The following is a 111,215-nucleotide window of genomic DNA, read 5'->3' as shown; positions in this document are numbered from 1 at the left end:
GAATAGCAGTTTAGGGAGAGATAGCAACATGAAACAAACCATTTCAGAGCTGGAACATGAAAGAGTTTATGCACTTCTTCAGAGACTTTCATACATTGAAGCTGAATATAACTTATAAATAAAACACATAGGGATGGCACTAACTTCACTGCTAATTTAGCCCAATTTTAAGCTCCCTTTGATTTGCTGGAGTCATGCTAAGGGACATTAATGTAGGTCAAAATACGACTTGTTCAGCATCAGGGTTGAAGAATGCGATCAGTTTCTAAGGACTACATTTAAAACACCAAAAAAAGAGTGAAGGGAAAATGTTAAAAGCAAGTGAGATTAAGCCCTTTACAAATAAACTATTATAAGCTATGAACCTGTTCTCAGCATTAGTCTTAGTAAAAATCAGGGTGAAAGAGATTTCCACTGAAAGTGCTGCTGGTTGAGATGTTCAAAGCAGGACACGGGGTTGACAGAATTTGTGGTGAATATCTGGTGCTTTCTATCACAAATATGTAATATTGGCATGTGGGATCAAATCCTTAAATTGCTTAGATTTAGATGAGGTAGGGTTGCACTTACCTCATACTAGGAAGTCAAAAGAAGGAGAGGTAGGAACATATCCAGAGGAGGGCTGGACTGGGGTAAGATGCATAGCAATTTTTACTAACTAAACAGAAAGTGTACAGTGCTTCAAGTTCTGATTTTTGCAGACTTATTTTAGCTAAATGGGATGAACCATTGCCTACCTATTCAGTCTTTCTTGATTTCTGGGCTGGATGCTCTGGAGAATCTGTAGTTAAATAATTTTATCTCCAACAAGAAGAATAGTTTAAAAACAGGCCTTTGGAGAAATATCTGTGACCAGAAGTGTGAATCCACAGTTACAGGAAGCCACTGGACAGATTGCATTTGAATTTTAAAAAATAATTAAAGCCAGGGAGTACAAATTAAACTGCTTTACAGACTACTGATGGAAATTGGGCCTTCACCTCTTTTAGAGAAAAGTAAAGTGCTTTAACAAATTGCAACGTTTCTGAGGCTTCACGATCAAACTGTGGCTTACTCCTGACAGAAGGCCAATTACTCAGGCAAACCTCCAATGAGGCTGCTTTCCTGAGAGAGGCATTTCGATTGTCAGAGGTTTAAGTGGCTGTGAGAATGGCCTTGTCCAAGGTAAACTGAGACTCTGTTGTTGCCCTAAAGATACCGAATAATCAGATCCTTTGAAGTGTAAAAACAAGAAAGATTTTCACAACTGATACTTTTGTCTTGGTGTGTCTGGAAAATTGTCACTGTTTTTCTCCAAAAGGATGTTTTGGATGCCAGGTAAGTAGCAAATACCATGTTGTATATCACTGCACGAAGGCTTTATGAATTTAAATGTAACAATCATATAAAAGAAATAATCCCATAAAAGAAACAAAGGCCTACCTTCGTCCTTATCTTAGATCAGAAGGGAAATATAAACAAGGCCAAGAACATATCTTTGAATACATGAATCTGAAGAAGCATCAAACACAGCTCTCAGACCACTCAATCCTTATTCTCCCCCTTACCTAAACGATGATCCATCGAATTTGCCAGATTCTTTTCTTTTCTGGTTCATTACTAATCAGATAATTTTCCTGAGTGATAGACAAATTTTTTCATGTTTATCTTGCAACTTTCCAATTGTTAAGCTGGTACACTGAAACAAAGTAGGTGCAGCATTCTTTTAAACAATCCCTTCTGTATCAGAGGGCATTTACAGTTCACAGTCTTTGTTCTCAGCTCGAGATTCTAGATATCAGAATAGATTGATATCGATAAAGCACACCATAGATAACACTACAAGGTTGGATTCCACAGCCAGGGGATCACTCAGAGGAGAACTAGGTCAAAGAATAGTGCCTCTCCCCAAATAAAAATTCAGAGTACAACCTCAATTTTCTTCTCCTTGCAAATGCCAATAACTGGTAACAAAAGCAAAAAAAAAAAAAACAACAACAAAAAAAAAACCAACAACAAAAAAAATCAGCTAAACTATATTAAAGTAGTGTTGTGAACTGACCTTTCCAAGCCCCAAACCAATAAGCAAGTCAGAGTTCATCTTATAACAGCAATCCAGACTCAGAGCACACCAGTAAAAATATAAAAAAAATATAAAGTGTCTTAGGAATTGTTCACCTGACATGAGGCAGTATCTCTGACAAATATTTATTTTAGCAATATGTGACAGTACTTCCTGGTGTGTTGACTAAGAACTGTTCAGTGAGTTGGGAGTACCATCCTTGCATGATAAGGAAAGAATGGCTACAGGCTGAAACCAGCTGAGCCCTGGCCCAGCTGGCTCAGCTGAGCACTGGTTCTCCTGGGGTTACCCCATCAAAGTTTATGCTGGTGCAAAGAATTCATGCAAAAGGAAGAAACAGTACTTGGAGTCATGCCACTGATTTTTCTTGAGTTCCACCAGGAAAATGTTTGACTTGCAGAGACCAGTCAGTAACCAGAAGAGATGGCCTTGGGCTACAGATGAAGGCTCAACCCTGCACACATGAGAAGCAGCCACACAGCAACAGCAGCAGGATCATGGTCAAATCAAGCTCTTTCAGGCAAAGTCACTTGTGTTTAACTTTGCCTGTTCTGGTGGGGAGCTTGTGGCTCAGACACAGATTTCTGCTGCAGTCCAGCTTGCTCTGTACAAGCTGCTGCATGGCAGAGGCACAGGCTCTAACCAAGAAGGGCCACCTTGTCAGCATCTTGATCAAACAGCCTCCAGACTGATTTTTGGTTTTGTGGGTAGGGAGATGTTTGACCCACTGACTTGAATATTGTGTGTAGTTTCAGACACCACAATATAAGATATTAAACTATTAGAGAGGGTCCAAAGGAGATCAACAAAGATGGTAAGGGCCTTGAGGGGAAGCTGTATGAGGAGGGGCTGAGGTCACTTGGTCTGTTCAGCTTGGAAAAGGGGACACTGAGTGGAGACCTCATTGCATTACAACCTCTTCATGAGGGGAAGAGGAAGGGTGGGCACTGAATTCCTCTCTGACCAGTGACAGAACCCAAGGGAATGATCTGAAGTTGTGTCAGGGGAGGTTTAGGTTGGATATTAGCAAAAGGTTCTTCACCCACAGGGTGGCTGAGCACTGAAACAGGATCCCCAGGGAAGTGGTCACAGCACAAGCCTGACAGAGTTCAAGAAGCACTTGGACAATGCTCTCAGGCCCATGGTGTGACTCCAGGGGATGGCCTGTGCAGGGCCAGGAGTTGGATTTGATGATCCTTGTGGGGCCCTTCTGACTCAGCATATACTGTGATTCTGTAATATTTACTGACTGTCTTTTTTTACTGACTGTCTTTTAGCTGAAGAAGCTGAAATTCTCATTAAAAAGGCTTTACCTTGCTGGCACCTAAGTAAGACTGCACCTCCAAACAGAGAAACAGAGTTCTCTTTAAAACCTGGCCATCAGGCCTCGAAGTAGTATCACATAGGCTAGTTAGATACTGGATTGAGTGAGTAAATGGAGTGCCAGGTGTAACTGGGAATGAAAAAGGAGCATGTGAGATTTCACATGAACAAAAGCATCCTGGAGATGGAAATATGCCTTTGGTTCAAGCATTTCACTTGCCTGAAAAGCAAAATGCATGCCACAAATGAGCAAGAAAGCATGCCTTTAAATCAATGTAATTCTCAGCTTCTGTGTAAAATCTCATCATCACTGAAACATACAGGAGAACAGAAATCTAAAGACAGCTGGTATGATTAGATTGTGGTTTATTCCTTTCTCCCACCTGAAGATAATGCAGAGATGTGAAAGGTTTCTGATCCTGTTCCTGCTAAGTAATCTTGCTGACAATTATTGATTTACAGGGTTGGTTGGCTGCTTGATTTGCATGAGTGTGTATATGACTACTTACAGAATCTACTTACTATTCTGATGACAAAAGCACTCAAGAATGACCTCTTCCCCCTCAGGGAAATGCAAGGAGGAAAGAAAGGGATTTTTTTTTTTTTTTTTTTTTTTTTGTGCTCTTCTTTGCATTGCAAAAGCATTTGTGTGCTTGATTTGTATCAATAAAAACAATGTTCTGAACTAATGTGAAATTCGTACATAAGCCTCAGTCAAGCAATTGTGCCTTCCAAGGGACCTGCATTGCACAGAGTTAAGTGAATTATTTGGAGGTTCCTTTAACTTATAATCAATCAATGTCAAGGATCCCCACAATTGTAAGATCAGTAACACCATGATGAAACAATACACATCAAAGAAACCTGACATCTGCTGAAAGAATTTATTATGAAAAATAAGCAAATTAAAGATTCCTTGGGGCTCAAGAGCTACAAAACTTCAAAAATGGAAAGTTTAAGTATAATGAATATCATATCTACTTGGTCAGTTCAAAAGCATTCCCTGCAAAACAATTCTCAAAATGCCTCCACAGCAGGCTGCAGGACACTAAGTCACTGTCTTCAGTTCTCTTTCAGGTCACAAAAGACAAATTGCTCAAATAACAGAATCATCTGCCTTCCTTGTGTACTCTCAAGGTATTGTTGGATCATCTTGATCCCTGTCCACCTGAAATACAATCACCAGTACCACTGGGCATGCTAGCTGGGAATCAATTATTTGTAACACAAATCATAGTCATGTAACCAGTAGTGAGACTGAACTAACACAAAGATCAGAGCTTGATGTTGGCAAATAATAAAAACCCCCAGTGAGATACAGACTCCCAGTAAAGGTGCAAATATATTCATTTTGTAGTGTATATGTAAAATCCATGTTTTTACACTCCTGATATAGTGCTCACTGTGAAGAAGGAAAAAAGCCACCTTGACTTCCTCCAGTGACTGAGTCACAGCCAAAGTAGATTTGAGACCACTGGGGAGAAGAAGATAAATGTGGCCCTGAGCCAAGTCCTGCCTCTGCCTGAACTGCAGCTGTGGAAGTGATTGTTGTTTCACTTCTAAGGGAAATTAAATACATGTGGTTATGGTTTAAAAATGTGCACTTTCTTCAGGCAGGACATTTGAAAGGCATCAGTTGTCTCTAGAGTGTCTTATAATAACCTTGGTTTATACATCAGTGTGAGATTAAAGACATCAGCCACTTTGCCCTGTTAGCAGCATCACTGAAACAGGAGAACAAGTCCTCTTTGAAATGCAGTTTATTCTACAAACATTTAGAGTAAAATCTTAGCTAATTTCCATAACTGCATATAATACCAGAAAGAAAAAGCGCCACTATAGTCATTTGAAGGTTACTCACAGCTGTTTTCTAAACTACTCACTGGCTAGGGAAGGATTAAAAGGGAGATGAAACGTTTCCTTTAGTTTATACTTATGTTATCCTGTTTAGGCATTTTGTTTCCACACATCCACATTCATCTACATACACATATGTGAACTGGACTGTTTTATGGTCTGAGCAAACCAGTTCCACCTTCACTTCGTGACTTCTTTTTTCATGGCAGCAAGTGCATTTGTGTTCCATTTCACTGGCCTCCAAAGAATACCTATAGAAATGAGATTTTTCATATCAGTCTGCTGCCTGTTGTCATCACAAACTCTTCTGTACTTGCTGCTCCAAATGCACGTACTACTAAGAAGCAAAATTTCCCATCTATTTTCCTGCTTATTCATAACACCCTTTCCTCAGGATTCTATTGGCTATGCAGGGCCAGATCCTTTGACACCAGTGGGGAAAATCCCAGTAACTTCAGTGGATTTTGGATTAGGCCCATTCTAGCAAAACACAAAGGAGCAGTTCATGCAGAGAACAAAAGGCAAGAAAGCCTCCTGGAGCTGTTCAAAAACCATACAAGGACGTGTTTAAGAGCAGCAATTTTGCTGATGTCTGTCCCAGGGGATCTATTTTCCTGACTAAGATAAGGCACTCTAACACAGTGAAGCCATTGCTATTGACTGCTCTTCTGCATGCCCAGTTTCCCAACTGGGTCCTTTAGAACAGCAGGAAGGGGACAAAAAGCTGCAGTCCACTGGTGACAAGAACCCAGGAAGACAGGCCACAGAGAAGGACAAAGAAAGGCTTCCTACTTACACAGAGTAGGTACTGCACATCCCTTCACAAAAGGGCACTGGGACAGGAGCAGCTGACTTGCAGTTGCCATGGACGATATACTGCTCCTTCACATTGCGTTTGCATTTGTGTGGTAGGTCAATACCTGGGCAAAAGAATACTTCTGTTAGGCTTCTTCAGATTGGGGAACAAATGTTTTGAAAGGTATCTGCTAGTAAACCAAGGACAATCCATCCTAGTGAAACTTCTCACAGTTCAAATGCAGAACCAAAACCACAAATGAGAGTGCAAAGAGGCATTAATTCAGCAAAATTATTCCCCACTGGTCAATGTATTTTTCCATTTGTGGACTAGCTTTAGCATGTAAAGATGCTGTTGAATCAAGACCTAAAGGAGACATTAAAGGTTTAGGTTTTTCTAAAATTGCTATAAATTACATTTGTGGCTCTATAACAACCTGGGATTTCTGAGTGGATGCTACAGAAAGAAAACATAAAACTATTTCTATGCAGATACATATTTCTATTCAGATGCAAGAAGACCAAGAATATTTTCTACAAGTTTTCTTATCAGGAGTATAGTTCAAGCTAACAGTATTTCAATTATTTAAAAACACAGAAAAGGAGATAAAAAATTGTAGTGTTCCCATTGGAAGAATGAGGCAGATTTTTAGTCTCGGCTGTGAGGTACAGAACAGTTCTGCTGCTGTAAAACTGTCTTTCAGTCTGTGGAATGTGCAGGTTCTCAGTGCATGCAGAAGTAGGGCTACAAGCAGGGAAGGACCAAAAAGTATTGGAATAGAGAAGCAGTGACTTAATGCACTTACATGTCTTACAACAGCCATCTGAAGACACCTCAACTGTTCCCTGTATTGAAAGTAACCAGAACAGTCAGTTCAGATGCATGTAGCACTAAGCAGAGTGTAGCAATGATGGCAGTCCCTCATCTCTAATCCACACAAAATCCTCATCAGATCTATTTGTGTACCAATTATATATAAAGCTGCTTAAAAACCCATACCAAAACAAATCATCCAGCAAGGAAGGAGAGAATTTTCTTAGAACTATATATCCTCTCACAAGCCAGGTAAGATGCCCTGTAATACATGCCTGATCTTATTTAGGTCCTATTGAACCCAGCATAAAAACCCCAGCCCCAGAGATTGACAGCTGCCCTGGAACTAAACAGCCTGGTCTGGGCAGAGCCCATGGCTGTCCCAGGCCCTGCTTTGATCTGCTGTGAAGTCCCAAAATGCTACTGAAAGTTACTGGAAACCACCAACAGCTGAAAGCCCAAGTATGAATATTATCCTTTGCTCATTCACATTCCACCTCCTCACTTAATGGTACACCACATATCAGAAGACACTTTGTTCATCAGTCCCCCAAGGATCTATGGTGTGTTACCACTTGTACAATTGCATTTTATGACACTGATGTTTCTCAAGTGGTGAAAATTCCTTCCTTGTTATTGCTCCAATACCCTTCTCTTTCAAGTTCCAATGCTTATCCCATAACCATGTAAATGGTGTGGGCTTGTTTGCAAATAGTTTTGTTTTTTTTCCATGGGACACAGGACTGGAAAAGCACATTTCCTTCAAACAAGGAAAGACCAAGAAATACTCATTCAAAAGAGCAAATATAACTCCCAGGCCAGGATCAGGGCTCATTACAGTAGTCTTTTTATGGCTGTAAAATACTTACTGGCACACAGTTTGCTTCTTCAAATGGTAGGCAGACCTTTATTATGCTAGTCAAGGAAAACTGGCCTGCTGATTCAGTGCATGTGTACTGAGTACAGTTGTCATATGGATCTTTATAACTCTTTCCAACCTGATAAAAACAGAAAAAAACCCCTAAATTTAAAAAACAAAAATCAAAAACAAAGACAAATAAACAAACACAACAACCCAAGCCAATGGAATATGGCAATAAAATTAGAAAACTGAAGCAGTAATAAAGTCAATGAACTGGCAGAGACTGGGTTGCTCATATCACTCTGAAAGGGCTGAGATGTCTGCAACTCACATCTACAAATTATGCACCAAGCTCGCCCACTACCAGTCTATGCAAAATCACTTCTGTGGCCTGCCAGGGGGAAAGAATGAAAGAATGCCAGAATGAGCATAAAGGTATTAGCAGAAATGCCAGAAGGTAGGTGTGCTAATGTTTGTAGGCTAAAATATACACGAAAGAAAAATCTTTCTTAGCATTTCAACAGCTTTCTTTTTTAATGGATGGAAAAAAGTGAAAAGGCATGAAAGATAAAAAAATGTCTGTGCAATAGAGATTAATGGATAACTGCAAAGCCTCCTCATGCAGAGATAAAAACCATATATTGGATTAGAAAAATCTAGCTTGTAAAATGAATTATCAAAGAATAAAAGGCTGAAATAGAAAATATGCAGAACACAAGAGTTTTCAGAGAAGCAATTGCATGTAAGACAAGCCACTGGTTGTAACAGCATCATTAACCATACACAGGAGTAGCAGGCTGTAATAAAACAAAAAAAAAGCTAGAATAATGGAATCATAGTATCATTGAGGGTGGGATCATCAAGCCCATCCTTTAGAGGCTCAGCACATGCCTACACAATGCCACATTCACAAGAAATGATGTATTAGCTGAGTGTGTTACCAAGTCACACAACAATACAGCAGCTCTGTCACTTGATTTCTGCCTCAGCAAATTCAGAACCAGTGGCAGCACAGCTAAATCAGCTTGCTCACACTGTATCCCTGTATCTTCAGGGCAAGATAATGAAACTTGTGTGTTTGATGTGAAGCCAGCACATGTATCTTTGCAAGAGCAGTATTACACCATGTCACCATCCCTTCCAAATTCTTTCTTGCTATCTCATGTCATGAGAAGTGGAGGTAACATGATTTCCATTCCTGCCAGAGAATGTCCACATGGTAGTGCCTATGAAATGCACACAGCAGGGAACAGCTGTATGAACATCTACATTCACTTTGGAAACATAGACATTTTTACATCTCCTTGAGGTCCTCCCAGCCTTGAAATGTATGAAACTGGCTAAAAAATGCTGAGGTCTTTTTGATAGTTCAGCCTTGTGTGCAGAGCAAGAGAGTGCTTACCTCAATGGTGACATTGCCAAATGGAAAATTTGCCACACATGCCACTTGCTGGCACTGGCTGCAGCACTGGCCCTTCTCTTCCACATAGCGAAAACCCTGGGGGAATAAAGTTTCCATTTATCCATGTTAATCTGTGTCTTGTTGCTGAAACAGTTTTGGATCAAAGCTACATTGAAGATGGCAGAGTGAAATGAGCCAGCCTTCTGGTTTCAATTTTGTTGTCTTTTGAAATCTGTTGGAACCACATTAAGCCTGACAATCAAAGCTGGTAACATTTCTGCCTTACTGAATAATGACTTCTGGGTACTTCAGTTGCCATGAAGACCCTGTCATTGACTATTCTTCTCTTCAGACTAACACACAAAAGAGGTCAAATAAATTAATTTAGCACATGATTACTTGCACAATATGCCACCACTGCTTGGTCTGATATCATTATCTATAAGAACTATTGCTGTCAGTCACATGAAGATTTTCTCCCCTGTGTTTTAGGTATGCATTGGTCTTCTGCTGGCTGTGGGTGGCTTCAGGAAGAAGTGTAATGAAAGGTTTTGTCTATTTTTAACATTGGTGATGCATCTGTCCTTATCTGGGCATGAATGGAAAAGCAACCACACTACTTATATTCAGTAACAGATTGAACAACTTGAGTGCTAATTCTCTCAAGTACTGAGAAGTAACTGAGTATTCCCCATCCACAAATGAAAATGTCTGGAAACATACAAACCACTGTGCAGTTTCCTCACAATCTTCATTCATGAGCTGACAATGGACAATATGAACAGAATGGCACAAACATTTTGTCAGGTGAACAGGTTTGCAATCATTTCCCCTCGGGGCGCCTTTCCAAGGGTGACCTCTTAAATTTGCTGGAGCAAAAATAACCAACGCCCTAACAAGGACTTTACAAAACAATTAATACAAGAGTCTACCCTGCTGTGTTGCACAGATAAAGCAGTTACACTGTCCCTGTTTCAACCCAACAGCCACTGAGGCCAAGGAGGTGCTGACCTGCTGACAGGTGGTTTGGCATTGCACAGGAAGGCACTGGATACGATTGGTCTGTGTCATGGGATCCTGCTCATCCATGCACACACAGTTCTCACAAGAGCTTTTAGGCACCATTGCTCCTGGCTGGAAATATAGGGGAGAAAGGAAACCATGACAAGAATTCAGAGGGTTCTGGTATAAACATTCCTCTGGCCTATCAAAAAAGTAATGCTTACGAGGTTTGTTTTTGGAAGAATTTTTTGAAATTAATACACATCCAGATCTCTAAAACTTCACCACTGGTATCACAAAATGAACACAAGGTTGACACTCCCAAGTACATTAATGATGTTAAATGAGTTCTCATAAATTCCAAGCATCTATTTTTGGTCAGTTTCACCAAGCAATAATCTTACAACATTCAGTGAGATTTAAAATTTGTGTTCAATCAAAATTCTGACCCGTTGACTCTGAAGCATAGGCAAGATCTCTTTTAGTAAGCAAGTTATCGGTATCTAGCATTACCTATTGAGTAACCTATCCCAGAATCACAGATTGCTTGGTGTTGGGAGGGAAACTAATGGCAGGGAAGAATTACGAGCCATTCCAATCTTGCTTTTTGTATGAGTGTTGAAAACAAGGACTTCAAATAATTCTGACTCGGGCAACATTAACTCGTAGGAAGAAGCGTCTGGAAGAAGACCTACCTTAAATTCAACTCCTTCAGAAACACACACACCTTTTGGTACTGTAAGGAGAAAAAATGAAAAGGTTGTGGTAGGAATTATGCAGTTTCTGTACTCATATCTGGATTGTGAGTGATTTAGAGAAGTCAAAGAGTAGAGCTGAACTTAATAGCTCATACAAGAGGGGGGAAAAAGCAACCAGTACATGGTGCTATTTGGTATTCAGAAGCCCACATGTAGCATCTGCTTAGATGTTATGCATCAAGTGGGGATAATTCTATACCCTGGTATTTTCCATAAGGTAAAATCTATTTGCCTTATGGGTTTTTTACCCATACTTGAAATTACTTGACCTTTTCTTTATTGCTAACCACTGTGCTGGTAACAAAGCTAACAGGCTTATGTGTGTGAATCTGGAAATATAATTTGGCAGCAGAGCTTCTGGATGGGTTCAATTTAATCATTCAGTACGTGGTCAATAGCTTACACTCCCTGAATACTGAATACAGAGAACCTGAACCAGTTATGCTAACTCAAAGAAAAAAAAAAAAAAAAGAAGAAGAAAGAAAAAAATAACCCAATTGTAAAGGCTGAGAGGGAAGGGAAGAGGCTTCTGCAAGTTAACTCATTTAGAAAAATCAAACACTTCAAAGAATAGGTAAAACATCTTAAGGAAACAAGGTACTTACTACAGGAGAAGACAGGGCAACAACCATCCTCAGACATAGCAACCACTGGCTGGAAACCTAAGTCACATACTGTTTTGTTGATAATGCAGGTTTTTATATCACATTCTGCAATAGACAGCAGAGACAAAGTAAGCCACAGCATCCCATCCAGCAGTGTTACTTGCAGACAGAGCTTGAAAAAAACCATCCTATTACCATTGCCAGGATTCTCTGTCCTGTGTCTTGGTATAAATAGTGGGAATGGCCAGGTTTAGGAGCAGGCTACTCCTGTGCTGTGGTGGGCATTTGGGACTGGGAGGGTGCAAATGCAAAGCTGAGGGCAAACATAGGTCAGGAGCCTCCACAGGAAGCCTTAGGGAAGCCTGGAAGATGAACACAACCTCTCTTACTGGGTGAATTTCCATGGAAGGATCACCCTCTCATCTCAGAAGGACAAGAGTCAAAGGATCCTGTAGGGCACCTGCTGGTCCCAATGATCCACAGGAGATTTTCCAGTGTAAATATCTGTCAGGTCATGGCACTAATTTAGAGTACAAGCTGGACCAGAGGAGTTTTTTTATTGCTAGCAAGGCTTCTGGCATGTAGATGGAAGAAATTACCATTCCAGTGTGCTTATTTGAATCTGCTACCGGCGGAGCACCACATCTCACTTTAGGATTACTGATGAAGGCAAATGTTGTCATCTTATGGCAAGTGAAGGATCTACTCACCACAGACTGTCTCTGTGCAGCAGGGGTCTTCCAGACGTGGTTTTATTTTGCTTACAAAGCCTTCTTTTGTGCAGTTGATAGGTGGAGATTTAGCACAAGGGCGGGGGAAGCAAGAGATGTTCAAGGTCGCTTCATCACAAGTACAGTATTGGCAGTCATGTTCCCAAGCGTCTCTAGGCTTTAAAAACAAGAGGGATCACAATTCAGAGAGCAAAACCTGGAAGCATTGTATCAATGAATCCTGCTGCAAGCCAGTGTAGGAGTGAGTTGACCTAATTTATTGTGTAGGAAAATTGCAATTCAAATCCCAGAGGGAGAAGAAGGGAAGAGTAAGAAAAATGCCATTATTTGCCACCTTTCTTTGCAGGTTTATGTGTTTCCAGCAGGAAAACCTGATAGTTCTACTAGGAAACTGATTCCCACAAACTGCTCTTTCTGTTTCTGTACTTCAAGTGATTAAACAAGTTCTGGAGTTAATAAAATCTTCTGATTTTCTCCACAGTGTCATTGCAGCTCATTTAAGCTTAGAATTAAAAGAAACAACTTATGTAGCCATTTTTGCAGAAGGCCACAGAACACAGATAAATTATAAAGCCAGTATTTTCCTTTCTCTTACCTGTTTCACTGACCCATCTTGTGCAGTGCAACCTATAAAATGAATTAGATGTTACTTTTAAAGTAACTCCATCGGGGAAAACAACAGAAGCAAAAAAACAGGAACAGAAGGAAGGTATTGAAATCTGAGAAACATCCACTAAGGGAAAGAGAAATTCAGAGTGCAAAGTCACAGTCACATCTTAAACATGCTATTCTTTGTTCTTTCGAAAGTTGCTTCTTTTGCATATAAGAGCAGGCAGAAACTCTCCGTCTGGAATGCTTCCAGCTTCACCAGAAAGGGTCAGTAACAAGGTGTTCCCCCTTTCCTCTGTACCCAAAATAACCCCCTTAATATGCACTTCTAGCCAGGCTCTTACCCCCTCTTCCCACAGCACCATTTATACCATTTCTTACCACAGACAGACACACAAATGCCATCATGATCATTCAGCAGAATTTTTCCATCAGGACAGTAGCATCCTTCAACAAACACTGATGTGCTATTTTGGGAAGGAAGGGTATCCATAACGACTCCTCTGCACAATCAGAACATAAATGAGAATGAACAAGAGGCAAAAACGTAGCCCAGGGCAATCAAGATACCTAAATCCCAAGGGAATGTGAACTTCAAATTTCCCCGGTAATCTTCACATTATGGGTTTGAACAACGCCTTAGAGGAAATGACCCACCTCCTGAAGCAAGTGTTTCTTTTTGCTTCCCCGCATGGCTTGTACACCTGATCCCGAGGACAGCTGGCCTCTGTGGAGCATGGCAACACACAAGTTAAAAAGCCCAGACCCAGGTGCACCCTCCGCTGCAGGGACACGAAGGGACAAAGCGCCCAGCTTCCGCAGCAACCTCGCACAGCCCGACCGGGGGCCCTGCCAGCTCAGCAAGCGGGGCCATGGGGCCAGCAGGGCACAAGCGACAGGACCGGCTGCTCGCCCCGGTTCGGGGGAGGCCCGAGCCGGACAAAGCACACAGCGAGAGGCGGCGCCGGGCGGCGCCCAAGCCGCGGGGAGCGCACAGCGCTCCTCGGCCGAGCTGCGCAGGACACGCCGCGGGCCTGGTTCCCCCTTGTTTTGCAGCAGGTCTGGGCTGGAACAACCCCTTGGGTTTGTTCCTGCTTTCTCTCAGGTCCGGAGCAGCAGGGGAGACCGAGCAGACCAGCCCTGCCCCGCCGCAGGGGGTGCGTTCCGCGCCGAGCTCGCTGCCCGCTCCCAGGCTCACCGCAGCGGCCGCCCGCCAGGCTCCGCCAGTCCGCGCACACCCCGTGCAGCCCGCAGAGCGCCGCGTAGGTCTGCATGCTCTGGCACTCGCTGCTGCGGGGCTCCTCCGAGCACCCGCTGGCCACACACGCCTCGTAGTAGGGCTGGGGCGGCACCACGCCGTGGCACTCCGTCAGGGTCCTTCACAAAGCAAGGAGAAAAACCTTGGGCTGCTTCCAAGGAAGAATTCAACCCACGGCCAAAGCATCCCCCCCTGCCCCAGGCAAAGCCTCAAGGTACAACTACAAATTGTTCTCGTAGGTAATACACTCCCACAGCTTAATAAAGAATGAGCTTTACCTGCCATTCTTTACAATGCTTTGAAAGGAAACAATAATTTTTTTTTGACTGCTATCTGCAAAGGCTCCTGCACAGCTCATTGCTGTAAGTTTATATGCTGACATTTTTATGCTAGCATGTTTGAAAATCCTGCTTTAAACTACAAAATTACTTTAAAAACAGACACATATATTTACTTATTCTATTCTGACTGTGTTTCATATCATTCAGAGCTTTCAGATACCGAATTATACCTAGTTCCCACTTGGTCTCTCCAGAACTGACAGGCAGAAGGAGTACCAAGCAGCACTCTTAAGAGAGGACTGATTTTGCTGATGCTGCTGAAAAGTATCTGACAAGCTCCAGAACAGAAACATCAGTTCACTGCTCAGTTTCACAAGGTATGCAAGACTTTGTATTTCCTTCATATCCTAGAATCAGTTCACCCATTCCATTTAGTGAAGAACGAAATTACCCTGTGTATTTATTTTTCTGATACTTTTGGGAGTTGTCTTACCAGATGATTTTACACAGATTAGAAGGCACACAGTGTTGATGATACTCAATCTTCGATGGTAGTGAGACACCAGGGCTACAGTATCTGTTGGTAGGATATGAGGCTTTCCAATCTAATGCCATCTCTTTGAAGGAATTGACAACCTCACCATTCCTCTTCATAGCATCATCAGATTTTTGGTTGGTGCAGGTACCTGGTAGCAATATAAAAATGACTGTTCAAGGACAGTTGATGCTGATGAAGCTGCTTTTAGAGAAAATATGGGGGGAAGTTCTCCTCCTTATGCGAAAAGAGCAATGTGTAGGGTCCTGGAAAAATTCACACAAACTGCTTCTAGGAAGTGAAGGCTCGAAGAAACAGCTTGCCAGCTGCTCATGGAAACCAGAATTGATGTGTTGGTTCATACATTTCTTCTGGTGGCCATAGTAATTGAGATGGTACAGGACTCTCCACATTTCCTACATTCCTTTATGAAGTAGATATGATGAAAAGGAAGGGCCTAGAAAAATTCTATCCACCCCCCAACAGACTGAGGATGTGGAAAGAATAAAAGGTATGATTTAAAACTATATTTGAACAGAATGAAAGATATTACTTAAAACTACATTTCCTGACACTGTCTTTCCATTAAATAAATGTATTAACATTTGCGAAAAATAGTGAAGTTGCAAGCATTTAGAGATTTTGCAAGGGAATGAGAGATAGAAGGAGGAAAATTAAGAGCAATAATTTTTGTCAGCTGATGAGGACACTCACCACAGAGTCCCATGGTATTGTTATAAAACTTGCTGAAGGGGAGCTTTATGTAAAATGCAAGCCGACTATAGGAGATGTAAACCTCTAATTCAGGTATTTCAATTATGGCATAAAGGCCAGAACTGGTTATCCTGATACCATTCTTAAAAATGTCTGGAACAACTTTCTTATTATCAAACAAAATCTAAAAGAAAAGAGACAAAATGTTTTTATGGACACTCCTTCATTGAGTGAGGTGCATGATTGGTGCAACTGGAAAGCAGAGCAACACAAATTCAGACCCTAGGTGCACCAAATGATGTCTGTCAAAGGCAGTCATTTAAGCAGTTGTCTAATATTCCTTTTAAATATGTTGCAATTTATATTTGAATAGTCATATCAGGATAAAGCCTACAATTTTCAGTTATGTGATCATTTCCCAGATTTTTAGAATATACAGATTTTATTGATACAAAGCAAAAAAGGGAGAGAAGAAGCAAAGCAATTGCATTTCTTACATTCCATATTTTACAAGCTTAATCCTTTGTCATGACAGGACATTTGGCAGTAGAGTAACATAACTACAGCAAAATAATTTTGAGAATTCATTTAAATACAATACTTTACCAAGTTTGTTTCTTTTCCATGTTCCATTGCTTGTGTCAGAATAACAATAGAGTTGGAGTAAAAAATTATGAGGGACATTGAACAAGTTGCTCCACCAGTGGCAGCACAGTAGTAGTTGTCTACGTTAATCCAGAAGTTGTGAGAGTCAGGATGAATTGACTTCACAAGGACATAGGTGCAGTTTTCTTTAAAATGGTAATATGCTCCATCAAAAGTCACATAATGCTCATTTCCCCATCCACTGCAAATACCTAGAAGACAGAATGACAGGTTTCAAGTTTGGCTTCTGAGGCACCTGTAAGTACAAGCTGGTTTAAACCATTTTGCTAGTTTCCAGTCAGAGGCAAAATACCCAGTTTGATAAAGAAAAACTATTCTAGCAAGGATATCTGCTTTTAACAGCCAAGATTTCAGAAGGGATTTCTGTTCCATTGTATCCTGCTGAATTGATAGGAACATAATATAGATGTTGACCAGATAGACTTTTTTTTTTTTGAGGCCCAGCTGAACATAACATAAATTTCAAGAATTCTCCTGCCACTTACACTGACATTCAGAGACTTCACAGCAACCAGTTTCATCGGAGTGTTTTGTGAACGGGAAACCATTGACACAGAGTTTCTGTTGCTGAGGTGGGCAAGTCATGACAGACAATTTAATATTGTTTCCTTCTCCCAGGCAAGTGGCAGTATGGCAGTTTCCAAAATTCCATGTTTCATTAAACTATGGATTAATTGACAAAAAAAGAGGAGAGGCAAATAACAAAGTAATGTCACAAAATCTTTAAAATCACACACAGCAACTGTATTCCATTCAGTTAATTGTCTAGCATGGCAAAATTTGGTGTCTACTCTGGCTCTGGAAACCAGGCAATATGAACCATATAGAAATACAGAGAGCTTTGATATCTTTTTTGGTGTATATATATATATATATATATATTAGGGTCCTCATCATTTCTGATGGTAGGACACTGCCAGATGTGGCTTCCCAGTCTTTGTTCAGCTTATGTAGCTCTGCTCACATACAATCATTTAGGTGTTTCAGGTGAACAGAAGAACTTATTCTTTCAGTGAGGGATTTCTGGCATACTTCTAAATGATGTCCTTAAGCCACACCTACAGTCAGCTGTAGTGCTGGATACCAGCATCAGAGGAGAACACCAAACCTCGGCTGCAGGCAATGCCTGAATGGTGGAATGATGAAACACGTCTTCTTCAGGGTCTCTCACCTTTCTGGGAGGAGTGAGTGCAAGACAGTCGCTCGCAGAAGTCCTTGTGGGTGCAGGAACTTGGTTTGTTACACCAGGAGCAGGTGTTGGTGGACAGGTTTCAGAATATGGATCACAGACCTTGAGGGTATCAGTATGACCAGTTTTACACTCTGCCCAAATTAATTCAATTTGACACGATTTATTGCAGACAGAGTAAGCACAACGACCTGATACATTCACTGGCAGAGAAACATTTTCTCCTGCAAGGGCAAAACCCAAGTGTTAGCCTGAGGCCTGATGACAGAGCAGCTGCATTCTCAGCCTTGCATTTAACTATCTCTACCCAACAACCACGCTCAGGGGACTGTCTTTCCTGGGATTCAGTGGCTGAACTGGACAGCAATTCATCCAAATGGCAAAGACTGGGGGAGGGCCACAAGGCCTAATCTGATATTCTGCTCTTAGGTACATTGGAAAGAGTTGCAAATGGATACAAGAAGAGCCAATACTGAGTACATCACCAAGTGCATCTGCTCTTCACAAACACCAGGAGGTAAGTGAAGCAGGAGCTACTAACAGATGAAGAAGAGACTTTCCTCTCCTGCTTTTGGAATACTATTGTCAGTGACAAGCTCATGTGCAGCAGTTTGGGATTCAGGGCTCTGCTGACAACAGCAAGTGCTATGAGTTTTCTTACACCAGGGGTATTCAAACCAGAACAAAGTTATTGGATATGGGAGAGTTGTAGTTGTGAAGGAGTTAGCTACAATTCAAAGATATAACAACTTCTGGTAATGTCTAATTGCAACAGGCAGAATAAGCACTTGTCAAAGCACTTTTATTTATCAGTACATCTTTTCATGTCAATGGTGCAGAAAAAAAATGGCATGATTTCTCACCCATTTGTATCGATTGTCCATTGTCATTGCAGATGCAGGGAGTGGCTACCTCTGATGAAGGAGGTGCAGATGTTACATGTTGCATATGTGCTTCTGCAGGAAATCAAATAAATTAGTGTTTAAATCTTTTACTACTGTACTTTCAATCCCTATGACATCTCTTACATTCTCTACAACTACACTGTGAGTCTATCTTACCCCCACTACATTCTGTACATGTCCACAACGAAACCATCCTCTGTATATATAAACACTCCCTCTATTACACAGTATGGTCCTGTAATACTACACACACCCTCCCACATCTAGTTATTTTTCCTATACAGAATACAATAAACACCTCTTCTGTCATTTATTCATTTCAATTTAATGTTTCTAGCCTTGCAGTACTTCACCTGACTTTGGAGAGGTGATTTCCAGTGGCACTCCATTTGGATTTTTAATGCTTTCTTTCAAATAAACTGTTGGTTTAAATAGAGACAGATCATGTAGACATTTTACTATGCCACCTACAGTCTGCTTTCAATAATCCTGCCTTTACTAGGTATTACTCCACTGTACTTATTCAAATTTTTAACATTTTCAGTAAATGCCAAACACATGGGTTCACCATCAAGTATTTAGCTCTTACACTCACATGAATAGAGAAGCTAACATTTCATTTTCCTTGCTGCCCTTGTATAATTTGCTACCAGGATAAAAAAAATAAAAATATTTATATATATATAAACCACTTATTTGCAAAAATCATGTGGCAATTTCCCCACTTTTCTTTATATCTTTTAGGAAAAAGAGATAAAGAAATTTTCTGATATTTCAGAAATGTCTTTTGAACAGGAGTTAACTGCCAGGAAGCTTTATTTTCATATTCCAGTGACCCGTATAAGACTCACTTTTTCCAATGCAGAAAACAGTACAATAAAAAACAGAATTTTTCTTCTGTTGTGTTATGGGTGATAAGAAGGAAAAATGAAATATTTAGAAGTATGAAATATTGAGACTAACAACACCAGAGTGTCAACTGTGATATGCTGAAGCTTATTGTAAAGGTTGTATGAAAAAATGCTGAATCTTTCTATTCTCTCTTAACCTCACTGGCAGTAAGGTCAGCAAGAATTCTGTAAGATTGCACTTTGGTCCTCACCACAAGACCCACAAGCTCTGATCCCTCAGTTTTGAAACTTCAACAGTCTTAAATTCTGCTGTTATCCTAGACATGCTGTAGGAATCTTTTTCCAGGATGAATAAATCTTCCACAAAATCACCACCAAGCGTCTTATCAATCTAGTACCTTGTGCTGGTGTAGATGGAGTTCCGCAGTGGGTAAGGGTTTTAATGATCTGTCCATTAGGGCCACAGACAGCTTCACTACACTTGGTCCCATACACGTGGCTGTACACAGTTTCATTTAAGGTGTAGGTCTTCCCATTGTAGCAGCACAGGCAAACTGAGGCACCAAAAGAGAAAATACCATGGCAACAGAGAACACTTGCAATATAAATACAAGTGAAAAGCAAACCACACTCTGCATTTACCCTTCTGAAGATCACAACATCAAACATGAATTATCTGACTAAGAAAATTTCTTAGTTTCTATTTGAGAAGCTGCACTGTGAGTCTATCTTATTTATATAAAGTGCATTGGATTTTTCTGGTTGCTGGTGTTTTTTGGAGTCAGTTTGTATGGAGAAATTACTGGTTGGTAAAAGTGTGAGAACTGGTACTGGTCTAACTCAGCATGGAGTACAGGAGAAGGCTCTCTGGGTAGGGAATGTGACTGGGATTATTGCCTTTCTGAGTGACAAAACACTGTCTCAGGAGGTGTTGCACAGCCATTTCCATCCACAAATGAGGAGCATGCAGTGGTACACAATTTCATTAAAATATATGAGAAGCTCTCCAGATTTTGGATACTGTACATGTAGGAACCAAAGGAAATGTATCCATTACTGCAACAAAATCAGCTAAACTGCAAATATGTCACCCCAGGTTTTGGGATGTTCTTTCTCCCAGATATGGGAATGAACTGATGCTGTACCTTAACCAAATGCGTCCTTTAGGCATCCAAACCTGTATCTATAAGCTAGGTATCTTAGTTTATTTTATTGAATGAATTGTCAGGAAACAGCACTTCTACAAGATTTGCCCTGTTCTAAAAGTACTTATTAAAAGAGGTACCATGAATGGCCTGCTACAGACTAAAATCTGTCTGTCTTCACTGACTACCAAGAAGGTGGAAAAGTGGTATTAACCTGCGTAAGATGAATCCTACATATCACACCTGTCTCCTTCCTCCTCATGATTATCCTTTACACAGTTCTTGAGGTCAAAGGCTGCATTTTGCTTATCAAAGTATATCTGTGCTGCTTTGCACCCACATATTAAACTACCTGTCAGGCCTCCTATTACCAGTACATTTGCAGTAACATGTGATGTTGGGTTGTTGCAGTCCTGCCTCCTGCCATCACTCAATGCATGGTGAGGGATGGTGAAAAGTTACCTTTGGAGTCTTCAGCACATAGTTTCTCTTCAGGATCACTGAAGAGAAAGAGTAAAAAAGAATTGAAATGAATTTGTATATGGAATAACAGTGTCTGCAACTGTGCCTACTTTTACAAAAAAAACACTCCTGGATTTAATGGTAATTGCCACTGCCTATAAACATTAACAAAACATCTCCTAGTTTGTCCTTTCCAGTCCTATTCTACCTTTCTCACCATCAACTGACCTACCATGAAGTGCAGTTGAGGAGGGAGACACACTCTCTGCTCTCCTCATCAAAATATGGTTTGTCAGGACTACACTCTGGGTAACAGCCTGGAAAATTAAACAAAGCATTCTTAGTCTGAGTTACACAGACACAGGAAAGCACATAAATACCGCTATCAAATATATATTTGATCCCCAAATGAATGTGATTCCAGTATGAATGTTCTTTTTACTACAAATTATTTTTTCAAGCCCTCTTTTTACCTCTGTTCCCAAAGTTTTCATTTACTACATTTGTCAACAGACAATTATTCTATAAAAATTTATATTCAATGGTGTTTTATCACTTCATATATTTAAAGGCAGCAGGCAAATGATGCTATTAATGGCACCATCACACAGGGAATTAGCAAGGCATGGTCAATGAGATTCTGGGACAGATGGGATAATCTTTCAGTCACCTTGACGCTTCAGACATTTAAAACCAGATTAGTAGCTACAACTCCCATAAACTGCATTAAAGTCAAGGAAAAAATACCTTCTAAACTGTACAGCAAGTTCCCACATTTCCCTTGTGGGTTCCTGCAGGTCCTTAGACAAGGGGCTCCACAAGGTTTATAGAACCACTCATGTTTGTCAGGTGGATTGTAATAATCACAGAACACAGCTAGAACAGAAGAATAGAAAACATTTAGGTCCCAGACACTGGGCAGGGACAATTTTTTAAAATCTTTTTTAAGATTTTAATATGATAAACATGATAAAAAGAGCTTGTTCAGTCACACATGTATAGCAATGGAGGTGTTCTGCTCTTCTGTATCCCAGGTGCTTGAGCACAAGGGGCACTGCTTTCTGTGTGCATTTCCCTGCGGTACTTACGGCAAATGGCAGGGGTTCTCCAGTTGATGCAGACACCGGCTCTGCTGCAGCTCCTCGAGTAAGCAGCAACTGAGGTGCAAAAGCACTCACAGTCTCCCACACTGTCACAGCCACAGAAGTCAGACACACAAGATTCATAATATGGAATTGGGTTCACCTGTCAAAGCATCAACAGAGCTGTCACCACAGCTGTGTCTGCTGCACTGTGTTTTAATGAAAGAAAAGGCTCTGAATTTCTGTCATGTACATGGTTTGTGACAGACTGTGATTGTCATGAAGGAGCTATGATGTTTTACAACAGGTAGTTTTCTATTTTCACCTGCCTGGTAGAATTGGACTCTAAATTTTCCTATTCTTATATGTGTAATGCTGCCACTTACACTTAAAATGCCTTCCCAGTGTGATTTCTGCAGGAATGAAATGTTTTGTCTTAGCACAACTACACAGTGTGTACACTCTTCAACTGAGAGACTGTGATTGAGTGTGAAAGGAAATCCTATTTCTACTAAACTTCCTGTCTCTTGTTTTTTAACCGTTGCCAACATAAACTAATAAAGGAAATTAGGCCAAGTTTGTTTTTAAAATTATTTATTAAAGTGGACTGAAGCTTTGTATAGACATTCTAATTAAGAAGAGTAGACTTGTTTCTGTTTAAATTAATTCAATTTGTGACTCAAACCAAATAATTAGTCTCTTTAGATAACTTGAATGAACTTCCCAAGGATCACCATACAAACAGTTCTAGGCTAACTTATGTCTACATTTTACAGATACCTAACTTCCTACTTCTGGTGGCCAGCTATTATCCTGTTTATCTTCAGTTGTTCAAAATAGGCACTGCTTCTTCCTCCATACTGTGCATAGCTGTGAAATGAGGTTTTGAGAGAGATAGCCAAGTACTAATGTGTAGTAGCATCAATACTAAAAATATGCTGCAAATGTACTGCAAAACAGCAACAATTATCTACTGTGAAACTATTGAGGATCAGAGAATAGGATTACCTTGCTGTGACAGTCTTCAAAGATGCTGCTCTTAATGATGCTGCAGTGCTTCTGTCCCAGGGCAGACTTGAACGGCTGATCCACACACAGGTCTGTCAGGTTTATATTTGAGCAGGTGCTTGTTATTTTCCAGCTGTTTCCAAACTCCTGGATGCTCATCTCCATGGACTGCCCTCTGGTTGTGAAGTCATTCCTTGTGCGGCCATCAAAGTCACCACAAAGACCACAGACTTTTCCCTGTGTAAAGTGTGTAGGCACAGTTAATGCTTTGGTTATTTTGAGTGCAGCCCACTCTTTGACAGAAATAAACTATAGAACCTGTAAAGGCGGAAGTAAAGGTGCAAGTTTCTAAACAGAAAGCAAAAAAATGGCTTAGAAAAAGTTAGACTTCAAGTGACCAAAACAGTCCTAATGTGTTACCAATACTTCTAGACTCAAATATTCTGGAGTGTTTTATACTGGCTGAACAGTGCAATAAAACACAAGATACGGCCTGCTCACTGTTTCTTCTTGTCTACTAAACCAAACATTTTCCAAGCCCTGGAAAAACTGGGGCTCTAGTTCTGGATGCAAATCTGACTTTGAAATCATAACTCCCAGTCCACCCCCTACTTACCTGGAAAGATGGTGCCACGTGAACAACAACAGTAGTCTTTTGGTCCCACATGAAGTTCATCCCTTGATTTGTTTCAATTACAATATAACCTCCTCTGAGGTCCACTTTGTAATTTTTCTCAGCTCCTGGATCAGTGGCTATCTCCTGAATTCTTCCTTCCAAGAGTCTTATTTCACTGTTCTACAAAGGAACAGATACATTGCATGGAAGGAAATCAAATAGAAAACTTAGTGCAACAGCTGACACTCACTCTGCCTCTCATTCTTTGTCTTATTTTTCTGTCATCTTCACACTCTGTCTTAGTAGATAGGTGAGCCACAGTCACCGATGCACAGAGCCTACTGTCACAAATGCAAACACACACAAATGCACTTTCATAGAGTTGATTCCTTGCAACTTTCCCCTCCTACACAGAAGTGTTCAATCGCTGTTAATAGCAAATACCTAAGTCTTTCCCAACTGCCCTGCCTTAGCTTGCTGGCTGTTTGACTTCCATAGGTACTCTTAGCAGCAACTGAGATGGAATATTAGAGAATGATACAGTAATTACTACAAAATCATGACTGCAGCTCCTTGGTTATAACTAGTTTTAGACAAACCTCAAAAATCAATGTGATCTTTAGGGAGCAGATGGAGCGTGACTTCCCACAGGCGTTGTTCTGAATCACAATCCGGAAGGTGCCAGCATCCATGTTATTAGGGCAAAAATCCTTAGAAAAAACAGATAACATTCTATTAGATCTTGTCAGGCAACTAGACCAGTCATAAGCATTTTCAGGAGCTCTAAATGAACGGCATACTGATCTGACTTCTTTATTCACTAAAACTATAGAATTTTGGAAGTATCTGCTGGAAGATGACCTGGTGGCAGATGCATATTTGAGCAGGATTTTCAAAAATAAAAACTAAGGGGAGGAATGAACTTGTCATAGAAAGAGTCCAAAAAGGTAAAAATATATTTTCTTAAAATTAGCAAAACCAACTGTAATATGGGGATGACAAAATGTCTCACTGAGTGCTGTCTCATTACATGCAATTATTATATATGAGGCTCACACATTAACCTCTTCGTGCTTCCATCACAACAAAAATAACGTCACACCTATTTCTTTTCCTTGAAAATGCTGGAACGCCTTCAGGAAAGAGCAGTCCAACCAAGGAGTTAATCATTTGGGATCACACAGTGCCCTCTTGTGTCACTTCTGAGAGTCAATTTGCTTTGTTTTATTTGGAAAATCTCACTCTATCAGCTCTGGGTGCAAGAGGAGGGGAGTAGGCTCTGCTCATCAGTTTGGCTATTTTGTATGGGAATACCTTTTAATTACCCAGACTGAAGCCTACACTGTGGGCTGTGAAAAGCATATGCATGGGAAATTGAAAATAAATTGATACCTGTGCTAGGATATAGTCACAGTCTCCCAGGAAATCAAACTTCTCCCCATCAAAGCTCATGTAATGCCCATTTCCATACACAGTACAGGTTCCCTTGCAGGGATTGTCCGTGCAGTTCCACTGCCTTTTGTTGCAGGTGCTGGGAGGCAAAATGCAAGAATAACAACATTTTCATGAAACATGGGCTTTCCTTAACCCCAAACAGGGGCAGAAAAATTAAAAGATTTGTTGTTTGCAGTGCCCTCTCAACTGCTCTAAGATAATTTCAATCAGAAAGTTCCTGTTTACTACTCTGAAACATTAATTCATATAACAATAATTAATTTCCTTCAAATATATTTTAAATAATTGAGTCCTGGTAGCAGACAGTGGGGGTTTAGGAGACAAATTCAAGGTGAAGAACTGAATATTTCTACCATTTCTGAATTTTAACTTCTGAGGGATCATGTTGCATTTCTGTTACACTGGTGTGAACAAATATTATCTCTGTCTTTCCTTGGGTCTGGCTGAAGTGGAGAAAATTTTTTTTTCCCACAGCAGCCCTCACAGAGCTGTGCTTTGCATTGGCAGCTATAAAGGTGTTGGTAACACCTCAGTGTATTGGCTACTGCTGAGCAGCTCTCCCACAGCATCAATGCTATCTCCTCAGCATTCTCCCCCTTCCCAGTAGGCTGGGGCATGGATAAGGTCAGCTGTCCCGAGCTGGCCAAATGGATATTCCAAATCATGTGATGTCTGCTCAGCAATAAAAGCAAAGAGAATGGGAGATCGGGGTGGGAACAGAGTGGTGTATGCTATGATGTTTGTTTTCTGAAGCCCTAGTCCTTTGAAAGTGGGCTGGACATCATCGCCTGCTGGTGAGAACTAGGGGATAAATATTTTGTTTGCCTTTTCTTCCACACACAGCCTTTGCTTTTGCTTTATTTTGACCCATGACTATCTTATTTTCTCCCCAACCCTGTCCTGCTGAGGAGGGTAGTGATAGAGCAGCTAGGTGGCCACCTAATATCCACCCACCACACATTGACAAACCTCACCTCTAGTTCAGGAGGACTGTAGACAGAAAATTCAGTTGTTATAGCCATGACACAGAGACTGCATTTTCTTTCCCATGTGTGTCCTCTTCTCATAAGAAAACTAAGCCCTCACTGCACTAAAATTTCTTAATGACTGTGATAGCAACAACAGCATTTCAGGTTTTGACTTTATGGGTTAAACTTGACTGCCTGTACCAATGGTGATTAGACCAAAGTGTTTCTGGCTCTTATTTTCTCTGCATCAATTTGGCAGAACTATATAATCTCATCCTTGCTAAATAATGGATAAGGGCATTTTACCCACAGTGATCAGTAATAACAGCAAAATTTATGGCATCAAATTCGAGCAACTTGAGTATTAATTTATCTTGAGAACTATGCATCTGGAAGCATTGCAAGTCTCAAAGGAGGACCATTGCAATTCCTCTTTGACTAAATTCAATCATTTTTTAGGGTTCAGCTGTGCCCAACACACACAGACTCATTTCCCCCTTATTGAATGAGCAACCACACACCAGCCAGGATAAGGCTGATGTTTTGAAGCTGGTGGGGAAACAGAAGAGGATGGAAATTGTTTAACAGAAGATATTGGTGCTTGTTCTCCCTAAGTGCAGGCTCATGCAGCATGATGCAGAGAAATGCTTCCCCTTTTATTTTTACTAGCAGCCCAGTGGCTCTCGTGAAGAGGAAGGCTTCAAAGCACACCCTGTCCCTTGGGTGCACTATGGACTGACAGTCCTAACAAACTTTGCTGTAAAACAAGACTCCCTGGGATAATTTACCATGTGTTGCAGTCCACTTTGATGGTTTCCCCGGGTTTATAGAAGTGTCCTCCATGAACACATGGGCATTGATCTTTGGGAATACATCCTCCACTGCCATCCAATACCAGTCCATCGGGACACATGCAGCCAGAAACACATTCTGTGACATACTGCATGTTAGAAGATATAGGAGAAGACAACTTGTTAGTGCACAGAAAGAATAGGGAACCAGCAGCGGTGTGCTAGCTCTGGATGCCAAAATCTTTGATTTTTAAAAAAACTCCTTAATTGCAAGCTAGTGGAAATCATGCTACAAACATCACAGGTACATTGTTAGCTACAGCTGCTGTGTTATCAGTGGAGAAATTGGTGTGTGCCCAGCATGGAGTGTTCCCATCACTGCTTGATAAGAACAATCCTACGTGCACAGCCATGCTGTGCTGTGCCCCTGCTGGGAGGTGACTCCTTACACAGTGCATGTCCTGCGTCTTGCAGCTTTTCTGACACTCTGATCCAGTTGCTCTGGGACCTGCAGAGCTGCAGTTGAAGTAATACATAGGAGCTGGGCAATCTGCAGTAGGAGAAAACATTTCAGGAAGGTAATTTAGAGACAGCAATAAGGATGCCATCAGCAATTGCAAAACCAGCCAGAGGATTTCCGAGGGCAGCAGGTGTCTATCATTTAAAGTTTCTAATAGTTGTGCTTCTGCCCAATAACAGTGAAGGGAGAAGAAGAAAGATAACTTCTAGGCTTTGGGAAATATTGTCATCATCTAAAGAGTCTAGTAAGTCTGGTGACATTTTACAAAGACAAATGTTATCAATAACTAACACATTTCAGGGAGAATGGAAAAATGTGCAGAATACTAAAGTGTTACAGAAAGTGAGAGATAACACAGAAAAACATTATAAATACTGTCTGACACCATAAAGCCATTATTTAGCAAAATCTCACCTTTCACCAAGACAGTTTCTCCAATGCAGTCTAATCTTCCTTGAATGCATTTGCTAAAGAGATTCCATAAAACAAAACACATCAGCTCTTTGCTCTTTTCTACCTCACCAGGGAGAAAGGCACTGCAAAGCTTCACTTGTCACATGAATAACAAATTCCTATCAAAATGAATATTTGTTACAGCTATCAGTTTCACAGACATGCATTATCATCCCCAGAAGGAAGATTAAAAGACCCAGCTCTTAAAACACTGTTCCTTCATCTGCCACTGGTTTATTGTGTGTTTTCCTTAAATCAAGTTTTTCCTAAGCAACCATTTTCCACTCCATGAGATAAGACTAATACTTTCTTAAATAAGAGATCTCTTAAATTACTAAATGAATATGTGATTACAAAATAGTCTAGAATCCTCAGCTGGAAGACAGCTAGAGAGAGAACATGTAAACATCTAAAGATAATAAAGAAGCCTTCCCCTGGTAGTTGTTTCCATTGGTGACCTAACATAGTTGAAAATGAGAATAATGACAATTGTTTTTCAATGCAGACGCAAATTAATTACACTATTTTTATTATTGTCCCCCCCCCCCCCTTCCAAGTTTCTCTCTCTTTTCTAAAAAAAACAGTTTAAAAACTGAAAATTGGGTGTTTTTTTTCATGAACCATTTTTATTATTTAAATAGTCTGCAGGATGGTGTGGTGGTTTTCACTTTGATTTTTCATTTCAAAGCCTTAAACTCCTCCAAGCCTTCTGTCTTGTAGAAAACCTGCTCCCACTCTGTGGGTATTTTTTACACAACAATGAACTCTGCAAGAGATAGATTACAAATATTGTTCTACTTAACATATTTTCAGGTTCTTGTTTTTTTGCAGGAATATAGGATCTTAACATTTGTTGTGGCTGCACTTCCTGCCAGGGGAAGATACAATCTAGGAAAAATTTGCCATTATTCCTAACTGTAAAACGATGCCATTCATGGATTGGAGCAGTGAGCCCTGATGTCCCCAGGCACAGAGCAGCCTGTGCATCATCAGAGCAACTCACCACATGAGTTTATCCTCTTGGAAGGAGTTGCCAGGCTGAACAATCTTGCCTTTATAGTAGCAGGGGCAGTCATCTGGAGCCACACATTCCTCCTCATCGTTAAGGTAGGTGCCTTCAGGGCAAGCACAGCCCTCCATGGGCGCGATCCGGACCTGGCACAGCGGGTCGGGTTCACCCAGCGAGCGGCAGGACTGGTTGCAGTACTTCACACTATAGTTATAAACCATAGTCTCAGGACACTCCTCAGAGGGATCTTTGCAAGAGAAATAAAAGGGATGTATGGCATTCTTTGTGCAATCATCTCTCATGATGTTTAGAATGCCTTTCAGCACACTGGAAGCCATAAGTGTGCTTTTATCAAACTACCAGACCTTGTCTCCCAGGATTCTGGGAGAATCTTGCATAGCCTAAACTATATGACACTGAACACTGAAATACTCAGTAGGATGTGTATTTCTGTAAGTTCCACAATTTACATTTCTATCTTATGCCAAGAATTGAAACCAGTAACATCTTACTTGTTAAAATTTAATTTTCTGACTTTCCTAATGATTTATTTGGCTGGGGATAACTTAAGAAATGACAATATTTTGTAAGAGAGACATTTCAACATTAAATGGCAGTGACAAGGAACTCTGCCAATCAATTGATGCTACCAATAAAGATGTCATGAGGAAAACTCATGTTGTCATCCTCTGGCGAAATGAGAAACCACAGTTTCTAAGATTTCTAGGTGAACCCAACAGGTCAATACCAAAATCTAAAGACCTCAACTAACCCTGTAAGACAGTAAAAAGCTGGTTAATTTTCACAGGCTGACAGTATACAGCACTGTCAAAGATCTGCCATAAAATCCGCAGTACTGACCCATAGGGATGACATTAAATTTTGTCAGGAAACATCACCCACATTAGGGCTGCAAGAAAGTCTGGCATTCAGGTTTCTTTGAAATTCAGTGAGAACTGGAGATCTAGTCATATTGGGCCTCTTTCTAATTCTGTAGATTTATTTCTCCATCTGTTTTTCAGATACACACGGATGCACTAGAAGGTACAGGGGTGTTGATCATGGGTACCTATGCTAATCAGCTTTGCAGCAATGCTAAGAACTTATCAACAATAGGTTCCATATTTAAATAAAGCTCTGTATATTTTTCCAGTCCATGACCATGGCACCCCTTTTTAGATTAGTTAGTGTGCTAAGCTTGTGTACGCATTCAAAACCAGCACCTCTACCACCATAAACCAGTTGGTTTTCTGGTCCTAGCTGGATCAAACACAATATCCTGTGTGTAAGTCAGGCAAGGCATATTCTCCTGCTTTTTATTCTTTGAAGATACAACAAATGGTATTTGTAAGTCAAAATACACCAAATAAAAAAGATATTAATAAAGATGTCGAATATGAATTTATATCTGTCTCAACTGTTAGCTATTAATACAATAAAATAAGGTATTTACTTTCTCCCTTTACATTTTCATAGAGGAATAAGTTCACTTTTGATAAAGTGAGACTGGCAAGAGAAAGGTTATTTGATTGTAGTGCTCATGGTCACAGGAGTGACACACATCTAAGATGATAAATCACAACTGGAGGCACGAGTGCAGAGAACATGAGCATACCAAAGATACCTTCAAGCTAGCTTGCACAGGGAGCACTAGAAAAGCAGTGCCAAGACTGCTCACCCCAGTGATCTGCTGGGCAACCAGCAGCTCCAGTAATGGCTCATGCTCCTGCTAAAGAGTGTGTAACACACATGCACAGGGTTTGCCTAGCAGGGTTTGCTTGTTTCACACACTCTGCTGACTGCAGTGCAGACATCTGCTTGGGATACCAACCTGCCTTGGATGCTGCCCGCAGCTTGGATGCAGCTTTAGGGGCTGGAACAGTTTTTCTAATCCCCACAATGGGACAGAACACAGAGTGGTTTTGGCCCATTTAGTCTCACTCATGAGCAGTGCGTCATAAACAACCATTCTCTTACCACAGCCATGTACCTAAAAGATTATTCCATCTTAAATAAGGCCTAAAATGATTGTTCTCATTAAAGCATTAGTGTTTTTTCTCAATGTTACCACACTGTTTGAGGCAATATTAGCTACAGATTTCAGCCAAACCAGTGCTTTGAAGCAGTCTTGATTTGCCATTAAAAATGTCAGTAATTGCATGTTGAGAACAAAGCTTCCAATAAACAGTATCTGTGTCTAGTGCATAACTCTGCAGGATTCTAGGACAATTTACTGTGGACTACACTGTGTTCCTTTGAATTATTTCAGCACAGGTTTGTGAAATTGTTCTTATCACAGTCTTAAATACCTCTGGCAATGAGTCACACCAGTTATATTGTTTGCCTCTATTAAGTATCCCAGCTGGCCCCTAAGTCAAGCAATTAAATAGATCATAGCTGCATCAAGCTCCAAAAACATAATCATTGTTATGTTTTCTATTCAGATCTGTAATTAGTCAAGCAACACATACATCTATTTTCATGTCATCAGAGGCAAATCTCACTTGAACTATCTGACCATCAATGACAACCTGAGATTGTTGAAGCAAAAATCAGGATCCAAGATACTGAGTTTTATTCTCAGATCTTATGCCATCTTGTAATAAATTCTGGCAGTGCCAAAGGAAAATACATGCATATGTGAACTCTGAACTCAGGATTTGGTAACAGTGTTTATATCCAAGAAACTTTTATTCATTTTTTAGGTAATCCTGAGCTGAAAATGCCTTTAAAGATTTTCACATTCTCAAATATCACCAATATATATTTATTCAAATTTTTTATTATTTTACTGTAACATGGAAAAATGTAGTTAATGAGAGTGATGTATTTTGTATTGTCTGGGACAAGAGCACTCAATGTAATGCAAAAAAGGTATTGGAATTAAAATACATGGGGAAGTCCATGTGTTCAAAAGTAACCTAATTGCTAACTAAACCTAAATTAAAACTAACCCTGTTTCTGTTTTGAGTAATATGCCTTGTACTATTTTGCTTCTCTGAGTACTGAATGCACCTAAGATTTTACACAAGGGACATGCATTGTAAGAGCATGAAGCAGTCACAAACTGAATTTTATAGAATAAGTGCTTATTCTGTTTTTCAAAGGCTCTCTAACTTGATGACTTAAGACAAAAGACGCTGACTGCCACAAATGGGGCTGTCCTGAAGCTGTTCCCTCCATATCCCTGCTGAAGGAATTTCAGTTCACATACCACAAACACCCTGCCTCCAGCCCTGCAGGGACACGCCTGCTGAAGCACAGTCTCTGGAGTAAGTAGAGAGCACACTGCACAGTGCAACTTCACTCTTCTCAGCATTACAGGTGTCATACATGCATTTCTAAAGGACAGGAAAGGACATGGGTATTATTATGTCTAGCTCGTAGAAGAAACAGCAAAACACATAGCAATTAAAAAAGCAGTCAACCAATATATTTTTTTAGAAGTATTATTACCAATGAAACGTAATATCTCTAAGAGAAAATGTATGTTAATGAAATACTATGCAAACCTGAGAAACAGCAAATCAGTTACAGAAACTGCAATGAATTATGTTTAACACTCTTTAATATATGATTATTTTAAAAATGTAGAAGCACCTAGAGTTCATGAAAGCACTAAGAAATGTCTTTACCAGCTTCCTATGAGGATGCACAATCTAGGACCTGTCAAAATATATAATCTGAAAATATTGCACAGTGATGACTGGCACTTTGTGTACCTATCTAGTAAGCAGCTAAGGCGCACTCAATGACATGACAGGTGCATGACAGAAGATGCATATAGTCATATGAATGACATTTTAAGAACTAGTTATGTAAGTATAGCTGGAATTTAAAGCTTGAGTTCTTTTAACAATGAGGGCTGTACAAAAGAGCACAAATATAGCTAGTCACTCTAGAGCAGTAGGATCATACTGGATAGACAGTGACCTATTCTGCCATTACTGATGTTGTGGAAAAGGCTTTCACAAATCACAGTTTAAAATATGATGAGATCAGCAGAAGTAACAGACATATCTGTAAGAAACTGGTTATTACTTTTCCTTAACTGAAAATTGCAAAATCCTATTTTATTTATAGTTTACATGAATTCCAAATTACATATATTTTCTTCTGAGAGAGGTAAAACATAAACCATATTTGTAAAGGTACTTGAAGACATACTACATTCTAGGCAAAATTTCAGACTCAGGTATTTTCTCAGTAAGTTGTATCACTCACACATAAACACCCCGCATGAACTGTCTGTGTTTTTGCAGGAACTTCTTTACCATTCAAATAAATGTGGCAACTCTCTAGCTCAGACAGCTTTCTCAGCAGCATTATAGAGCTTTACACCAAGAGAACATATGGACAGCTTCATGCATTCAAAACTCAAGGAGACTAACAAGATTCAAAGGTAATAAATGAGATATAAACAATATAAATTCATATTCTCTCCCTCAATGTGAATTTTGAACCAAGTCAGAGGGAATCCATAGGGCTGGTAAAACCCTCAATTCAATTCCACGCAGAAACACTGATTCTGTTAGTCAAAAAGTGAACAGTTTTCACTCATTGAAACTGAAATCTTGAACTGTTTTTTTAATTTTGCTTGGGTCATGCAACAGAAGCCAGTGATGCCAATGAATTATTTATTGGGCTGTAGCCAAAAAGGCTCATCTTGCACAAACTCTTATTTTATAATTTTTCTAATCAGCATCAGTGAACTTCTTTGTGACCGGTCACTACTGTAACCTATTTCACTCCCCTAGGCCAGACAACCTTCATGTGGGATCAGTCTCTGGACTAGATTAAACCACCCATTTGGAGCAGTGCCTTACCTTGATGTACACAGAAGGGTCTACAACAGAATGGCAGGCAGCAAACACACTGCTTGTATTGGACAGAAGAGCACACCAGTGCTGGGCAAATTTTTCTGAAGTGGGAAAAAATATCATTGTCTATAGTCACGTAAACCACATTACTGTCTGAATCAATATTCTTATCAGGTATCACATTGAACTAGAATGCCCTGAAGTGTTTAGGTAATGCTGGATGGAAATACAGGTCATTAACTTATCAAGGGGATAAGCGTAATTGGATGGATGACCAGCCATTTTCCTAAAAGAAAGGTTTCACCTTCTAAGTATTAACATTATTACTGCAGCTGGATTTGCAGAACATGTACAGAACCTCCCCATTTTCATTGTTTTTCATCAAACTTTCTTAATTCTTTACAGCAGGGTAATTCCTTATAGTCAACTAATAATATAAAGCATGTAATAATCAGCGAGCTGTGTGGCTGTGTTAGCCACTGCTAATTGCTGTAGCCATTGGCTGCAGCTTTAATTATATGTGGCAGTACTTAGGAGAGGTCAGTCCAAATAATATATATATCCAAATCCAGTCAGAGTGAAAAATCAGACAGGATATCTAGTATAGTACAATGCTTGCTTGACTCAGTACTGTTGGTAACTTTCTCCTCTGGACTTTAGCACAGCTGTAACAACCTAGACTAGATGAAGAACTTGCCCAAATATTGGCAACCAGTGGTGCTCTGCCTTAAACCTAAATTACTGTAATTGATGCTGTGTGTGCTTTTCAAGTCATCAGTGAATGTGTTGGCTCTTTCTCCAGTAGTGCTGTCCTTTTGTTTTGAAAGCAAAGCTATCCTCTTAAAGACCTTCAAAACACAATATTTTTTTCTCTAGTAATAGCCTCAAAGGCGAAGGGTTTTGATGTTTATGAGATTTCTAAAGCTTTTTTGATTATCCATCATGTGAAAATTATTTCAGACTGATAAGTCAGGGATGAAAAGCCTGGTACCTTTATCCACACTGTTTGAACAAGGATCTTCAAAGCTGTCCTCAACATCAAAACAGCTGGCTCTAGTTTTCCATGAGTTACCAAAAGCAGAAGCTGAATCTTCCACAGCTCCAGTGACTGTTCTGAAGTCATCAGTCTGGATGTTATTGAAATTGCCACAAAGACCTTGTGTGGGAGGAAAGAAAAAAAAAAAAAAAAGGTAAAAGGAAATAAGAAATTGCTAGATGCATGAAAAAAGGAATGGCTTCTAGATGAACACTCAGCTCCGTAATGGACTTCGCCTGAGACAAATCCATTTTTCTTCAGAGACTTCCTGATGTTTGCACAAATCTAATAGGACCCTGTGTTTAAAGTGTATTTATTATTTTTCTGTATTACAGTAGGACTTAGTGATAACACAGGGATTGGAACTGCTTAAATGTTCTTCAGTAAATACTGGCAGACAGATAATATCTTCCCCAAAGGCTTATAAATAAAGGAAATGGCAAAAGAAAAACAAAATGGGTCAGAGAGACGGTGTAATCCCATTGCACAGACAGGAAACAGAAGCACAAAAATCTTAAATTGTGTAAACAGGAGATTATTGGCAAAACCAAGAATGTAGTCTGCACTTCACAAGTGTCTGATGAAGGCCTGTTTAAACAGTTAGAGTCTAAAATATTTGCACACATCACAGAGATTTTCTTCAGCACACTGAAGGGTTTAGCCTTATGTGTCCTACCAGATGTGCGGTTCTGAAAAGAATGATCGACTGTTATGGAGAGCTGCATTACAGGTTTCATTTGCACTCGGATCTGCACTCCAGCTGAGCTCAAGATTTGGATGAAAAATGTAGATTGTCTGAAGATGGTGATGTTATCTAAAGAGGAAAGAGAAAAAGAAAAAATATTGTATGCACTTGCAAATCTTTACAAAGCTGAGTAAACAGGAACTTCCATTTGCCAGTGCATGCAGTAACACAGAGATTCCCAGGGAATCCCAGACCAAGTATCCCCCTAACAGTGAGTAGGCTCATGTTATTTTCAGAGAAAGGAGCAGGAATTCCTCTACAAAAGATGTAGGCTATTCCGTGGAAGATGTGAAGAAGGGGATTTACCTTTTTTTACAGGTAGCTTCACAATGAAATTGTTCATATAGATATTTCCACAGGAACATATTTTTATAGTCTGCAAGGAAAAGGAAAAAAAGCCCATAGTAGTCAGACAGACAACAACAACCTGACAAGGTTCATTAAGCATTGAGAAGTAGTGTATTCAAAACTTCATCACCTCTGGGGTCAGTGTAATTCAGTGTCCAGACAACATACAAATAATGTAAGGAAAATAGAAGTGACCGCCTATGAATCGCTAACTAGAGACAGTTACTTACAATTCTTCCTAGTGTGACCAATACATTCTTTAGGCAAGTCATTGTCCTTGAAGTCCCACACTGAATGATCTCCCCAATCACCACAACTGTGTCATCAGTGTTCTGAGAAAACATGAGAAAGGTATGTGCAGACGTTTTTAGCATGTTACAGGCTGGGAACTTGAAGAGAAAAACGTGTCATTGAAAGGCTAAGGAGTAATGAAAGAACTGCGGTATTTGATATCTAGCTGCAAACTGTTTATTTCATTGCCAAAATCAATAATTTCACTAACTTTCCTTTGCACTCTTTTTCCTTGCTATCAGCTTGTGTGGATCTCATTTGCAGGCATTCACAGATAATTCAGTCTTTTCACAGGAATTTTGCTTCATCCACTTCCTTCTGACAAGTCACACATGAAGAAAACTTCAAAAGAAATGCTTGAATCAACACTAATACTTCCATTAAGAAAATTATTTAATTAAAAAAAAGTACAAGCATGTTGAAGCTGCAAAACTTTGAAGCTAAGCATCAGCAATTGATTTGCAATCCATAGCAAATTCAAATATTTATGGGGTTTAAGACTGAGCATGTGTTGAAGTGCTTTGCTGGATTGGTGCCATTTAATTAAATTAAGACATATAAAACTCCAGCACAGTTTAAAGCCTCAAGTTACTCAGGAGATTTAGGAGTGAAAAGAGAAATTGCTCATACCTTAGCTAAGACATAATGACAGTTGCCATGAAAATTGAACCTCTTATTATCAAATGTTGTTATATGGAATCCTCCATCTATGTGGCAACTTCCAGAGCAGGGCAGAGAGATACAGCTCCAGTGGCCTCCTTTGCAAGTACTGTGCAAAACCCAAAAAGCAGCCATTAGAATAAACACAGTTTCAAGGGAGCAAAGGTGATACACCATTTTAATCTGCACAGATGTGGCCTCTTTGCATTTTGAGCTCATTATTTTGGCTTCTTATTTAAACCCTGTGGGTGGAAGCCTTTATATTAGGCCCTTAAAGTGTAAGAGTTGAATTTTTATCAGTGAGAGAGTTAACTGCACTGGCCTTTGGGCTGGCTCCCTCAGGGACACACTGATCTGGGAAAACAAGAGATGGTTTTCTGGGCTTAATTGTTTACTTGACTTTTTGAAGAAAGAAAGAACCCCTTCAAGCAGTATCTTCCAACATCTTGTACTACTGGTGCAACTGTTCAGCAAGTCACTGACATGAGGTTTCAGCAGCTAATTGTGGAGGGCCTGAGATAATGAGCAATTGTCACACCTGTGCACACAAGAAAAAAACAGTCCAGCCACACAGGCTTGGGCTTTGAGAGGAGTAAATTAAGATGTTTCAAGATGGGAGCTACACAAAGCCCATTAAGTTCAATTTCTGGGGTTTGAGGAGCATTTTCTTAAAATGCAGGATAATCCAAAGGGACTTGCAGAATGTTTGGCCATGTACAATACTGTATTTCATTCCTCCTATAGTAAAGCTTTAATTGATGGTCAAAAAATGATGTGGTGTCACAGGAGCCCAGATAGCACATAAAGACTAAGAAATAAACCTGTTTTGAGAGTAATATACCTAAGATCTAATAATCTTTCACCAGTGCAGATGGAGATGGGTTCAAGTTGCCAGGTTTTCTTCTAAATCAAATAATTCTCAAGGATCAGGACTTCTGAGATCTGGCCTTTAAACAGCCTTGTAGAGATCCAGATGTTGTTGGAAGTGCCACTTATTAACATGATATGAGTTCTCACTTCACTCTAGTGGCCAAAGTCTCTGAATTAATCAAAAAAGAGCCTCATTTTTTCTACATTCTGAAACCTTAAGCTCAGTTTTTACAAGCAGTTTCAAGTGAAGGTGGGTAATAACTATGTGTGGTTGAGGAATACCTTTAAGTTTTCCTACACCATCAGAGCAAGGTTTTGAATTGTTATTTAAGACAAGTGACAGGAAAAAAAAAAAAAAATATATATATATATATATATTTATATATATATATATATATATTTATATATATATATATTTATATATATATAAAGGAGGAAAGTACAGAATGCAAGTCATCAGTGTTTTGAAATAAATATTTCTGCCTTATTAATGCAATCAAAACCACAACGGTACCAGTTCTGGCAGGGAGTGGAGTAAGTTCCTCCAGATGAGTAGACTTTGCCTTGAAATGTACAGGGGCAGCTGTCTCTGGGGATGCACTTCTTGCTGCTGAGGTCATCAAGGATAGTTCCTGTTCAGACACAATGGCTAGTAAGTATTTCTTTAGTGTGTCTGGGAAATGCCATCAAGGAAGATTAGAGTCTGGAAAAAACTCTGGAGTATTCAGCATTTCTTAAAATGAATGGGATACTTTTAATAGAAAACACCACACCAGGCCCTTTCAGATGTTAATGGATGGGTAATATTTCTTACTAGAACTCAAATGAAAGCAATGCAAAACTCAAAGAATATTTCCTTTTACAAAATTTTTCCCTGTGAGCAGGATTATCAAGTGCCAGATTGCAAGTGTTTGAGCCTGTCTCCATCCTTTTCTAATAGTGAATCTAACAGAAATCAGAGCCTCATCTTAGACTATTTCATGTGCAAATTTACACATGCACATGCATGGAAATGCATGTATATTTTGTGTCACTTAAGCTACAGCTAGATTCAGTGCAGGGAGGCATCTCATGTGACATCTTCACCTGCATTCTTACTGTCTAGAGAACACCTCTTCTCTTGCCATATCTGCACCATTTTTTCCCTGTCTAGTACTTAGAAGTCTTGGCCTTCTTTCTCCAGTGTCAGGATCTCATATCTTTAGAAATCTGGCTCTTCCAAGAAGAAAATTGGTGAATTATGCTAGAAGAAGCAGTGTATTTGTTGTGTGAAAGGTAAAGAGAGGGAACAACCCCCTTTTTGTCCCTTGATGTGTGTGATCATTCACAGAAGTGAGCTGCCTTACCAGGAGGACAGAAACAGCCATCTGTACATGGGGCTTTACAAATCTTGCTCCTTTCTGGATCTGCACATGTGTCAGCACAGGAATTTCCACATTCCATGTACTCCATGTTGTTTGGGCATTCCTGATCTGCAAGACCAAAACAAAATGGAGTACATTAATGATGTATTTATAATATCTCTCAAATTGTTGTTTCACTACCCAAACCCTTCTTCCTTCTTTCCTCCATATCTTGTTTGCAAAACCTTCTATCCAGATATGTTGTGTTTGTTTACCCTCTTAAAAGAATGTTTTATGGCCACTTTTACTTTATCTTTTGGACAAAACTGTGCTGCTGGGAAAGATGAGCTATTTCACATTACTAGCTCAAGGTTGGAGGAAGTCACAATACAAGCAAAGAACACCAGAATCATTTAGGTGGTCATAACAGTTTATTATTGCCTGAAGCATCAGTTCTTCTGGCATTAATTTGCTATCCCAATCCACACCAGCAATTTGGGTCAACTACCTGTAGCCTTCCCCCTGGATTTAAAGAGATTTCCTGCTCAGTAACTGAACTACTGAGTATGAAAACACAGGGTAGGATAAGTACAAACATATTGCTCTTCTCAGTAACTACTTCTGTCTAGTTGTCACCGTGTTGAAATAAGGCTCTTTATGAGTTAACTGTGCAGAGTAAAATTAAAAAAGAAAAAGAACTCAAGAAAACTGAGTTGTAAGAAGGAGGTGGGCAACATCAAGGTATAGTTCTAATTTAAGGAGCAAAATAATGTTAAATTTGTTAGAAGTTTTCCCATTAACAATGTTTGTGTCAAAGTATTTTCACAGATTGATTCAAGGTAGTTGCCAGAGCTTTGATCTTCTGGGATAAGAATACTTGTGTAAATGTCTGAAATAAATCTCCAGAGCAGTAGTTACTTACAGCAGAGTTCTTTGGTCCTCCATTCCCCAGGGTCTCCCTTCCTCAGGACACAATCTCGAGAGTACTGGTTTAAAGTGCTGCAAATGCAGCTGGGAACCAAATCAGAGTGAGAAGAATTAACTGCACAGTGGCACATATCCTCAGCACAGGTCTCTATGTAGTCATCAAAGGCAACCACTCTGGGGCAGTTTCCAAAACGAGACATAAGTTTCTTGCATCCTTTTTTCTATTAAAAAACAAACAAAACAACAACAACAACAACAACAAAACAGGAGGGAAAGAAAAGCAATACTTGACATTTTACCACCTTTTAGGTTTTTGAAGATGCACCCCGAGTTATGACCAGTTCCAGGGTCACAGAATAATTCCAGTTGGAAGGGATCTCAGGAGATTATCCAGTCTAAATTTCTGTCACTATGTCCTTTGCCTTGGACTGGAAACTGTCATTCAATTGGGCATTTTCCCAATATCTATTTCTTTAATACCACAACAGGATATTCTTTCAGCTATGAGATAATAATTTTGCTCAAAATCGTGTAGAGTTCTGAAAAATTCAGTTTAGCGCATGCTCTGAAATTAAGATTTGTTTCAACAGTTTCTTCAACACTGTAGGTCAGGAGGGTTTGTACTTCTTAGTCCCACACACTTACATATGAATTGCATCTATTGTCTTTCCTCCTGGGATGTCTTCCAGTGTGATCATCTGGGCTCACATCAGTACACTTTTGTGATGGATCCTCTACTTTGTGGAAGTTCCCAAACTGTCTTGGATGCATTTTATACCCTGCAAAACACCCCAGATGCATTTGAGTAACTTCCTCACAATTCTTTAAGTCAATTAATGGGCTATAAAAACGTACTTACTCTTTGGGCTCAAAGGCAGTATGCATTTCATGAGATACCCAAATTTAACTTGCATACATATCTTATAGAGGATGACAGCCTGATATAACCTTTTATTGGGTTAGAATCAGGAATCTGGCACATTTGTATCAAGGCCTGCTGTCAGCCAAGGCATTTAAAATCATGTAAGACTCTTGAACTTTCTGTTACTTCTGATAATTTCCAAAGACTTATCTTTGTTTGGGGTGTGTTTGATCTTACAGTTTTCTGTTCACATGTATAACAGTCATACAGGTATTACATAAAGGGATATTGTTACAACTTTGGATTCAGTCCTGCAGCTGATATCCCAGGATGAAGGTTTCTTTCAATCCAGACAACCTGCTGCAGGATTAGATGCTCAGCTATTTGCAATATCTAAAGGTGCCAGTGGATGGCACCACAGTTTCTTCAAAGATACTTTGTGTTCTCCCTGATGCTTTCATTTCATTATAGAGGCAAAAATAATCACAAATAGAATGATTAAAAAAGAAGAACAGAAAATGCACTCGTGCATTCCCTGAAAGTACGTTATTGTCAGTGGGGAACCTGACAATGTTGTTGCATGATAGCCAAACAATTAATTTTGGTCAAAGATGTTGGAGACTCTTACAAATATGAAAAGAGCAGAAAACCCCAGATATCTCAGAACCTCTTAAAATACATCTCCTGTATATGGAAATCTGAAAGCCTGCTCAGAGGAAACAGATATCAAGTTTCATGTCATGTATAAGGAGGTCTGTTCTGGGTGGAATATGCTGTATTTATGACCTACCATCCAAAATCAAATCATTCTTCTCATTGCCATCATAGTTCCCACATAAACCACATATTTTTTCTTTATATGTTTCTTCCAGGTCCAGCTGCAAAAGAGGAAACACAGAGTTTAAAGGCTTTTCCCCATATCAGCAGCACTTGTTGCAAAGTGATTCACAACAGAACAGTGCAATGGCAGAAACGGCCATTCCCAGATTCTAGCAATCTCCTTTCTGGCACAAATCTCTCATAAAACATATCTGCAGACAGGCTGAATTAAAATGGGAAGAGAATCTTCCAGCAATTGTTTTTTCTACCCACTAAAGAGGTAACTGAAGCATGTTGAATAATGGATTAATCCCTGTACTAGTGTCTCCCAGTATAGAGATACTGGTATAAAAACATTTGGTACATCTTGCAGGGTACCCCAGCTCCTCTCTGGGCAGGTCAAATAACTATTTTAATGCTGGATGCTGTAAAGAAGCAGCTTCTGGCTAACTTTTTGCCATGTATAATGGGTTTTCTAGTCCATAGGGTGATGGAAAATTTTATAGCACTTCTAGGCATGGGTCTGCCAAGCATTACTTGCTTCCCCATGCTTAGTGGAAATAAACAGCCAGGTTAGCACACTATTGCCTTGCTGGACAAAACTATTGCACCTTATCACTCCTACATGCTGGGGGAACAGTACTGGTGCCACTCAGGTCCACCCAAAAAAGGCAGCACTTTTCCTGCTGTTGTGTCCACTCTATAGTAACGTACAAATACTGCCTTTAACACTTTAGATATCGATTAGTACAGAGGAAGGGGAAAAGCAAATACTTCAATAAATCAGAATTTCAATATAATCTGATTACTTCCTGATATTTTTTCTCTCTACTCCCTTTTTACCCTCGCTTTATCTCTCTGAATGGCAAAACATGACACACAACTTCCATTTAGTTAATCTGAGTCCTGATTGGGAAGGATAAGTGTTCACACACAAAAGTGTAAATGCACTGGTACAGAAGAGGATATTCCAGGGTAGATGTTTAGAGGAGAATTCCCACATAGCATCACTTTGGAATGAAAGAGGCCAAGGTCTGAACTGGTCACAGGTATCAGTTTCCCATACAAGAAGGTCAAGATACAGAGTAGCAAGGCAGAGCTGGAGGGCTGTTGCTGCCAGTGCCCCATAGAGAAAGGAAATAACTGCAGATGTGCTGTATCCAGGATTAACCCTTTTGTCACATAAAATTAGCTGGAAATACCATAGGGTTGTGATCCCATGCCCCTGCCCTGTGAAACTATTGCCCAGTTTGGTATTTTTCTATCTGCTTATGGATAGAGTGATACCTCCCTCCCATAATTTCACATATCAACACAGTGACTGCATCCAGCCCTGCTTTTCATTACTGATGAGATTCACCAGGAGGAAAACAACTAACTGACTGTTCATACTAGGAGAGTGTCAGCCCAGTTCCACTTGAGTGTCAGGCCCAGCTTGGAAGTGACTTGGAAGTAAGTACAGGTGTCCTCAATCAGAATGCTCTTCAAGCTGAAAGGCATGGCAATCCTGGAAATTTGAGGGGACAAAACAGATTGCAGTGAAAAAAAGACTGATGAAATCCTTACAGATATATAGGAAGGAAAACTAGAGTTAAAAGGAACTAAATAAGACATGGGAACACTCTTTGCAAGGTCTGACTTTGTCCACACAATGCATTACATTGTCCACTGTGTCCTTTTACCAACCTTAATCCATAACAGAATGCACTTTGGTCTTGTGTCAATACTACATCAGCCACTCAACTGATAGAAAGCAGCCAAACCCAAGGACCTAACCCAAAAGTTTATAAAGAGCGAGATGACAATATTGGGAAAATGACCCTCCACATGACGACACTGCAGGTTATCATCATCCCTCCAGGACCTCCTTGATATTTGGGATTCATAAACAGCTCTGTTCTGTTACACATGTACTCATCCAAATCAGACCTACATTACTTTTCCATCTTAGCAAGACAATTACCATTCAATTTGCAACAGTCTAAAAACTTAGAAGTTCAGAAAATGGCTAGAAGAGAGGAGATTTCTTGCCCCTTTGATTTAGAAGACACATATGGGCTTTGGTGCTATAATTACAACAGAGTGGTGCTATTCTATATTTGGTTGTTTCTAGAAGCCTGTCAAGACAGCCTATGTGCTTGCAATTTTCTCTTCAACAAAATTGTGAGGGGTTTTCCCAGAGTCAAAGGTTGCCAAGGCCCTTCAAAATTCTCTGCTAGGAGCAGGACTCTGTGCTTCTCAAGAGGACTGCCCTTAATATTGTGCCCAACTTTCAGCTATTGTTGAAAATGATTTTACTTCAGAAATATTTTTACCCTTCTCTTTGCAGTTTCCTTTGTGCTTCACTTTGAATTGGAATTAAAGGTGTGGATCTTGACTTCTAAAAATTCTGCATTTTCTTATAAGAAGATCCCTGGGCAAGTTGTGATCTGCAAAGCAGAGCAATTTTCTAGACTAAACTATCTGTAAATGGAAAACTATCCCTAAAAGAACCACCTGTTCCTGAACAGCAATATAAAACAGTAGGGTTAGTACCACATAAATAATATTTTGAGTAAAAAGAAAAACCACCAATCTTCTACATAAAGTGCTAGGGTTTATGTACTTTCCTCTACCCTCCCTCTCAAATCAAAGCAACATTAAGGAAACCTTAAAACATCTTCTGTTCTTATAATAGACACATAGCTCTCTACTTAATTTGCTGGTGTTGGTCCCTGGATTGTGTAGTTTAGTTTAAATGTTTCTTGCCTTCTCAAACACTGGGTGGGGAGACTCTTCACAATACCCTGTTCCAAAAGCTATGAACATCTCATACACAGCCACTGCTTTCCAGTCAGACCACCTGGTGCGTAGTGATAAAAATGCAGCCCAAAACAACCTTTCAGTCTTTACTCACTTCTTCCCATTCACCGTGATTCCCGTCTCCTTCACCTCCAGGACCACTCCATCAATGGTGACAGTGAAGTAGATCAGGAAGCTGTTCCTGGCACTGCGCCTGATCTGAATGTTAAAGTCCTGGTAGCTGTCATTGCAGTGTGAAGCGAAGACATATGTGCAGGTTCCAGGAAAAGTAAACTTTACATGGTCAAATGTATGGAAGTGGAAATTGCCCCAGGTGACACATTCACTCCTACTGACAGTAGAGACCTGGACTAAAGAAAAATCATAGTAGGGAAGCTTAGAAATTCACCCCATATGAGGTGCTTGTCCTTTTTTTGCTGAAAAACATTAAAGGGGCAGATTTTCAAAGGCAAAAATGATAACTCCTGGAAGAAACTAGCCTTTGGGAAGCAATTTCATCTCACTGAACTTTTGAAGTCCATGACTTTTGAAGTACAGAGATACCTGCAACGTGAGCAGATTAGGCCAGTCTCCTTTGAAGTTAAGAGTGAAAAGCAGAAGTTAACAGTGAAAATCAGAAGTGGTTCAGCTTTCTCATCTTACATCTGTGCCTAGCAAGAAGACACTGTAAACCACATGCATCTCTCCATTGTCTAGAAAGGCTGTGTTTATATTCATGCTGTAGACATATTTGCATTGTAGATATGTAAAGTGAAGTGAGGAGAGTCCCATTCTGGATGTCTAAATCTCATTTAACTCAGGCAAGACTTTGTGTTGAGTGCTTTCCAGGAGATATCACAGGTGGCAGGAATTTACAGCAAAGTGGCAGCTGCTGATCTCAGTACATGAGGCTGCTACCAGCTTCAGCTGTTGGCTAAGAAATAGTTGGCTTTCCTTCTCAACCAAAACTCATGTTTTGGACCTCTAAGCTGTACCTCTGTCAAAGGTATAGATAGTGCATATAAGACGTTACTTCAGAAAGCAATTTGCACCCTACAGAGCTTCACAAAGAAAATATGAATCACCTTGAATTAAATTCTACATGCCTACTACAAAATGCTTTCAGCATTTCTTCAGAAAGAATGACAAATGAAATGGGAAAATTTCTTTGTGTTATTCAGGTAGCATGTTTAGGACTATTAACATAACAACATCCACCATAGATCAAATCAAAAACAGTTACTCATTTACTCAGTGAACTCTAAAATCTTATTAAATATTCCTGCCTAAGAATCAGCAGGGAAGAACTGAGAAATTAAGGTCCTTATGTTATACATGTGTAGCCCAAACTCAAATGCCCAGTGAGTCCTTGCAGAAACAGCTTTTTAAAGGGACTGCTACTTTCATAGGTGGTTGCAGCACTGAAGTTTGGCACTTTTCTACACAGTTGCGAGGGCAAGTGAAAAAGTTTGGCTATCCTGGAAGTGAAATTGCTGGAATTACTAAGCCAGCAATAACTGGTGCATCAGCTATGTATTAAGCAGTTGGGAAAAGTGTAAGACATTAAAAATCAAACCAGGAGGCAGCAGTGCAGTAGACCACAAAAATGGGATTCCTGCTAATACAGCATTTCATACTGGTCAATCAAGCCTAGCTGGTGATATGGTAAATACTTATTTTAGGAAGAATATGTGTGAAATGTGTTGAAAAGGGTGCCACCATTTTTTTGTTTTGTTTTGTTTTTTGGTGCAAACTGCATTCAGAGGGTCTCCTCCTTAAGTTTAGTCACTTAGGACATGAAACAGTTGACACGCTACCTAATAATGAAAGAAGACAAGAAATACTTAAATGTTTGACAATCAGGATAAAAATGTACAATGTTTAACAGTATCCTGCATGTCTAAAGCTCTTACACATATATTACACATTTTCATTTGTCAACTCTATTTCTCACCTATGGAGAGCTATATGAGAGCAAGTAATGAAAGAATTAGATTATTTTCTTACCTATCTGAACTGGTTCTTTGCCCTTGCAAAAACTCCAAATTAGACAGAAGATCCAAAATGATCTCCCGTTGTTTATTTCCATCTTGCCATGAAGTCGTAACTTGAAAATCCTTTCAGGGAAGTGTTTTTTCTTGGCTTATAGGCAGATTTTTATAGTCCAAGAGTTTGGCATGAGAACAAAACCCATGGCAGGGTCCCTGAAAGGTGGAGCTTCATTAAATTTTCTTTCAGTCATTCATTATTAGCACCCAGAAACCTTCTCTCTTTCAGACAAGACAGGTATCCAGCTCTTTCTTGCTTTATGGGGACAGAGAGTTGTCTGTTTCTAATTTCCTCCTTTGAAAATAGGTCCCCTCACCCTACTCCTACAGTTGTTACTTCTTTGGCAGCAATAGCTTTTTTTTTTATAACATCTGATTAGTTAAGGAGCAATCACTGACCTCTTTCAGAGTTTTTCTCTGTCTTGCACATCAGCAGAATCCCTCATCACAAGAAATATGTTTGTTGCCTCTACCAGCTTTAATGGTGACTTCTAAACAAAGCAAAAAGTATTATCAGGTCAGGCATAATGTGTGGTTTATTTAGAGCAAAATCTTCTGACAGGAGGGCATTGCCCTTTTAGAAGTATATCCAAAATATCTTACAAAAAAAGGCCAGATTTACTGCTTCAATAGACCAGAAACAAAACCAAAAGTGTAAAAATTCTCACCTCAACTGCACGAATAGGATTTAATTTATTCTTTATGCACACAGAAGTGGTGGATTCTCCAAACATCATAAGGGAGCAGTTCCCAAGTCCCATCATAATGTAGACCACAGATTGTTCCTTCACCACCTAAATTATGCTGCTATGAAAGGGTCCCTTGGTGCCTTCAATGTACTTTAATGCATAACAGTACCCCATACCCATAAAAATTCAGTGAGTTCAGTCATGAACTCTACAGCCCCTTGTAGGACATCCTACAAGGGTATTTTGATATCAGTAATTTTAGAGTCCTTTCTAGAGATTTATTTGCTCTCTTGACACAAACTGACCTTGCATTTATTTTCCTCATTTGTACCATGGGGGAACTGCTCCTGACAAGAGAGGAATCCTCTCAGCTACTCCCAGAAATCCAACATGGATAACAGACATTCCCACACTTCCAGCTGCTCTATCCCCTTTGGGAAAACAGTAAAGTCAGAGTGATTGCCAGTAGCTAAGTGAGCACAGATACAGTTTAAAGTGGACATCGTTTTGCCCCTTCTTGCAAGGCCTCAGGTCAAGCCTGCCCATGCACCCATTGGGGGAATATGAATGTCTTTTATCTGCTTGGCAGGCAGCAAGCAGGGTCTTGGGAACAGGGTCTTGCTCACTGCTTTGCCAGACTTTGTGCTGTTGCCAAAGTGGAGTGTCCCAAAGTTGGCCCACTGCTGCTGCCCTACACAGGTACAAAGTGCTTTGCAGAATTGCAGGTGACAGCATCTGCCAGATGAAGATTTGCTGCTGCCCTTGCTCGAAAGAAAACTCTGCACCAGTGTGCATGAGCATTGTGCAGGACATGAAACATGAGTTCGTGTTACCCCTTTGCTGCTGTCCGTGTCCCATTAATTCCATTGTCAGTCGCACTTGAGGCAGGGCACTACTGGAAGGCAGCTCTTGAAGCCCTGCCATTTTGGCTGGAATACAGAACCAACAGACTTCATGGCACTGGTGATGGAAATCATGGACTGCTGCTGCTTTTCCTTTTAATCACAGCACATCTTCCCTCCTGATCTCTGTCCAAATAGGTACAAAGTAAGTTAAGAGAATACCTAGTAGATAAATTTAACCATGAGAATATGACACTAGAAATATGAGGATGATCTGAAATTGAACACAGTGAAATATCAACACTCAAATTCAACAGATTCTCCTGGTAATTTTTATACTGAGTTCTTGTTCAAGCCACAGAACAGGATTAATGGCAGGTGTGGGGAAAGGCTGTGAAGCCCAGGAGGAAAAGCATATAAATCAGTAGACTGCAGATACAGACTAAGAGAGCATAGTTGAGGGTAAAGGTGGATAGCTGAAATATATTAATTTTCCAAAATCAATGCTAGTGTCAAAATCCAAGTGCAAAACTCTGCTGAGATAAAGTCTATGTTTCTTCAGTCACTGTCCTCTTCCTTTCCAATTCCCACCCAAGAAATCAAAGTATCTATTTCATTCATTTTGGTATGAGAGTAGAAGGAAGAATCAGACTCTGGGAATATAATTCCAAACTCTGGAAAAAAAAAACCAAAAAACTTTATTCCCACTGAGCTGCACAAAAGCAGCAGGAACCATGTAATAACTGCTTGCCAAAGATACCCTTCAGGTTGGAGTAGTCCTTTGATGACAAAGACATAGTGAGGTTGACCTCTGCAACTTCCAGCCCTTTGTGTTCTACATGTGGAGTAATTCAAGGTAATGTGAGGATGGGCAGGAGGAATGAGCTAAGGCATGACTTCCCCCTCTAAGCCCCACTTAGCACTTAGGCCTGGGAAGAACATGAACAGTACATATTAAAAGTTTTCAAGGAAAAGGCGGAATAAAACAAATGATTAATTGAACAAACATTCACTTATGCTCTATTCAGCAGAGATAGTAGTATCAGTCATCTGGGATTCTACCCTGAGAAAAGCAAGAGCAAAACTCTACACAGAGAAATGGGAAACCCAGTCTTCTTCCTCTGTACCTAGCCATTTTCTTACCTCTGCTTGTCTGCTCTGTCATTTATGCCATTCCTTTGCCATTTCTTGGGGAGCAGAGATTCTGTCAATGACTAACCAGAGCTGCTGCTTCTGGCTTCTCCACAGATACTGCGGGCTACACTCCTTAGAAATCACTGGTTGCTTCAATCCTCTGCAATGATTTCAGGACTACTGACAGGGGAAGGATATTTGCATTCAAATGAAGTTTTTATATTCAAGCATGTAAACACTGAGTTTTTCAGGAGAAATACATGAAGCTTTTCAGAAGGAAATGCAGACTGACAGGGAGTTTACAGACTGTGTTGATCACTTACCACTGAATCATTGCTATTGGCACACAAGTTATAACTATTCCCCCCACAGTGACAAAGTGGAATTAATAACTCTTCCCTTTATTGGACCCTGCAGGATAAGAGGCCTTCCCTCTTCTGCAGCTGTATTGGCAAAAAGAACTCCTCTTGGCCCCTTTACAGCCCATTTCATGGATCATTTGCCATTAAAGGGTATGTGATTTTAGTAAATACAATAGGTAAATATTAACTCAGTTTCTTTATCACCACTGACTCACTGAAGATAAGCCATCATGAAGCTAATGTAATACACCGGTGACTCACAAAAATATATTTTTACTACAAACTTGGTAAAAGACACACTCAATTAGGAGGTATCTGGTGGATCAGTGCCCTTCATAACCAGACAATGTACTAAAGTCTGGCAGTTGTGTTTGTATCATATCCTTCTGTCAAAAGGGTATGATGATTCCATATGTGCTGTGAATAGTTATGGCGACCCTGAGTCAGTTCAACACTGGGAGGTTAAACTTTGTAATTCTCTAACCTATCTCATTTCAGGCAAAACTGGTGCTGCTCCTTGAAATTAGTATCTACTATAATATGGTGTTTTAAAAGCACTGCCTAGAAAATAACCCTAGAGAAATTATGTGTGCTCCATTAACAAAGTAATGTTAGCCAGGAAAACATTTCATTTGTCAGGCAGTTTGTGCCAATAATCCACATGATAAAGAACATCCAGTGATTTTGGCAAAATATTTTACAAAACTGGTAGTTATAACCATCAGTAATTATCAGTGGAATTCAAGAACAACATGAAGTATCCTTTTTTAATCCTTTGCATGATATTATAGGATTTAGGAAAGTTACATTAAAATTTATTTGCTCTATCAGATTTGTGTCTAGCACACAGTTTGAAACAGATGTCATTAAGTATAACGTGATCTGTAGCAGGCAGTAGGAAAGGAAGGAATGAATATCTGCCATTAATTGTCCATTAAAAAACATGATGAATGCCTTCAGTATTTCAGTTTTGGTAGGAGGTGGTTGAATGTTTCCTTACATTTTGCCTTAGAATGGACACAAAGCTCCTTAACCTCTCATCTTGCCATAGGGCTCCTTGACTTTTTCTGAACAAATCAAGGACATTAGTTATTCCTGTTTGCAAGGAATGATTCCAACTGTTCTTTTCTGTTTTTCTTTAAGAAGATGTAGATCTTTCAAAATCCATGTACAAGGAGTAATGACACGGCTGAGTGGTGTTCATGCACAGAGGTCTCTCTGACCTATTGGCACTTCCTCACGTAAGAGAGACTCCCTGCATAGAAAGTCATCTCATCAGGAGGTTGGGCCCTAGAGATTTTCTACTTGAAAGATTTTACTTTAAGCAACCTTCCTGGTGGAAAAATATGGGGTAGCAGAACAAAGGGAAGCATATGAATTTTCTGCTTTGATATTTAGAACTTTCATGGCATTTAGGCTAGAGCAGATTCTACCTCTTTTTAAAAAGCAATTTCTTATTTCCTGGGTACCAAGATAATTCAGAAGAGGCCATTGCATGCTTAATACTGAAGTCTCTACGACCTTGAAATTACATTAAATACATGCCCAGTAACCATGTCCACCATGACTGAAGGCTACCGCAAGCCATAAGAGAGGCTAAGAGATGGGGCAGAAAACAAGTTAAGGCAGAAATCTAAGCAACCTTGGCCTAGAGTGTTTTGTATGGAAGGTAGAATTAACCACCCAAGAAGTACCTGCGCTTATGTTCTGCTCAGAATCTCCTTTTAAGAAGAGTGATCATAGAGATCCCATAGATTCTGCAAAAAAAGGGCAAAAAATGCTCAGCTATACTAGTCCAAATGGACAAGCTATTGAAATTTAACTGCTGTGTCACGTCATAGGCACTGTGTAAAGCCACATTCCTTAATTACTGTTCCTGTTGCCTTTTGTTACTGCTTAAAGAAATCTGCATGGAGCACAGGTGCTCCTTCTCAGTGCCAACTCTGCCATACTGTCTCTCTGCTTGAGTTTCTTCAAAGTCTTAGAGTAATGAATTTTTACTGTTCTAGAGACTAGTTTGTGAAAAGAATTCAAACATTTTATGTAAGAGTGCTGAAATACTGGAACATTACAGGGAATTCAGTTTGTACAGAACAGGTTTTAGAAGCATGATACTGAAAAAGAACTTATGGGATTTTCCATATTAGTGATGGAAATATGGCTTAGGTAGTCTGCTTAGACCTGTTTGGACCTTAGTCTGTGAGGTTGCAAGTTAAGAACATGGGTGTTTGTGTTAGCGTGAAAAGAGAAAGTTAATTTTGGAAATTTGGCCCTGGAGGAGGACTGCTCAACTTTAAGAATTTGTTCTGCCTTAAAATATCCCCCTACCCCTCAAAGATTCCACTGGGAGGTGAAATTTCAGAAACTGCGCATCAATGTTGCAGTTATTTAAACATATTTCATTTTTTGTCAGACCTAAAACTACAAGAATGTTTTTCCCTATGATCTCAGAGTTTGTAACTCTATTCTGTCTTTTCTCTGTATCTGAGTTTGCTTTTCCATACAAGTGCAACAGTATATAACAAGCACAGTAACTGCACGATTATTTACTTAGGGCTTTGCCTTTACTAAAGTCCTTTCACTGGGACTTATGTGCAGAGTTGCATGTGCCTAGTTCAGTGAAGTGCAGTCTAGCAAAGTAAACTGAATTGGTAAACACACTGAAACTTTTATCTTACCCTTCCCACAGAACAAAATAATACTATTAAAGAACATAGTTAGATCAGAAGACAAGGTAGTTATTAGATCAGAAACCCCTACCTTGTATTATTTTGGTAAGAATTCTTCTTGGTTTGCATGTGGTTTTTCCCCTCTGTCTGAATCCCATCTGCCTCACCTCAGATAGCAGCAGTGATTTTTCCATATTGCTAACAAGTATTGTCTCTGGTATTCTTAAAACACTTATCCACTAATGCCTCATAAAACAACTGTGCTCTCTTTATGAGCAAATCTTCTGTGAACTCCTTTTTAACTGGAGATGGAAGTTCTCACTGTGTTGCTTAAGAGTCCTATGAACAACACTGAGTTTCCAGTGCATCTCCAGGTTACTACAAGGAATTTGTTTGAGATTCAAACTATCTTGGATGAGAAGACTACATGTGGGAATGAAACTCACGTGATCTTGCACAGCAGGAGCTGGGACCTTTGGTTTTGGTGCCTGCAAAGGCTGTGTGACTGGAAGTCCTACTTGCCTCCCAAGAAGGCGTCCCTATTTTCCAAGACAAAACTGAAATTGTTAAGTACTGAGAGAGGAAGAAAAAGAAACAAAACAAAGAGAAACGCCTTACCACCAATGAAAGTAGGAGGCTAGACAGAAAGTCTGGAGGAGGTGAACACAGGGCTCAAGCAAGGAGACAGGACATGGGCCCTTGCTACTGCTCTCTTTTTGCTAGATTCCAGAAAACAAGGCAGTTCCTGGAGCATTTCTTTGAGGACAGAGAGAATCAAGCCCACTCCCTTCCAGCACTAGTGTTTTCTGTGAAGCTGCCAGGGTCCTTTGTGGTAGGTCCCACCTGGAAGAAAATGGGATCAGAACGTTCCACAATCCCGTGAGTTCCTAATGTGTTGATGTCACCCTTTCTGAGAGGAAAGATGGGAGACATTGCCTCAGTTTTTCTTCTGGGTTTGCCAGAAGAATCTCTTCTTGTGGACTGCAGACCAACAGCTCTTGCTTGAGAAACAAAATGCTTCCTGGGATTAGATAATACAGATCTCAATTTACTTCCAAGAGGGCTGTTGAGGGGAGCAAAAGTGCTGCTCACTGCCACTACTATTCTTTGTAGGGATTCACAGTTAAAGTTTATTTCCTTCCTTTCTCTCTCAAGTACTATCAGTGGATGTCTCCACTGGAGAAAGTTTAATCTGTTCAACTCTGTTATCCAGTTCCACTGGAAATGCAGGTGCAAACTGAACCACAAAGTTCTAAGGTGACTAAGAATGCAGAAGGGTGTGGAGGTTTGACTTGTGCACTGTGACCTGGAACTGCCAAGAACTTGTAAGTAAGAATTCTCTGACAGTGTGTGCTTGTGAACCTGCCTATGGGCAGCACTGACCAGCACCAAAACTGAGAGGGCTGCCATAATCAGAGCACTGTGAAAAACAACACCTTGCATGTAAATTCCTGTCAGAATAATTGTCTTTCCAGTGCTTATTAAGATAATATAAATGTCTGTGGGGAGAGATCAGCATTCATTCTTCTCAGAAATAAAACTCTCTCCATGATGAAATAAAAACTCCCTTTCGAGACAGCTTGCCTTTTTTGTTATGAAGTGACTTTACATTCTCAGCGATAGAGTGCCCTGCAGTGGTAAAGCTAAAATCTGCAGCCTTACTGACTTTTATCCAAGATCTTTAGAATTCCTCATTAAGAAGTAGTTTGCCCATCACTAGAAGGAACAGAAAGAGCCTGTGCAAACTACAGACCAAATGAAAAATAAATGAAACAAGGAAGATTGCATATTTCAATGTAAATACAGTGTGCAGCAAAATGCCACTACTGACTGATAATATTTTATCTCTTTTTCATAGGAAACAAGGCAGATTTGATCACACCTTGTATCTATCTCCAGAATTTATTTGCTGACTTCAGTCAAATTTAACTGAAAAAATTAAAATCTCAAAGACAGCTAAATGCCAACAGATTTTGAGAAATGCAGTTTTTATGAAAAGTTCAAGGAAATGTATGGTTCTAGTGTCAGCATAGAAATTGTTGGATAACAAAGAATCCATAGAGGAGAGTGACTTTGTATGTGTCCTGGGAGAAAACTCTCAGTCACATCTTACAATGAATGTAGAGATAGAAATCCTTAGAAACTAAAGCAGAAACTGAGCTTCATTTAATCTACAGATTGCTCTGTAAACTGACAAAACTTTCTTCTTGTTAGTTCAGCTAACTCTCCAACTCCAGAGAAATCTGCTTTCCAATCATAGATTTGTAATGCTGAAAAAAATATGGAGTTTCATTTTCTGAACATCCTTATCAGTCTTATAAAATGGCAGAAATCTTATTTGCCTTTTAAGATGCAGTACATTTGATAGTAGCAAAAAATTGTGCCACCAGTCCTTTAGGTAGCAAAGATGTCAGTATTGGGGTTGGCTATTGCCAATAATTAATGGAGACAAAATAAACCAAAATATTTTTTTTCACTACAACAGGTGTGGTTTACCCTCATTGTACTCAAAGGTGATTCAAGAGAAATTAACATATTCCAGTTAGCTGTTTCAGCTCCCCTTACAATAAGATAAACAGGCACTCCTTTAGATTTGTCCTTTGTTAAGAGAAAAATTAATATAAAAAATGGCTATTGTTTTCCATTTTCTGCAGAGGAAGCTTAGGATTACTAGCCTAGTGATGGGCATCTATTTTGAAAATATTGGAATTTGGAGAGCTCTTACTATGTAGTAATTGTACACCCTGCAAGCACCGTGAGTGATCTTCATATATTTTTTTGTGAAAATACATAATTGCAATGAACTGAAACAGTTGTTACATACAGAACTCTGATAAAGTAAGTTCTGGTGCTGAACAAGAAGTTTCTCCAAGTCATCTGAATAATTTTATTATCATTATTCATCTTTGCCTTTGTTTTAGCAGAGAGCATAATCTTCTCTTCCACCTTATAGACTGGGTCTTCTGAACAGCACAATCTGATCAGCTTTTAAGGAGCCAGGAGTAGATACCCCAAAAATTTAGGAAACCACTTGACTTCTTATAACTTGAAAAAGAACTTTTCTTCTCTCCTCAAACTCAAACTCATCAAGATTGTATAAGAATAAGTACAAAAGCCATGCTTTTTGAGATGTGCTTTTAATCATTCTGAGAAAAATAAGATTTGGAAGGGAACAAAGAGGTTGTGCACTTGTAAGAATACAAATTTGTGTTCTTATTTTGTGCACAAATAAATAGGGAACAGTTAATTAATTAGAGAACAAACAGGATGCATTTACTGGGAAAAGTAAAGTACAAAAGTAGTCAAGGAAGCTAAGAATGGTTCACAGTCCTTTTAGTTAATGATGTCAGGGTTTTTTTGCCTTCATTTTGATGTTAAACTGAATGGCTCTCTTGATCTGGTTCAGGGTGCTCGCCTTGTCATTTTCTTCATTGTTCTGCAGCTCACTGGACTGTGGGCTGGCATTCAGTGTCTTGACAGCTGCAGCTGTCCACGTAGATGTACTTGTGTGACACTGAGTGCCCACCAGGGCATTTCAGAACCACGTGCTTCTCAGTGGTGCTTGTTTCTCTGCAGCAGGAGCAGCTGTGGTCCATGGAATTGGCCTCAGCAGAGTATCTGTCAACATGCAAAATGGCAACGTTACTCAGTGCCAGAAGCCAACACACAGGAGAGGGTGAAATCAGGTACAGAACTCCTGTGAGAAGAGCCACACTTGTGGCTAATGGAAGTGCTGAGCTCATCTGACAGAGCAGTGATTATAAAATGCCTAAACCAATTAAGGGCAGTGTTAACATGAAAGGGAAACAGCAACTCTTTCTGTTCCCATCTCACTGCAAAGTATTTTTTGCAGTCTTGTGTTCATCAGCTTCCTAATCACCATTCCTAACCTGAAGAATCTGTCAATATCAGGCTACAAACTGTGACAAGATCCATCTTTTTCTTGTATTTGGTAGAAGTAACCACAGCAAGACCCTAAGATGATCAGGAATTTCAAAATACTAATAAACTCCCTGGCTTCTCAGAGTTCCATGTGATACTAAAGATCAGTTTTCATCCATGTAAGGTGCACTGTGGCAGACTCAGTGATAGGCAGTAAGTGACAGTTTCCTTGGAGAGTCAGAGTTGTCTTTCCAGTTGTCTTTTAGTAGCTCACTACCAGGTGTCCTACTAACCACTTCCTTATAGCCAATTTTTAATATAGTCTCTCATTTCAGAGAAAAATGTACAGTCAAGTTACTCTACTAACACCACACCTAAAGCATTTTTTTTTCTCATTTCTTTATTGTATAAAGATTGTGCATATTTGAATCTTCCTTTGAAAGATGTATGTGTATTTCATTTTAGGTGCTAACTATAGAGAAGCAGCTTTTCCACTTCCAGTTGTCAAGTCTGACTGCTCTCTGGGCTCATTCTCATTACAGGAAATAATCCATGTTCTTTTGTGACGATTTCTAGCCTAGGTGGTCTGACACAAAGCCAGCTCTTAATGGATGAGTAGGCCTTATTAGAGCTGTCTGAATCCCAAGACAATCTAATACACTTTTCTGCTTTTTATTATGACAAATCAGCTCGTCAGTCACAGATTCCATGATTTTATGTCCATGATTCATGAAGCAGATAGTTCCAGGTCTTCTACCATTGTGTAGTCTACTATTTATTGTTCCTTTTATATAAACAAGCTCAGTGCCACCAGGACTTAAATCTCATTGTCTGGTGAGTTTACTTACAGCGAGAAGGTTCCACATGTTCCTTCACATTCAGTCATGTCAACTCTGTCCACGGAGCGGCAGCCATTGTAGACGATAAAGTCACTTCTGTGGCGCACAGAGCACGGTGTGCGACTATCCAGAGGGGCACCTGCAGGGAAAGAGCAGAAAATACTTTCAGTGAAATAGCTCCAGAAGTCCCTTGCACCTCATCATTCCCTGGGCTTCACTAGTGCACTTAAAGAACTGCCTTAAGTGGTCTTTCTTCTTCAGCTTCAACTTCTCCAGAGAGATCAGGCAGTGAAGGCTTGGAATAACAAATATGAACATAGAAGTATCTATTTAAATACAAATTTATCTGGGAAATGGGATGATTTAAAAAGACAATTCATTCTCTGTATTGTTGATTCAGATACACTGGCATACTTACAGGTTCTGCAACAACCGTTAGGTAAGAATGAAATAGTTCCCTAAAATAAAAAAGAAACAAAAAAAACCACATTATATTATTCTATATTACAAAGACATTAAGGCCAAAAACTGAGGAGAGCAATTCTTCAGTGGCTGGAAATAACAAGTGAAAACTGGTTACTGTACTGTAACATTGATCTAAATAAGCAAAGATAACAGTCTCTTCCCGACTTGAAATTTATCAATTTACAAAGGATTATGAAAATACAAACAATTCTTTGAAGGAAGTCTACAGTTAACATAATGAAATTTTTGCTCAGAAGAAATTCTAAAAAACGGTTTCTCAGAGTCCTCTGTATTTGAATAGAGACTATGCAGTGTTACTGGCAGCCTACTTACTGACTGAACAGCTTGTGTTTCTGTAACATTCAAGGAAACCTGGCTCTTGTTGAGACAGAGCCCCAAACAAAGCAGTCAGCAAAGATTCAGTATCTTGGTGCTGACCAGTATTTTGGCTTCTGAGAGACAGCTACGTTATACCTGGGTGAATTCTCACCCAGGTATCTTCTTTTATATACTCTATAGGGCTGTGCAGGGATGCATCTGGAACTTCTGCACTTGGGGCTGAGAAATTAGGATGAAAGGCCATCAGAGATAAATTTTATTTTGTTGTTAGTTAGATGGCTGAAATAAAATGAAGTAATCTATGTATGGAGAAGAGGGTAAATTTTCTATTTTTACTTACAGGTTTGCAGCTCTCCTCATTGAATGCTGGACAGGTAATCTCAGATGTCGAAGCGACAAGCTGGTCATGAATCTCTACACAGCTATAAATAGTGCAGTTGTTGTGAGGATCATTTTTAAAGTCTCCAGGCTGAAATTGAAATGCAAAATGTAATAAGAAAAGCTGAAGTGGTCTTAGACAGAATTTTTCTCACCCTCTGATAATGCCTTTCATCTTGTTTCCTAGTCAGTTATTTTTAGGTTAACAGCCATTTGGGATACAGATCATTATATGTATTGCAATATGCCATACATGGAGAGAATTTCAGTTTTATATGGTATTTTCCTTGAGAAAGAAAAATATCTCTAAAGTACATGGCATATTTTAACAAAATCATCCATGCCAATGGATTTTTCCTTCAAAAAGCTAGACTGTTTTATGTTAATTAAGAAAGACTCTAAACATCCATCCTACTAGGGCAATAGAATTGTTTCATATGCAGGCTTTAATAGTGTTTTTCAGCATAGAGAAATCAAATGACATAGAAAAGCCCAAGCTTCCAGACACTGGAAGAAAACCCCTTCCAAGGGTATTTGATTTCTCATTCCAGGAAGGGCCTTACAGATAATTTTATTTCATGAGACCTACCCTCAGGTCAAAAAGCTAGGTTTTGCTTTAGATGAGATTTTGATCTTTCAGGTGCAAACTTACACTAAAGTCTTTTCTCTGGCAAGGAGATGTTCTCTTTCTGGAACGGGGAACTTTACAGATTTGGTGGAGAATAAAGACATAGAGCATACTTACACTCAAGATGAGTTCAGAATTTTCTACTGTGTGTATAATACACTTGGTCTGCACACATTTTCCACAGCATTCACCTTTCACTGGTTTAAGTTCGTATCCCTAGAAATTAAAAGTAATTAAAAACAATAGCACTATAATTTTTGGGAAATAAATTAGAACATGTGAATCCATTAATTGATTACACTTTGAAGTACACTCAAGATGTGTGCCTTTTTGTGTTCCAAACCAACAAGAGATAACTAATGGAAGCAGGTTATAAATGGAATAAGGCACTGGAATAAATATGCATAATAATTAAATATTATTCCACAAGGTGGTCTACAGAAATTTCCCAGCTAATTCTGTCACTGTGAACTGAATGCTGACAGCTGCACAGTCAATCTCAGGCAGTAGATTGCTCAAAAAATAGTTGATATCCATGCTGGAGTTGGTCTCTGGGTTTCACCTCCCTCTTTTTTGCTTAATACCACTCATTGATCAAACTGGAGTTCACATATATGGGTATTTTGGGGTCTTTTGTTTCTTTAAGTTTGACACTTACTGGTTGACATTTTGTGTTGCAGGGGACATGTTCACAGGAGATGATATTCAGTTGAGTGCTGACATTAACATCATTTGTGCAGACACAATTCTGACACTTGTCAACAAAGACTGAGGAGTTGGGCTACACATTTTAGGGAAAAAAATCACATATTAATGAGTTATTACATGTTTAAACAGGCATTTATTAATTTTTTAAGAATCTGTGAATAAAGCATGGGAAAAGGAAAAAAATCATAAAGACAACTGGATAGCTATTTGGCTAGTCATTTGAGAAGACAACATTTTAAATACTGAATATAATTTGTGTCTTTATTGAAGTCCTGTATAACAATGACAAACTCTGTTATTAAAAGAAAAGGTACTAGACCCAAGAGAATTAGAAATCTAAATTTGGTTAGAATAATACTTATTTATATGTCTTTTAATGTTTGAAAATAGTTTTAAAACTGCAATAATGTGCTGACAGTAAATGTGGACTGACTTTTTTAAATGTCAGCACACTTAACCCAAATTCCTGCATGATACTGACATACATGCAGCTCTTCAATTTCTTTCCTACACAGAAAACTTTTCAGAAAAGATTTAGGCTTTGTGAAATTGATAAACTCTTGACAGAAATCTGAAAATTTCTAAAATATTTGTTGTACTGGATAAACCTTTTCATAGCACTTCTGATCAAGTATACTGACTGGTCTTTAAAGCATTTTTAGAAGACTGTTGAAACAGGAACTTACCAAGAACTCAGCATTCTCATGTACGCAAACCCCCTTGGGAACTGTTAATAAGCAAAGAGTTAGATGTTCAGATAGGAAAAATGAATAAAAAATGTCCTCACCCCACACCAATCCAACTCATTTCTTTCACAATGAATCACAATTCATATGGTTATTCCCCAATTCTGGTAGCAGGACATGTATAAAGTATAAAAACTAATACTGCATGTGAAAGAAGAGAAAAAGATTTGGCCCAAAATATGCAGTCCAGTTCATCAGCAAGAATGTCCACTTAACTGATACAAGCACTTCCTTGTTTCAGTTACCAAGAGTGGTAAATCGATCTTCTACTGGGAATGCTTCTAGGGACTTTTTGCTAGAATAAGCTGAGACCATCATCCCAGTTAATTCTGTAGCTGTTCTTACATGTATTTATAAGCAGGAAATTGAACTTGAGTCACCTGAGCTATATCTGATTTCCTAGTTTCATAACAATAGCACTAATAACCAATTTTAATATTAGTGAATTTGCAGAATCTGTGTTTAACACCTCTTTCAACAGGCTATTGAATACAGTCTTATTAAGTATAGTGCTAAATTATGTCATAAATAAAACTGTAAGTATAATAATTGTAATATATTTCCAAGGGACTTACCACATTGGTATGCAGGACAGCACTGACCACTGGGAATATAAGAATGAACTTCAAATCCCAGTGAGCACTTGGGGGCTTTAGATGTGCACAAGCTTGTATTGCATTCTGAGGAAAAAAAAAAAAAAAAAAAAGAATAAGCCAGAAAGTACACTAAATCACAGCTACAAGAAAGAAACACCTATCAAAGTGCTTAGGATGAACTTTCCATTGCTAGGGAACAGTCCAGATCCTCTTCAAAGAAACAAATTGCAGATAGGGAACATGTTTTTCCTCATAAATCCAGGCACTGGATATGGAGTACTGTTTATGCATTTTTTTCTACTATGCAATTATGCTGTGTTTATAAAGTATCACTATTGTATGTGAAGAAGTAGGGAACAACTCCTACTCTCTCCATGATTTTAGGCAACTGCTGGAAAATGAAAATCCACAGAGAATTCCATAATCTTTCTTCATTTTGCTTAAATAAAATGTGGCCCTGAACACAAAAACTATAGTTTTAGTTATGTTGAATCCCATAACGGTAAATTCAGTTATACTGAATCATTGTAATATTAAAATGTATTTTCCCTAGTACTGGGCAAGCTGATTTTAAAAAGAATGAGGAAAGATACTATTTTGTGGCTCCCTGCTGTAGATCTCTGGTACTAAGGTAGTTCAGTCTTTTCTCCTTTCTATTTCCAAGAGGTATAGAAAGACTAGAAACAAGAGTATAAACTCACTGCAAGTGAAAAGAGGGCAGCAGGAGTCCTTAGGATTGACTTCAATGACCTCATAGAAGCCTTCTCCATCACAAGTGACTTTCTTTTGGTCACATACATGAGGTTCACATACAATACCATGTTCACCTTCCAGGCAAATACAGTCCTGACAGTCCACTGTAAACTTTTCCCCAAACTGCCATTGAAAAACAATAAAATGAGTGATTGTATAATAACCAATTAAAAGGAACAGAAGTAAAACCAGGAATACAAAGTACAGAGATGACAAAACAAGATTGTACCAGTGGAGCCCACTCTCCTCTCCCCACCCAAACTTCTACTTGAAATCCAAAAGCATACAGCATCATACCTCTCTTGGTATCATATCCACTCCAACACAACCTGGAAAACACCAAAATAAATTTCTATTACCAGTCATATAACAGAAGGCATCTCTACTGTACATGGTATGAGCACTGCATACAATTAAATATTTGTTGTATACATGGAAGGAAACAAAGAGGAAACCAACGTGCATCCAAGTGAAGCAGTAAAACTCACCACAGGTTTTCACGCAGACATCCACACCAGAATCATACAGCATGGTTCCATTAGGACAGAAACAGCCTTCTGATTGTTTAGTTGATGTCTCATTCTGTCCTCTGTGAGATAAAATGTTCAGAGGAAGACCATTAATGTCATAGGCACATACAGGAGGATTATGCCAAATAACCGTTCACTGGAAACACAGTGGCAAATGATCTGCATATTTGTGATTGGGGTTTGCAGTGTCTGTGTTTGATATAGCCAAACAGCAGAAACAGTCCAGGCAACCAGATTTAGGGTCAACAGAATAGTGCTAATAAATTTGACAGTCAATTTAAGAAATGGGAGGAGGTTGATTTTGCTCATTCACCTGTGCATTAGATAAAACTGAATAGTTGTACAGGCTATAACTGTGAAGGAATATTTTACCTTGACTTACAGGTCATCTGTTTAATAGGACCACATGCTCTGTATTCTTTACCTGAAGGACATTCGTAAGCTGGAATGGAAGAACAAAAAGGAGGAACAGCTCAGTAGCAATATCATATAAAACCCCATGACCTTATGCCAAGAACTTAAATACTGTTCACTCATTTTCCTATGTATCTATGACAATCTTGGGCAGCAAAGAGGAAAAATTCCAGATAGACTTATGTGTCTAAATGGAATAATTTTGTGCAATTTAGTCATAGAGATATAATACTGCACTTTACACTAAGATGATAAAGCCAGGACTCTACATCTTGACTACAACTTTTTCGCATAATTTTAGTCTCTTTTGCACAAGTTCTCAAAGGGGAGTGTCAAACTTCCCTTTGTGCTCTTACTACAGATGAAAACTCATGTACATGTCACCAAATAGAGAGTAATCTGCTGATGCCTGCAAAGCATAGAACTGCCTGCATAAAAAAAATGTACGTACTGATACAGATGTTTCTGGCACAGTCAATACATGGTTTCTTTGCAGGACGATTTATCATTTCCATTGTTAAAAATGTTACCTGCAAAATTACTAACGGAGAGCAGCTGATACAATTTATTGGTGCCTTCATTACTCTGAAAGCAGTATGACCTTACTGCTGTAACAGTTCCACATAATCTTCCTTAATAATTCAAGATTAATTATTATGGCCAGATACTTACAGCATACACCATTGGTGTGCTTTCTCCAGTCAATGCATGCACCTTGGTCAGCACAGGTGGCAGCATAGATCTGCAGACTTGAGCATTCCAGGTCTAGGTTGGGAAGTACACAGCTATCAAAAACACATGCTGCATAGTACTTCTCAGGCTGGACAAATGCATGGCATGGCTTGAACACACTAGAAACAGAAATATTTATCATTATTAGTTACTGAATAATTAATATATTTTTCAATGTGCTTAACATGTTATGATGTTGCAACAGTGGGCATGGGAGATTGAGATGTGGATATGGACTATTGATGAGAGATTTGTGCTAAGAGCACTTATCCAGATAGTAACCTTCCAACATATCTTAAAATATTCTTCCCTCACCTTCAAAACACTTTGACACCAACATTTTGTGTCCAAGAGTTGTATATTATTGGGTGAAACTGTGTGCTATCTCTTTAAAGAGATTTTGGGTTTTTTTTCTTTTTCAGTTCTGACATAGTGTTCTAAAAATTAAGATCTCTGTTTTCAGCTGGACTCTGTTTTCTGCTAAGCAAATGTGGGAAAAGGCAACAACATGGGACAGGGGAGGGCAGAGAGTGTAGAAGAACATGGGAACATCAGCAACGGTTAATGTGGCAGCCAGAGGGTTGAAAGAAACTGTCAGCAAAGAATAAAAACCAGAAAAAGAGAAATGAGTAGAAGCAAATCATAAAGATACAAGAAATAGAGAAATAGTTAGAAACACTCTCCACTGGTACATTAATCCTAAAATCCCCATTTAAATCAAAGACCAAAGGCTTGTAAAACCAAGAGGATTGTTACCTTCCCAAAAGTAGCTCACAGATGGAAGATTCTTTGCAAGGCTGTGCTGGTGTTGTGCTAGGTGAACCTGTAGGAACTAGGCCTGGAGAGCACTGTGGTTTAGAAGGATCAACAACTTGCCAATGATCTGCCATGGTTTCACAGTTTTCTGCAATGTTTCCATTTGGCAGCATGCAGTCATCTGCCGTGTTGTTATTGCAAGTACCTAAGGGTGGTACAGGGAGAAAAAATTCACTCACAAATTTGTTAGGAAATACCATTTATCTTTGCAGCAGGGCTATCACAGTGGTTTTCTGAGAGTGCAAAAATTGGAAGAGTAAACCTTACCACACTGTCCCTGGGTATTGTTGCCAAACAGGCTGTAGGGCATTCTGATAGAAAAGGACAAGCCATTGTAGGTCACGTTCATTTTCAGCTCAGGAATTTCCACAACACGATTTATGCCTGACTCATAGACGCTCACACCAAACTTCTTATAAGGCAAAGCCACAAGCTGGTTGTTTACTGTCACCTAATAAATAAAGGAAAACAGAAAAGAGGAATAAATTTAGTTTGACTTTTCAAAACAATCGACTGTTCCTTTGTTTTGCAGAGAGAATGTAAAGGTAAATAATATCCTTTGAATTTATAACAAATGTTCCTGTGTTTCCTTTGTTACTGGAAAGTCAAACTTTTCTTCTCTGAGTCACAAAAAGCCCGTTAGCCTCCAACAAATTAAGTTATTCAAGGTTTAAACCAGATAAATCCTAACATTCAACAGACTTATTAGAGTGACTATGGCACCAAGGACTTCTTATTAAAGTGGAATATAAAATTCTCCTAAATTCATATGGTATAAAGTTTTAGGTTTCATGGCATAAAGGGAACATGCTTATAGGAAAAATAAATAATGAAAATACAACTAAAAGTGTATTATTTATTTAAATACAGTAGCCATAATATACCTGTGAAACTAATACTACTTTCACTCAGCAATCAGAGATTTCTTTGCTTTAGAGAAAAAATAGGAGGCCTAAATGTTGTAAATTTTCAGCAATATGATGCAACCTATCTTGTAATATTCTCACATAGTAATGTACAAAAATAAACCAAACAATAAAAAGTTACAAAAAGTCCCAAACACTTCTCACTGATTTTGAAGCCCAAAAGCCGTGACATCACATTTATCAATGGAATAAAAATATAAGTGCCCTACTCTGAAAAATTAAAAAGATTACACAAGTCAAAGCTACAAATGGTACTTTTAAAAAATGCTTCAGTCCATCACTTTATTGTTATGCTGTTTTCCTTTGTTACATTATTGTTAATGTAAGTTAATTATAAATTAACTTATTTTATATCCTTAACTCTTAGCAATTTTTCCACACTTGTGTATTTAGGAGAGATCTGCAAAGACTTGAAATTAAAAAGACAAGAAGCTGTAGAATTTTTTCTCCCCCACATTCAGAGTAAAGAAATGCTTTGAAGCAGTCTGATTTTATAATCTAAACTGTTACTGAATCTAAAACACAGATTAATTTTTTCCCAAACCTTGTCAACATAATTATCCTGTTGATGCAGTATTAATATCTGAATCAAGAAATCAATGGTAACATTCTTTAGTACCTCTACTTGTAGAGTATTTGGTTGTGCTGTTGTTAGTCTCACTTCCTGAGTCTCGTGTCTCACAATGAGCGTTCGAGGACATGATACTACATCCCGTGTATCACAATGGTAGTTATCAATGTAGACACCAAAGTTGTCAACTTTCTTATTGATCTCTTCCACAAGGACATATGTACAATTCCCCTGATAGCTGTAGTACAGTCCATCAAAAGTCATGTAATGTGGATCTCCCCAGCCAGTGCAGTAGCCTAAAAAAACATACAGTTAAGTTAGGCCCTTATGGCAACATACAAAATCATATCAGACTACAAGCAAAATCTGTAGATGTGGGAAATATCACAGTGTACTTTGGGCATTTTAATTTTAATAAAGTGTATACGTCAATTCATGAACTCATTAGCTAGAAGTTATCAACAAAAACCAGGCACTTTCAATGCACAGTTCATCTGACATTAATGACAGACAATTGACAATAGGATTAACTGTACCATAGATATATCTTTACCAATAGTCTGAACAAGTAAAAGATATATATAAATATATATATATGCTTCTAGCCTACAAATATCTGCATCTGGACATTGAAATCCTTCTTTGGGAGATCAATTTACTCTACTAACACAACAGTTATGTAGAGATAATGGCAACTTAAGCCAATCACTCAATTAGCTAAAAAGATCCAACAGGGCATTTTAACCAACACTAGAAGACTGAGTCACAGCTTTGCACAATACTTGTTCCCTAATAAATATTATTGGTCTTGACGATAATATTGTTTCCTCAGGAGATTAAATATTCAATAAAATATATACTTACAATCACACTCCCAGTGCCAGCAGCATCCATCCTCATCCATGACTGGCACAGGAGACAGTCCATTGGCACATGTGGGTTTCGGGGGTGGATTGCAGATTATTGGAATCACATGGAAAATGTTGTCTTCTATACATATAACCTTAGTGCAGTTACAGAGTATCCATGAGTCACCTTCCTGTGTTTGAAGAGAGGGGGAGGGGGGAGACAGAGGCAAACCTTTAGGAAGCAGTGAGACTGACAATAGTTATGCCTGAATATCTTCTGCAGGTTTCTAAAAAGACATATGTTTATTGGCAAGTTTTCCCCCATCAGAAATCTGAAAATAGGATGGAAGTACATCAGTCAGCACTATCTAGGTCTGCAATATAAGCTAGAACAACTGAGAGCTGCTAAGTGAAAAGCATTACTTACAAAAGTCAAGCCAGTAAACCGAAATGAGAATCACCTTTTCTAATTTCAGCTATCTAAAAATGAGATGTCTCACCTAATCTCATCACCTTAACACCCTCTCTAAAGAACAATGAAAGACACTGATGAGTATGAATGGCCAATATATGATCAATTCCCTTCCACAAATGCCTAGAACATATTAATATCTAAACTTACAGTGAACACCACTATTCAGGGAAAAATGTCCAAGGTGATTATGTTCATGCATTGTGATTGCATGAATTTTCTTCTATCTTCTACCAGTTTTGCAGACACGTATAATTTTAATTCCTGCAGATCTACTGAGCAAGTTGGTAGGCATCTAAATTATGATGAGGCTTTAGAAATGTACAAGACATGAACTTGTCTGTGTCAAAGGTGGAGGGTTAAAAAAAAAAAAACAAAACCAAGAACTCTAAGTCAAATTTCACAAGCATTTGAATGCAGTGATCTGTTTCACAGTCCTGAAACCAATCTGTGAACCATTCTTCTGAAACCAATCTGTAAACAAGTATGACTCATACCAAATTCAGCCCTGTGGATTTTTATTAGGCTGCAATGTAAGCACACAAACAACTTTTACACACTCTAGACTTATTCAAAAGCAGAAATAGAAAAGATAGCTTAGGAGCATTTAGCTCTTGGTCTCCTCCTCATCAGAGCTATCCTACAACAAACACTGAACTGACATCTATCTCCTTGCAGAAAGCTTTTAAAAAATTATCCTTGAAGAACTAGTTGCAGTATGTAAGCTATCAATCCAAAAATAATTGGAAGTCCTGCTGATGCCCAAGAAAACTAAGGAAATAAAACAGGCTGATACTTCCTTTCCTATCCAGATTAATGCCTAGTCTCTGTTTCTAACTTTGAAGTTATGTGTCTAGTCTTCATCCAAAGAACAATGAAAGTATGAAATCCACTCACCTCATGAGTTTCATTAGGGAAAATACTACAAGTTTTTTTAGCAGTGGTTGGTGTTAGAGCTGTAGTTGAACTAGAGACATTAACTGGAGGAGTTGAACTGTGTGTAGAGCTGCCTGTAGTGGTGACTGAAGTTGATGTTGTAGTAGGCCCAGATGTAGTAGTTGAGACAGGAAAGGTTTTGAAGGTGGTGGACATGGTGGTTGTTGCGTTGATTGTGATAAAACTACTAGAGGTGGTTCCTGAAGTGGTGGTAAAGCTTTGTGTTGGGGTTGTACCAGAGGTGGTGGTTGACACGGAGCTGGTTGATGTAGGTGATGTTGTTGGAGTAGTAACAGTTGCAGAGGTTGTCGTTGGGGTACTTCTTTCTGTTCCTACTGTGGTGGTGGGTGGAGTGGACACTGAGGGTGTGGGGCCTGAAGTGGTGGTCTTGGTGGTTGACTCTGTTCCAATGAATGGGGTTGTTGACACTGGTTGTGTTCCTGTAGGGCTGCTTGGTCCAGAGGTTGTGATGGTGCCAGGGGTGGAAGTGGTTGGTAATCCTATTGGAGGGCTTGTGGTCCTGGTGGTAGTGGTCTCATGGATAGGTGTTTCTGTTACTGGCGTGGTGCTGCTGGATCTTGAGGGCGTAGGGCCAGAAGTGGTGGTCTTGGTGGTTGACTCTGTTCCAATGAATGGTGTTGTTGACACTGGTTGTGTTCCTGTAGGGCTGCTTGGTCCAGAGGTTGTGATGGTGCCAGGGGTGGAAGTGGTTGGTAATCCTATTGGAGGGCTTGTGGTCCTGGTGGTAGTGGTCTCATGGATAGGTGTTTCTGTTACTGGGGTGGTGCTGCTGGATCTTGAGGGCGTAGGGCCAGAAGTGGTGGTCTTGGTGGTTGACTCTGTTCCAATGACTTCAGAGGTGGTAGTTGTCACTGGGCTTGTTGACACTGGTGATGTTGACTGTTGGCTAGTGGTGCTTGCAGTAGACACTGTACTTATTTCAGTCGTTCTTGTTGTCTGCAGTGTGGTAGTTGAAGGAGTAACTAGAGTGTTTGGCGTTGTCTCTGGTTCAGATGTCTCTTTAAGAAAGAAAACAGAGTACTTTAAGTAGGGAATTTTCATTTTCTTCCTAATATCATCTCATTTTCCACTAAGCATATGTGGTTCAATGAGCCTATGCATAGGGTCTTTAGACAGAAATAAAGCAGAAATTGTTCTATTAATGGTTTTGCATCACTGAGGGATTATTAACAAAATATCCTACCTCTTGCATAGGAGACATTGATATTAACACTTTATCAACAATCAGTGTCAGAGGGAACACGTGCACATTTATATTGCATGGAAGAGCCCAGCAGTCCAAGATCCCAGGGGAATCTACTGAGTAGATCAGTGAACTCTGGTTAACACTGTATTGCTGTCATACTATATTCTATGGAAAGACCATTGTTCCCTGTGCTGCTTCATGTGGCACATTCATACCACTATTGATTATGCTCAGAGTCATTTGATTCTACAGAAAATGAGCCATTGCTGGAGCATTCTAATGTGTTCCATCCATTTCTAATGCCCAGGCCTTTAAGAATACTCACACACAAGCTATTTTGGGGTGCTACGAACCCAAAATACACTTTTCTGCTTTTTCACATGGCCAGTTTTCATTATGGTTGCTAATGGAGATTCCTTTAAAATAGTTTTTTATTAAGATGTTAAAAAGTGTTCACAATTCTCACAGGCCAGCCTCAGAGCCATCTATTTGTGCTTTTATAGCATGATATAAGTGACACATGGGAGAGAGAGAAGTACTGTGTACATAATAAGAGAGCAGTAATAATGTTAGAGGAATTAAGATACACTGATTCTGCCCAGGCAGGCCACAAGAACAGTCCTTCAATGAAAACTAATTTACATTTGGGTGAGAGCAGGCAAACTCCTTCATGTACTTCATGCCCTTTAAAAGAAGCAGATGAACTGGAACAACAGGAGATACAACATTGCTGCTGAAAGGTTAGCTGGGATTTTTTAAAATATAATTGACTACAGTAATGCAGAGTATAGAAACTAAAACACATGTTAAGCTGCCAATAAACCCGACTTTCTAAAATCAGCAAAGAACATGAAACCCTGGGAATTACTTATTGCTTCAGTGGGTGGCATCGTCGGGTTTCTGGTGTTAATTGGAACAGTGCTGGTAGTTGGAACAGTGGTTGCTGTGCTTGGAGGGCTGGTGGTGGAGGTGGTAGTCTCTGGCAGTGAGGTAGTGGTTGTCAATATTGGTGTGCTCAGGGTGGATGGAGATGTGCCTGTTGGAAATATCAGGGACAGGGAAAACAGAAAAAGGCACAAAGGCATCAGTGGGACTCAATGTGAACTCAACAGAAGCTGCACATGAGGCAGCTACCACAGATCTAGAAGGGTCAGACCACCCTAGCACCAGCCCTTCCTTTCTGGCCCCAAAAAGCACAATATTTGAAATCCATGCACACACAAGGTCATGTCCCTTCCCTCTGAGCAAAAAGATGCTGCTGGAAGGTTCTTCCCACCAAAACAGAGACACCTACCAATAGGTAAGAGATGAGGAGGAGCAATGCTTTTGATCTTGCTGGGGCTTTCTATCTCCATGTTATTATCTAGAACACCACACTAAATCCTCAGGTAAGAGCTGAGATGTGAAGCTGTGATCCAGGAAGGAAGCATACACAGCAGTATGTTCCTGCCTGATTGGCATGTAGTTTTCACAATGTCACCCTGATATGTGGCTTCTCAGAGTACTAGTGGATCTGATCATCCAAGACCACAGCTCACAGAAAGTCACAGTCTGCAGAATGAAATTGTTCCCAAAAGCATATCCATCCTTCCTACATCTATAACAGCTGACAAGCATTAGCACTGATAGGGCAAAGGAATGGGAGAGTGGGAAGGAGACCTACATACACAGTTATGTCCAATCAGTGCCTAAAATGCCAGTCCTGAGAGTACCATGCCACAATTGCACGTATGCCCAGTGAATGTGTTCTGGCCAGCTCAGGGACAAGGTCCAGCAGCAAAAAAAAAAGGCAAGATTTCCTATCAGTTCAAGATCTGTGTAAGCTGAGCATCAGCATGAAACACCTCCTCTGAGCCTTTTTGACTGAGGGAAGACCAGATTTTTTGCACAGAACCACAAAACCTTGTTCCTTTTTAATAGGCAGATGAAAGGCAAGTTATAAGCAATGGCTCTTCCAGGGATGCTCTGCAGTTACACCCATCCCCAATTCCATACTGAGACACACAGTTTGAGGTTCTCATGTACCTTCAGGGCAACCACAGAATGGGAGCAAGAAACAGCACAAGCCAGAGAAGTACCTGGAGTTGGTGTGGTGGTGGTGTATGTTGGTGTTGGTGAGGATGTGCTTGAAGTAGTTGGGGTGGATGTTGGTGGTCCAGTAACAGTGGTTGTGCTCATCGGGGTGCTGGTGGTGGTGGTAGTCTCCGGCGGTGAGGTAGTGCTTGTCAATATTGGTGTGTTTGGTGTGGATGGAGTTGTGCCTGTTAGAAAAAGCAGGGACAGAGAAAACAGACAAAGGCACAAAGGCATCAGTGGGGCTCAATGTGAACAGAAGCTGTGCTGGAGGCAGCTGGCACAAACCTAGAGAGGTCAGCCCACCCTTCGCACAGCAATGGTCCCCAGAACCAGCCCTTCCTTTCTGGCTGTAGAAAGCAGAATCCTTGACATCCATGCACAGAAAGTGTCATGGTCCTTCTCTCCGTGTGAAGAGATTAAAGATGGTGCTGGAAGGTGCTTCTCACAAAATCAGAGACCTATCAAGAGGTAAGAGATGAGGAGGAGCAGTGTTTGGGATCTGGCGGGGGCATTCTATCCCTGCCTCATTATCTGAATTTTTGCTACATCCTGGGGTAAGAGCTGAGATGAGAATCTGTAATCAGGGATGGAAGCATGCACATAATTAACATGTGATTCTTTATGTGTTCCAATACCAGTCTGATGCAGGGCTTCCCTGAGCACTAGTGGATCTCATCAGAGGTACCATCAGCCAAAAATTACAGTACACAGCAAGAGCCAGTCTGCAGAGTGAAACTGTACCCAAAAAGACTGTCAGGAGAATCCTTCCTTCTTACACATTTAACAGCTGACAACCACTATCACACAGAGGGCATAGGAGGAGAAAAGGAGGAAAGCCTACACAGCTGAACCCAAACACAGCCTGAAATGCCACTGCTACAAGACCAAGTCCCACTCCAACTGCACTCCATGGCTCCAGTGACTACATTCTGGCCAGATGAAGGACACTGTCCAACAGCTGCAAAAGTAATGTTACCCATTGGTTCAGCATCTGTCTTAGCTGGGCACTGGCATGAAATACCTCTTGAAGCACTGTTGAGTCAGGAAAGACACGACATTCCCCCAAGAACCCCTGAATTCTTGTTCCTTATGAAATAGCTAGCCCAAGAGCCAGACTTGGCCACAGGACTTTTCCTGGGATTCACAGAAGTTACACCCATTCCTTATCCCATCTAAAGCCACATATGGAGGTGTTTCATGGATCTTCGCTACTCCCACAGCAAGGCTAGAAATACCAACAGAACTAGAGAATTATTTGTCAGTTCTGTTCCTGGGAGCAGAGGGGTTTTGGTGAGAATTATTGCTTTTGGAAACATACTTTGAGGAGTTGAGATGGTTGTTGTTGATTCAGGAACAGTGGTTGTTGTGCTTGGAGGGCTGGTGGTGGAGGTGGTAGTCTCCGGTGGCGGGGTAGTGGTTGTTGATTTTGTTGTGCTTGGTGTGGGTGGAGTTGTGCCTGTTAGAAACAGCAGGGACAGAGAAACCAGACAAAGACACAAAGACGTGAGTGGGACTCAGTGTCAACTCAAGAGAAGCTCTTCATGAGGCAGCTGGCACAGACCTAGAGAGGTCAGCCGACTCTTAGTTCAGCAAAGATCCCTTCCTTTATGACTTCAGAAAGCAAACTCCTTGAAATTTGTGCACACATAAGGTCATGACCCTCCTCTCCTAGTAAAGAGACTGATAATGATGGAAGGTGCTTTGTACAAATTCAGAAATAGGTAAGAGATGAGAAGGAGCAATGCTTTTGATCTTGCTGGAGTTTTCTATCTATGCCTCATTATCTAGAACACCACACTAAATCCTCAGGTAAGAGCTGAGATGGGAAGCTGTGATCAGGGAAGGAAGCATGCACAGGAATATGTTCCTGTCTGATTGGCATGTGATTTTCTGATATCAGGAGTTCCCAGAGTACTAGTGAATTTTGTCAGGCAAAGACCACAGTTCACAGAAAGTCACAGTCTGCAGAGTGAAACTCTTTCCAAAAGCATGGCAGAGATATGCTTCCTTCCTGCATGTATAATAGCTGAGAAACATTATTACTGACATGGCAAAGGAGCAGGAGACAAGGAAGAAAGACTACACATCTGAGCCTAAGAAGAGCTCGAAATGCAAGTGTTACAAAATCAAGCCCTACTCCATTACACTCCATGTGTCGAGAGATGCCACTCTGGCTTGCTGAAAGACAAAGTCAATAGCAGAAAAAACTACAAAGTCTTTGTAAGACAGCAAAGGCTGTTTCAGGGGCTGTCCACAAGTTAATCCATTCTTGATGCCATACAGAGGCAAAAAAGTAGGTGTTCCCACACCCTTAGTACTCCCAAAGGCAAAGAACATATGAGACAACAAAACTAAAAAGTACCTGGAGTTGATAGGGTGATGGTGTAGGTTGGTGTGGGAGAGGAGGTGCTTGAAGTAGTTGAGGTGGGTGTTGGTGAACCAGTAGGAGTTGTGGTTGTACCCGGAGAGCTGCTGCTGCTGGTGGTGGTTGTGGTGCTGGGAGTCTCTGGTGATGTGGTGGGCAATTCTGGTGTAGTGGATGATGTGCTTGGTGTGGGTGTAGTTGTGCCTGTTGGAAACAGCAGGGACAGAGAAAACAGACAAAGGCACAAAGGCATCAGTGGGACTCTGAACTCAACAGGAGCTGTGCATGAGGCACCCCCACAGATGTAGAAAGGTCAGTACACACTTAGACCAACAAAGGTCCCCCAAACCAGCTCTCCCTTTCTGGCCATAGAAAGCAGAATCCCTGACATCCATGCATACACAAGGTCACAGGCCCCCTTGCCTACTGATGATACTGGGGATAGTGCTGGAAGGTGATTAGCACAAAATCTGAGAGATCTACCTATAGAGAAGAGTGGAGGAGGAGTAATCCTTTTCATCTGCTGGGGGCTTTCTATCTCTGCCTCATTACCTGAACACCTCACTAACTCACGGAGTAAGAGCTGATATGGGAATCTGTGGTCAGGGAAGGATGTATGCACAGTAACAAGAGGATCAAGATCTCCACAGGAGAGGAGGACATGGAGCCCTGTATGCTTGCTCCTTCTGAAACAACCAGCCCAATGGCCACCTTTGGGCAAAGGCCGTTTCAGGGAATACACAACAATTAGTCCAATCCCAGAGAGAGGCACAAATGGAGGTGCTCACAGACATCCAGTTCCCCACAGCAAGGAAACACATGAAAGCACGGATCAGAGAAGCACCTGGAGTTGGTGTGGTGGTGGTGTAGGTTGGTGTGGGCGTGGATGTGCTTGAAGTAGTTGAAACGGGTGTTGTTGAGACAGGAGCAGTTGTTGTTGTCTGTGAGGTGCTGCCACTAGTGGTGGTGCTGCTGGGGGGCATCGTGGTGGTGGTGGTGGTGGTGGTGGTGGTGGTGGTAGAGATGTGAGTCTCTGCTGTTGTTGTTGGAGTGGTGGTTGATATTGGAGACGATACACTGCTCGTTGTGGGTGAAGCTGTGGAAGTTGTGGTGCTCGTGGTGCTTGGAGTTGGAAGGCACTCTGGTCTGTTGGGGGTGCAGCAGACACTGATCTCGTAGTTGAGGCAGACTGGCATTGGTATTATACCTCCAATCTGCTGATCTTTATTGTTACAGATGAGCCCTACGTTAACGTTACATTCCACTTTCTGCCCTAAATCTGCAATAGAAGTGTTAGGGAATTTCTCTGCTCGGCAGGAAATATTCTCAACTTTCGCACACTCCCAGGAGGGGTATTGCTTCCAAATGTTCTCAAAGGTTTCGTAGTCACCACTGTTCCTGTCAGAGCCATCTGGGTAAGTCACATCGATCCATTCTGTCCAGATGCAGTCACATGCTGAGAGGTGACAACAAGACAGACAGTTAGAAACAGACAGGACACAGACAAGACAGCAAGGCACCAGCTCACACTCAGGTGGTGCTCTGGGCATCCCCTGCACTCAGCAGTGCCCCTCAGGCTGCTACTGCACTCAGCCAACACTGGCCATAAGAAAGCTCAATGGTGTGGCCATGCCTCTTCTTGTCCCTACAAACTACTCCTGGCCAAAATCAGGACACAGGCACTCATGAGTTATGTGTGTGTCCCCCACAGCTGGGTCACATGGCTTTGTATGGACTCTCATGTGCAATAAACCTCTCACATAAGGCCCATTCAGGAGGCAGAGAGGCACTAAGCAGATACTCCTGCCACTCTCTCAGCTTCCTGGGCCATGCATATCACCTCCATATTTCACAGAGAAAACAATCACTGGGAAGGCACCCAATGACAAGGAAAGCAGGCACAGCACACATGCTGCCAACAAAGCCTCAGCAGCTTCCCAGTGTTTCCCAGCACTTCCCAGCATCACACAGATCACTGGAGAAAGGCACCGATAGGAACGCTGGCATAACCCAGCTGTCCAGAGTTTGTGTCGGTCAAAAGTGGCAATCTGAGCTCTGAAACCAACCCCCAAACTCGGCTAGCAAAATCCGTGGAAGCATCCTACAGCCCTACAGCTGGTAAGGAGATGGCCACAGAAGCAAAACAGGAGAGAAAGAGAAGAATGTCTGCACAGCTGTGCCCAAACAGAGCGTGAAATGCCACTGCCACAAACTTTAATCCCACTCCAACTGGGCACAATTATGAAATACCTCCTTGGAGAACTGTTGAATCAGGGAAGAAAAGACCTTCCCCAGGAACCCCTAAATCCTTGTTCCTTATGAAATAGCCAGAATTTCTGGCCACAGGTTGCCCAGAAATTACACCCATCCCTGATCCCTTCCAGACCCACAAATGGAGGTGCTCATAAATCTTCACTACTCTCACAGCAAGGCCAGAAATGACAACAGAGCCTGAGAATTATTTGTTGGTACTGTAGTTGGAGGCACAGGGCTTTGGGCAGGAATTACTTGGCTTTGAATCATACTTGGATGAGGTGAGGTGGTTGGTGCAACAGTTGTTGGTGTCGTCGTTGGTCTGGTGTTGGTGGTGGTGATGGTGGTGGTGGTGGTGGTTGTGGTGGTGCTGAGCGTCTCTGGTGATGTAGAAGTGGGTGTCAATTCTGATGTAGAAGATGCCGTGCTGGGTGTGCCTGTTAGAAACATCAGGGACAGAGAAAACAGACAAAGGCACAAAGGCATCAGTGGGACTCAATAGTAAATCAGCAGAAGCTGTGCATGGGGCAGCTGCCCCAGACCTAGAGGCATCAACCCACTCTTATATCAACAAATTTCCCTAGGACTAGCTCTTATTTTCTGGCCCCAGAGAGAAGAATCCTTGAAATCCCTGCACTGAGATGGTCATGTTCCTCCTTTCCTAGCTAGGACACTGGGGATGGTTCTGGAAGTTGCTTTGCACAAAATCAGAAATACCAAGCAAGAGAGGAGGAGGAGTAATGCCTTTTATCTGGCTGATGCCTTCTATCTCTGCCTCATTTTCTGAACACCTCACCAAATCCTGGAGCAGGAGCTGAGAGGGGAATGTGTGGTTCGAGAATGAAGCACATACAGAAATATGTTCCTGCCTCATTGTACAGTAGCTCCACTGATTTGATATCAGCCCTCTGAAGGGATTCCCAGAGGATTTGTGAATCTCATCAGCCAAAGACCGTACATCAGAGGAAGTGACAGTCTGCAGAGTGAAACTGTTCCCAAAAGCCTGTCACAGAAATCCCTGCTTCCTGTATCTCTAAACACTGGCACCCACTAGCACTGATATTGTAGAGGAGGAGAAGACAGTGAATTTTTCCCAGAAAGCACCTGAAATTACAGTGCCACAAGACTAATCCTCATTGCAATTTCACACTTACGTCCAGTGACTAAATTCTTGACAGATGAAGGACAAGGTCCAACAAGTACACAGGATTTCCCATCAATTTAGCATCTCTCTAAGCCCAGCAGGAGTATCAGCATGAAACACCTTATTAAATGCCTGTTGAGTAATGGAAGCCAAGGGCTTCTCACAAGAACCCCTGAATTTTCATCACTTCTGAAACAGCCAGCCCAAGTTCCAGTTTTGGGCAAAGGGCATTTCATGGGATGCACAGCAGTTACACCCTTCCTCAATTCCATACTGAGGCACAAATGGAAGTGCTAACAGACCTTCATTACTCTCTAAGCAAGAGGACACAAGTTCAGACAAGGCAGAAGTACCTGGAGTTGGTACGGTGGTTGTATATCTCGATATGGGTGTGGATGTGCTTGAAGTAGTTGAGAAGGTTGTTGATGAGCCAGTAACAGTTGTTGTTGTTGTCCTAGGGGTGCTGATGCTGGTGGTGCTGCTGGGAGGCATTGTGGTGCTGGAAGTGATGTTGGGAGTTTCAGATGCTGTCGGAGTGGGAGTAGTTGGTGTACCTGGTGTGCTTGTAGGTGGGGCTGTTGGGAACAGTAGAAACAGAGAAAACAGACAAAGGCACAAAGGCATCAATGAGACTCAATACGAACACAGCAGAAGCTGCACATGAGGCAGCTGGCACAAACCTAGAGAGGTCAGCCCACCCTTCGCACAGCAATGGTCCCCAGAACCAGCCCTTCCTTTCTGGCTGTAGAAAGCAGAATCCTTGATATCCATACACAGAAAGTGTCATGGTTCTTCTCTCCGCGTGAAGAGATTAAAGATGGTGCTGGAAGGTGCTTCTCACAAAATCAGACAGACAAACCCATAGGTAAGAGATGAGGAGGAGCAATGTTTTGGATCTAGCTGGAGCATTCTATCCCTGCCTCATTACTGGAACACCTCACTAACTCATGGAATAGAAGATAAGAGTGGAAACTGGGAAGGAAACCATGCCCAGGAGTATGTTCCTGCCTGATTGGCATGTGACTCCCCTGTGTTCCAATGTCAGTCTGATGCAGGGCTTCCCTGAGCACTAGTGGATCTCATCAGAGGTACCATCAGCCAAAAATTACAGTACACAGCAAGAGGCAGTCTGCAGAGTGAAACTGTTCCCAAAAAGGCTGTCAGGAGAATCCTTCCTTCTTACACATTTAACAGCTGACAACCACTATCACACAGAGGGCATAGGAGGAGAAAAAGAGGAAAGCCTACACAGCTGAACCCAAACACAGCCTGAAATGCCACTGCTACAAGACCAAGTCCCACTCCAACTGCACTCCATGGCTCCAGTGACTACATTCTGGCCAGATGAAGGACACTGTCCAACAGCTGCAAAAGTAATGTTACCCATTGGTTCAGCATCTGTCTTAGCTGGGCACTGACATGAAATACCTCCTTGAAGCACTGTTGAGTCAGGAAAGACACGACATTCCCCCAAGAACCCCTGAATTCTTGTTCCTTATGAAATAGCTAGCCCAAGAGCCAGACTTGGCCACAGGACTTTTCCTGGGATTCACAGAAGTTACACCCATTCCTTATCCCATCTAAAGCCACATATGGAGGTGTTTCATGGATCTTCACTACTCCCACAGCAAGGCTAGAAATACCAACAGAACTAGAGAATTATTTGTCAGTTCTGTTCCTGGGAGCAGAGGGGTTTTGGTGAGAATTATTGCTTTTGGAAACATACTTTGAGGAGTTGAGATGGTTGTTGTTGATTCAGGAACAGTGGTTGTTGTGCTTGGAGGGCTGGTGGTGGAGGTGGTAGTCTCCGGTGGCGGGGTAGTGGTTGTTGATTTTGTTGTGCTTGGTGTGGGTGTAGTTGTGCCTGTTAGAAACAGAAGGGACAGAGAAAACAGACAAAGACACAAAGACATGAGTGGGACTCAGTGTCAACTCAAGAGAAGCTCTTCATGAGGCAGTTGTGCTGGGGAAGGTTTAAGTTGGATATTAGGAGGAATTTCTCCAGAGAACAAATGATTAGACACTGCAATGGACTGCCCAAGGAGATGACAGAGACACAGTGTCTGGTGGCTTTTAAGACAAAAGTGGATGTGGGACTTAGTGCCATGGTCTAGGTGACATGGTGGTGTTTAGGCAAAGGCTGGACATGATGATCTCAGTGATCTTTCCCAACCAAACTGATTCTGTGAATATATTCCTGCCTGATCATCCTGTGATATCCCTGTGGCGCAATGAAGGCCTGATGAACAACTTCCCTGGGCACTACTGAATCTCATCAAGGCCCTAGTAAATCTCATCAACAGTTCACAGGATGGGGCAGTCTGCAGAGAGAAATTGGTCCCAAAAGTCTGGCAGGGGAATCCTTCCTTCCAACATCTATTGCAACTGACAACTTTTAACACTGACTGGAAAAAGAAGGCGAAAGGGAGAAAACTCGGAATAGCAGTGTCCAGACAGAACCTGATATGCCACTGCCACTAGACCAAGTGAACTCTAATTGAATTCCATGGCTCCAGTGATTCCATTCTGGCCAGCAGAAGGATGGCCCAAAACCAGCAAAAGCAACACTTCTCATCAGTTCAGCATCTTTCTAAGCTGGGCACCAGCATGAAATAACTCCTTGGTGCCCTGTTGAGTCGGGGAAGCCAAGACCTTCTTCCTGTAATCCCTGAATACCTGTTCCTTATGAAACAGCAAGCCAAAACACCAGGTTTGGAACAGGCCATTTCCTGGAGTACCTATGAATTATACCCATCCCTGATCCCACACAGAGGCAGAAAGAGGTGCTTACAGATCTTCATTACTCCAACAGAAGGGAAACGAGTGAGAGCACAAAATGTAGAAGTACCTGAAGTTGTGGTGGTGGTGTATGTTGGTGTGGGCGTGGATGTGCTTGGAGTAGTTGAGGTGAGTGTTGATGATTCAGTAACAGTTGTTGTGCTCGGAGTGCTGATGCTGGTGGTGCTGCTGGGGGGCATCGTGGTGCTGGCAGTGGTGGTGGGAGTCTCTGATGGCAAGTGAGAGGTTGGCGATTCTGATGTACTGGATGTTGTGCTTGGTGTGGATGGAGGTGTGCCTGTTGGAAACAGCAGAGACAGAAAAAACAAAGGCACAAAGTCATGAGCAGGATTCAATAGGAAGTCAACAGAAGCGTTGCATGAGGCAGCTGCCCCAGATCTAGAAGTGTCAGCCGATACTTAGTACAGCAAAGATCCTTAGCAACAACCCTCCCTCTCTGACCCCAGAGAAAACAATCCTTGACAACCATGAGGATGATGGGGATCCAGACATCCAGAGAGGGTGATGGCCTTCCTCTCCTAGCTAGGAGACTGGGAATGGTGCTCGAAGGTGCTTCTCACCAAATCAGAGAGACCTATCGATAGGTAAGAGATGAGGAGGAGTAATGTTTTCAAACTTGCTGGAGCTTTCTATCTCTGCCTCATTACCTGAACACCTCACTAAACATGAGCAAGACCTCAGAAGGGAATGTGTGGTAAGGGATGGAAGCATGCACAGGAATATCTTCCTGCCTGTTTGTCATATGATTTTCCAGTGTCAGCCTGATAAAGGGCTTCCCAGTGTACTAGTGGATCTGATCAGCCAAAGATCACAGTTCACAGCAAATGGTAGTATGCAGACTGAAACTGTTCTCAAAAGCCTGGCAGAACAATCCTTCCTTCTTACAGCTATAGTAGCTGAACACCATTAACAGTAAAAGGTAAAGGAGAAAGGTGGGAAACTACACACAGCTGTACCCAAATAAAACCTGGAATGTGTCACAAGACCAAGTCCCACTCCAATTGCATTCCATGGGTCCAGTGACTACATTCTGGCCAGCTGAAGGATTAAGACCAAAAGAGGTAGAAGCAAAATTTCCTTAAATTGAGAATCTGTTTAAGATGAAGCACCAGGATTAAATATCTCCTTAGAGCACTGCTGAGTCAGGGAAGTCAAAACCTTCTCCCTAAGGCCCCTAAATAATTGTTCCTTCTGAAACAGCCAGACCAAAAGTCCAGCTTTGGGCACATGACAATTCATAGGATGTCCAGAAGTTACACTGATCCCTAATCCCAACCAATGCCACAAATGGAGGCACTTGCAGACCTTCAGTAATCCCAGTAGAAGGTCAGAAATGACAACAGGACCAGATTTGTTGGTTGGGTAGTTAGATGAAGAGTAATTTGGTAGGAATTACAACTGCTGGGAACATACTTCCAGGAGTTGAGATAGTTGTTGGTGATCCAGTAACCGTTGTTGTGGTTGTTGCTGTTGTGCTTGGAGGGCTGGTGCTAGTGGTGGTAGTCTCTGAGGGCGAGGTAGTGATTATCGATATTGGTGTGCTTGGTGTGGGTGTAGTTGTGCCTGTTGGAAACAGCAGGGACAGAGAAAACAAAGGCACAAAGGCATCAGTGGGACTCAGTGTGAACTCAACAGGAGCTGTGCATGAGGCAGCCCCCACAGACCTAGAAAGGTCAGTCCACCCTTAGACCAACAAAGGTCCCCCAAACCAGCCCTCCCTTTCTGGCCATAGAAAGCAGAATCCCTAACATCCATGCATACACAAGGTCACAGGCCCCCTTGCCTACTGATGATACTGGGGATAGTGCTGGAAGGTGATTCACACAAAATCTGAGAGATCTACCTATAGGGAAGAGAGGAGGAAGAGTAATGCTTTTCATCTGCTGGGGGCTTTCTATCTCTGCCTCATTACCTGAACACCTCACTAACTCACGGAGTAAGAGCTGATATGGGAATCTGTGGTCAGGGAAGGATGTATGCACAGTAACAAGAGGATCAAGATCTCCACAGGAGAGGAGGACATGGAGCCCTGTATGCTTGCTCCTTCTGAAACAACCAGCCCAATGGCCACCTTTGGGCAAAGGCCGTTTCAGGGAATACACAACAATTAGTCCAATCCCAGAGAGAGGCACAAATGGAGGTGCTCACAGACATCCAGTTCCCCACAGCAAGGAAACACATGAAAGCACGGATCAGAGAAGCACCTGGAGTTGGTGTGGTGGTGGTGTAGGTTGGTGTGGGCGTGGATGTGCTTGAAGTAGTTGAAACGGGTGTTGTTGAGACAGGAGCAGTTGTTGTTGTCTGTGAGGTGCTGCCACTAGTGGTGGTGCTGCTGGGGGGCATCGTGGTGGTGGTGGTGGTGGTGGTGGTGGTGGTGGTAGAGATGTGAGTCTCTGCTGTTGTTGTTGGAGTGGTGGTTGATATTGGAGACGATACACTGCTCGTTGTGGGTGAAGCTGTGGAAGTTGTGGTGCTCGTGGTGTTTGGAGTTGGAAGGCACTCTGGTCTGTTGGGGGTGCAGCAGACACTGATCTCGTAGTTGAGGCAGACTGGCATCGGTATTATACCTCCAATCTGCTGATCTTTATTGTTACAGATGAGCCCTACGTTAACGTTACATTCCACTTTCTGCCCTAAATCTGCAATGGAAGTGTTAGGGAATTTCTCTGCTCGGCAGGAAATATTCTCAACTTTCGCACACTCCCAGGAGGGGTATTGCTTCCAAATGTTCTCAAAGGTTTCGTAGTCACCACTGTTCCTGTCAGAGCCATCTGGGTAAGTCACATCGATCCATTCTGTCCAGATGCAGTCACATGCTGAGAGGTGACAACAAGACAGACAGTTAGAAACAGACAGGACACAGACAAGACAGCAAGGCACCAGCTCACACTCAGGTGGTGCTCTGGGCATCCCCTGCACTCAGCAGTGCCCCTCAGGCTGCTACTGCACTCAGCCAACACTGGCCATAAGAAAGCTCAATGGTGTGGCCATGCCTCTTCTTGTCCCTACAAACTACTCCTGGCCAAAATCAGGACACAGGCACTCATGAGTTATGTGTGTGTCCCCCACAGCTGGGTCACATGGCTTTGTATGGACTCTCATGTGCAATAAACCTCTCACATAAGGCCCATTCAGGAGGCAGAGAGGCACTAAGCAGATACTCCTGCCACTCTCTCAGCTTCCTGGGCCATGCATATCACCTCCATATTTCACAGAGAAAACAATCACTGGGAAGGCACCCAATGACAAGGAAAGCAGGCACAGCACACATGCTGCCAACAAAGCCTCAGCAGCTTCCCAGTGTTTCCCAGCACTTCCCAGCATCACACAGATCACTGGAGAAAGGCACCGATAGGAACGCTGGCATAACCCAGCTGTCCAGAGTTTGTGTCGGTCAAAAGTGGCAATCTGAGCTCTGAAACTAACCCCCAAACTCGGCTAGCAAAATCCGTGGAAGCATCCTACAGCCCTAACAGCTGGTAAGGAGATGGCCATAGAAGCAAAACAGGAGAGAAAGAGAAGAATGTCTGCACAGCTGTGCCCAAACAGAGCCTGAAATGCCACTGCCACAAACTTTAATCCCACTCCAACTGGGCACAATTATGAAATACCTCCTTGGAGAACTGTTGAATCAGGGAAGAAAAGACCTTCCCCAAGAACCCCTAAATCCTTCTTCTTTATGAAATAGCCAGAATTTCTGGCCACAGGTTGCCCAGAAATTACACCCATCCCTGATCCCTTCCAGACCCACAAATGGAGGTGCTCATAAATCTTCACTACTCTCACAGCAAGGCCAGAAATGACAACAGAGCCTGAGAATTATTTGTTGGTACTGTAGTTGGAGGCACAGGGCTTTGGGCAGGAATTACTTGGCTTTGAATCATACTTGGATGAGGTGAGGTGGTTGGTGCAACAGTTGTTGGTGTCGTCGTTGGTCTGGTGTTGGTGGTGGTGATGGTGGTGGTGGTGGTGGTTGTGGTGGTGCTGAGCGTCTCTGGTGATGTAGAAGTGGGTGTCAATTCTGATGTAGAAGATGCCGTGCTGGGTGTGCCTGTTAGAAACATCAGGGACAGAGAAAACAGACAAAGGCACAAAGGCATCAGTGTGACTCTATAGGAAATCAACAGAAGCTGTGCATGGGGCAGCTGCCCCAGACCTAGAGGCATCAAGCCACTCTTATTTCAACAAAGGTTCCTAGCACTAGCCCTTCCTTTCTGGCCCCAGAGAGAAGAATCCTTGAAATCCATGCACAGAAAGGTGATGGACCTTCTTTCTTAGCTAGGAGACTGATGATGGTGCTGAAAGGTGCTTCTCACCAAATCAGAGAGACCTACCAATAGGTAAGAAATGAGGAGGTGCATCGCTCTTTTATGTCGCTGGGGCTTTCTATCTCTGCCTCACTACCTGAACACCCCTCAGAAATCCTTGCAGTAAGAGTTGTGTGGTGAATTCATCGTCAGACATGGAAGTGTGAAAAGAAGTAAATTCCTGCCTGACTGTCAGGAAATTTCGTTCTGGCAGAATGTCAGACTAATGGAGGGCTTCCCAGCGTTTTAGCAGATGTTATTAGCAAAAGGCTATAGTTCACAAGAAGTGGCATTTTTTACTGTTTCCGAAAGTCTCCCAGTGTAATCCTTGCTTTCAAGATCTAGAACCATTGTCATGCACTTGTACTGACGTGCCAAAGGAGAAGGAGGAAGGGAAAAAAGTCTACCCAGATATTCCTAGAATGAGAGAGTCACAGACTAAATCCCCATTCCAATTGTCCTCCTAGTGTGGATCCAGTGACTACATTCTGGATGGCTGAACAACAAGGTCCAACAGCAGGAAAATCAAGAATTTCTATCAGTTCAGCATCTGTCTAAACTGGGTACCAGCATGAAATTTTACCTGGGAGTCTTTTGAGTCAGGGAAGCCCAGACCTCCACCCTAGGACCCCTAAATCCTTGTTCTTCTTAACTAGCTGGCTGAAAGACCAGCTTTGTGCACAGGGCACTTCAGGGGATGAACAGTAATTCCTCCAATCTACAATCCCATGGAAACACATTACAGAGGGGCCAAGGCACCTTCATTTCTCCCATAGCAAAGGAACACATCAGAGAACAGTCCAGAGAAGTACCTGGAGTTGTTGTGGTGGTGGTGTATGTTGGTGTTGGTGAGGATGTGCTTGAAGTAGTTGAGGTGGGTGTTGGTAGTCCAGTGGTTGTTGTTGTCGGGGTGCTGGTGGTGGTAGGAGTCTCCGTCGGCAAGGTCATGGTTGTTGATTTTGGTGTGCTTGGTGTGGGTGGAGCTAGAAACAGCAGGGACAGAGAACAAAGATACAAATGCATGAGTAGGAACTCAGTAGGAACTAAACAGAAGCTGTGCATGAGGCAGCTGGCACAGACCTAGAGAGCTCATCCCACCCTTAGCACTGCAAAGGTCCCTAGCATGAGCCCTCCTTTTCTGGCCCCAGAAAGCAGAATCCCTGACAGAGAGGGTCATGGCCCGCTTTTCCTAGTGAAGAGATTGGTGCAGGAAAGTGCTTCTCACAAAATCAGCAAGACCATGTCAGCCTGAAGAAGGAAGCCTGTGCAGCCCACCCAGATCATGCCTCTAGTAACAGGAGTTTGAAGCATGGCCTACTCTTTTCTCACACAGCAGGTCCATCTGGAAATATTGTCTCCAGCAGAAGCTTAAAAGTCCAAACCCTCCAAACTTCCTTGCAGACCAACATTTTCTAGGATTGTGACCTGACTTCAGTAGCCAAGAGCCCTTTATTTCTCCAAAGGCAAAGTAAGATCACAGAGTATTTTTCTCTTAAATAGATATAGATATTGAAGTTACTGGAGTGGGGACTGATGGCGTATACTCACATGTTGTGGAATGGATGTGTATGGGCGTGGTGGTAATTTCTGTTGAAGTCCTGGTTGTAGTACTGCTGGTTACTGTTGTCTGGGTGGTGGTTGAAGTTTGTGGTATAGTAGGTGTAATTGTAGGCTCACAAGGAATTTGTTGCCATTCACAACAGTTTACTCTGATTTCATAATTATAGCAAAGTGGCCACATAGTTATATCTTGCTCATCATTTTTACAGATTAGCCCATATTTAACATTACACTCTACTTTCTGACCAAGTTGTTCTAAGGTCAAATCAGGTTTATCCTTAGCCCTGCATTCAATTTCTTCAGGAGCTGTACATATTTTGTGTCCATGCTTTCTTATTTCATCATATGTTTCATAGTCACCACCACCTTCTTCAGGTTTACTAACATCAAACCACTCAGTCCAGTCACAGATTAGTTCTGTGATTATGCATGGAGCTGCAAGAAAAGACAGAGGTTTCAGAGTTTACAGAGAACATCCTGAGAAGATCCATTTTTTGTTTTCTTCCACTAAGGACTAGAGGACTGCATTGCAATTTGTAATCCTTCCAAAGAAAAGAGTTCTAAAATTGGTTCTGTATAACCAGGTCTTTAAACTGGAAGTTTTGCATCAAAATACAATTACCAAACTGAAGCGTTAAAGGTCCTTCTTCTCTCTATACTAATGGCACTTTTGAAATTCTAAAAAAATTATTCGTTTTTGTTTAAAATGTATTTTTTTCTGTATTGATTGTCTTTAATTTATTCTTCCTTTAAATATTCCTTTGATATTTTTAACAACTTTGTTTTGTATTTATAACTTACTTGTAGTTACTGGACGGCTTGTAGTGGATGCTGAAATAGAACAAAAATAGATAATTTCAAAAGAAATATAATAGTATTTTTTTTTTTTTTGCTGACACTACTAACATTATTTCTACTATCCCATTATTGAAAAGCTAAATTTTTGTTTCAAAAATATGAAGGCACCCTATACATTTATATTTACTTTTTTTTTCACGAGAAATAAATCAACTCAAAATGCTAAAAGTCTTTCTTAGTGTGGTGTGATACAAAAATCCCTAAATATTGCTTTATCTGTGTCAACTGCAATCCCATAGAATTGTATATTCTATATTTAAAATATTTTCCTTAAAAAATAATTTTTAGATCACATTTCTATTAATGACTTACCTGTGGTGGTGGTGGTGGTAAGAGTAGTGTAAGGGGAGAAGGTTGAAATGGTTGTAGGTGAAGATGCTGGACAAGGATAGACTTCAGCAGGAACTACAGAGCCATTTTCTGCACAAACGTATCTTATACATGTGTCTCCATCCTGTACTACTCCCACAGTAGCATCCACTTCATAACTTGTTCCATTGATGACACAAGGACATCCTGCAAAGAAGAGCTTTACTGTACAATTTTTCCACTACCACGTAAAAGGCAGAGGCAAAATTCTTATGGACAAGAGAGCACTTACATGAGTCATGCATGTTTTTCAGACCTGTACCTGGAGCTTAGATCTACTATATTGTGCTAATTTATCTTTACATTTAAAACAATGTTAAAACATATTTAATCAAGTTCTGAATAAAATGCCTGGTGGTACAGACTTAGAAAGTAGTTTTGAAAATGTTGTAAGAGAAAGAATAATTGCAATTTACTATCTGACACTTTTATATTAATAACTACATGTTCAGGAAGTGCAAACTCGTAGTGAAATCCATTAGTTTGGATATGGGACATGGGGACAAAGACTGAAAGGGCTCAAGAAAAAGGTTTAACCAGAAGTACTAACAGCAAGGTTCAACAAAAGTACTGCCAAATTTTCTTTACTCACAACTTTCACTAGCACTGGAAAGACATATTCTAAATAAATACTAAGCCTTTGTAATGTCAGACAGAGCAGTTCTGTGCATTTCCTTTTCTTTTTGTTTCCAGAAAAACCCAAACGTTATTTACCTGCGACTGGTTTACACTCTATGGATCCTGACGGGACACAGACACTAAAAGAAAAATATTCAAAAATTAAAATGTTGCTGATGTTTTATGACACCTGTTAGCAGAGTCAAGAGCACAGAAACATACATATTTGTCACTTGATCTTCATTTACACTACTGGATATTTTTCTGGGTATATTTTCTTGTATTGCCTACCATTTTTCTTTCAAACTAAGTCACCACTTTCAGTTCAACTGCGAGTTGCAATACTGCAATAAGAACTGTTTTGCAGAGTGAATTTACAGCTAGATCAGATTATTCTCTGGTCACCACGTGGAACTAGAGGTGTAAATGCTGTCATTGCTAACACTCTAAGCATGAACAATTAGGACTCAACTATCTCTTTCAGGGCAAGAGTATTCTAGACTACAGTGATTTTGAAGTCCCAGTTTTAAGTGAGAATGCAAGGCAGAGTAGCCCCTCTCTTCCCAAAGAGTAATGAGGATTGAATGGCTGTTTTAGAAGTTCATCAAGGTTTCATTATATAATTCATGACAGTTGACAGGTATAATTAATTAATTTGCTAATGCACTTATTATGATAACACTACCAACCTGAAATCTGGATTATTATGGGTTTGGAAAACTATGAAATTCAAGAATATACCAGATCTTCAGCTGAAGTTGCATCTCTATTTGTTTGAGCCCAGTAAAGTAGATGAAGGACTCGGCATATCCTAATTATTTTGTGAATTACTGCAAGTAATTTTTATATACCATATTGTACAGTTTTCTGAGGGTACTTCTTGCCAAAGAGGTACATGGGTTCCATCTTCAAGGTAACATCCACACTGATCTTCAGTCACACATTGCTTTGTCTCTTCATTATAAATAGGCTTGTCATTAGGGCATCTGGGGTAGCAACCTATTGATGACAGGTAGAACAGAATACAGGATGAAGAAAAAGTAGAAAAAGTCAACTCAGTGATATGTTGCCTTCTGAAGGCAAATTATTCTCACTGAATCATTCATAGTGAAAGAAATTTAAAACTTCCTATTCAAATCAAACTATGGACAATTAGCCTTTCCAAAAGACTTCAACAGTTCTCATTGATAATACTGGTGTGAGGAGAATTAAAAAGTTTTTTTATGAAAATCAGTGAAGTTTCTTTTTGTTAGTTCAATACCTTGGAGAAACCCCTAACTCATTTCTACAGGCAAGTAGTAATTTTAAGACAAAGAAACACCCCAATTTTTGTACAGATCACTATATCAATAATATTTTTGTGCAGAATATGGAAGCAGGTTCACTAACAAACAGGTTTTTCACTACATTTCTTGCAACATAAAACTTTGTTTATATGTCTTGAATACACCAATATCTCTACCTGGTGTACAGGTAATTATCTACAAACATTGTTTTTCCTTACCTCAGGCAGTGATCCAAATTTCACTGCAAGGGATTAATTGACTGTCAATTTTCATTCCATTTTTTATGTAAATACACTTAAAATAATATTCTGTTGTTATTATTATTGTATCTCTTTCCTCTAAATAAATTCTTATAAGTCCAATTATTAATGACATGTAGTTCTCTTTTTACTGTACTGGAGTTCTAAAAAGCCTTTAAACTGAAGCAACATGTAATTAACTGGTACTTAAAAGTCACTTTACACTGCCAAACTGTACTTAAGATGTCCTAACAAAAATAGATCTGCTCTATATTTCTATTGAAATTAAACAACAAAAATAATTAAGAAAGATAATTGGATATATAATAATCTGCCTTCTGACACCTCCCAAATCTTATCTATCTAATAACATAAGAATTTATTTTAAAATACAAAGGCTTGTTGGGTTTTTAAAGAATATTTTGGCAAGGGATTCTAGTTGATTTTTTTAGTAGGGCTTTTTGGTGGTTTGTTTTTGGTTTTGTTTTGGGCTTTTTTTGTTTGGTTTGATTTATTTTTTTATTTTAATTTTTTTACTAGCACTTGAAAGCAAAGTCATACTCAAGGCTTTTCTTGCCAATCCCTAAACTGGAGATAAGTGCTTTCAGTACAGACCAAAAAGACTCTATGGCTAAAAACACAGCTTCTTTCTCCAGCTTTACCATGTGATAAACCAGAAGATGCTTGTAAAGACTTTCACATTCTTGGATCATTGCTGTCCTTTTAATATGAAATTCCTGTTCCATTATCAACCACAAGGACTGTCAGCTACTAATATCTCATCTACAAAGGAAAGAGAATCTCCAGTACAAATCCAGTATATAGCAGCATCAGTGCGTCTGCTATAAAAGATAATTTCCAGTGTAAAGGTAGGTCAATGTTGCCAACTAATCTAGTAAAGGCAAGATGATCTAGTACATAAAAAATGATAAGGTTAAAAACATCCAAATATCAGTTTCTTGCTTCAGACTTGCTCTTTGCCATATCAAAGATTTCCCTGGTTTTGAAATACTTTTGCGTGGGATTCAAAATAACCATGGCATAATAATAATGCATGTTTCAGGATATTATCCAAACAGAGAACTAGTTTTGTGGCTGACAGTAATGTAACTATCACTCGTTAATGTTAATAAATAATAAATTACATTATAGAAAACATTTATGTAATGTAAAGAAACTGGAGACAAACTCAACATAGCAGATTTAGGAACATCTCATCAGGTTGTCTGATTAGTCCACAATTATTAAAAGATATATGAACAAAGTTATACAAAACACAATATAAAGTGGCAAGGAATTTGTTACCTTCCAGCAGTGGTATTGTAAAGTTGGTGGTGACATTATTGATCATCCTGCACGTTGTGATATTACTGCCACAAGGCTCGTAGTGCCAGTCACACTCATTACGAGGGTTGTAGTAGTCACAGAATATTGCTGATGAGAAAAGAGAGAAGCTGATTAAAAACAAGCTTGCCAGAATGTACTTCTAAGCAGGCCTTTAAAGGTACAAGCTCTTCAATCTACAAGTTAAACTGGGCAAATTTCTATTGAGGTACAAGACCTGGACTTTCTGCTACTCTGCTTAAATTTAGGATACATTAAAACATTGATGCCAAAGACTGAAATTTTAAATATTCAGGGCACAGGGTAAAAATGCTTCAAATCATAAAGAAAAACTATTTTAAAAAAATTATTTTAGTTTAAAATTAAAGGTATATTTCTGAGAATATTTTTCTTCCACAGCTACTAGCAAACTCCTAAATATTTTTCAGTTTTATACAAAATAGTTCCATCTTGCTGTATCACACAGGCTGAAAGTCCAAGAGGAAGCATATGAGCCATTATGAATACAGCTTAAATTCAGCTTAGATGACTAGAGACAGAGGAAGGAGCTTTTATTAACTTATATATCAGAGCTAAATTAAACTTATAATTTTTGTTTCACTGACTTCTTGCACTTAAAAGCTCCAATTAGTCCAAAATCTGAATCTGAATGAATTTTTTAAGAAAAAAAAATTATATATTTCCACTTCTTAGAATCTCAAAATTTTTATTTGAGTGCTTTTTGGGTAATATTACTTTAAATACTATTTTACATTAATTTATGATGTACTGGTATGAGTACTATCACCACTAATGGACACTGCTTAATATACATAGCACTGATTAGGTTCAGTGCTAAACATGGGAGTGATATATACTTTTTGTTAAAATTGAATGAAAGAGGGGAAGAGAAGAGAAGAGAAGAGAAGAGAAGAGAAGAGAAGAGAAGAGAAGAGAAGAGAAGAGAAGAGAAGAGAAGAGAGCTGAAATATACAAATTTACTAGCCTGTTAATTCTCTGATATGCTGAGTAAAGGTTTCACCTAGCAGCCAGCATGACCTTGCAATGACAGTACTAAAGATTTATTTGACTGGCTTTCTGACAGCAGCTAGAAAGAAACAGTTTTGTTTGTCTGTTACTCACGGCAGATATCAGGAGTTCTCCAGAAAACACAGGCCTCAGCCTTGATGCACTCTTGGGCATACGCTGCAACCGCAGAGCAGAAACACTCACAGTCCCCACCAGTGTCACAGGAGCAGGCATCATGAACGCAAGCCTCATAGTATGGAAGTGGGTCCACCTGTCAGGGGAAGAAATGATGCCCCAGTTCATCTCCAAATTAGTTTTCAAATTAATATGTTTGAGAACTCTTGATATATGAGAATTGAGCTAGAAAGGGATGATACTGTGTCTAAAGGTTACCAAGTCACAAACACAGGCTTGAAGCTGCTCAATATGTTTTGGGGAATAATAGACTTAAAATAATATAGCTGCTTCATAAGTTGCTATGACTGCAAAAACTAAGTATGAGTCCTTGGCAGTGCTCGCATTTTCTAATAGAGTTCCATTTTAGTGCTCCCAAAACCAAGTTGAACTGATGCCAGTGAAGTCTTATCTTCCAGCAAGCTTTGCCAACCAAATGGTGAACAATGCCAGAAAGGCTTCATTTGCAGCAAATATTAAGCATGTAATTTTTTGCCTATCAGTTTTTAGAGTTTACCCAATGACACATTAAAAAAGCTTTTTTTTCTTTTTTTTTTTAATTTGAGACTGCAAGGGGAGAAACATAGACTGGATTTTTGCTGCTGAAGTAAGCCACTTGGAAACATATAACAAATTAATTAAATTTATAATTGCTTGTGACTCTTCCACTGTGAGTTAAGAACAAACTGTTGCAATGGTAATTAACTTGTTAATATTACCATACATCAGGAAAGAGATGAGAAATAAAGAGGAGTGCTCTCTGTGCACTGTACTCTAAAAGCTGTGGGGCTGTCACAGTGTTTGCTGTGACAATTTGGCTGCACAGTTACCAGCAGCTGTCTGTCTAAACTATGTGATGTCAGTGGTGTCTAAAAAGATCCTTTTGTGGATCGAATAGTACAAGAAGTAGTAGCCTCTTCAACAGACACCTTTCATGTTTAGTATGAATTTCCCTCAAGAGATGGATCTGATGATTGTAAGGTCCTTCAGTACTTGTAATACTGTCTCTCAACAAGAGATGGAGCAACTGCGGCAAACACAGACCTGTTCAGGATACATTTCTGAAGCTAACTTGCAGAGTAGTAGCAGTGAAACTGTGGTGATGAATATGGGTTTGTACAGCTGGGGCTGCCACCACCACCACTGACACAGACCCATAGAGACTCAGACTACTTTGACTAAGGCCACATGAAATGTTCTGACACCTGTAGCTGTACTGAAGACTTAATTGAAGATATCAATCCATTTAACCACCTCTTCATTCATTTCTGATGGTCTTTTTGGTTCTGCATTATCAGAAATGCACTGTGCTGTCTCATCACGTATTGTCTTCTACAAACCTTGGAGTGACAAATTTTGAAGACTTCACTCTGGATGATACTGCATTCTTTCTCTGCCCAGGACTTCCGGTGTGGTTTCAGATCACAGGGCTTAATCTCTTGTGTGACATCTGGGCACATGGGAGATTGTTTCCAGGAATTTCCAAAATTCAGAGGATTACTGTCCAGCAGTCCACTCCTTGTTGTAAAGTCATTGTTTGCCTTGTCATCAAAGTTGCCACACAGACCACACACTTTGCCCTGGAAAAGAAAATTGAGTTTTTAAGTATACCATGGAAATGAGAAACAGTCTCTGATAAAGTAAGAGCAAAACATTGACATGAAAACGACAAATTACTGTCTGCATAAATGATGACTTTCTTCTTTACTGTCAAATAATTTGTTCAAAAACTAAATTTTTATTTGTCTCTCCTCAGCAAATTTGTCAGCTGCCATGTTTTCCCTCCTTGAAATCATTTCTATCAACTCTATTTCCATATCTCTGTCTCCATATCCAACTTAAAACATTAAAGGGTGCCCATGCCTCTTACAGCTGGGAAGAATTATTTATTCTCCATTCTCAATTTATCTTAAATCATTCATTAACACAATCCTGAGGTAATTAATTTCTGCTCAAAGCAGTTTTTATTAAAAGTTTTTAATATAATGATCACAATTTCTTAATTAGTGGAAAAGAAATTACAGGGACCCATTTTTCTTGGAAGAAAATGTATCAATCTGCCCTCAATGGTGAATTTTTGGTAGTGTTATTTAAGGTCCACCAATCCCCTCAAGTAACAGTGTGTCACTGTTTCTACAATGCCTCAATATTCTCCAATTCAGCATGCTGAATTTCAGGAAACAGAACCATGGCCATACATTGCATAGGGAGTTTGGTTTTAACAGGGCTGAGATTACATATAAATTTCCAAGCACATGTGCAGTCAATCCACATCCCCTAAATTATTCTGGATGATTGGCTATCAGTACGCACAAACTGAAGAGTATTGCCTGAGATGTTTGGGTCTATTGGAATAGCATCCTATGCATCCTGTGCAATGCATTGTGATATATTGTAAGAAACCCCAGAAGCACTTCTGCAAGCTATGACAGTAATAATGCAAGCTAACCATGAGTGCACAGAGGATATAGGAATTAGACATGGAGTCAGAATAAAAGAACATTTGTTTTCTTGTCTATTCACAATACTACTTCAGAAGAAGACAGACAGGCACTAACCTTATAATCAGGGCTCAACTTGATGAAAACGGTAGTCTTTTTGTCCCAGATCAGCATCACACCATTGCTAGCCTCAATAACCAGGTACAGGCCAACTGTCCTGTTCCAATACTGCACATCATCACCAACATCTCGCTGAATTTCTTTGTACTCTTTGTTCTCCAATTTTAATTCAGTTTTCTAAAAGATAAAAGAGAACTATTGTAATACTACCTTCTATGATAAGACAAAATATTAGGCACTTGTAACAATGAAACTCATTCTGAAGCCAGTAGCTCAAACTCTGGGATGACTCCCAAGATGGCAGGGAGTGTAGTACTTCTGTTTGAGAGAGTTTTCATCACTTGAGAACCTACACCTTTACAGAATAATTTGATAGGGACTCTAATGCTTGTTACAGCTTCTTTTAGGGGCATGACTTTAGAGCATTACACTTTTGGTAATGCTTGATTACTAATATGTACTGACTGTCATCACTCACCCCTAGGAACATTTTGATAGCCTTTGAGCAGGTGACTCCTGTAGTTCCACAAGGGACATTCTCTGTGATGATACTGAACGAGCCGCTGGAATTTTTGTCACCGCAGAAGTCCTATTGAAAAAGAAAAAAAAAGAACATGAGAAAATTAGGTAGACTATTTCATTGTAGTTCAATCTCATAAGAATTGCAGTCATTTAAATCTTCACACTGTATAAATAGTTACTGCTCCTTCAAATTTGAGATCCTACACACATATCTTTTTACAGATGCATAGCCATATATGCATACTTCCATGCATACATATAAACAGTCTACACAGTCTCAGCCTTGGAAAAAGAGTGGGACAATAAAACAAAGTGAGGAATATATATTTAAATAAAATGTTCAAGTTTCTAAGCTTAGAATTTGGATTTATTTCACAAATTATAATTAGCTCTCACTGTAACATAGTTCTGTTACATGTCATTTATGATATCTATATCTGAAAAAAAAAAAAACAAAAAACCACATTCACACAGTTTGCCTGCACTGAAAATACACAATTTATCCTGGCAGAATGTGTGAACCCCTTGGGAACAATGATGACAGGCAATTAGGAATGATAAAACCGAAGAGGAAAGTAGATTTTCAAGGCAATCAAATTCCTTTTCAGCCCTCATTATGAGCATTACCTGAGTAGCCACATATTCACAGCTCCCATCAAAGTCATAGAATTTCCCATCAAAAGTGTTATAATGGCCACTTCCATATATCATGCAAGTCCCATAGCAAATGTCATCAGTGCATTTCCAAACCCCTTTCTGGCAGGTGCTAGAAGAGAGCAGAGAATTTGGATTTTCAGATTTCATGAAGAGGTTTTGGTTTTAAAAACTGCAGAACAAAACAAGTAACTGCCTGATATAATGTGATACTGAACAAAATATCCAAACCTCAACTTCCATTTTTAAGCCTGTTTTTAAGCTTATAACATGATTTTTACTCTGTTGAGCTACAATCTTTAGATCTGATAGCATTTTTTTTAAAAAATGAGTGAGTTTTTCCAACAAGAGATGCCCACTGAAAGCAGAGGTAACTACCACCCCCATACTGCCAGCAGAATCTGTATTTTCTGAGATAGCAATAAGTATTCCTGAAAATTAAGGATGATAATTCCAGCTTTTGCAGCTACTGTAGTACATAAGCCTAGATATGACTATGAACATATTGCATAGAATATATTCTAGAAGAGAGTATTCACTTATAACCCACCAGGTGTTGCAGTCCACTTTTATCTTGTCTCCAGAAGAATACCACTCATTGTTGTGAATGCACGGGCAATCGTTTTGTTCAACACAGCCCCCTCTGCCATCATCATATAGACCTTCAGGGCACACACAGCCTGAGACACACTCTGTCTGGAACTAAGGAATATAAGGAGAAATGGTTACCTTATGTCAAAGCACTGCATCTTAATTCCACTTCTTCACTCTTTAAAAACTGCATTTAACATCATACAGTCTAATATTGATTAGTTTTATAAGGTTCTTTTTTTCTAGGTTTCTAATGTTTGTCTTTTCTTTTTTGATTGTCTAAGAACTCAAATTCTTTTTCTGCTTAGAAATTATGGCTCTACTGAAGCCACAGTAAAGAGGAGAAGGAAACCATTGTGAAAATGGCAACAGATTAATATCATGGTAGGGGAAAAAAGGGTAGATTAAACCAAAGATAAATAAACTGCTAGTTACAACAGTATTTGCTGTGTAGCACCATGTCATGTAAAGAATACAGAAAAAAGAAAGCAAGGCACAAAGAAAACCTGAATACATACATGATCAGTTTGAGGAGTATGACAGCTAAGCTGTAGAGGTGTTTGTGAAGTCCACTTCGAGGATGCATTGCAGTCAAAGTATGTCTTGCTAGAAGAACATTCTTTTTCACCTGAATTGTTGGTTTAGATCAATCAAGGCAAAATAAATGTTAGTGAAAGGTGGTAGTTTCTCAGACAGAAATCTCAGTCTATCCTTATGAAAAAAATGGGCTCAGTGAAGAGAGAATAAAGTGAAAATGTGTTACTGTTTTACATAAAAAGAAAAAAACACGCAAAACAACAGAGAATTCAAAAGGGATGTAGGTTTGGGTTGGGAGGTTGACTATGGATTTTATTCTAGTTTAGTTTATAGAATGTCACTTACTTTTCATTCTTATTTTCACTGAAGTGCACTGGATCTTTGCATTTCGGCAAACACTAGAAAAGTGAAGTAAGTAGAAATTAAAAAAAAAAGCAAGCTCAATATCTTCGAGTCTAAGGACTTGTTTATATACATTTGAGAGTATTTATTAAAGATAGCCTGCATAATTTCTACTGAAATTTCAAGGCCAATTCTATTGAATCACATGCATGAATTTTTCTGTTGGAGAAAAAGTGTAGCAAGATGTTAGGCATAATGCACAGAAAGGTTATGTTTTAAGGAATGACAGCTCCTCTATTATAATCTTTAATACTATGTTTTATGGCAACTCAGGAATTAGATAGTAATGACACAGATAATAATGGTAATTTAAATCAAAGTCTCCATTTGTATACACAGTGTATTTTCATGACTATTGAATTTATATGCTGCAAATTTGTTGACCTATATGCTTCTTCTGCTGAATGAGAGAAGGCATTTCACAGTTTGCACTGACGACTGTTGCCAGAGATCATGGGAAAATATAACAGAATCATGAATGTTGTTTTCAAAAGCCTATTTTACAATGAATATATATCAAGGGGACTTTCCTCCAGTGGAAAACACAAGTAAACTGTGTCTGCTAGAAAAGCAAACATAACACATAGCTGGCCTTTTATCTTCCTTTCACCATTCTGCTTAACAAAGCCTTATTAACACTTCAGCTTCAGAATAACATTTGTCTATGAAGGCCAATACTCACACCTCCAAAGCAAGCTGCACTTCTCAATTATGTATAAATTGCATTGCAATAGAATAATGCTTTGCTCAGCATCAAGATGTCATGAAATGCATTACAGACACTCATTAAAGTACCAAAAAAAATCTAAACACATTACACCTAACAAGCAATCTTTAAAGGGCTTTTTCCCCACAAACAAGAAGCCAAAATAAAACATACCAGCGTTCTCCATCTTTTGTGAAATATTCCCCAGATTCCAGGTATGATCCCTTGTAATAACATGGGCACTGGGAGATGGGCACACAGTTATCCTGGTTATCCAAGTATGTATTGGGTGGGCAGCCACAGCCGTCCACAGGAGCAAAGTCTTGCAAGCAATACTTTTCACCATCAGCAAGGGAGCGACAGGTTTGCTGGCACATTGTAAGGTTGTAAAGGAAGACTTGATTTCCTGGGCAAGAAGACGCTTCACTGCCTGCAGGGGAAAAGCCAAACTGATAAGTAAAAGATGCAGGATGGGTAATTTGGCCTTGACATCTCCATTTTGGTTTCTTTGGCTGTGCCAAATGTAGTGATAAAAACATTCCCTTAGATCTTATTAAAGCACAAAAATATCAGAAGTCACAAGTAACACTAACCTAACTTTACCAGTTGAAGACTTACTTTTAACTGCTACTAATAGTTTCTACTTTCATAGCCCTATTTGTTTCACATACTGATAATCAAATAGAGAGCGCAATATAATAAACTGCTAGTCTCAAATACACTGAACTGTTGATATAAAGCAAGGAGGATCAGAAACAAAGACACTGATAAGCAAATGCACAGTAAAAGCCCTGATGGCTGGGATTCCATTAGTAAATGGAATTATATTAGCTAGACTGGGGAAAGAAGACGAAAGTTAAAAATATTGCTCTCTACTTTTAGGTATAAAAAATTCAATTTACATATGAAGAAAATAACATGAATTAGTAAACATTACCAGCATTGCCTCTTTTTGGTCCATTAGACATTTATAAATCCCTTAACAGTGAGATAGATCACTGACAACCAAATTCAGAGAGAGCCTGCTTATTTCTCATGGTTAATTATTTCCACAGGGATTACTGTTCCACTACTTACTGCAGACACTCTTTCTCCAGCCTCCCAGTATGACCCCTTTGAAAGCACAGGCTCTTGAGTAAGAGGACAGGGCAGCACACAAACATTCTTCATTGTCTTCACAGAGGCAGGTGTCATATTTACATTTCTGAAAAAAAAGAACAAAATAGTCAATAAGTCCACAGTAGATCAATGGGAAATTACAACTTGATTGCTACAAAAAGTTCTGTCTGTTTTTCCTGATGTTCTTTGTATTAATTCCTATGACCAGAGAACAATGAAAGGAACGGACAAAGACCAGGGAGTTAAAGTGCTGCTTCATTTCATACAAAATGAAAATATTTGGATGCTTATTCTAACCTAAGGCAAGCCTCTTGAACCTTTAAAAAGTATTTAGCCTCATAAGAACATATTTTTCAAAGGATATTGATACAATTTGTTCCCAGTTACTAATTAGAAATTCAGAGATCCACAAAAACTAGAATAATAAAGGCAAAATATTAACCAGATCTACAAAGACCTTTACAACTTTTGAGCTCATACTTACTTCTAAGCATAAGCAATGATTTTAGAATTCCTTTTCCTCAGGTGATCTTCCATTACTGCTCAACAGAGATGAGCATGGGGAAAAAGAATTCATGTACATTCTGGCATGAAAATGATTTGATGCTACATTCCAACAAATATATGGTTGGAATTTTTCTTCCCACTTTATAGAAACTAATGTTTCTAAACTTAAACTATGTACATCTGCAACTCTTGAGTCTTCTTTTCAATCCAAATAACCAAGCCAATACATGTGTCAAAAAAGTAAAAAGGCAAAATAAGTGTACATTTTTATTCAGCAGCAGCCCATAAGGATATCATATGAGATACTTTGGATGTTGCTATGTTGCTTGAACCAGTGAATGCAAAAACTTCAGCATCTCTTATGGACAAGTTACTGATGTCTCAAATGTTCAAACAATGATAAATGTCTACAGTTAACCATCTGAAATAATGCAGTACTAAAAGAATGCAAAATTACAATACCTTATAGTATTCTGAAGGATCAACAGCTGAGTGACATCTTGCAAAAGGACCCTTTGGGTTTTTCAGCAAAGAACACCAATGCTCAGCATAATTTGCTGAAAAAAAAGAGAAATTCATAACGTTTCCTTATCTTCCTTGTGCCATGCCTAGTTGTGCTGTCACATAAATGCAGTGCAGAAATACAAATGAGAGAACTGTGTGCATTCTGGGGAGTGGAGAAACTACATGCAATCACCACACATGTACTTCTAAGCCCTGATTCAGAGATATGCCATCATAAAATCAAAAACTGAAATCAAACTTTTGCAATTTGTACACATGGAATTGTGACAGCTCTTTCCATTTGGGGACCATAAAGCTAAATTAAACATAAGAATAGATAATGATAGGAAATACAAGCTGTCTTTGCAGATAATACAAATTAATGACTGTTTTCCCAGTCTTCTACCTTAGGATTCTTTTACAATCACCCCTTAAATTTTCACTTCAGTTTGATGAAGTGTTTGTATCTATACATACTTGCACATATTAATTATTAATTTTACATTCTTGTTAAAATCTTCAGTGCCCCACTACAACCTTTACACGCCTGTTGCAGTAACACACAGCAGACACTGCTCATCCTGGCAGAAGCCAACCATCTGACTTATTAATGTGCTTACCACTTTCAATGCTGAGACTGCAGGGGTCTTCCAGCTTTTCTACCTGGTCTGTGCAGGTGGACTGAGCTTTCCATGTGTTAGCAAAGGCAGATCCTGTAGCCTCAATCAGCCCGCTGGTTGTTCTGAAGTCATCACCTTCCATTCCATTGAAGTTTCCACAAAGACCTATTTGAGAACAAGGCAAAAATCTCACATAAGCATTACTTATTCTCATATGGAAAGGACAAAGGAAAAGGACAACTGATCACAAACACCAGAAATAGCTGACTATTCCACATCAATTTAATGCATACTATAAATACTGAAGTTTTAGAAGTCCTGGTTTAAATCTTCAACATCTTCAAGAATAGTTTTCATGAAGGTATCTGTGCTTCAAGAGATTACTACTCTAACCCATATTTTTTATGCTTTCTGATGATATTGAAGCCACAAAATACACCATAAACTGGCTTTGTGGATAGTTTAAAATTAAACTAAATACAAAAGTTAGGAATATTCTAAGAAACACCTATGTACTGGCAACAGAGTGATAGGTCATTTTATTATCAAAAAATAAAAACACATTTCTAGTTTGCTTGAGTCAATTTCCTTTCCATTTTCTCTCCCAGAACCAGCATGAGTTACCACTCATATAAAGAACACATGACTATTCAGCTGTGAAATAACATGACTTTGCTCCACATTTGCATAGACACTTGCCTTGAATTTTTCCTTTAACTGATTGATCTACAGTCACAAACAGCTGCATGACTCGAAACAGTTGGATCTGCATCTGAAGCCCAAAAGGAGTTTGTACAATAAAGTAGTTGGAAGATGGCTTGAATACTGAGAAGCTGCCTGAAAAACAAAATATGAACTGTTGTAATAAAACAATACACGCAGGCTGCCAAAATAAACATTTCATATTAGATTCTCATGTATCACCCAGCATGAAATCTCTGAGACCAGGATCAAATTAATATTTTTTTCATTTAAAAATCGCTGGCCAATTAGATATGATGCTGGTGCTTACAAACTTAACAAGCTGATTACTTATAAAGAAGGGTCTCTAGGATCAGAACCAAATGGGCATGCCCACACCTTGTAGCCATGTTTGCAAAGTGTTAAATACCTCTCTTCCACTTTTGCCTCTATAAAAATACACCCCTACATGAGAAGTCAGGTGTGTGACACTTGACATACAAGGCGGTGTCCCTTACTTGACACATGAGGCACATTCACTGTCATCTCATTCAGGAGCACGCTGCCATCCGATCTGAAAACCACCACCTGTGTAACAGCAAATGGAATCAGTGAGGTCCCAGGGACTGAGAAAAACAAACCAATACAAAGAAGATTTACAGCAAAGACATTTTACACATTTAGACTCTGTCTAGAACTCCAAATTTTTGAAAGGAAAAGTCTGTCTGAAAAGTGAACACGGCACCAGCTCTATAGGTTACACCTAAGGTTTTGTCTTGGTATTCAGTGTTTTTCTTACATCTCCTGCAAGAATTCATAGCAGTAATGAAATGCAAAACTCTTTTCTATTGGGCACTGTGGTTTCCACAAGTAGAAGAAAACATTAGGTCTTCAGGAACTGTAGGAAGTTCTTATTCCTTATTAAAGCATGTGTTACATCTTCTGTGTGATGGTTGATAAGATTCTGACATAGTAAGAAAACAGTTTATTAAACTTCCTCAAAAAATGCTACTCTACATACAGAAACACAAAACTATTGGGTTTTGATTTGGTTTTCTTACATTTTAGTAATATTGGCAAGGACATGGAAGTCCATAAATATGTGAGGGAAATCATATATATATGTATGTAAATTATGTATAGAGATAGTCTATATATTCTCATAAACAAAGAGAATGCTAAAGTGAATATTTGAGAAGGTTGGATTGTATCACCATTTAAAGACAGGATTTCTTCTGAAAAAGACTCAAGTAGAACTATAAAATTATATCGGAATGAAGAAAGAAACTGTGAGGTGGAGAATAGGTACCCTTCCTTCCAGACATTCTGGAATCCTGTGAGAAACATATTGCACAGAGCAGAGGAAAAAAGAGGGGGAAATGTCAATTGTTTTGAATCTCATACCTTCTTAAGTTTAGGTTTATTTTGAATTCTTGAGGCAGAAACCTGAGCTGTTTATCAGCCTATCTGAGGTTCCTTACTTATCCACAATAATGATTCCAGAAGAAAAAATATTCACCCACATTAAGGGAAATATGTTAATTTTCAACATATCTAGAAGAATCCACAGAACAGCACTTACATTCTTTTTGTTATCCACTAACAGTACAACAGTCTTCAAGCAGGTCTGTTTGTCTGTGGAGCCACAGGGAGCCAGCTCTGCCAGGAGAGCATAACTCTCATTTGCAGTACCCTAAAATCATAAGGAAAGAAATGCCCATTAGTCATATTAAAACTCTCATGAGATGATTTCCACAGCAAATTCATCTGTTACAGTAACTTTCCTAGCTCAACAAGGTTTTCCTCATTCTCTAGAACAGACACCAGATATTTTAGCAATGAATGAAACAGCTGCCTACCTCTTTTCTCTACCTTACTTTGACCCTCAGACTTAGAAATAGCTATTACAGAAGTGGCCAAGAACGTCTAATCCTGAGACTCTTTGATTTCTTATATACAAAGGACTCCACTGGATAATGACAGCATTGGCAATATTCTATCTCACTGAGTTAATCACCCATTGCAATAAGTCCCCAGCTTCCCCTTAGGGTTATTACAGCTAAATACTGAATTTTCCTGAAAGTACAACTTCCAGCATTTCGGCTTCTCCCCTCTATGGAAGTGGAATAGAACAATAACTCCCAGATGACACACATCAGCCCACAGAGAACAGCCCCACTGTACACCATACCTTGGCCAACACATAGTAGCAGTCTCCATGGAAGGTGTATTTCTTCCCATCAAAGGTGGTAAAATGGGAACCTCCTTGCACTGAGCATGTGCCTGGACAGGGTAGATCTTTGCAGGTCCATCTGCCTGAATTACAGGTGCTATAAACAGACAATACAAAAAATGCTTGTAGTTATTACAGGAGCTGAGAGCACTGAAAGTATTTGTATATCTGGCAACCAGGTGTTATCCCCAGGTGTTTTAAAACTGTATCCTTAACCATTTCCTTGAGATTTTCCCTCTGACATATGCCACAGAATCTGACATATGCCATAGAAACTTACCAGAAATTTTGTTCTGTAGACATGCAACATAAACATTAAATTCAGAGAGTTTTCAGAACATCTCCTATGACCAAGTAGAAATTTGAAAAATGCAGGCCCATTTACAATCATTCAAAGAAAGGTGCACAACAACCAGGATCCTTACCATTCTTCACATTCTTTGGAAATGCTTTCTCCAGGTGCATATGCCTTTCCACCATGTTTGCAGTGGCACTGGCTAACAGGGATGCAGCCTTTTTCACTGATATCATCATACACAGTTCCTATAAAACACAACATTAACTATTTACACTCTTTTTCAAATAAGCAATTTGCACAGAGGAAATACTCCAATTTGCCACACAGGCTGAGATTATCTAAACTTTGAACAATACTGGCTCTATTTTTTGTAATATATGACAGATGGAAAGCACTTTTATTTAGCTTTGAAAATCCAAGTCTGTTAATTTATATAACTACACAGATAAAAAGGTTATTGCAAGCATATAAGAACAATCTTTGTGATAAGACCATCACTATAATCTTCTTTCCTAAGGTTCAGATTTTCACCTGAGAATTTCACTCACTGTCCCTCACTGCCACTCTGGGTGAATGATGTCCATTGTCTCAGAACTATTCAACCTAAAAAGCATGATTTACTATATAGTATCAAAAACTCACTTGTTGAGAATTAAAAATCAGACCTATTACCAGTCACTGTGTTAATATGTTTGAACTATAAAATAATTTATTAATTAATCAATTATTACCTCCTTATAAAATTTTACAGTTATTTTCCTCTAGGGGGAAAATGATAAGTAGCACTACTCTTTTCTAAGGTGTAATTTGACTAAATGTAGCACTTTTGTATGACTTCCTTAGCCAGGAATCTTGCTTTTGTCCCAGATGCTACAGCTAGAATAACACTTGCCTTCAGGGCAGAAACAGCCATCCATGTAGTGCTCCTCACAAAGGCTGCTGATTTGCAAGTGTGAGCAAGTATCCATGCATGGTGAGCTGCTTTCTCTATAGACCATGGTAGCAGGACAGGTTTTGGCTGAAAGAATAAGAAAGACACCAGGAGTTACTTGAGTGTTACATCCATCGTTCCTGAGAAACCACAGATCATACCCCCTACTCCCTTCAAGTCAGTGGTGTCTCAAGCCAGACTCCACATGTAAAGCATGTTTATCTAAATCTGAACTCCTTTCCCTGGTTTTTATATTTACTTCTTTTCGTTTCAAATAGCTCAAATTATTCCCATATCCTGCAGCATCAAATCTCAGGTTTTTTAATGGGAACAGGATTTGCTGAAAAATATTTCTTAATAGTAAAAGTAATAGAAAAAAGAAAACAGAAAGATCATACTATTTTTAGCACTACCGATATGAAATTTATAATGCATCCCAACAGCTTCGTAAAGAAGTAATGAATTTAAATTTCATGGTGCTACATGCATGAAACATTTGGATCTTTGTAAAATTTGTGTAGCTGCTTACGGCAGAAGTTCTGCGTCCTCCATTCTCCTGGGCGGCCGCCTGCGTGCGAGCACTGGCGGGAATACTCAGAGATGGTGCTGCAGAGGCAGAAGGAGTCGTCCTTCCCATTACAGGCACACTTGTCCTGCATGCAGGCTTGGATGTACATTTCCAAATTAAGACGCAGCCGACAATCAGCAAACGCAGGGGAAGTCAGCAACCTCTGACACTCGTCACGCTGAGGAGGAAGAGGAATAATGTTTAAGGGATTTACAGGTATCTGAGCTTCTGGACATTTCTTATTTTACAAAAAAAAAAAAAATTGTTGTCTTTTGAACAGCTAGGGAAAAGTAACCATGTATCCTGGAAGGGACAGTCCTCCCAGCTCCTCACAACTAACTCCCTGGTGCGCAAGGATGTCTCCATGTGCCCATGTCAAGGAAGTTCACCACAAGAAATACTTACATGCTCATTACAGCTTGGAAGAGCCTGCGTTTCATCTGGATCTTTACATTTGGCATTGGGTTTGCTGATCTTCTGCATATTCCCATATGTAATTGAATTGTAGCTTGCATCTATGAGAAAAAAGTAGAAAGAGAACTTGCTGAGCCCCAAAAATTGACAAGGAACACCTGATTCCTGGAACTCTCCTGATCAAGGGAAGCAGTTACTACGATAATAAATATGCCTGTTAGACACAGGTACTTGCTCTAAATCATGTCTAACTGTGCTTTAAAATGTAAAGAGGAAATAGGAAAAGAAAGCTAGTAAAGAGCAAAAATATTAATCTAGAACAGAATAAAAGAATGTAGGAACTCCAGGAATGCAGCAACACTGGAACTTAATGCTTAGTCTGGAGCAATCACAGAAGCCTCTCAAGTAAAATTTGCACTCCTGTAATGTTTCTATGCACAGGGCTCGTCAGCCTATCTCCACAGATAACCGTCAGTATGGTGGGATGACGCACCTCCCTTGATGAACTCATTGTAGATTTGAATGCCATTGTAATCCCCACAGAGACCACAGGTATGGTTATTAAATTTGTTGTCCAGCTCCACCTAAATAATGAAAAGACAAAGGAAAAACATAAAAGAATTTTTTTTTTCCTTTCTTTTTCCCCTCCTTTATTTTTCTTTCCTGCTGAGATGGAGAAATATCCCAGGAAACCCAGGAAATGCCAATTAAAAATACTTTGATCATACATACCATCAGGGCATCCTGCTGGTTCCACATCAGAACCAAGCCTAATTTGGCATAAATCTTGGTGTAAATTTCATTGCTCTCAATGAGGACACCAGAGGTGTAGTACGGAGTCTTCACACTAAGAAGAAAATCACAGACTTTGCATTAGTTAAGAAACATAAGGGTTGACATAAATGTCTATAATAAGCCAAATACCCCAAGGAATAGAGAAACTAGTCTGACTACCTCATCCTAACTGCACAGGGTGCCTTGTTTAAATGAGGCATAAAGTCTTCTCTCTCTGACACTTGGGACAATAACTCATTGCAAAAAGTCATTTAAAAGGCAAAGCAATATCAGAGGAAAAAAATACCCAACACTTCAGGCTCTTTAACTTAAAAAACCCCAAAATGTCAGATGTCTTCAAATTAATCAAAGAAAAAATCATCATCATTGTGGTATTAACAGAGGATATTCAAACATTCACTAATAATTTACATCAATGAAAGGAGCTACAACATAATTTACAGCATTTCTTTACCAAAATACCTCATAATAATTTCAGAGAAAATTTATGTTCCATTGCAAGGAACTGCTTCCTTAAGAGAGAGTTCAGAATTCACAGGCAGTTACAGGGACTGAAAACACAATTTGAAAAGAGCATGTTAAGAGGAATTCAGTAGCTCTTTCAGTAGTCAGTTGCTTAGTTTTAAGTGAACAGGACCTGAGCTTGTTAGTGGTGACAGAAGACAATTGGCAAAGGGATGAGCATAGATATTTTTGTGTGATAACAATTCGTGTCTGTCTTACATATAAACTGAACTGCTGAATTTCATTCAGCAAAAAAAGAATTGTGGCAGGCCGTCTTATTCTATAAAATCCAGAGAACTAGAGTCTGCTCAAACAGAATGTAAACTGGAATCCAGTCAAAATAACTGGTTAATTTTCTACAGATTTATCAATGTAATTGTTATCCATCAAGATTCATGCATGTGTATGCACATCTCTTAACTAGTCTCTTGACTAGGAGAATTTTATTTTCTGATTTTCTGTCACTGGGGCTTTTACAGCTGTTTACCTCAGGCATTTCTTAACCTGCCCAATTGACTTACACATCTAGATGCAAACTTGGAGATCATTATTTCTGCTTTTGACTGCATTGTTCATCAATAAACAACGAAGTCTTGAGGGATTATATTTCTTGAGGGGAAGCATAAAATGCTGGACATCGTCTCCGTCTCAGCTTTTAGGTATCACAGCACAGAATATTTCTGTTTTTTTCTAATAGTGGAACATTCAATGAATCAGTGGATCAGGTACCTGAAGGCTAATCCATACACTTTTCTACTTTCCAGTTTTCATTTCAGCACTGTGAAATGCTATTTTACATGGCAATAGAAAATTTATTATTTCAGGAGCAATATGGAAAATTAAGTTCTACCAAAAAAAAATTCTTCAAGTAGTAAAAGCCAGTTTGGCAGGGATATGTTGTTTTATGACAAAAAAAAAGCCTATCTAAGACAAAAATGGTTCTGTTTGAGAGAAACAGTTTTAAAAGTATTTCTAACTAGTTTTTCATTAAGTTCTTTTTAAGGCTTGAGTATACAATAAAGAGCTTTTCCAACTTGAGCCAATAATGTATGTTTTGTAACTTTCTGTCATTTTATGATGCATTCTAGTATGATCTTTGGAAAACTGAATGTTACTTTCAATCCTTGAACATATTTTCATTGTAGTGGCTTCCAAACTTTAGAGCAAAAGCTGATTTCTGGGCAAAACCGAGTTCTCCAATGACAATTTAAAAATTCTCTTTTTTTCAATTGTGCTAAAACATACTAATTAACTCATGAGTTGCCTCACTTGCTTCAGAATATAAAGGCACACACTACAAGGATAAGCTAATCATAGGAAAGACTAGGTTAAGACACTACTTAGCATCAGTAATGGTATCAGATTAGTTTCTTGTGTAATAGTGTTATAGGAGGAGAAAAATAACACTGCTTAGTCTGAAAAAGTACATAGTACCACAGATAAACTAGTGTGAATTTTGACCTGTGTTATATCTGTTAAAACCCCCTGAGGAATGGCTGTCAGATCTTTAAAAAATATTTATGAAGATCAGAAAAAAAACTACCTCTCTTCTGTCAGAAAATAAGAGGAAAATATCCCAGAGAAATACATTTCCTTTTCAAGGATTTGCTAGACCATCTGCTAAGGTAAACTCAAGATGTTGCCATTAAAAAAATGAAGCTACATCATTTTAAGCTAGTGAAAAATCTGGCTCATGAGCTGCACTATTTTCTGTATAACTGGAAGAACAATTCACTCAAACCTGTTCCTGACTTGTATTTAATTAATCCCTTATGCCAGTGTAGAAATAACAATTAGTACTAAAGCCCCTCCCCAAAGCAATTTTAGTGCTTAATTTCAAAAGGCTTTTTTGCTTATTTGTTTGTCTGTAGAAATGCTTTGAAGCATTAACTGTAATAGTACACAGGCAGTTGTGTAAAGAATCAATCCTGCTTTTATCTTCCCAGCACATTTCTCTGAATACCATTATAGTAAAGGAACTTACATCCGCCCATCCACCACAACCAGGTTGGGTTTGAGGTAGACCATTATATCCTTGATTTTCACCAGAATATACTGGATCTCAGGATGGCCATTGCTGTTGAGAGCACGCTGGATGTGGACAGAGAATTCCTTGTAAGCCTCTCGGCAGTCAGAAACAAAATTATACTCGCAAAAGCCAGGGAATTGGTAGATGTCTCCATCAAAAGTTTTGAAATGGTTGTTTCCCCAAGTGCTGCAGACATAGTGGCCATGGCTTCTTGTCCTTCCTGTTAGTGATGAAAAAGAAATAGAGATGAAAAGAAGTGCAAGAAACAATCCAGTGTGAAAAATGCTAAGTGTTCCATTTTACAGTAGGAACCATCTGCAATTATGTTTGCAGTGATTGCACAGATTTCAAGTGGGATCAAGTATCTACCAGGTCAGCAGAAAATACAGAAATTTCAAAATTAGAATAAGACGTTAATAAATAATTCTGACACCAGGGTATATTCTTTAATCCTCAATGAGATGATGAAACTTATCTGCAACAAGTGAGGAGGCTTAATACTGACCACTAACTTGGCTTCTGTGCCAAGCATATTATTTTATTCTGAATCACAGTATTAAATTTTTCCAAGAACTATCTTCTTCCCTGGTGCAACATGTACTAGAAACAAAACAGGGAGAAAACCAAGAAAGTACTACCAACTCTGGAAGGCTAATAGTCTCAAGGTTATGAAAGGGCTTGTGCACAAGATTTCAGGGAATTATTTCTTTTCCTAAAAGCAGTAGTGATTTCTATTACTGCAAGACAGGATTTTTTCAGAAGATAGGTCAGAAAATAGCCATGGTAGGAGAGGAAAAAAAGAAGTTTTTGCAATACCGAAGTATCAAGATTATTTATTCCTTTCCCTGCTATCCATACCAACAAAAATATAAATTAGCAACAATATCTGATCAATCTCTAGGTACTGTAGATTAGGGGCAAATCATAAAAGCTGAGCATCCTTAGGAATCTTAACATTTCACAAGATTTTCTTGTAGCATAAAACATGAGAAAGCAAAACTGCTAAGAGAACTTCTAGGTTACTGTATTTTGATGGTACCAATCATACCATATACATCCAGCCAAGCTGGAACACTTCCTTCCCCTGAAGGAAGGCTGCACAGAGATCCACCCAGAGTTTACAGCTGGAAGACCAAATGCAAGATAAAACTTTCCTCCCATTGCTGAGTTCAAAACACAGCAGACAAAGATCAATAGCCCAAACCTGATCACTGAATATAACTAATCACCTATTCCTCTAAAAAGCAGTTTTCAGTACAAGTGCTCCATTCCATCCCTTCAAATTTGATAGCAAATACAGTAAGTTAGAGCTTTTGCAAAAGAGTTAAAAATGTCCTAAATGACGAAATAAGCTGTTTTCAATGTTATTATATTCATTTTTGAGGAACAATTTATGATGTTCCAACAATCATCCACTTCCTTCATTGCTTTAACAATTAACCTCTCAAAGTCCTACAGTTCCTTTCTGCCAGTTGCATTTTTGCCTTAGAGTTCCTTTCTTGTCATACCTGGTATAGACTCAATGCATGGAAAGAAAAGCAACACTGAAAATATTTTCCAAGCACATCAAACTAGAAATCAATGCAGTAGAGATAGGCACTAATCTCACCAAAGAAAGCAGGATCTACCAATTTTTTCTAAGCAATGCAGCCTCAGTATTTGAAAGCTTAAGCAATTTAAGACATCCTAAAACTCCAGAGCATTATTTAAATGCACTGCCTCCTTCTAGCACCACAACGATTTTTAAACTCTCTTCTTCTTTTCCAGGAGGCAATCTGCTACCACTTAATCTCTAGAGCTTACCTTTTTTTATTTCATTAGCAGAAGAAAGAGCCAGCCAGAGGAGGAGGAGGCTGGCCGCTCTTAGCCCCATGGTGGCTAAGGTGGGTGAATGGGAGCTCCACTGGAACCTCAGCTTTTTATAATACCGACTGGGGCAATTGATTCTGTCACAGGGGAATTCAAAGGGAGGAGCCAAGAGGAGGGGTGAAAAAACAGGGGTGATATTTGCAGAAGATAAGAAGTAAACAGACAATCATTTTTCGCCATAAATGAAGGAAATCAGCATACAGGAAACTATAATATTGATTCAGTAATCATGTAATTTTTTATTGCTCTATTTCATCTACAGGATGCTGTGCTTTTAAATCCTTCAAACGCTCACACCAAGTTTAACCTTCAGTAACTCCCATAACAAATAATGAACTTGGGGTGGCTGAGCAAAGAAACACCTTGACGAAATTTTAAGGTGAGACCCTAAAATAAAGGCTTCAAAACCAAAGAATTTTTCATTTTTCATCATCACATAAGGTGATTTCTATAAAAATTAAGTGATGCTTGTGATGCACTTTGTAATTAACAATAATCCTTACAAATAAAATGGCAAATCAAGTGTTGTAAGATTATTTTGCATCCACTTATTGGATTTCTTTAATTTTACAGCTTTGGGAACGTCTAAACCAAAATACTGCCCATACTGCATATTTTGCCCAAAACAAAATTGAGACTGGGTGACACAGTAGGTTCAAGGATTTTACAGTAGAAGATGTCCTCTTTCAAACCTTATCATGGTGTAACAGAATGTCCATCAAAGTTGTAGGGATTCTCACATAATACTAAGCTTTAGAGAAAAAGTAAAAAGAAGAAGGGAAAATGGAAAAACATTGCTGTTCTTAATTCTCCTAAACATTCTTGCTCATTCTGGCTTACTTTCTCCATAAATGACAAAATTGCAGTCTACTGTCCCACATCAGATCCTACAAAAGCTATAGGGTCAGCTCTGCTTTGTGCAGAGAAAGATGGGAGGTTCCTTGGGAGAAGAAGAAAGCAGAAAACAGAACCAGGAACCAGTTCAGAATGTTGTTTCAGAAATACAGGAC

General features: G+C 39.8%; 2 protein-coding genes across 2 annotated transcripts; both read right to left on the bottom strand.

Moving 5' to 3' along the window:
* Positions 1–4,255: 4,255 nt before the first annotated feature.
* LOC110484475 (mucin-5B) lies at positions 4,256–46,319 on the bottom strand. Its single transcript, XM_021555146.2, has 47 exons — positions 46,238–46,319; positions 44,346–44,601; positions 42,842–42,956; positions 41,421–41,508; positions 40,414–40,547; positions 39,764–39,989; positions 38,845–38,970; positions 38,013–38,130; positions 36,599–36,737; positions 35,908–36,009; positions 35,636–35,705; positions 35,261–35,398; positions 34,540–34,704; positions 33,555–33,649; positions 31,943–32,069; positions 28,723–28,975; positions 27,681–27,733; positions 27,196–27,296; positions 26,744–26,895; positions 24,925–25,063; positions 24,132–24,242; positions 23,533–23,712; positions 22,917–23,153; positions 21,915–22,071; positions 21,574–21,702; positions 21,059–21,143; positions 20,827–20,864; positions 19,618–19,773; positions 18,327–18,419; positions 17,446–17,687; positions 16,760–16,937; positions 16,215–16,465; positions 15,609–15,792; positions 14,853–15,045; positions 14,019–14,197; positions 13,478–13,547; positions 13,202–13,323; positions 12,807–12,838; positions 12,191–12,368; positions 11,481–11,585; positions 10,813–10,853; positions 10,127–10,249; positions 9,116–9,211; positions 7,721–7,849; positions 6,844–6,883; positions 6,039–6,162; positions 4,256–5,493 (listed from the first exon to the last, which is right to left on the bottom strand). Exons 1-47 carry the CDS (start codon positions 46,317–46,319, stop codon positions 5,319–5,321), a joined length of 6,327 nt encoding a protein of 2,108 aa, XP_021410821.2. The 3' UTR covers positions 4,256–5,318.
* Positions 46,320–55,417: 9,098 nt separating this feature from the next.
* Positions 55,418–110,209, bottom strand: MUC2 (mucin 2, oligomeric mucus/gel-forming). Its single transcript, XM_077784417.1, has 61 exons — positions 110,140–110,209; positions 108,292–108,556; positions 105,741–105,855; positions 105,502–105,592; positions 105,000–105,109; positions 104,556–104,772; positions 103,988–104,113; positions 103,223–103,340; positions 102,756–102,894; positions 102,147–102,257; positions 101,083–101,152; positions 100,583–100,720; positions 99,884–100,048; positions 99,222–99,316; positions 98,207–98,337; positions 97,308–97,559; positions 96,371–96,423; positions 96,007–96,116; positions 95,448–95,599; positions 94,871–95,009; positions 94,200–94,310; positions 93,719–93,898; positions 92,501–92,740; positions 91,101–91,257; positions 89,940–90,068; positions 87,961–88,108; positions 87,206–87,249; positions 86,435–86,638; positions 86,066–86,095; positions 85,326–85,699; positions 84,517–84,634; positions 83,284–83,448; positions 81,602–82,213; positions 79,447–79,674; positions 78,325–78,462; positions 76,952–77,173; positions 75,727–75,891; positions 74,046–74,657; positions 73,199–73,405; positions 72,155–72,292; positions 70,839–71,021; positions 69,629–69,796; positions 67,515–68,572; positions 66,162–66,336; positions 65,346–65,593; positions 64,068–64,251; positions 63,741–63,945; positions 62,925–63,103; positions 62,678–62,680; positions 62,211–62,280; positions 61,797–61,897; positions 61,606–61,637; positions 61,257–61,431; positions 60,535–60,639; positions 59,900–59,940; positions 59,164–59,286; positions 58,623–58,721; positions 57,840–57,968; positions 57,114–57,153; positions 56,705–56,834; positions 55,418–55,592 (listed from the first exon to the last, which is right to left on the bottom strand). The coding sequence occupies exons 1-61, from the start codon at positions 110,207–110,209 to the stop codon at positions 55,418–55,420; spliced, it is 10,512 nt and encodes a 3,503-aa protein (XP_077640543.1).
* Positions 110,210–111,215: the final 1,006 nt, after the last annotated feature.

Source organism: Lonchura striata, chromosome 6 (assembly GCF_046129695.1).
Source record: "Lonchura striata isolate bLonStr1 chromosome 6, bLonStr1.mat, whole genome shotgun sequence".
NCBI classification, from domain to species: domain Eukaryota; kingdom Metazoa; phylum Chordata; class Aves; order Passeriformes; family Estrildidae; genus Lonchura; species Lonchura striata.
The sequence above is the reverse complement of the archived record's forward strand: the minus strand, read 5'-3'. Positions and strand labels throughout refer to the sequence as shown.

Bases quoted from the DNA above. Each gene is read 5' to 3' on its own strand.
- LOC110484475 (XM_021555146.2), bottom strand. From the start codon at position 46,319: ATGGAAATAAACAACGGGAGATCATTTTGGATCTTCTGTCTAATTTGG. The intron at 25,064-26,743 runs GTAAATTATCCC...TTTGCCTCCCAG, and splicing joins AAAGTGGACTGCAACACATG to CACCTGCAACAAAAGGCAGT. The intron at 21,703-21,914 runs GTAAGTACCGCA...CTTCTGTTCTAG, and splicing joins GAGAACCCCTGCCATTTGCC to CTGTGTTCTGTGATTATTAC.
- MUC2 (XM_077784417.1), bottom strand. From the start codon at position 110,209: ATGGGGCTAAGAGCGGCCAGCCTCCTCCTCCTCTGGCTGGCTCTTTCT. The intron at 91,258-92,500 runs GTTTGTAGAAGA...TTCCCCTGACAG, and splicing joins TCAAAATTTGTCACTCCAAG to GTGGACCCACTTCCATACTA. The intron at 57,154-57,839 runs GTAAGTAAAAAT...TTTTTATTTTAG, and splicing joins ATGAGGAGAGCTGCAAACCT to GGAACTATTTCATTCTTACC.